This window comes from Camellia sinensis, chromosome 6, assembly GCF_055761805.1.
Source record: "Camellia sinensis isolate YWXY chromosome 6, ASM5576180v1, whole genome shotgun sequence".
NCBI classification, from domain to species: domain Eukaryota; kingdom Viridiplantae; phylum Streptophyta; class Magnoliopsida; order Ericales; family Theaceae; genus Camellia; species Camellia sinensis.
Window position 1 is genome coordinate 111,087,651 of NC_138966.1, and position 144,179 is coordinate 111,231,829.

General features: G+C 38.3%; 2 protein-coding genes and 1 pseudogene across 8 annotated transcripts; 1 reads left to right on the forward strand and 2 right to left on the reverse strand.

Moving 5' to 3' along the window:
* Positions 1-30,775: 30,775 nt before the first annotated feature.
* On the forward strand, positions 30,776-36,352 carry LOC114260922 (uncharacterized). 2 transcript variants are annotated; one of them, XM_082874483.1, is made up of 4 exons: positions 30,776-33,498; positions 33,692-34,079; positions 34,417-34,462; positions 36,053-36,352. In XM_082874483.1, exons 1-3 carry the CDS (start codon positions 30,825-30,827, stop codon positions 34,448-34,450), a joined length of 3,096 nt encoding a protein of 1,031 aa, XP_082730609.1. In that variant the 5' UTR covers positions 30,776-30,824; the 3' UTR covers positions 34,451-34,462; positions 36,053-36,352. The 2 variants fall into 2 exon arrangements, with proteins under 2 accessions (XP_082730609.1, XP_082730610.1); XM_082874484.1 differs by having other exon boundaries at positions 36,061-36,352.
* Positions 36,353-44,698: 8,346 nt separating this feature from the next.
* LOC145792833 (uncharacterized) lies at positions 44,699-47,241 on the reverse strand (annotated as a pseudogene). The gene has a single exon (XR_014332834.1). The product of XR_014332834.1 is annotated as an uncharacterized LOC145792833 (transcript).
* Positions 47,242-47,482: 241 nt separating this feature from the next.
* LOC114260880 (vacuolar sorting protein 18) lies at positions 47,483-92,111 on the reverse strand. 5 transcript variants are annotated; one of them, XM_082874486.1, is made up of 23 exons: positions 91,515-92,111; positions 90,683-90,895; positions 90,434-90,573; positions 89,899-89,994; positions 88,461-88,528; positions 87,044-87,145; positions 84,419-84,563; positions 84,018-84,161; positions 83,596-83,715; positions 83,441-83,497; positions 83,185-83,244; positions 73,105-73,212; positions 72,175-72,317; positions 70,873-70,951; positions 70,065-70,127; positions 69,696-69,826; positions 68,692-68,797; positions 65,912-66,100; positions 59,346-59,573; positions 58,077-58,232; positions 56,355-56,516; positions 48,740-48,859; positions 47,483-47,873 (listed from the first exon to the last, which is right to left on the reverse strand). In XM_082874486.1, exons 1-23 carry the CDS (start codon positions 91,675-91,677, stop codon positions 47,700-47,702), a joined length of 2,967 nt encoding a protein of 988 aa, XP_082730612.1. In that variant the 5' UTR covers positions 91,678-92,111; the 3' UTR covers positions 47,483-47,699. The 5 variants fall into 5 exon arrangements, with proteins under 5 accessions (XP_082730612.1, XP_082730611.1, XP_082730614.1 ...); XM_082874485.1 differs by having other exon boundaries at positions 70,873-70,954; positions 91,515-91,762; XM_082874488.1 differs by lacking the exon at positions 48,740-48,859 and having other exon boundaries at positions 91,515-91,866.
* Positions 92,112-144,179: the final 52,068 nt, after the last annotated feature.

The window sequence follows — 144,179 nt, forward strand, 5'->3', positions numbered from 1 at the left end:
TAATGTACCTTGCAAATATGGAAAGTTTTTGACATATTAAAAAGGGTGTTTTGTTTTAGAAAACATTGTTGAATAAATGATGTTGTATAGTGTGGAAATGACAGTTGTTGTGCACCATGGGTAATGATTGTGGCTATGTATTAATGGCTCATGGTGATCTTGTGAAAGAACAGTGAAGAGGGGTAATGGAAATTGTGAATGTTGGCATTATTGTGGAGACATTGAAAATGGAGAAATGTTATGAGATTTTATGTATTGCATCATGTTCTCATTTGATTTATTAACATTGCTACACATATTGAAATGAATGGGAAAAGGTTTACTTTGAAAAAAGATTATGTTGTAATAAGAATTATGGAAGTGTGAATGGGGTAAATACGTGGTAAGTCCGGATAAGGGGTGTAGTTGAATTTGTTACGTTGGCCTGAGAGTCCAGAGTGAAAGACCCGAAAGCTGCGCGGATAGGTGTCGAGCCTTCTGGTTAATACCGGTAAAAATAACAGTTTGGTAGTACTCGTAGAGTCTACTTGTAGACACCAGCCTAGGGATTACCAGTGTCGTATTTACTACCCTTGTTGATTAATGATTGGAAATTTTGGAAAAAATGTTGAGTTGGCAAATGATTGTTGGAAAGATAGAAACTTTTGAATGTGCATGAAATGGACTTTCTTATAAAGATGTATGGCTTGGCATTGACAATTGCATTTGTTTTTAAAGAGTATGCATAACTGTATATACTTTGTAAGAATTCTTTACTGGGCTTTGTGCTCACCCCTATGGGATTTGGTGCAGGTAAAGATGTGGTGATCCCGCCGAACTGAGGGCGTGGATATTTTGAGAAGAGTACATAGCTCTTTTATTTGTGTAATTCTTTTGAGCCAAGGGCTAACGTGTATGGGTTGTAGAAACCATTTTTTTTGTGTAACCAGGCTCATGCCTCGGAAGATGTAAGCCCTTAAGGGCATTGTATTGTTTGAGAATGAATGCTTTACATGCTATAGATTCATATGTTTTGTATCGATGAATGTATACTCGCATGTAAAGCCTTTGTAAAGACTTATTATTAATTATGTAAAGATGGGCAGATTGTTGTTGCTGTTGAGTGGATGTTGATTACTTGTGGGTAGTTCATGTCGAATTACTTCGAGGCGTGACAGTTATTTCGTAGAAAAGCTAAGGAATGAATATTTATTAAAGCACACACAAATGACTGTTATTTTGTACAAAAGCTAAGGAATAAATATTTATCAAAGCACACATAGCATTAGAGGTTTTCTACAAAAACTTACTTTTCCTTGTTCGGAAATAGTAAATGTGTTCTTTGGATAATTTTATCACATAGCTGGCACACTATATCCATGATTTATCAAAAGCAAGAAGATTAACACTGCGAAAACGAAAGAAAACAAAATATATTAGCTTTCCATTCAAATCAGAATACATAAAATAAAATAGAAAGAAATTTAAAATTTTTAGCAAGGCAAAGGCTCACCCGAAATTCTTTTTGTTGAGTGAGAAGTGGATTTGTTGCTTCCAAAAAATGTTGCCTCCATTATTCTTCTATGAAACGGTGGTCCGAATAATGGTAGCATCTGGTACAAACACATTCTGGCTTTTGGTTGGTTGAGCCGATAGTAATGTCTGTTGTCAACCACTTGGAGGGACGATGGGAAGACACATTAGATACTCCCAAATAGAGAAAGCGAGAAACAGCCACATAACTGTTACAATAAAAGGTCAATAAAAGAGCTATGTTTGGGAAGTTTCATTATGATGTAAATAGTTAATCTTGTAAGACTTGTTGTGTAGTGGCTTGAGGTTAGTTTAACCCGATCCATTTTCGTTTTGTTTAGGACACAAGGTCATCCGTGGGTGATGTGGACCATTATGGGTGGAGTCGGCAGTAGGTGTGCATCGAAAAGGGTTGCTGGGCAACAGCCCAGGAGGTTTGGGCAGGAAGGTCGCGCCCATGACAGTGGTAGGTGGAGGTGGCGCCCACGGTTAGACCGCGGTCAAATCTGGCCTTCAGGTCAGATGGCTAGGGAAGGAGTGCGTGGGCCACGAGGATGATACTAGGTCGGGATTAAAGCAGTCGCGCCTGCAACCAGGCTTGTTGACCAGTCACGCCCTCGACCTATTTAGCTGGTGAGTTCGTACCTGCGAGGTTATGGATTGCAACTGCGATGGTTCGACTATATAAGTCCGTAATGTGCTGAAAATTCACTTTTTCTACTTTTCTCTTTCTCCCCTCTGTCCCTTTCCGTCATTTTTGAGTTTCTTGGACCTAAAAGCTTAGGTTTCATCTAATTACACCCATTTTCTACCCCTAGTCCTATAGATCAAAACATAGAGGGTGACGAGGGCTTCATTTTAATCTACGCAGATTGTGTTTTTGTCGCCGTGGAATTTTTGGCTTTTCTCCTCTTCACTCCAAGAGGTACGAATTTCTTTGCTCCTTTTCAATACTTTGTCTATAGATAGACATGTGGTAGATTTTATTGTATAAAAATCATATCTATTGTAAATTTTTCAAAAATCATGAAAAGGGATCTAGGGTTTGAATGTTTGGAGTTGAAATTATAAAATTGATGGTTGTTTAAGTTAATTGGAGAGTAGTTCAACATGTTTATGTTGTGAAGAAAGGAAAGCCCTAATTTAATAATTTGACCTAATGAATTAAAAAGGGGTAATGTTGAATAATGTTTGTGTTTGTTTATTTGAGTTGTATTATTGTGATTAGTAGCATAAAGGAGGAATTAATTATGGTATTGGAATTCATTTGGATCAATCATGTTAAGTCGAGTTGGGGTGCAGCTTGATATCCATGGATGTAGTTTTATTGAAATGTAAAAATTGCTCTTAGAAAAAGAAAAGGATTTGGGGCATGATAACTTGGAAAATAGAAGAGTTGATTTTGAAAAGAAAAAGAAACCAAGATATATTGTAAATGTAAAAATGAACTGGAGATTGGGTTATGGAACCTTTGAATATGGTTATCAATATTATTGTAGGACTTGAGGTCAAATGAGCATTTGATTATCATATAACGTGTGTTTAAATAATTATGCTTAGAAGTTTTGTCCTTGGTCATCAGTAGAGGATGGCATTGTGATGTTGAATACATTAAGTGTATGTAGTACCCTTGTGTTATTTGTGCGTATAACATATTGTGATGTGTTGGTAATGAATACCGCGCTGAGAGTCAAAGGTACCATTACCTTCCAGCTAGTACCTGGAGAATTGGCCGCGTTCAGAATGAGAGGTGCTAGAACCTTCTAGCTAGCGCCTGGAGAACTTGGTAGAGGTACTATTACTTTCCAGTTGGTGTCTAGTAAATTGGCCCTTCGTTATGAAAAGATGTATCCTTGACTTACCGTTCTTTAGGCAGGTAGAGCAGAGCTTGCTTATCATTATTGTCTCAGTTTGACTGTTTATGTCATGTGTTATGATGATTATGGTTCAGTAAGGTTGAGTTGTCTTATATGTTGAGCAGATGTGTTTATGTATATTTGGATGTGTTAGAGAGTGGTTGAAGAAGTTTCTTACCATAAAATTAGTTTATTCAAAGTATCTCTTTAACTTGGGCTTAAGGCTGAGAATGTGATGAACGTGTGGAGACGAACTTTGGTTATGTATTGAGTTGTAAATAATGTGAAGAAATCAGGTTTTGTGAACGTGTTTCAAAAACAAAACGGGGTATTATGTGATATTTTGTTAAAGATGGAAAATACGGTTGTTATGTGATATTTGTTAAATATGGAAAATTAGAATTAAAAGTGAACCTTTTGTGTTGTTGAATAAACTGGATGATTTTGAGAAAAGTATTTATGTAAGTATACTCTAGTTATAAACTGTCACATTATTTATATAGTATGAGATGAAGCATTCATGATCATAGTTATCTGTAAGTTGTTATTGTTTAGGATCATGTTGGGATCCCTACTGGACTTTACGTTCATCCCATGTTGCTAGTCCTTTTTTAGGTGAACACTGAGAAATGCTTCAAGATCGAGGATCTTCTTAATTTGTTGGCCATAGGGCCTTTTGTATTTGTTGGCGGAATGCCATTGTTGTAAGAAGGGTTGAATCCTTCATTTTATATGTAATGATGTAAGCCTACGAGCAACCTATCTAATTATACCCCATGTTGCATTCATTATGTAATCGAATAAGAGAACCTGTATTTGTTTACCCTTGTTAATGTATAAAACTTCCGTATATTATTTCTGAAATTGTATTATAATAATGGATTGGTAATGATATCTGTGGGGCGTTACATGTTGAGTATATCATTAATAAAAAAAATTAAATTAATTGAGCATTCATAGTCATATGATCAAATGATGTCTATTTTTTTTAAAAATTAAATAATCAGTATAAATTTGATAATAGACTCTTTTTTTCACATAATTAATATTCAATTATATAATTATCAATATCCAATTAATTGAATTTTTTAAACGATTTTATTGATGAATTCTACAAGGTTTTTGACAATTACAGTGAAAAACAACTTCCTCCACATGATGGACTGTGAGCTGCAACCTTTGTTTCTAGCACATGCATGTATTTATCTGAACTTTTCTTCAAACAGTGTGCAAGAAACGGTGCAATGGAGATTGTTTGGTTCAAATGAAATTGTATTAGCACAATAAGGATAAATTAGATAATTACACAGTGTTAGATTCATTTCACCTGCTAGCTTACATTCTTTTATATAATAGTTATAGAATTAATACAATCAAAGTATGTGTATAAAAAATACTGAATTAATTTGAGTACATTAATAATTGAATATAATTTCTTTTATAAACATTGTGAAAAAAATATTTTATTGGCATAATAAATTAATCTACTAAATAATTTTTAATTTTCCAAAAAATATACATAATATTTAATTTTTCAAATTAAAAAAAATGACACGTACCTCTTGTATAAATAAAATACTCAATAAAATTGATGGTATTGATTAAATATGAAATAATTGGAAGAGTGGTGCTACATCTCCCTAATTTTGTCCTCCTAATTCCACCCTCAATGACATGGCCACCCTCTAAGTGAAGTGATTCCACACCCTTCTCTCTCTTATATTTAGCATCCCTAATTCCACATCATTGATAGTGAAATTGGATGAACAAAATTAGGAGATTATTATAATTATAAATCATCTTGTACATGGTGCAGTACTCATAAAAGCAAAAGTTAGAAAAATTAACTTTTATAAAATTAATGATCAAAAAAGAATGGCAAAACTAGACAGAAAATTGAAATTGGATAGCCACTGCTATAAGAGATTCAATTATTTGGTCATTAACGAGCACCAAAGAAAAGGATAGAAAGAAAGGTCAATTGACAAAAAAGAAAAAAATTACAAGATAATGATCTAACAATAAGTCTGGGAACCTAGATTTTTGTAGATGGGTGGTTGTATAGTGGAGATTCAATTTGTGTAGTGTGAGATTCATATGTAGAATAAATATGAATAACAAATAATTCTGGGTAATTTTTGGATTCGTAGTATTACTATTAACGTAAATCATATATGTTTATTTGCTAAATATTAAGTTTTTTTTTTTTAAAGTTAAACAATGTTTGCTTAATGTTATGTTTTTGCTAAACTGTTGAATATTATAAAAGTAGTTTATTATTTTTTAAATTTATGATGAGTTAAATTTTTTTGATAATGTTATATGATTTTTTTAAGAACAAATTATGTGAAAACGTAGTTCCAAATTGAACCGAATTGTATTTAAATGATTTGGTTAAGATTGGTTTAATAATTTAACAATTTGATTTCATTATAATTTTTTTTAACTGTAGACAGTGTATTGATTCTAATTTTATCCAAAATAAATCCAAATCGAACCATGCTTATCTCTACTGGTGAGCTTCTGTCAACTCTACTTCACTGTTTGGCTGGATAATGCAAAGACAAATTATTCAAAGTCAATATGAGTAACCAACAGAATGACATGTAAGTAGCTTGGAAGAGTAATAAAAAAAAAAATGGAGGGCAATTTTGTGCAATTGGACATTAGACGCAAATAACATTGGCGTTTTGTGTTAGATTCAACCAGCTTTCATTCTTTTTATTTTTATATATGTTATAGATTCAACTTTTTCCAACTTCGAACGACATTGCTTCCTCCAAATAGGTGTTGGGCAACGGAGGTGAACGTGGTGGCCGCGGCGGCAATGGTTGTCGCGACAGTCATGGTGGCGGAGGAGGCGTCAATGTGGGAGGCGGAGGAGGACGCTACAACGGGGGAGAGGAAGAGAGAGATGAGAGAGAGGAGAGAGGAGAGAGAATGAGAGAATGAGTGTTATATATGGATGTGGGGGATGGATCTTAAGTTATAAAAATAAAAAATTTTAAAAAAAAATATTGTAGACCTCTCTTATTACTAAAAGTTGGAAAGGAATATTAGATTAAATATCCCTAATAATAATAATAATAAGGAAATTACCAAAAAGAGGTAAGTTAATATGAAGGAGAGGAAATATTTGCAAGAGAGAAAAAAAAGTTTGCAAGAGAGAAAAAAAAAAAGAGGAAATATTTACAAGAGAGAAAAAAAAGTTTGAAAAAATATATATATATCATTTATATTGTTTGTTCTTCTTTGGAAAATCCCTATTAAAATTCATAATTTTAACACCACCATAATGCCTTTAACATGAGAAAATGAATAGTAAATAGGATAATTGAAGTCAAGTTTTTGTATTATTGAAATAGAGAGATTTGCTAGAGGAAGGAAAAGAAAAGAAAAAGTGAAAAAAAAAAAAAGATTTATTTTTCATTTATTATTTTATTATTTATTCTTCTTTGCAAAATGTTTCTTAAAATTCATAATTTTAACACTATCACAATGCCTATTTGTGACACCCTAAATGTTTAATTAATAATAAAATATTGAATGTTATGGTAAAGTGAAATTTAATTAGGAATTAGTTTCAAATTTACGCCAAAGTAAAATTACATCGGAAGGTAGATAGATAAATAAATATAAGGTAGATAGATAAATAAATAAATATAACAATAATAATAAATATATTCGATTATATCTGGTTTCATAATCAAAATAATAATGAACGTTTACATTGCTGGACAAATGAACCTCAGCCATTTATCCAATTAGGATCATCAGTACATGATGAGTCATCAGACGATTGCGTATATATAAAAGGGGGTGGGGCTGTGAAGCCAGTAGGACGGAAAGAAAAAAAAGAAAAAAAAAAAAAGGAGCAGTTGTAAGAAGTTAGCAAAAATAAAAAGAAAATAGTAAGGATTAATATTAAGGTGAGTTATATTATATATTGAGTTATCATAATACAGTTTATGTATGTTTTGAGTTACCATAATTTATTTGAAGCAATTAATGTTTTATAAGTTATATTAATGCTTCAATTATGTTGAATATTTTTTAAGCTCTATTTGTTTAAACTGAAACCCATAAATATGTTTGTTTAAATTTTAGAAATTATTTGACAACGATTTTATAAACAATTATTTTCTGTCAGTACCACCACGAGAGTCCCATGCCTTAGAGGACTTAAATAAACTATTGGCTTCTGATTAGTCACCTTGTGGCCCTCTATTTGTCATGAATCCATTGACTTCTATTCTGATTGTTACTCCAATGACCTCTGTTCTGTTCTGTTTTGTACTATGGTTATAGTTATTTATTTATATAATTTCTGTATTTCAGTTTCTGCCGCTTAAATAATTTGTTTATTAGAATTAAGTTATGTTAATGTTTTAGCTTAAATAACTATCCATGGTTATTTTGTGTCCCTTATACTCTTGGTATAATATTTCTCACTCTGTTGTGTGCTTATAGCTGTTATCCCTTTCAGGTGACGAGATGTAAGGAAGAACTGTAACCCCGTGTAGTGGAATCAACATAAATGTGATGTTGACCTGTTACATCTTGTTTTTCTTTTCTTTTTCTTTTTTTCCCCCCTAAAATTCTGTTACCGCATCATAAACTAATAAAGGCCCTACGGATGTATTTTCTTAATAATAGAACGATTAATGAAGTTAATCTGCTGTTTAATTATGTTCTTACTTCCTTTCTGCCTCTGTCCGCACTATTTAATTTGTTAAAAGTAGTATTAATTAGTAAGTTGCGATTCCAGCCCTAAGCACTTGGGGTTGGGTCGTGACAAAGGTGGTATCAGAGCAATGGTTTTAACTTTCTACGTAGAATCTCACGTTTGTACTATGACTAATTCTGGTGATCTAGGAATGTCCGAGTTTATTCTTAACGAGGCATTCTGGGATGAGCTTGGGGCTATGAATTTGAAGGTAATCTTGGCAGAGCACTACACCCCCGCTTCGCCTAAAGGATGGGGAGACTCTAAAGACATAGCCAGGCAACTACATCCAGGCCTTGCCCAATTGATGGGTCGACTAATAAATGTACAAGCCCGAACCTAATGATGTAGCATACTTATCATAGAGGCAAAGCCGTACCTACACGCGCGGACAATATCTTGGACCTACCCATGTACTCAGTCTTGCCCTAGAATTTGACCACCCTCATTACATAGTTGGCCCTTTGCCTTCAGATTTTGCTGAGAGGGGGGGAAATGTTTACCCCGAAGATTACATATTCACCAACATCCCTAACCCTTGGAAATTATTAATGGCTAGAATGTTGATTTTAGCAATGACTTAACATATGTCAAGAGGCCCGGATGGATTGTCAATCAAGCATTTTGGAGATACATACAATCCATCCCCATTTACACAATCCAAGTAGTGTGGGTTTGTTTTGGTGTGGTAGGTGGGATAGACATTTGAGTTTCTTATGCAACATTAATTTCCGTGGTTATTTGACCTGCCAATCTAGATTTTGTAGAGAAGAATTCTTTTTGTAAGCTAACCATGATCGGTTATGATTCCTCTTTTGTTTTTGTACCAAAGGGATTAGACACTAACATCACTTCTAACTTTTGGGATAAGGATGTAATGCCCATACTATATTATACTGCTAGAATTTTATGTATATGATGCTTTATAATGCTTTATAAACTTGATACCACATTTATTAAATTATTTCCACGAAACTCTACCTTGTAGAATGCCCAATGATGGTAACGAAACCAAGTCATCAATTAACGAAACTGAGTCAATGGGCAGAATCATGGAAAGAGCGGTTACCAGTTTTTTGTAGGCCTTGCAAACCAACATAAACAATGGGATGCCAGAACGGCAAGAAGAGCCAGTTACCATAAAATAATTCCAGGATCTGAAACCCACCACATTTACCAACGATCCAAACCCAATGGTAGTAGAAGCTTGGGTTAAAGACATGGAAAAGATTTTTCGCACACTACCCTGCGCCGAAAGACAAAAGATAACTTTTACCACTTTCACTTTCAAAGATGATGCGCAAAAATGGTGGCTTCTTACCTTGGAAAAAGAAGAAATCATGACTTAGGCAAGATTCTTGGAAGTATTTTACAAAGAATACTTTCCAAATTCGCTGCGAGAACAAAAGGCATCAGAATTCATGAATCTTAAGCAAGGAACAATGATGGTAGCCAAATACGAGAGCAAGTTCACATAGCTCGCTCGATTTGCAACATATGTCATCTCCATTGAAGCCCGAAAAGCAAGGAAATTCGAAGCAAGAATGGATACTGAAATCAAAGATAAGCTTGAGGTTTTGAAACTACCAACCTATGCGGAAGTGGTAGACCAAGCATACATTGCGGAAAAAGGGATTAAAGCCTCACGCTCCGAGGAACCAAGCTAAAAGAAACAACTTTTGGGAAAGAGACAACAGAAGATCCGTTACTGCACCTCCAAATAAGGTAAATACGGGCACAACTAGTTCAGGTAATCAAAGTCCTACTAACCTTAGAGGTGGCTCTATTCCTAATTGCCTTACTTGTGGAAGGGCTCATTGGGAACGATGCCATCGAGACACATAGGCATGCTTTAAATACAGTCAAGTTGACCACGCTAAGAGATTGTCCAAAGCTTACCAATCCTACAGCCGGCCCCTCTGAACCAGTTAGAAAAACCCGTAGGACCTGGGGGAGTGAGGAAGGACCAAAAACGCCAAGGAAGAGCTTTTGCCTTGGTACTTGGAAAACTGAAAGTTACCGAAAACGTTGTGTCAGGTACACTTTCTGTCTGTGGTCATTTAGCTCATGTTCTCATTGACTCTGGTTTAACTCATTCTTTTGTTGCACCACACTTTGTTACCAAGTTGGCATCAACACCCGAACCCTTAGGATATATATTGTCTGTGTCTTTTCCCTCTGGTAATTCTACCTTTAGTGCTGATGTGTACAAATCTTGTGCTATATCCCTAAAAGGCAAAACCTTATAGGTAGACTTGATTCCACTCCGCATTGGTAACTTTGATATAATCCTAGGAATGGATTGGCTGGTTGCCAACCACGCCTCTATTAATTGCAAAGCCAAAAAGGTCTCCCTCCGGTTACCAACCAACTCAAGCTTGTCTTTAATAGGACTGGAGTTTCTAACCCTCCCTGTCTTATATCCTCCATAACAGCCCAATGAATTCTAAGAAAGGGTTGTTGTAATTATATCTATTATGTGATCGATACTCAAAAAGAGGCCCCCACCGTCGATGCAATCCCTGTGGTTAGAGAATTCCCAGATGTCTTTCCCAGACTTACCTGGTACACTAGTTGACCGGGAAATTGAGTTCACCATTGAAATCCAACCTGGTACCTAACCAATCTCAAAAGCTCATTACCGTATGTCAATGACAGAATTAAAAGAATTAAAGACCCAACTCCAGGAACTACTGGACAATGGTTACATTCGACCTAGTACCTCACCCTAGGGAGCTCTAGTACTATTCATAAGAAAAAGGATAGCACGATGAGGTTATACATTGATTACCGAGAGCTGAACAAAATCACCATCAAGAATCAGTACCCTTTACTATGAATCGATGACTTATTTGATCAACTTCAAGGCGCCCAAGTATTCTCGAAAATCGATTTGCGTTCTGGTTATCATCAACTAAAAGTTAAAATGGAAGCATTGAAAAGACTACTTTCAGAACCCGTTACGAGCACTACGAGTTTCTCGTCATGCCATTTGGCGTCACAAATGCTCCAGCAGGCTTTATGGACCTCATAAACCAAGTGTTCAAAGCTTATCTTGACGAGTTCATCATTGTCTTCATTAACGACGTTCTCATATACTCTAAGTCACTGGAAGACCATGAGCAGCACTTGCGAACGGTACTACAAACACTAAATGATCACAAACGTTATGCCAAGTTAATGAAATGCGAATTCTGGATCACTAGTGTACACTTACTCGATCACATCATTAACAAAGATGGCATCTCAATTGACCCCCAAAAAGTTCCAGCAATTGTCGACTGGCCACGACACGACCTACTAATGTGTCAGAAATTTGATGTTTCTTGGGTCTAGCTGGCTATTACCGACGCTTTGTGCAAGATTTCTCAAAGATAGTATCACCCTTAACCTAGCTAACTCAGAAGAACACACTCGCTGAATGGATTGACAAACAGGAACATTGCTTTTAAGAGTTGAAAAACAGACTTGTGACAGCTCCTATACTAACACTCTCTACAGAAGCAAATGGGTTCGTAATTTACAGCGATGTCTTATACAATGGTTTGGGTAGCGTTCTTATGCAAAATGGAAAAGTCATTGCATATGCCTTGGGACAACTAAAGACTCACGAGAAGAACTACCCAACTCATGATCTAGAGTTGGTTGCGGTGATTTTCGCCCTCAAGATCTGGTTCCATTATCTCTATGGTGCAACTTGCGCGATTTACATTGATCACAAGAGTCTTAAATATCTATTTACACAGAAAGAACTAAATATGAGGCAATGGCGGTGGCTAGAATTTATGAAAGACTATGATGTAGAGATCCATCACCATCTAGGCAAAGCTAACATAGTGGCAAACGCACTAAGCAGAAAGACGACCAGAACTTTGGCGTGCACTCTCGTTTTCGGCCAGATCAATGGTTTGCTCGCCAATATAACTGTGGAATTCACTTTGATTGAAGAAATTAGAGCACGCCAATGTGAAGATAAACTTTTAAAGAAAAAGTACGAGGAACAAAGAAGTAAGGCCAATCCTGACTTCACTATAAGCAATGGGATGCTAAAATTTTGAAATTGAATTTGCGTACCCGACCTTCCAGAACTCAAAAAGAAGATATTAGTAGAAGCTCATAGCTCAAGGTTTACGGTCCACCCTAGCAATACGAAAATGTATCACGATCTGAAGGAACACTACTGGTGGATAGAAATGAAAAGAGACATAGCAAGCAACGTCTCCAGATGGCTGCATTGTCAAGTTGTTAAAGCAGAACATCAGAGACCTGCAAGAATGCTGCAACCACTTCCTATTCTCGAATGAAAATAGGAGCACATTATTATGGACTTCGTGGTCGGACTACCACAGTCAGTTTCGAAGAATGATGTAATATGGGTTATAGAGTAGACCGATTGACGAAGTTGGCGCATTTTCTGCCAATCAAAATCATGTACTCCCTTAATAAGTTCACCACTTTATACATCAAGGAAATCATTTATTTGCATGGCACCCCAGTTTTAATCGTGTTTGACCGAGACCATCGCTTCGTGTCTCACTTTTGGAACAAATTGCAAGAAGATTTGGGAACCACACTAAAGCTGAGCACTACTTATCACACACAAACTGATGGACAATCCGAAAGAACAATCTGGACTTTGGAAGATATGCTACGTGTGTGCGTGTTGGACCTCAAGGATAATTGGGATGAGCACCTACCTTTAGTGGAGTTCGCTTATAACAACAGTTACCAAGTAAGTATTGGAATGGCACCGTACGAAGCACTATATAAAAGAAGATGTCGATCACCTCTATATTGGGCGGAAGTCGGAGACAAGGGGTTATTAGGCCCTGAAATCGTACAGATAACGAGTGATAAAATTCAACTCATCCAATAGCAAATCCGCACTTCCCAGAGTCGCCAGAAAATCTATGCAGATACACGGAGACGGGACTTGGAATTTTAAATAGGAGATCATGTGCTCCTAAAGATCTCACCAACAAGAAGGGTTATCCAATTTGGAAAGCGAGGCAAGTTAAACCCACGTTACATCGGGCCATTCGAGATACTGGAAAGGATTGGTCCTATGGCATATCGCCTTGCACTGCCACCTGAACTGTCCCATGTCCACAATGTGTTTCAAGTTTCGATGCTTCGACGGTATCTCCGAGATCCAGAACATGTTGTCGATTATGAGAACCTGGAAGTTCAAGAGGATCTCTCTTATGAAGAATAACCAATACAGATTCTCGATCGTCGTGATCAGGTTCCCCGAAACGAGACTATACCTCTTGTAAAAGTCTTGTGGAGAAATCATCAAGTCGAAACAAAGGTACGTCAAGTTTGGGGACAAAGGTACGTCAAGTTTGGGGACAAACTTCTATTTAAGAGGGGAGAAATGTGACACCCCAAATGTTTAATTAAATACCAGGTATATATATATATATATAATTGGAGTGTAATAAAATATTGAATGTTATGGTAAAGTGAAATTTAATTAGGAATCTGTTTCAAATTTAGGCCAAAGTAAAATTACACCAGAAGGTAGATAGATAAATTATAGCGACCCCGGTCTTTTCTCTTTAGATTATTGTATCCGGACTTAGGCTCCGTAGATCCTGTCATTATTTATTGGTTGTTGTTGTCCTTTAATCTCTTTGTATTTGAAGTATAGGTTGTGTTGGACGGGTCTGGTACAGGTTGGTTGAATTTTGATGCCAATAGGTGATGCCCAGATTTTGGCCTTCACGCTCGAGCGGAGGTTTTAACGCTCGAGCGGGCCCTTCGTTGTTGCTTCTCCGCTCGAGCGGGAGTTTTGACGCTCGAGCGGGATTTTCCATCTCCCAGTATTTTGCTCTGCAGTTCTTCCGCTCGAGCAGTAGTTTTTACGCTCGAGCGTGATCCCTTGTTTTTGCTCCTCCGCTCGAGCGGGGAGTTTGACGCTCGAGCGGGTGCAGCGCCTGCAAAACTTCTGGAAGGGTGCAATCGACGCTCGAGCGGCTTTCTTCACGCTCGAGCATGATTCTGTGTCTTACGCTCGAGCGGGGCTTTCTACGCTCGAGCGTAGAGTCGACTACATCAGTCCGTGATTTCACTTTTCTGATCACTTTTTGACCTACTTTTCATCTCTTAACTTTTAAAAACCGCCCCTTGAGAGTTTCTCTCTCTGCTCTTACCTTCTCTCCAAGATTTGATCTATTTCCGGTGGTCTTCTACCCTAGTTCCTTTGGAAGAAAGGTAGAGCTTCGCGAGAGCTTTGTTTTAATCTGAGAAACTTGGGATTTGGAGCACGTGGGTCTTTGGTCTTCATCTCCGTCTTCTCCATTCGGGTTATTTTCTTCGAGGTAGGGATTTCCTACTCCAATTTATAAGTTTTGTTCTAAGTTTTGGTATAATGATATGTTGGGGTTACTTTGATAATTTTGGGAGAAACCCTAGTTGTGTTAATTAATTAATTTGTGTAATTAATTTAAGGGAATTGGGGAATTTGGTTAAATTCATGAAATTGGGAAAGTTATTGGTTAAATGGTGTAGTTGGATAATGTAAATCACTCGCCTATTGAATTGATGGTATATTTATTTCCAAATCTAGAAATAACTGTTGTGGGCTATCGGTGGAGGATAGTCATGCTTGTTGTAGACACTGCATGTGGATTAGGGATAACTGAAACTAATCATTGATTAAGTCATCAATATTGACTGCTGAATTAATACAGACATTATGTGTATTGATTGTGTGTTGTGTATGTTATGTGTATGCATACATTGTTTTGTGTGGGAGGAGATAGGGGATGTACTCCACGGTTTAGGGGATGGACCTCTAAACCGGATTTTGTTTGGGAGGAGATAGGGGATGGACTCCATTAGCATCACTTTTATGTGTGCTTATTTTTATTGAAGTGTTTAATTGATACAGCACTAAAATGTGTATCAAACTGGAAGTATGAAGTGTTTTGATTTGAGCCTGAGTCTCAATTGTTTGTTGACATTGGAAGAATGTGAATATGATATGTATAGTTCACTGTTGTAAGTTTGGCCAGGTTCTGAGCCAGATTGATAATGTTGGAAAGTGAAACGTGTTTTAGACATTAGTGTCATGAGACTGGATAGTAATGTAATTGATTATCTTGGTTAACCATCTATTAAATACTAATGCTTTATTCAATGCTTATATTTGGTTTAGTATATTTCTACTGGGCTGTGGCTCACCCTTATGGGAACATCATTTTCAGGTCCAGGTGATAAGCTACCTCCCAGGACTTAGCTTGGAAGGATTTGGATTTTGAAGACTAGCTTTAGTTGTTTGCTTTTATTTGATGAATAATCAAGCCTAGGGCTTTATTTGTATTTGAGTTAGAACTCATATTTTGTGTCCAAGTGATGGCTTGGAAAGATGTAAGCCCATAGGGCATTTAATTTGATGTTACATGTAATGTTTTTATTTAGTAATACTCTGATGAATGAATGAATAAATTGTTTTCTTTAAATAATGCATGTCAATGATATACATATAATGGGTTTATTTTGAGGGCGTTACAACTTGGTATCAGAGCGTACCGGGTTCGAATACTTTGGGTACGTGGGAAGTGATTAGTATCACAATGGGTTCGTCTCGCTTGATAGAGACTTAGATGTACTGTTATGTGCTTATATGATAGCATGTTTATGTGATTATGTGGGTATGGAACGTAGTTTCTAGGATGTTAATTGGACCCTTGAGTTTCTAGTAGTCTTGTTGGAAAGGCACTTGATCAATGCTGTTTCCAACCGGAACTATAGTAACGCTTCGGGACTATTATTATCCAGGAATGAAATTCGTAGGTGCTTATGTGATTATGTGCTTACGTGGAATGAATTATTTTGTCCAATGCATTAGGACGCGAGTGTTTAGTTTCGGCACATTTATTAATGTGCTAACGTCTTTGTTTGTTTCCTTTATTAGGATGTCAGGGCGAGGACGAGGACGCGGTAGGCGTGGTAGGCCGGGTAGGCAGGAGGTACCGGTGCCAGAGGAGATTCCGGCAGTTCATGAGGGAATTGGCCAGGCCAATGTGGCCGAGCCAGTAGGCCAGCAGGCTATGGGCGCTTTAGCCCGAGAGATAGCAGAGGCATTCAGAGAGTCAGTAGGCATTCTTAGGGCTGAGAATCAAGCCCAGGTTGTTGTTGCGGATGCAGGACCTTCCTTTCTGAAGAGGGAATTCTTCCGGTCTAATCCGGATGAATTTGTGGGTGATCCTAAAGAGCCGCTTAAGGCAGACGAATGGCTCGAACAGACAACGAAGACGTTTGAGATGCTTGGCATCGAAGACGAGGGGTTGAAGGTGACTTTGGCATCATTCCAGTTGAAGGGGGATGCGGGTCAGTGGTGGAAGTTCACTAAGGGGCGTATAGGAGGTACATGAGAGGCTTTTGTGAATGCTTTCCAGGAGAAGTTCTTATCCCCAGCAGTTAGGGAGAAGCTGAGAGACCAGTTCTGCCAGCTTAAGCAGTCGAGTTCTTCAGTGGCCGAGTTTGAGGCTGCATTTACTAGTTTATCCAGGTTTGCACCTGAATTGGTGGCGTCTGAGGAACGCCGTTGTATTGAGTTTGAGAGGAAGTTGAGGCGTGGCCTCAAGCTGCGAGTTGGGGGAACTATGATTCGGGATTATGGGCGTATGGTTGATGCTGCAGCCCATATGGAGATCATGATGCAGGAGGAGGAGGAAGGACAGAAGGGCTTCAAGAGGAGTCAGGATGGTCAGAGTGATGGTAGGAGACAGAAGAGTTTTAATCTTCAGCAGTCTCAGAGTAGCTTTTCTAGATCGACTTTTCCTGTGCCGAGTGCTAGTTCGGGGAAAGGCAGTCAGGGAGACATTACCTGTTTCAAGTGTGGCCAGCTGGGCCACAAGTCTCCAGTTTGTCCTCAGAGGGGAGGAGTGCAGAGAGCAACATCATCTTCGGCTCGATCTCAGAGCCAGAGTCAGGGTAGAGGCCAGCCACTCTCGTGTTATCAGTGTGGTCAGCCAGGGCATATGAAGAGGTATTGCCCGCAGTTGGGTGGCACACCTGGTGCATCTGGTTTGAGGCAGATTCAGGGTCAACAGCCAGCTCAGTCGGGTCAGGCCTCGAGGGCCAATCAGGGGGTTTCATCTTCTCAGTCGGTGCAACAATCTTATGCTCCTAGGGGTGAGCAGGTTGATCAGAGGTCATCTGGGCGCGTGTATGCTGTTACCGCGCAGGATCTTGTACCGGCTCCATCTGTTGTGAGAGGTACTTTCTTGTTTTGCAACTCGGTTGCTAATGTTTTGATTGATACGGGTGCATCTCATTCCTTTGTGTCTGCTGCATTTGCATCTGTTTTGGAGTTGGAGTTAGCACAGTTATCATCTCCTATTTGTGTAGTGTCGCCTCTCGGGGGTGAATTGATTTTGAAACACGGTGTTAGGGGTTGTGATATAGAGGTTGATTACCATAGAATCCCATTTTCCTTTGTAGTTATGCCTATGAGAGGTTTCGATGTTATTTTGGGTATGGACTGGTTATCGTCATACCGGGCAGTTATTGATTGCTACCGCCAGAGAGTCACTTGTTGTACCGTGAATGGTGAGTGTTTTCATTTTCTGGGGGACCGTGTTGGTAGTGTTTTGCCACCGGGGTATGTTCCGCGAGGACGGAGTGAGCTTAGTGGTCTACTTGCTAACCTTTCGATTTGTGAGGACGGTGAGACTCAGATTGTGTTGCCAAGGGTGGTGTGTGAGTACTCGGACGTTTTTCCCGAGGATCTTGTTGGTTTGCCACCGCATCGAGAGATTGAATTCTCTATTGACTTAGTGCCCGGCACGGCGCCGATTTCTATGGCACCTTATCGTTTTGCCCCAGCTGAGTTAGTTGAGTTGAAGATCCAACTCCAGGAGTTGCTAGATAAAGGCTTTATACGTCCTAGTGTTTCGCCTTGGGGAGCACCGGCTCTCTTTGTTAAAAAGAAAGGTGGTGCTTTGAGACTTTGTATAGATTACCGGAAATTGAATCGGGCTACGGTTAAGAATAAGTACCCTATGCCCCGTATAGATGATCTGTTCGATCAGTTGAAAGGTTCCCGTTGTTTCTCGAAGATAGACTTGAGATCAGGTTATCATCAGTTGAGAGTCAGGGAGGAGGATATTCCAAAGACGGCATTCCGTACGCGGTATGGCCACTATGAGTTTTTGGTGATGCCATTTGGGCTCACCAATGCACCGGCAGTATTTATGGATTTGATGAACCGGATATTCCGGGAATTTCTAGATCGTTTTGTAGTCGTTTTCGTGGATGACATCTTTATCTATTCACCTTCAGAGGAAGAGCACGAGGAACACTTGAGGGTGGTGCTTGATTTACTTAGAGCCCATCAGCTTTATGCTAAGTCTGGGAAGTGTGAGTTCTGGTTAGAGGAGGTGAAGTTCTTAGGCCATGTAGTTTCTAGGGAAGGGGTGTCTGTTGATACATCCAAGACAGAGGCAGTACAAGATTGGGTACAGCCTAAGAGTGTGTTTGAGATCCGCAGTTTTCTGGGATTAGCTGGGTATTATCGCCGGTTTGTAAGAGATTTCTCCAGATTAGCTTCGCCTTTGACTAGATTGACTCGGAAGGGAGTCAAATTTGCTTGGAGTGAGACTTGTGAAAAGTCGTTCCAGGAGTTGAAAGTTAGACTGACCACTGCTCCAGTCTTGATTATTCCGGAGAGAGGGTTGGGTTATGCAGTCTATTGTGACGCCTCACGAGAGGGTCTTGGTTGTGTGTTGATGCAAGAGGGGAAAGTGGTTGCCTATGGCTCACGTCAGTTGAAAGTTCACGAGAAGAATTACCCTACGCATGATTTAGAGTTAGCAGCTGTGATATTTGCCTTGAAGATTTGGAGACATTATCTTTACGGTGAGAGGTTCGAGGTATTCTCGGATCATAAGAGTCTGAAATATCTGTTCACACAGAAAGACTTGAACTTGAGGCAGAGGAGGTGGATGGAATTTATTGAGGATTATGACTTTGAATTGCATTATCATCCGGGAAAGGCCAATGTGGTGGCCGACGCCCTTAGCAGGAAACCTGTTGGTGACATAGCTAGTATAGCCATCCGGGAATGGGAGATGTTGGGTGCACTTGGAGAGTTTAATTTCCTTCTGGGCGAATCTGTTGAGGCTGCGGCCTTGTTTTCTGTTGTTGCACAGCCTACACTTGTGACTCGAGTGTTAGAGGCTCAGAGGGGCGACCTTGAGGTAGAATCCCTCCGTGAGAAGATTTCTGGTGGGAAGGTTGAGAAAGGTTTGACGGTGTATCTCGACCTGAGTGTGAGATACCGAGACCGTCTGTTTGTGCCAGAGTCTTGTCGAGAGGAGGTACTCCGAGAGTTCCATCATTCACGCCTTGCGGTGCATCCGGGAGGCACTAAGATGTATCGGGATTTGGGTCGCCAATTCTGGTGGCGAGGTATGAAGAGAGATGTGGCAATTTTCGTATCTAAGTGCCTTACTTGTCAGCAAGTGAAGGCCGAACATCAGAGGCCAGCGGGTTTGTTGCAACCCTTGCCTATTGCCGAGTGGAAGTGGGAACATGTCACTATGGACTTCGTTGTGGGTCTTCCGAGGACTCAACGGGGTAGTGATGCTATTTGGGTAGTTGTGGACCGGTTGACTAAGTCGGCGCACTTTATTCCTATGCGTGTTAGAGATTCAGTTGATCATCTGGCCGATTTATATATTCGGGACATAGTGAGGTTACACGGGGTTCCAGTGACGATCGTTTCAGATAGAGATCCTCGTTTTACTGCCAGGTTGTGGCAGAGCTTGCAGAGTGCCTTAGGCACTAAGTTGACCTTTAGCACAGCTTATCATCCTCAGACTGACGGGCAGTCCGAGCGTACTATTCAGATCCTTGAGGATATGCTTCGGGGTTGTGTTCTTGACTTTGGTGGGTCGTGGGAGAGGCACTTGCCTTTGGTGGAGTTTGCCTATAACAATAGTTTCCAGTCTAGTATCGGTATGGCACCATTTGAGGCCTTGTATGGCCGACCATGTAGATCTCCTGTTTGCTGGGCCGAGGTGGGTGATGCACCTTTGTTGGGTCCAGAATTAGTGAGGGAAACGACGGAGAAAGTTGAGCTTATCCGTGAGAGACTTGTTACAGCCCAGAGTCGTCAGAAATCTTATGCTGACCGTAGGAGGAGACCTTTGATGTTTGAGGTGGGTGATCATGTTTTTCTGAAGATATCACCAAGGCGTGGATTGATGAGGTTTGGGAAGAGCGGGAAGTTGTCCCCTCGATTTATTGGCCCTTTTGAGATCCTTGAGAGGATTGGCGAGGCTGCTTATCGTTTAGCTTTACCACCGCAGTTGTCCGGAGTACATGACGTGTTTCATGTGAGTATGCTTCGGAAGTATGAACCGGATCCATCACATGTATTGGATTGGACCGATTTAGTAGTTGACGAGGATGTCTCGTATGAGGAGAGACCGGTTAGAGTTTTGGATAAGCGGGATCAAGTCTTGCGAGGCAAGACCATTCCTTTGGTTAAAGTTTTGTGGAAACATCATGGTGTGGAGGAAGCCACTTGGGAACGTGAGTTGGAAGTCCGCGAAAAATATCCGGACATGCTTATCGATTTGTAATCTTGTATGTAGATTTTGTAATATTGTCGAACTTTAGAGCTTTATATATATATGTCTTAAGCTGTAAAACATTGTGAATGTTTTGGTTAATGGAAATATTTTGGAACTTGTCTCGAAATGGAAGTTTAATGGAACATTGTATATGTTGAATATATTGAAAATCCTTGAAATTGAAAGAAAATTGCATAGTGTTAATGCAGGTTGAAATATATGTTTGTTTTGCATATTGTGGCATGCCTCTTAGTTAAGAGATGGAATGGCCGGTGTTGGGTCAAGTTGTTTATTATTGAGTTAACATATTGTTGGAATTTGAGAAAACTTGTTTTTTTTTTAAAACCTTGTGCTTAATTTCGGGGACGAAATTCTTTTAAGGGGGGGAGGTTATAGCGACCCCGGTCTTTTCTCTTTAGATTATTGTATCCGGACTTAGGCTCCGTAGATCCTGTCATTATTTATTGGTTGTTGTTGTCCTTTAATCTCTTTGTATTTGAAGTATAGGTTGTGTTGGACGGGTCTGGTACAGGTTGGTTGAATTTTGATGCCAATAGGTGATGCCCAGATTTTGGCCTTCACGCTCGAGCGGAGGTTTTAACGCTCGAGCGGGCCCTTCGTTGTTGCTTCTCCGCTCGAGCGGGAGTTTTGACGCTCGAGCGGGATTTTCCATCTCCCAGTATTTTGCTCTGCAGTTCTTCCGCTCGAGCAGTAGTTTTTACGCTCGAGCGTGATCCCTTGTTTTTGCTCCTCCGCTCGAGCGGGGAGTTTGACGCTCGAGCGGGTGCAGCGCCTGCAAAACTTCTGGAAGGGTGCAATCGACGCTCGAGCGGCTTTCTTCACGCTCGAGCATGATTCTGTGTCTTACGCTCGAGCGGGGCTTTCTACGCTCGAGCGTAGAGTCGACTACATCAGTCCGTGATTTCACTTTTCTGATCACTTTTTGACCTACTTTTCATCTCTTAACTTTTAAAAACCGCCCCTTGAGAGTTTCTCTCTCTGCTCTTACCTTCTCTCCAAGATTTGATCTATTTCCGGTGGTCTTCTACCCTAGTTCCTTTGGAAGAAAGGTAGAGCTTCGCGAGAGCTTTGTTTTAATCTGAGAAACTTGGGATTTGGAGCACGTGGGTCTTTGGTCTTCATCTCCGTCTTCTCCATTCGGGTTATTTTCTTCGAGGTAGGGATTTTCTACTCCAATTTATAAGTTTTGTTTTAAGTTTTGGTATAATGATATGTTGGGGTTACTTTGATAATTTTGGGAGAAACCCTAGTTGTGTTAATTAATTAATTTGTGTAATTAATTTAAGGGAATTGGGGAATTTGGTTAAATTCATGAAATTGGGAAAGTTATTGGTTAAATGGTGTAGTTGGATAATGTAAATCACTCGCCTATTGAATTGATGGTATATTTATTTCCAAATCTAGAAATAACTGTTGTGGGCTATCGGTGGAGGATAGTCATGCTTGTTGTAGACACTGCATGTGGATTAGGGATAACTGAAACTAATCATTGATTAAGTCATCAATATTGACTGCTGAATTAATACAGACATTATGTGTATTGATTGTGTGTTGTGTATGTTATGTGTATGCATACATTGTTTTGTGTGGGAGGAGATAGGGGATGTACTCCACGGTTTAGGGGATGGACCTCTAAACCGGATTTTGTTTGGGAGGAGATAGGGGATGGACTCCATTAGCATCACTTTTATGTGTGCTTATTTTTATTGAAGTGTTTAATTGATACAGCACTAAAATGTGTATCAAACTGGAAGTATGAAGTGTTTTGATTTGAGCCTGAGTCTCAATTGTTTGTTGACATTGGAAGAATGTGAATATGATATGTATAGTTCACTGTTGTAAGTTTGGCCAGGTTCTGAGCCAGATTGATAATGTTGGAAAGTGAAACGTGTTTTAGACATTAGTGTCATGAGACTGGATAGTAATGTAATTGATTATCTTGGTTAACCATCTATTAAATACTAATGCTTTATTCAATGCTTATATTTGGTTTAGTATATTTCTACTGGGCTGTGGCTCACCCTTATGGGAACATCATTTTCAGGTCCAGGTGATAAGCTACCTCCCAGGACTTAGCTTGGAAGGATTTGGATTTTGAAGACTAGCTTTAGTTGTTTGCTTTTATTTGATGAATAATCAAGCCTAGGGCTTTATTTGTATTTGAGTTAGAACTCATATTTTGTGTCCAAGTGATGGCTTGGAAAGATGTAAGCCCATAGGGCATTTAATTTGATGTTACATGTAATGTTTTTATTTAGTAATACTCTGATGAATGAATGAATAAATTGTTTTCTTTAAATAATGCATGTCAATGATATACATATAATGGGTTTATTTTGAGGGCGTTACATAAATAAATAAATATAAGGTAGATAGATAAATATAACAATAATAATAAATATATCCGATTATATCTGATTTCATAATCAAAATAATAATGAACGTGTACATTGTTGGACAAATGAACCTCAGCCATTTGGACTATCTAGGACTAGGGAAGGTTAGTCATCCAATTAGGATCATCAGTACATGATGAGTCATCACCAGGCTGTGCATATATAAAAGGGGGGTGGGGTTGCGAAGCTAGTAGGACGAAAGGAGACAAAAGGGGGAAGGGGGAAGCAAGGGAGCAGTCGTAAGAAGTTAGCAAAAACAAAAAGAAAATAGTAAGGATTAATATTAAGGTGAGTTATATTATACCTTGAGTTACCAATAAAGTTTATGTATGTTTTGAGTTACCATAATTTATTTGAAGCAATTCATGTTTTATAAGTTATATTAATGTTTCAATTACGTTGAATATTTTCTAAACTCTATTTGTTTAAACTGAAACCCATGAATATGTTTGTTTAAATTTTAAAAATTATTTGACAATGATTTTATAAACAATTATTTTCTGTTAGTACCACCATGGGAGTCCCATGCCTTAGGGGACTTAAATAAACCATTGGCTTCTGATTGTTCACCTTGTGTCCTTCTGTTTGTCATGGATCCATTAACCTCTGTTCTGACTGTCACTCCAGTAATCTCTATTTTGTTCTCTTCTGTACTGTGGTTATAGTAATTTATTTACATAATTTATGTATTTCAATTTCTACCATTTAAATAATTTGTTTATTCGAATTAAGTTATGTTAATATTTTAGCTTAAATAAATATCCATAGTTATTTTGTGTCCCTTATACTTTTGGCATAATATTTCTCACTCTGCTGTATGCTTATAGTTGTTACCCCTTTCAAGTGATGAGATGTAAGGAAGAACTGTAACCCCGTATAGTGGAATCAGCATGAAATGTGATGTCACCCTGTTACATTTTGTTTTTCTTTTCTTTTCTTTTTCTTTTTTTTTCTTTTCTTTCCTAAAATTCTGTCACCGTATCATAAACTAATAAAGGCCCCACGGATGTATTTTCTTAATAATAGAACGATTAATGAAGTTAATCTTCTGTTTAATTATGTTTTTACTTCCTTTCTGCCTCTTCCCACACCATTTAATTTGTTAAAAGTAGAATTAATTAGTAAGTTGCGATACCAGCCCTAAGCATGTGGGGTTGGGTCATGACACTATTTACATGAGAAAATGAATTATAAGTAGGACAACTAAGTCAAGTCTTCATATTAAACAAATTCGTTATCCTCTACGCATGGTAAAGGAAACATTTGTGATAAACAATTATATATGGTTAAAGATCAATTTCCATTATTTTTCATACATTTATTATATGTGTACGAGCACGAAATAATGGTCTCGTATAATCTTGTTGATCAAGTCTGCGCTCCTCCGTACGTCTTCGCTTTACTTCCTGAAAATATAAACGTGAGCTAGCCGATGGATGTGTGTTGGATACCTCTCCGATGCCTAAGTCAGCAAAATAGACAAATAGACAAAAGCTCTGTGGATTCAGGAATCAAAGTTGTGTTACCTCTCCATAGGTGATGTTTGTGAGCTTTTATAGATTCTGCGTGGCACAATCCTAGTAGGACTCTTATCCCTCCATGTAGAGTCCTCCTAGGAATCACACTCTTGAAAGATAATGCTTATCCTTCAACATCCCCCTCACTGCTTAAACCAAGTGAGATGGTTTTACCTCGGTAGTATGGCAAAACGACCGAGCTAACATGGCCATACTAAACTGGCAGAACGACCGAGCTCTACCTAGCTCGACTCTTTCCCTTTGCTGCTTGTACCTCGGTTTCACTTGTTGAGACCGCGCTAACCATAACATGTTTGGACCGAGCTGTCCAATAGCAAGGTCTCCAGGAAAACCCAAAATACCTCGGTTTTGAAGGACATGACCGAGCTAATTGCTACCACTCTGACCGTGGCGACCGAGCCAATTGCAAGGCTCTTTGGGACCGAGGTAACAACAAGGCCCCTTTTACTTCGTTATTCTTACTGTGGCCCTCAGAACAGCCCATTTCCCTATAAATTACCCTCTCAATATGTATGTGTTGGTATTTGCAAATTGTTCACAATGACGGAAAAATTATTGGATCCTCCACGTATTCATACTTTTCATTAATTATCATACAATATGTCTCTCATGTTTCACAAACACTCAACACAAAATCATGGGCCTTGAAGTCCATTCCAACTAGTGACAGAAGTCCTTAAGCATTAGTGGTCCTAAAACTTGGAATTAAAACAAACAGAACTTGAACAAGAACCACAAGAAGTTTCTATTAGAACATATTGAAGATACAATTTTTTGATTTGTAGTGGCATAATTTGTAATTTGTTTTTATTTCAATTACCAGAATTGTGGACGTGTGATAAGATTTTAAAAGATAAAATTAAAAATAAATATATTCATAAAATGGTAGGAATAGCACCTACTAAAAATAAATTGAGAGAATAGAATAAGATGATATGGTCATATATAACAAAGACCAAATGATAAAATGGTAAGAAAGAGTGATACAATTACTATAAATGGAGATGTTAGAGAAGGGGAAAAATCTAAGTTGACATGAGATGTGATAGTAAAAAATATATATATATATTTAATTTAACTGAATAAAATAAAATGACAAAAAAGATTTATATAGTCGATCCTACTTAATTAAGTCATAACACTTAATTTTTGATTTAATTTATAATATGGTGAATGAACTTGGATAAATGCCATAGCACAAGCAAGTTTTCACCAACTTAATTTATTGTCTCATACGACGATAGTTAAAAACAACTATCTCATGTTTACATCAACACATTTTAACATCATACATCCATTTATTTTCCTAAATGGTTTGACATTCAACTAAAAATTTTATATTTTTTTAATTTTTTTTTTTTTTTTTTTTTTTTTGTTTTCAGTGATATATCTTTGAAAAGTTATGTTAAAATTCTTTTGAGGTCCGTCTAGTGCACAAGGATTTGAAAAGTAAAAACATTTTGAAAAAATTCAAAAATATTCACCAAAGACAAAAAAAAAAAAAAAAAAGATCTAATTGTTTTTTGTCTTTAGTGAAATCTTTTTCAATTATTTTATTTTATTTTATTTTATTTTTGGTCCATCTAGATGAAAAAAACTTAAAAGTATAATTTTTTTAAACATAAAAAGGTCAATTTCAAACAATAAATTATAAAAAAATCTTTGTGATTTTATACCTTTGTTTATGGTAGAAACTTTCAATTAATTAATCTTATCATTTAATATAATGGATTATAAATAAATTGTGGATGTAATAATTGATAAATCACATATTTAATTAAGTTCAAGTCTTTTTATATTCATTATAGTTAAAGTTGGGACCTACACGAATTACTCCATAGTGGCATGCTCATGTTTACTTATCTAGCCCCGTTTGGGGACTTTAGTTTTTTAGTTAAAAGGTCAAAAAATAACTTCAAGTTCTCACATTATTTTTTCTAGGTCTGTCAAGTGAAAAAGCATTTAAAAAGTAAAAATATCCAACTTTTTTTTTTTTTGGTCTTCAGTGGAATTTTTTCTAATTTTTGTTTTATTAAATTTTATGGTCCATCTAGTTTTAAAAAAAAAAATTAATTAAATGTGTAATTTTTTTTTTAATAAAGACCAAAAAAAATTGACAAAAAAGTTACTAAAAAAGATCAATTCCAAACAATAAATTATAAAAAAGTCTTGTGATTTAATACCTTTGTTTATGGTAGAAACTTTCAAATAATTAATCTTATCATTTAGTGCAATATTTTATAAATAAATTATGGATGTAATTATTTATAAATTATAAGAAAATTTATCCATAAATCTCATATGGGGGAATATTGATCCATTTAGTCCTAAGAGTTTTCTTACAAACCACTTAGTTCTTTTTGTTTTGGAAAGTTGTATTTATTTGATTTGGTGCCATTTGAGTTTAAGTGAATGTCCTTTTGTGATTCATTTTTTTTATTTTCTGATTCTTTTTTGGGATGAGAATGGAAATGTGAGATGTATAAGATTCTTTTTGGGGGATTGGTGGCTGAAGTATTGATTGTCCAGCATGAAAATCAGCATTTCTATTAGTGTGATTTTTTGGTGTTACATTGGAGTATATTAAAGAGTTTTTGTGTGCTATATTGATTGAAGTGTTACATTTAGAAAAAATACAGTAATAAATTTTTTTGGAATGTTACATTGTTACGATTGAAAAATTACACTAAAGAGTTTTTTAATGTGTTATATTGGAATGTTACTTTTTTGGAGTGTTACGTTTGAGAAAAGTATATTAAAGAGTTTTTGTGTATTACATTGATTGGAGTGTTAAGTTTGAGAAAAGTACACTAAGGAGTTTTTTTGGAATATTACGTTATTATGTTTAAGAAAAGTATACTAAAGAATTTTTTAATGTGTTACATTGAAGTATTATGTTTTAGAGTGTTATATTGAAGTGTTACGTTTGAAAAAAATATACAACGGAGTTTTTTTGAAGTGTTACATTTAGTAATTTCAATATTATAAGAAAACTCACATTTATCCTTCAACACATAACATACACGCGTTTATACTTTGGCGCTTTATATAATTCACATTAGAATGAGACATTTTGGTCCATAAGAAAAAATAGAGGACTAAATAGTTCATAAGATCATTGTTTGGAATTTATTAGTACTTTACCCAAAAAAGTAAACAAAATAAAATAAAAATAAAAATATATAGTGCTAAAAATTAAAAATAAAAATAAAATTGATTATAATAGTGTAAAATTTTTTTGAGTATATCAAGAGGTGCGTCTTGACGAGGAGAGTCCAAACCTAGAAAAATCAGCTCAAAAGGAGGTCTCACGCCACACGCCTCCACATGCAGCCTGAAATTTCGCTGGAAAGTTCAATCCGGCAAACGGAGAAAAGGTTGAAGAAGACCAGTTAAAATAATTTAAATAATTTGTTTGAGAACCATTTAGCATAAAAATTGTTATGATAAAGTGGGTTAAGGTGCTTGCTAAGTACTTGATCCAAAGTTTGAATCTCTAAAGCGACAATTTCAAGGGAAATTTAGCTATAAATCCCTTTTACCTTCCTTTTATTGTTAAAAGGACTAAGAAAAAAATTATACTTTCTAAACCCCTTCATAATTATAAAATCTTACATAAAGGACACAATTTTTTATTTAAATATTTTATCAGACTATTATACCCCTCAACTAGATCTTTCCACCTTCTTCGTCCTCTCTCTCTCTGTCTCTCTCTCAGTTTTCGCACAACCGTTGCAGAGACTGTCTTCCATGAAACCCTAAATTTTTTATTTCACAACTCTGCTCAGAAACCACAAATGAATAGCTATTGAATCGTCTCTACAATCTCCAGGTACAATCGATTCAATACCTATCTGGTTATGTTAAATTCACAAATCATTCGAATCTCTTCACATTTCGCGATTTTTGTTGATGTTTCTACATAAATTTATCGACTTTCATCTTTAATTTTGTTGAAATTGAATGAGGATGTCGTTGGAGATTCGAAAGCTAGGGTTTCGGAGCAGATGGGGGAGATTCGGAGTGCGGTGGAGATGGCTCAATTGGAAGCGGAGAAGAAACATGATGAGGTTGTTGATGAGATGCTGGCGATGTTGAATGCGAAGGCTGAAGCTTCGAGATTGAAAGAAGTTGAACAGGAGGTTGGGAAGGATGTGGATGAGGAACAGTAAAATATATGTATATATATATATATAAATATTTGTGTGTATGAGTGTTGTTGAACACATGTATTCTTTTCATTGAGATTTGTGATTGTTGATCGAGTTTTAGAAGTTTTTCTTCTCAATTAGATATGTTGATTTGTTGATTAATTTGTTTTGTTTTTGTTTGTTTGTTTGTTTGTTTTTTATTTATTTTTGTTGTTTTTTATCTAATTTCATTTGACAGAACCAGAGTAAAATTTTACTCTGGTTCTATTGCTCTGTTTTTTTCATTTGACAGAACCAGAGTAAAATTTTACTTTTGTGTAGAGTTTAACATTTTACTAGTTTTTTAGAGTAAAATTTTACTTTTGTACAGAGTAAAATTTTACTTTTAGTTTCAGAGTGTAACATTTTACTCTTATTCAGAGTAAAATTTTACTTTTAGTTTCAGAATGTAAAATTTTACTTTTATACAGAGTAAAATTTTACTCTGAAATATATAGTGAAGATGACTTAATAGGAGAGCTGATAGATATGAGGGTAATATAGTAAAAGAAACAAGTTTTAAAATATTAGGGGGTTTTGAAAGTACTTATATAATTCTTGTCCTTTTGAAAGACAAATTAGATAGTGAGGGGGCTATCACCAAATCCCCCAATTTCAAATTATTTTTTTAGGGGAGAGGATGATGTCAGTGTGACATAGGGCTGATGTCAACACACAGAGATGGACGAGGGCATTAACTGTGACAAGGAAGTAATATCAGGATTTTAATTGTTAAAATTGAAATATTGGGGTTTCAATTGAAAAACACAGAAAACTAGTTTTTTTTTTTTTTTTTGTAATTTGTCTAAAAATAAAATTAAAAAAAAATAAACACTTTAAATTAAAATTAAAAGAAAAACTAACAATGACTAATTTACACAGCAACAAATTAAGATTTTTGAAATAAAAATTTAGCAACGAAACTACTTTTAAAAATGAAATATCTTAGTTACAAAAAAATGTCATTGTTGTATATTTAAGACAAAATTAGATATTTAATAATGAATTATTATTCTTTTGAGATTAAAATTTTTATCACAAAGATAAACCTTTTGGTATGAAATTTTTTCTCTAAAAATGCATTTATTAGTGACATTTTTAATTTTTGTCGCTAAAGTTTTTTTTAAAAAAATTTGTAACAATTTTTTCACGAGGATTTTTGCAATTTTTCTTTTTTTTTTCAAAAACTTATTGGAATAAAAAACTTTAGTTCTTAAAAATTTTATATGTTGTAATATGTATCAATTGACGATAGCACTAGGAGTTGAATGGTTTAATTCTTATTCTAGGCAAGATTTCCACTTCCTTAAGCAATACCATTTTGATAATCTCCGTTTTGATAATTCAAACCGTTCATTTTGTTGAATATTTCGTGCATTTTATCCATAAAAAAAATTAGGTCAATCTGATAACTATAATCAGTTCTATTTACCGTATTTGTCATAAAAAAATATATGGTTTATTTTTTTGTTGTCTTTTTTTTCTTTTTTTTGTGAAAAATATGATAAATTGAACTAGTTACAATTATTAGATTCACCTAATTTTTTGTATAAATAAAATATATAAAGTATTCAATAAAATGGACGATTTAAATTATTAAAACAGAATTTATGATAAGACACAGCCCCGTCCGGTCCAAAACAGTGACGGGAGGGGATATGATCCATACACCGTTGTATTATAGACAGAATTTCTTAGATATCTTTTGATCGGGTACTTAGATTATGGTTTATCCCTTTCATATGCATCAATCTGCCATGATCTTATTGGCCATCAATTTGACAAAATTGAGACTCCTACACTTCCTAGTGGAGGATCCAAACCAAAACTATCGAAAGAAATACCTCTACATGTTCGATATATAAAAAAAAATACCTCACCATGCTCTTTTATCTATAAATACCTCTCCATGCTCTTGCAGCTCTTCATCCCTCCATCCTATTACTGTCTTTCATAGCTTTCTATTCTATTAATAACAAACAAGCCTACAAGACAATGGCATTCTTGCCCAATACACTTCCCAACCACTTTCTTTCTTTCCGACCCCTTTTACTCTGCCTCATCGTCCTTGCATTGCCCACTTTTTTTTATTATGCTGCTTTTGCTTCTTCCTTAACTGGAAAACAAGCAACTGAACCCACGGCTCTCTTGACGTGGAAAGCTAGCCTTCACAACCAAACTCAAACTCTCCTGTCCTCGTGGGTTGGAACCAATCATTGCACTTGGCTTGGAATTCGTTGCAACGAGGCCGGTAGAGTTGCCCATATAGACCTTCAGAGTTATGGTTTGAAAGGTACTCTTTCTAATCTTAATTTCTCATCCTTTCCTCATCTCCTCTCCCTTGTACTTTTTAACAACTCACTTTATGGGACCATTCCCCCCCATATTGGTAGCCTTCGGAGACTCACCTTCCTTAGCTTGCCTCTCAACAATCTCTCTGGAACAATTCCGACCGAAATAGGCCAACTGACAAATCTAAGGATCTTGTACCTGAATAGAAACCAAATCGGTGGTTCCATCCCAGAACAAATAGGATTGCTCAGCTCTCTCAATGAGCTTGGCTTGGCTACTAACAATCTCATGGGTTCAATTCCTTCTTCAATTGGAAACTTGGGTAACTTAACCATTTTGTACCTTTATGACAACCAACTTTCCGGATCAATCCCTCAAGAAGTTGGGATGCTGAGGTCTCTCGTTGATCTCGAACTCTCAAAGAACAATCTCACAGGTTCAATTCCTACTTCTATAGGAAACTTAGGCATGTTAACCACTTTACAGCTTGATGGAAATATGCTTTCAGGACTCATTCCTTCGACAATTGGAAACTTGACGAAGTTGAATGTATTAGATTTAAGTCTAAATCCATTATCAGGCTCCATTCCTTCAGAGATAGGATATTTAAAACAACTTGGTTATTTGATTTTCATTGATAACCAACTCACTGGCTCTATTCCTCCAGGATTGAACAATCTTACACATTTGAAATTTTTTCAGATAGCTAACAACAAGCTCGTTGGTCATTTACCAGAAAACCTATGCTTTAGTGGATTACTCACAATTATTGGTGCAACTGACAACAATCTCACTGGTCCCATCCCAAAAAGCTTGAAAAATTGCCATAGCCTACATAGAGTCAGGCTTGAAGGAAACCAACTGTCGGGCAATATATCAGAAGATTTTGGCATATACCCAAACTTGGATTACATTGATTTGAGTCGCAACAATTTTTATGGTGAGTTATCTACAAACTGGGGAAAATGCCACAATTTAACTAGTCTCAAAATGTCTAACAATAAAATTTCTGGTAAGATACCATCTGAATTAGTAGGGGCAACTCAGCTATCCGTTCTTGATCTCTCTTCAAATCATCTAGTTGGAGAGATCCCATTGAAATTGGGAAGGTTGGTTTCACTATTCAACCTTAAGCTGGATGATAACTATCTATTAGGCAATATTCCTCTAGAATTAAGTAAGTTGTCCAATTTAGAGAACCTTAACTTGGCAGCCAATAATCTAAGTGGCTCAATCCCTACAGCACTAGGAGAGTGCAAGAAACTTTGGAACTTGAATTTGAGCAATAATAGATATGGGGAAAGCATTCCTGCTGAAATAGGTCATATCCATAACCTTCAAATTCTTGATCTTGGTCATAATTTGCTAGTAGGTAAGATACCACAGCAGATTGGAGAATTGCAAAGGTTAGAAACATTGAATCTCTCCCACAATGAATTCTCTGGTTTCATTCCATCATCTTTCGATAATATGTTCTGTTTGACATTGGTAGATGTATCTTTCAATCAGTTGGATGGTGCTATTCCTAACATCAGAGCCTTCCAAGAGGCTCCATTTGACGCACTCAGAGGTAATAAAGGTTTATGTGGTAATGCTACTGGTTTGAAAACTTGTCCAGCAAAAATGAACAATAGGGTAGCTAAGAAAAAGAGTAACAAACTCGTGTTACTAATTGTTCTTCTTTTAGGATTTCTATTTCTTTCATTAATGGTTGTCGGAATAGTACTCTTGATTTTTTGTAAAAAATATAGGAACACAAAAAATGAGCCAAGACGAGTAAATAACGAAAATTTGTTTGCAATTTGGAGCTATGACGGAAAAATGGTGTATGAAAGCATCATTGAAGCGACTGAAAACTTTAGTACCAAACATTGTGTTGGGAAGGGAGGATGCGGTACTGTTTACCGAGCTGATCTCACAAGTGGTCTGGTAGTTGCTGTGAAGAAACTTCCTGTATCACCCGATGGTGACTTGGCTAATCTGAAAGGCTTTACGAGTGAGATCCGTGCGTTAACAGAGATTCGCCATCACAATATTGTAAAACTTTATGGCTATTGTTCACACCGAAGGCACTCGTTTTTGGTTTATGAGTTCTTGGAAGGGGGAAGCTTGGGAAAGATATTGAGCACGGAGGATCATGTATTATACTTTGATTGGATTAAGAGAGTGAATGTTGTCAAAGATGTGGCAAATGCTTTGTCTTATATGCACCACGACTGTTCTCCAGCAATCATCCATCGAGACATATCAAGCAAGAATGTTTTGCTTGATTTAGAGTCCGTGGCTCACATATCCGATTTCGGCACAGCTAGATTTTTGAAGCCTGACTCATCAAATTGGACATCATTTGCAGGGACCTTTGGGTACACTGCTCCTGGTATGTAATGTTCATTTTATTTTATCAATCATTGCATATTAAGAGATTTCTAATCTTGGATGTTATTTCACTCAAATTGAAAGGACCATTGAACTTCTAATTGTCATTTTGATATGGAGCATGAGCATGTTTCTTGTTTTTTTTTTTTTTTAATTACTATTTTCTTCTCTTGGTTATTTGTTTCATTTGGCAGAACTTGCTTATACAATGGAAGTGAATGAGAGGTGCGATGTCTATAGTTTTGGGGTTCTCACATTGGAAGTGATTATGGGGAAGCATCCGGGTGATCTAATCTACTCGCTGTCATCATCGTCATTCTCTTCCTTATCCACATCAATTGCACATGGGATATTATTAAAGGATGTGTTGGATCAACGTCTCGCAGCACCTGAGAATCAAGTGGCAGAGCAAGTATTTGTGGTTGCAAAACTAGCATTTGCATGTTTGCAAGCCAATCCACTATCTCGGCCAACCATGAGACAAGTTGCCATGAAGCTATCAGATGATCGAAGGTCACATCTGCAAAATGAATTTCACATGATCACATTGGGACAACTGATTTCGACTGCTCAACCTCATGAGTATTTGCCTTCTATCCTTGGACTATATGTTGTTCTTGTTTTCCATTTTCTTCTTAGATTGTTCAATTTCAACCCCCTTTTCTAGTCTATTTTTCTCTCTTTTATACTAATTAGCATTTTACAAAACTTTTTAATGGCTAATTTAAAACCATCTTAAATCTTCATGTTGGTGTATTTAGTGGGCTGCTTTCATTGGATTTTTGCAAGCTTTTTAAATGAATTGTTTCAATAAAAAATTTCTACTTATTTATCATGAATTTATTTGACATTTGATTTGCTCATATTATTTATACATTTGCTTGCTCTGTTTCTTACAAAGTAGTGTTGTACTATGCAGGCAACTAGTGCCCTTAGCCATCCAGTCTAATTGAAAGCCTTTTGAGGTAATTTGAGATCGAAATCGATAAATTTGATTGAGACATTTTTATTTTTTAATATCTTTTATAATTAAATTTTTGTGATTTTGTGATGAAAATTTACTAATTAAATCTTCATATTCAAGTTTTGCTAACATTTCTTTTTTAATTGATAATATGACTAATTTGCTGTTATTATAAAATATTTTTGAAATTGTCATCATCTAGTGATTTTAATTTTTAAAATTAAATAAAAAAATCAACAATTTCTTCAAAAGTTAGAAATTATTCAAAGATGACTTGAATTGAAGAAAGCAAGCTAGACAGAGGGGGTCGGTTTTGGTTTGGCGCGACTTTTTCAAACTTTTGAACTTTCTTTTTTTAGATCTACTCTTTTTTGTATCAGTAAAAGTGAAAACAATTGTATTTTTTTAAAACCCAGCTATTAAAAAATAAATAAATTAAAAGGATCTTTTCTAATGAACTTTTTTTTATTTGAATCAGGGCCTTCTTTTGTATATATATAAAGGATAAATTACACTATCCTCCTTTCAGATTTAAAAAAAATATATTAGTTCTATACTTTTGACATAATTATATTAATTTTTTTTTTGAGCATTTTTTTTATGGGATTCTTTTAGTATGGTTAAAATGACTAAAACTAATACCAATAGTGAGTAGATACTGAAATAAATAAATATAAATATATATTTTAGTAGAAAAGAGATAATAACATTATTTTTTTATTATTTATACAACTTACGAATTACTGGTAAGAAGAGGCGTAAGTGTTATGTGAGTTAAAGCCTTAGGAAGGTTAGTGTAATTATGTCGAAAGTATGAAACTAAACGTATATCCTTCAAATCTCAAGATAGGTGAGTATAATTTACCGAAAACAAATGTAAGAATTATATGGAATTTTAATCATAACCTGTAGATTTTCAAAAAAATGTGGGTCTACTTGGATATGTTTTTCCATGTGAATCAGCATGGCCTTATTTTCCGGGGGGAAAAATGTTATAGTTATATAGGACCTTAATATATGGGATAATTGCTAATAAATCTTATTAATTGGATTTATTTACTCATAAATCTTAAGTGATTTTTTTTTTAATACGTATTTGCTTCTTATTTTAATAATGAGAAAATTTTGAAACTTTATACATATATATTTTGTATTTGTGAAATGATTATTTAATACTCGTAATGATACTAATAAATTTATTAAAGTGATAAATGATTAGGACATTTTGACTTTTATTTATAAGTTTTGCTTATATTAGTTTATTTGTGTTGGTTTGCATTAAAATATGATGTGAAAGGGGTGTAACTTGTTAAATTGTGTTTTTTTAATAAATATTTTTACAATAATAAATTTGAATAGAATCTAATCCCTTAACGTATAGGCTTTCAAAAAATTAGGACCATAAAAAATTAAGGCTTATAGAAAGGGTTTTATTGGCTTTATGGTTAAGCCACTCATGTTTCCATGTTTAATTTTAATTTTATTTTTTTTTCATTCTGCTTCCATTTCTTTCATATTAATGATTTCATGCTGTTTAAGGCTTATAGAAAGGGTCATCTACTCATATTAATGATTTCATGCTGTTTGGAAGGATTAAAGACCACCAAGATCAAGACCAAGAGCTAATGAGTTAGAAGAAGCATTGGCTGGTGCACATATGGCTCTTAGGACTGATGTGTGGCTGATTGCCTGGACCTGCATAGCGCTATTGCAGCTTTTATGTAAAGGCTTAGAGTTGTTCTCTGTTTTGTCATTTGGTTGTTTTAGTTGATTTCTCGTTTCTCACCAACTCACGGTGATGTGCTTGCAAATGATTATGTTTGTTTTTCATTGTCAACTTAATTGGGATCGGGTTGTCTTGCTATGATGCAGTCTTGCACTTTCCTTTTTTTCGCTTTGTTGATGTTTTATTTGTTTATATGCTGGTCTTCATCAATAAAATTTTCTCTTTTGTTGATAAATTAAAAAAAAAGAAGACAGTGACTTTGTGATGGCGTTGTAACGTAGGTATTTTATTTATTTTTTCCCAAGTTTTTCATTTTTCTTCCATAAATCTTTTCTTCAAATCCATAATCTATACATAACTAGAGTTCCAATCACACGAGAAAATGAATGGAAAATAGGAAGCCTAAAGTCTTGGTATTGGACAAACGAAAGTGTTTCATTAAGATTCCTTGCCTTTTATACATGGCAAAGGCAAATCATTGGTCCTCCACAATTGTTTATATGATTTAGAAAAAAATTATTTTTGCTTCTGCGACAAATTCATGCGATGTTTTTACTTGATAAATTCATTAAAATAATGAGATTCAATACTTTTTGTTAGATTTTTCAAAAATAACTTTACAAATATGGAATGATGAATAATGTAGAGTTATGCTCCAAAACTATAAAATTGGAGGTGAGGGTGAGGATTTGGGGAAATCGTTGTTTGATTCTAGCAAAATTGGACCAATTTCGATGGAATTTGGGGACTTTGATCACAATACAGAGATGGGTATTGGTGATAATGCAAATTCTCCTGAAGAGAAAGGTCAGAGATTTTGGGGGAAGAAAAAGGTTGAGATGGCGAGGCCGGTGGAGATGTGGCTTCGAGTGGTGAAGAAAGTGTTGCCGTAGGATCAGTGAAGCCAAGTGAGGAAGAGAAGAGGGTTGTTGTGTGGTGGAAGGTTCCATTTGAGTTCTTGAAATATTTTGCTTGCAGGGCTAACCCAGCATGGACAATCTCGGTGGCCGCAGCAGTTATGGGTTTTGTAATCTTGGGACGAAGGTTGTATAACATGAAGCGGAAGAGCCAAAGCTTGCAGCTGAAGGTTGCCATGGATGATAGGGTCAGTTATTCTGTGGCATTTAGGTTCTGTTGGATAGTTGTGGATTTTCAAATCAATGTATTGTAATTTGTAGGTCAAATAGATAATATAAAAAAAATGGAATAAGATAAGTTGACACTTTTGTAGGTTTATAGCTAGAAAGAGAATCTTTGAACGTGATTTCAAATAACTAGTTTTAGATAGTTGTTTCAAATCCATCATGTTCACGTTATTTATTTTAATCTTGAAATTCATAAGTAAACTATTGTATCTGTTAGTGCATTATATTGTTAGTGTATTCTATGTTGTTATTAGCTGTAAAGTGTGTCCTAGCTGATCATGATGTCTTTGCTTTCGGTTGCTTTTGGGTGCATTGTTTGTAAACTTTCTCCTTTATAAGGAGCTCCTGAACCATTGTACTAAACATATTCAATACATAAATCAATATACATAATTCATCAATACAATTTATTCTCTCCTTCTCTCTCTATCAATTTATCTTACATGGTATCAGAGCTAGGTTAAGAACTTAGTAATTTCGCTTCACCGGCGGGCGGCAACTTCGCCTTGGCCGCCCGCCGGACAAACCCAAAAATCTCTAATTTCTTCTTCAATGGCAGATTCTTCAACAAGACTTCACCACCGCAGCACCAGATCCGATCACAACCGTTGGATCCCACTTTTCCTCTCATCAATCCAAACCCTTCTCTGGACCCTCGGATTAACTTTCTTTGTGCTGCCTTTCTGAATCAGAGATGCCTCTGAGCTCTGTCGATGGACAGGGAGGCTAACCTGCCCGGCTCGCTATCTCCATCACCATCCACGAAGAGCAATCTCGTCCGTCGGGTCAACCCCGACTCCAATCTATCCCGTTCCTTCACCTCAACATCGTCGAATAACCTTAGGCCAAGGCGTTTATTGGTTCCTCAAAGAGAAACATCAAAAAATCACAACATCAAATCCGGGTCCTGCACTTGACCTCACGAAGACCCAAGATGAGCTTTTTGGGAGTCAAGGTCTCAGAGTTGGGGATTACAATTCACAGGCAGTGAATACAGTTCCTGTTGTAAACGAAAATCAAGTAGACTCGTCAATCACACCACCTTCGATGACTGGCACCGTTACACATACACATGAAGAAAGTATTAAACCTTTTGATGTTCAGAGAGATCAACCCAGATCATTTGTTGATTACAAAAGCAATGATATAGATGCTTCATCGCTTGTAGAACCTCAACACTTTCCTTTGGTTGATAGTCAGAAGAAGATCCAGTTTTCATTGGGAAATAATGGCAGACCTTGTGGGGCTGACGATCAAATGGCCACCAACAGACACCATTGGAGGAGCAGAGAGAAGAAGAAACCAGGGAGCCCCAACTTGCAGACTCAGATAATACCCAGATCACTGTGGGTCAGGTGGTGGTGCAGTGGGTGGTTGTGATCTACTGAGAGCTTCCATGATACAGAGAGATCCATCTGACTTGAGAGGCATTACAGACAAGGGTGAGTGAAAGCCACCATTTTCTCCAACCCCATAACAGATTGCAGCGCTGTTGAGGTGTGAAGAAGATCAAGCTCTTCGCCACCTGCTTCGTCCTTTCCGGCCAGCGTACATCTTGAGAAACTATACTCGAAGCATACATATTGATACACATTCACACACCCAAGACGGACACCCAGCAGATGCATACACGCTGAACACATACACACACAAGCTCCACCTCCCTCCCTCTCGGCATGCACAACACCACCACCACTACCATGCATACACACACACCGAACCCAGCTCTCTTCTCTCTCTAGCTTCCTCGGTTTCTCTCTCCTTTTCCACCCTCTCTTTTCCTTTCTTTTTCTTTTACTAATCTTTACCTCCACCCACCGAACCCAGCTCTCTTCTCTCTCTAGATTCCTCGGTTTCTCTCTCCTTTTACACCCTATCTTTTCCTTTCTTTTTCTTTTACTAATCTTTACCTCCACTGGCCGACATGCACCTGCATAAAGAGACCCCTTTTCTTTTTTTTTATTCTTCAAACAACACCACGTTCCCACCACCCCCATTCTAATATATTCTACCATATTATCCTACACCATATCCACTCACAGATTCACACACCATCCCTAATTTTTCAAACCGTTCTTTTATTTTTTATCTTTTCTTTTTAAACATTACCCCACCGCCCATGACAACTTTCCTTCCCCTTTTGCACCCCCTTTTCCCTTTCTTTATTTTATTTTATCTTCCATTTTACATTAAAAAAAAAAAAAAAAAAAAAACAGACGAAGAAGACGAACTGCACACCAAACTCATTTTATTCATATCAAGGGATCAACCCCGATCACAATTTTACAAAAAAAAAAAAAAAAAAAAAAAAAACCACACCCACAGCGGGATTTTTTTCTTCTCTACTCTACTGCAGGTCTCTTCTTCTTGCTTTTCTCTTGGGTATCCCTTCCCGGCGCTGCCTCCATCCTTCCCACGCCGCCGAGCACGTTCACTCCTCCCTGCTCCTCCACTGCAGCATATGGCGGCCCTCCAAATCGGAACATCACGGTGGCCTTCCGCTTCAGCTCCTTATTTTCTGCCCTTAGCACGCTTATCTCTGCTCGCGCATCCTTATACATGCGTTGGAGCAGCCACGCGCATCGCGCGCCTCTTGACGCCGAGCACGTTCACTCCTCCTTGGTTATATAGTCGAGGCAGCCACGCGCATCGCGCGCCTCTTGACGCCGACAAACTGGCACGCCTTTTCATGGCACATCTTTTGATAAAGTGGGCACGCCTTTTGAGGGTACGACTTTTGAGGGCTTGATATATATCTACATGTATATTTTTTGGGCAGCCTATCTACACACTCATACAGTGTCTACTACAACTGTCAGCTTTATCAATCCCTTTTCAACCTCAAATAGGTTTCTATCTTCACACCTATTTGAGTTTGAGGGGGGGTTATACACAGTATCATGTATAAGTCGCTCATGGCGCACTCCCTAAGTCGCCCCCTTGGTGCACCACCACAACCTTTCTACAACGGTCCGACATGACCCCGTAAACTGTCCTGCTACATCGGTCCGACATGACCCCGTAAACTGTCTTCTACAACGGTCCGACATGACCCCGTAAACTGTCCTGCTACAACGGTCCGGCATGACCCCGTAAACTGTCCCGACATTGATTCCGGTCAGCTTTTACAACGGTCCAACATGACCCCGTAAACTGTCTTCTACATCGGTCCGACATGACCCCATAAACTGTCTTCTACATCGGTCTGACACGACCACACAGTGTCTGCTACAACGGTCCGACATGACCCCGTAAACTGTCTTCTACACCGGTCCGACATGACCCCATAAACTGTCTGCCATAACCATACAGTCTTCTACAACGGTCTGACACGACCATACAGTGTCTCCTATCCTATTTTATTTGTCAGTTTATTTTTCTATTTTGTTACTCTCTTCAAACTCAAGTTGGTTTGTGCCTATCCTCCTTGAGTTTGAGGGGGGCTGTTAGTGCATTATATTGTTAGTGTATTCTATGTTGTTATTAGCTGTAAAGTGTGTCCTAGCTGATCATGATGTCTTTGCTTTCGGTTGCTTTTGGGTGCATTGTTTGTAAACTTTCTCCTTTATAAGGAGCTCCTGAACCATTGTACTAAACATATTCAATACATAAATCAATATACATAATTCATCAATACAATTTATTCTCTCCTTCTCTCTCTATCAATTTATCTTACAGTATCTAAATTGAGTTATTGTCTTTGAATGATTAAGGTCAAATCCTTGATTTAAAATCTACATCTATTCAAACTGACTCTTAATTTCATCTAGTTAATTTAGTTTCCAACTGCTATTTTTCTTATTTCAAGTTACTGATATATCACAAAATGAGTACCATTTAACTCTTGACATTGTATTTTGTAGAGTATTTTCACCTTAATTGCTATTTTTGGTTGTTGGCTTAACCTTGAAAAACGAAAAAGAATCAAATTTCTAAATTTTGAATATTTTATAAATAGGCTATGGAAAAGAAAATATTGCTAACTTAGCATCACGCAAGTATATGGCTTACTTCAATTTTCATTTTTGAACCAACTCATAGCACAAGACTCTTTTTTATTTGGTCTGATAATTTTTTTAATAAAAAGATTTTGCTTTTTGTTCTTTCCCTGTTGGTTTTTTAATAACTAAATCAAATGGTAGGTTATGTGTTGTAATCTATTGGTTACTTGCAGTTTACAATTGGGGAACTTTCAGTTTACCCCATATGGTATAGGACTTGTGCACACCATTTGGAAATAACCACTTAATGCCTTGTGGTTTTTAGACTGAAATGACCTGTCACAATTTCTTTCCAAATTAACAGGAAGTGCATTACATGCACCAGTGTTGACAGTAAATAAACCATTTGTTAAAACAAAAATTCCCGTGTAACAAAAAATCTACTTTTTTCTTCTCTCTCTCTACTATTTATCTCTCCTAAGATGTTCTATCTTACAAAATGCCACATTCCCCAAGTTGTTCTATTTTAACCTGATTGCACAAATAGAACATGCTATACAAAATAAGCTTATTATAATTGGTTTTGTTTTGGATCTTTGGATGCATAATTGGTCTTCTCTGCCTGCTGGAATATTGTAATACTATTTAATATTGTATGCTTTTTTTCTCTTACCCCCCACCCCCCCCCCCCGGGGGTGTTTTTTTACTCATTCATCTTTGGAACATAGCATTATTTAAGGCCCCGTCTTTAAAATTATTTATTGAGTGATTATTCCATTTTTTCCCCCTAGAGGGGTAGTAACTATATGCCATCATGCTAAGAAATCATTATTAAGATATCTTTGGCACCCTCATCTTTGATAAAAATCATAAAGGGTATCTTCTCTCCATTTTCAGTGTAAAGAAAGCAGAGTGTTTACTAGGCATTTCAAGCTTTCATGGTAGTGTGGGAATTGCACTTGATGTTGTCTAGATCAAGGTTTTTTTAAATAGCTGCTCACCTACTTGGAAGAAGTAGGCACATGTTGCCTACTTGGCCTGAGTATGTTGACAAGATGACTAGACTTTGAATGTTGGTTTTCCTTTTTGATGCTAATATTTCTTTTTAGAATTGAAACATTGCAAGGAAAAAAAAAGGAGAAAATGTCATGTTACATCTATGTACCCCATCAGAATTAATAGTGAATGCAGGTTGTAGGCTTGGGATAAATGTAATCCTCATTGGGAGATTTTTTCTTTATTGATTCTTTTACATTATCAACTAGGATTGGACCACATACAAGTCTCGTGGTGTTAAGAAACAAGGTCCCTCTTTTCATCTATTCTTTGCTTGCAGCAGTTTAAGTAGTCTTCAAGGGAAGGGGGCAAGACCTGATACATAATTGGTGCCTAACATTTTTTGTTTTTATTTAAATTTTTTGATTGATTATCTGCAGAAGGTATCTCAGTTCATGAGCCGTGCTGCACGTCTTAATGAAGCTTTCTCAGTGGTGAAACGGGTCCCAATTATACGACCAACTCTGCTTGCAGCTGGGGTGACTGCATGGCCTGTGATGAGTTTGAGATGAGATTCAGGTTGCTAAATAGAGCGAGAATGCAGTATGTTCATGAGGTATGTGTACCATGATTATACGTGTGGTTTTTATATCGTTACTTGTATAATCATGAGGTATGTGTACCATGATTATATATGTGGTTTTTATATTGTTAGTTGTGTAATCCATGCGTTCAGGCATTCTTTATGTATTATGAACCTTTAAAATCGCTAAGAGACTTCTGTATCAATTTACTGCGTGTACAAACTTAAAAATTGGTTTCTTTCAGTGTCCATGATATTTTTGTTCACTTGACTAATCCTGTCTAGTATTTTTTGTGCTATTTGAACACTCCGAAAGTGAATTTTATACAAATTTGCTACAACTTGCTTTGACAGCACGTATTTTAAAATAACACGGGGCAAATTAAACTTTGCTCTCTTCAAGATTGGTCATTTTTTCATTTTAGCTCTTAAAGTTTTTTCCTCCATTTTGGATCTTTATTTTTGAAGTTTTTTCCAAAAGCTAACTTTTGTATAAAAATATTTAATTATGTATAACTCACATTTCTAATATAAATCTAAACTTCAGGCAATTAATGTAGTATTTTATGTTTAATTTGAACGGAAGTTAATTTTAGAAGTAAATTGTGAAAAATTTCAAACATAAAAGGTGAAAGTGAGAAAATGATCAAAATTAAAATGGGCCAAGTGTAGTGTATCAAAAAATTATACACAAAAATTAAGTAAATGCAATGAAATATTACAGTTATCATTTATTCACATGGTGATCAGTAGTGCAGTGGTTAATTTCGTATTTTCAACAGTTCTTTAAAAATTGGGAATTGCATCACAATGGATTGACCAAAAAATATTCATAAAAAGGGGTGAGGTGTAACTTTTTCTATGAATTCTTTGCAACAAAAAAAAGTTGCATCCATCATGTTTTTAAATCATTTTTCATCTTTCACCATGATTGTAATTTTTCCTTAAAAATAAGCCTGTTTTTCATTTAAAATGGGTGTGCTGATTTATTCAGACCGAAAGTTGGACAATCAATCAGAGTGTTTTTTTATAATAAAAAAGAAAAAAGAAAAGAAAAGCTACTGCTCTGAAAATACAATTAAAAGATAAAAGCATAAAAAAGATGCATATAACTTAAATGTTAATTAAATCAAAGTTTACTATTCTCCTTTCATTCTTCTCCAACCTCACTCTCTGAATGGAAGAATTTGGTGAGAAAAAGTTACAAAAAAAAAAAGAAAAGAAAAGGAAGAAGAAGAGGAAAGAAATAAACAAAGAATATGATTTCTTATAATTTTTGTGGATGATTAAAGAAGTGAAAGAAAGAGAAATGCTGAAAAAGAGAGCTTACTGAAAATTGAGAAGTTTTGTTTCTCACCAATTTTTTGTGTGATTTGATGAAAAATCAAAATTATTTTTTACAAAAAAAAAAGGGCAAATTACATATACACCCCTCAAGGTTTGGCTAAATTACAGATACCCCTGAGGTTTCGGAAATTACATCCCGCCCCCTGAGGTTTGTATTTTTATAACAATTTGCCCCCTGAGATTTATATTTCATAACAAATTACCCCCTAATTTCTTATGCAAATATAGCATTCAAGGGGGAATTCGTAATTTCTCAAACCTCAGGGGGCATCTGTAATTTAGCCAAACCTCGAGGGGTGTATATGTAATTTGCCCAAAAAAAAATTATGATACTAAAATTATCCCTCTAAATACAAAAACAAATAAAATGAAAAGATACATATATCTGGTTTTATTCATTAATCATTCAAATTAGAAAACAAAAAATTACAATCCTTTACCTTTTCCTCCTAAGTGAGGAATTATATTATTATTTTATTTGTTTTCTCGTCTCAGGATTCAAACAGAGCTTTGATTAGTCTCCTACTAACAATGCTTTGTAGGATGACAAAGGAAAACCACATAGACAATCATTGCCGGAAAAGGCACTTTGCCGGGAACTTGTTTGGCGGTATTGAACCGCACAAATGGTTATTACTCACATTCAACTTCTCAAGCCCAGAACTTGCCTAAGCCAACTTCCCAAACACCAAATTTCTTGACAAATCCAAAACCTTCAAAGTATGGGAAATTTCACACTTTCCATGTCAAACCGTATCCGATTACCCGAGGCCCGAAAACCCACCAAATAATTGGTTCGGTTCAGTAACCCAGCCGGGCTACCCGATATTTCATTGTCGGAAAGATCAATGTAGTCATAAAAATAGGTCTCCACTGGCTTCCAATCATCAAGCTTGATCTTGATCTTGATCCCACATCTTGCGAGCTTGAGAGAGTATATTATAGTAGATGAAGTGACCCATTTAGGAATTTCACTCAGATGAAACCCATTATATGATAAATCTAGAGATTCAATACCTTTCACATTCATTTCTGGAAATGGGTCGACGAGAAAATTGTAAGAAAGATCGAGATTGAATATTTTGGTGAGATTCCCAAAAGATTTTGGTACTGTCCCAGAAAATCGATTCCATGAAAGATCCAAAGTGTCGAGTGCGTGAAAGCTTCCGAGAAAATCTGGGATTTGTCCTGTGAAATAGTTGTGGCCGAGCTCTAGATATATAAGTTTCGGTGCTAGATCTGAGATTGTTGAAGGAATTTTCCCGGAAAATTGGTTGTGGGAAAGTGAAAGTGAACGGAGCTCCGTCAGGGCCGAGAAAATGTCCGGTACGGTACCGGTGAGCTGGTTCCGGTCCAAACTCAGTAGGGTTAGCTTCTTGAGTTGCTGAATACCGGGCGGTACGGTACCAGTGAGAAGATTTCCGCCGAATTTGAGTTGACCAGCTGAGTCGATTTGGAAATCGAACTCGGGATTGGACCCGAAAGCTGATTGCCAGCGAAACTCAGCGCGACGAGTCGGGTCAAGTCTCCGATGTTGACGGGTATTTGACCCGAGAGTTTGCCGTTTTCAATGTTTGGTAGATAGAACAAAGAATATAACTGGGAGGTGAAGCATTTTATTAAAGAAAAAAAGCAACAATCTTTGTAGTGTGTAATTTTGAGTATTTTTCTACATAAAAATGACTTGCTTCCCATGCATTGTAATAGTTTTGGTCAATTATTTATAGTTTTTCTTATATAAAATCAGAGTAATTTAATAACAATAATACAAAAATAATTATATTCATATTTTATTTATTATCTTATGAGTTATAATTATATTAATAATATATATGAATAGTGAGATTCATTAAACTAATACAATTATATTTTATAAAATAAATAAAATGAAATATACAAGATGATTGTTTAAATAATACAATCAATGACACATTACTTATTGACTTTATTATTATAAAATGAGTAATGTTATAAACACTAATTAGTATACTAATTAATGTATCAATCGATGATGTCGCATAATTTAAGAAGTTTTTGATATTTATAATTTATATAATGAGTGAAGTCAATAATCATGTCATAACTAATGTTGATACACTAGTTAGTACACTAATTGATGCATATAACACCACCGTTATAAAGTGTATAAGACAAGTATGTGTTGAATAAAGAGAGTGTGGGGAGAGAAAATGAGGATTATGGGAGAGTGAGAGTGGTGTGATAAGAGAGTCAAGTCCGTCGACTGCAGTTGGATGCACTTGCCCCCATCTCCACATGGCTGGCAGTGCTCCTTTCTATCTTCGCCATCTCTTTAGTCTCTCCCCCCCCCCCCCAATTACCATTCCTATCTCTATCTCAATTATTAACCAATATTAATTATTAATAAATATTACTTTAATTTTATATTTATAAATTTATACATTTTAATAACCTTAACTATAGAAATATATCATTATTATGTTAACTCATTATTCATTTGTATTGAGATAAATTACACTCATCTCTCATGAAATTTAATAAAAATACAATTGACTTCATAAATTAAATTATACTAATTTATGTTATAGTGGATTTGAGCCATCAAATCTATATAGCAAGTAGAGATATAAACAAGCAAAGATAAATATACAATTTAATAAAAAAAAAATACACTAATATTATTTTTCTCATTCATACTACTCACAAATTATTAATAAAAAAATTAAATTTTATATGAATTAAAATATCAAAAAAGGCTAGTGAAATTATATCAAAAATATAAAACTTACTGTATTTTTTTCAAATTGCAAGAAAAATAAATGTAATTTATTTATTTTTTATTTTTTATTTCACATAATGATTGAGAATATATTGGAATAAGTACAAAAAATGGCTACATCAAAGGAACACGACATTTATGAAAAATATGGAAGAACTTTAGGTCTCCTTGACCAAGACAACATGGGCATGGAAAGGCTCAAAAGGGACTCCATTCACAACAATACATGTAGAGGTGTTACACATTGAAAAAATGAGACTGATTTTGGAAGAAATTCAAAAAAAAAAAAAACACAAGCCAAGACAAGTCAAGACAAGACAATACAATATAGACTTTGTAGAAGGAAATCACAATCATATGAACTCCAAATGGAAATCACATTCACTGGGTTCGTAGAAAAGTGTTCTATTGTGAATTCTTGTGATTTAGTTCATTAACGCATCCCTGTCAAAATTCTGTAGATGAGCCTACAACAAACTATTAGGAACATACACTCGAGTAGACCTGAGATGTAATGGATACCTCTGATAGCTAAAGGGTAGTAGATATAACCTCTCAAATGTACATAATCAATTAACAAAAGAAAGAATGCATTCTGTGTAACACAAATCATAACTTGTTGAAACCATACACCACCAAGAATAAAGACGATAAAGCAAAACACAAATTAAAAGACCCCCTCAACACAGCCATGCACATGGATCAATGATAACCTGCACTACAAATCCATTAAGGCATTCAATCATACAGCCAAAGAAAGGCTCTTCTGGGCTCCAATGTTATGTGGCCTTATTTCCCAAGAAGCAGCCTCGTGTGCTTCTCCAGGGAGGATAAAAGGCAAAGAGATCTCTCGAATCATCAAGTCACCACAAAATGGGCATTCGCAAGCTATGGCATCATCCAATTGTGAGCGTATCTGTACAAGCAAATTAACATTTTTTAGTCCGTCTAATTCACAATGTAAGAAGCTACAATTTATGAATCAGTCAGCAGCAGGGTATGAAATTTATTCTAGAGTAAATTGGCACAAGAAAATCAAATGAAATAATGCTATCTCATTTACAAAAGCATTTGAAGCAAAAAGCCATCATTTTTATTGAAATAAGAACAAGAACACCATTATCATCATTTACTTCACCGACTGCAACCTGTGAAGCAGAGACACCTCTTCGGAGGGCACGTACCAGTAAACAACACATGTTGGCCAGGAACACACTAGGGGCATGCTCTATTTTTAACCCTTTTTTTTCAACTGAAATAGCATACTCAAGGTTGATAAATTTGATGAGAATAAATATTTGACACAGAATAAATATATAATATTAAAAAATATGACATATAACAAATATATAAATTACATGTTTTACATGTGTCCTCAATGTGTCGTCTCCTATATTTTATGAAAATTTGTGTGTCCGTGTCATGTCACGTGTCTGTGTCCGTACTTCTTAAACTGCAACCATTAACACATAGGTACCACAACTACAGTCTTTTTATTTTACTTCCAAGGTTTTTGAATGCCAACAAACAACAATTAAAAAAGAAAAAAGAGCAACTGGAGAAAAACCAACGGCTTGAGAAAGAAGCAACAAAAATGAGTACATGACTTTATGGCAATGTTTCAGACTTTTTACACTGCAATTAAATTGACTCATCTCAAAAGCAGTGAAAAACTAAACACAGTAGAATAATGCATGTTGAACATGACAAGATTCGACAGCAGAGATGCATTCAACGCCAATTTTGAGTTGCTTAAACACATATGAAAAACATCATAAGGACCTTATCCGTTGGGGTCATGCTAGTTATGGATTCCTCCTCGGTTAAGGTACCATTAGAATCCTTCTTGGATTCACCTCCCACTAAAGTAAGTTGCTTTTGAAGATCCAGTATATATTCTGCCTGCAACATTCATTTGAAGGAAAAAGTACAGAAAACAAACATTACGCAAAAGGGACTTTGTTTACGAAATTACACTTCTAACAAAACATAACTCTAAATAAATTCACACAAAATTAATCAAGAGACACTATAAAAATCTATTATATATTGGAGGACATACACATGGTTAGAACGTTAAAATTTGGTCAGATCAACTCAGAAATGGAAACAAGCCCGCAGAATGATTTTGGGATGATGATATTCTAAAAACTTCTAAATAAGTTCATATATGGGAGTTGTATCATCGGGTTTCTAAATATATAACCTAGGCCTGTGCAAATAACTGAACCAACTGATCAACCCGTTCAAACTGACCGAACTGATGGAACATTGGATGATTTCGACTGCTGCTACGGTCGGCTATGAGTTGCAAACCTTGTATTTTTCGAATCGGCGGTCGGCCAACCGATTGAAAATCAGAAAATTCGTAAAAACCAAACCGACCGTATATCTTATATATTAAATATAAATTTTACAGGTGTCAAACTATATTTGGTTTACAAGATTACACCTTATCAAATTTGTTGGTCTTTTAAGACTTGTTAGCTAATCACAAAATAACTTTATCACTGTAACATTATTTTTTCTTTCATTCTTTGTCTCACAGATCTGCCAAACGTCTCATCACCTACCCTAACCCCTCATTTCTCTCTTCAAGTCACCTCACAAATTAATACTCACCAACCCTCATCAATTTGCATAACTCTCTCTCTCTCATCCCTAATGTTCTTCTCTCTAAACTTGTTCTTTCTCACCCCATCAGAGATCTCTCTCCCTTGGATCTCTCTCAATTCTATAAGCAATGGTTCGCATAGCATATTGTTGAACTGACGATGGTGAGGAATTATGGTGGTCGACCAACGATGATGATGATGTTAGCATATTATATTATTATCTGAGCTTTTGTGGTTTGTAATTAGTCTATGCCCCCAGGGCTCAACTTGTAATCGTCTCATCTTGTAAACCCTAATCTTCATTTATAAATAGGGGATGATATTCTATCAAACCCTAAGTAGGTTACTCAAGCTTCATGGTATCACAGCAGAACCTCTAGGGTTTCGGCTTACCCTCGTTGGTAGACCTCTACACCAACGACACTCTAGGGTTCGAAGCTTACCTGGGTGGATCATCACTCAGCTTATCTTCCTCAGTCGATCTCCTCAGTTCCTCGCCTTCCTCTGTTGATCATCACTCAGCCGTCAGCTCGTCTTCCTCAGTCGATCTCCTCAGCTCGTCTTCCTCACATCGTCGATCTCCTCGCCTTCCTCTATCGATCGTCACTCAGCCGTCAGCTCGTCAGTCGATCTCGTCAGCCGCTCTCATCACTCAGCTCGTCTTCCTCACATCGTCGATCTCCTTCATCTTCGTTCGTCTGGTATGCTCTCAGAGGTATACAACAGACCTCATCTCTGTTTGGTATATATGTCGTGTATACACATGTATAAATAAATAAGCTATATGCCTGTATCCGTACCAATGCATATATAAATAAATAAATAATTACTATAAAAAAAAAAGAAAAAAAAAACAAAACAAAAACAAAAAACCTTTATGATTTCTTAATTTTTTGTTATGCCTTTATATTGTTCATTGTGCCTATTCTTTTACCATCACCTTCTGGGTGTGTGATTGTCACTAGTTTTGTTGCGGGTTCGGTAGTATTGTATCCATGGCAGATTCCACCAGTGTGTCCCCTACTTCTTAAACACCGAGGAGTGAGAGTCTCATTATACCTACTACCATGACTGAGAACCCCAACCCTAGTTTGAAAATCACCACCTCTCTATTTAATGGTCAGAACTACCTAGCATGGTCTCAAAGTTTGACTATATTTTTGAAAAGCCGAGAGAAGATGGGGTATGTTAATGGCAAGATACAAGCACCTAGTACCACTGACTCGGGTTTTGACCAATGGGAGATTATCAACTCTTTGATTATGGGTTGGCTTATTCATTCGATGGTTCCTGAAATTGGTGAGGGCTACTTGTCTATGGAGACTGCCCAGGATGTTTGGGAGGCTGTGGCTGCCACCTATTTCCGCAAAGGGAATTTCTCACAGGCATTTGAGTTGCGCCGCTCTATTGAGAGCTCATTTCAAGGGGAGCAGATTGTTCTTCAGTATTTCACTTTCCTCACCAACGGCTGGAAACGCCTTGACCACCTAGAAGACTATAAGCCCTGCTGATTTTGTCGGGTACAAGAAGTTCATCGCACGGGAACGAATCTTTAAATTTCTGGCAGGCCTAAATGTGGAGTATGATCCAGTTAGGGGTCGAGTTCTAGGTATGGACACTATTCCTTCACTTCAAGAGGCATTTGCCTATGTACAGAATGAGGAGAGTCGCCAGTCTGCTATGATGTCCCCTGTCTCTATTGATCGCTCAGCATTACTGTCTACTCCTCGAGATGGTCTTAGCCTGACTGCCAGCCCTCAGTCTGCTACTAAGGAGTCTGTATTCTGTGATTATTGCAAGAATCCGCGGCATACTCGTGAGACGTGTTGGGGGCTTCATGGGACTCCATCCGGGGGTCGAAGTGATCGGTCTGGTTCTCGAGGAGGTCGGTCAGGCCAGTCTAGAGGACGTGGTTCCTATTCCCGGGCACATCAGTCTAGTGTCGTTGATACACTTGATTCTAATTCTGCTTCTGTTGGCCAAGCTTCTGATACTGAGCTGGAGGATGCTTTGCGCCAATGTTGGACCGCAGGTCTTCTACTGCTCTCAGTACAGCTTCATCGTCCTTTGCCCGCTCAGGTAACTTAGCCTCTTCTCCTTGTGCTTTCCTGTGTCATAAGTCTTTGCCTTGGATTATTGATTCCAGTGCCTCCGATCATATGTCTGGCTCCTCTGATCTTTTCTCTGTCTATAAGCCCTCTTCAGGTCAGGACAAAGTTAGGATTGCCAATGGTACTGTTTCTTCTGTTTCTGGAAAAGGTTTAGTCCAAGTCACTCTTACCATACATCTATCTTCTGTTCTCCATGTTCTCAATTTTTCTGTTAATCTGTTATCCTTGAGTCGTCTTACCTAGGATTTGAATTGTAGTGTGACGTTTTTTTCCTGATCATTGTCTTTTTCAGGACCTTGTCACGAGGAGGACGATTGGCAATGGTAGTGCAAAAAATGGTCTCTACTTCCTGGATCTACCGAACAAACTTGCTTATTCTTCCACCACGTCTTCTACTACCCCCGCTGATTTATGACTGTGGCATCGGCGTCTTGGACATCGTTCCTTTTATTTACTTAAGCATTTATTTCCATCTGGTTTCGCAAATCATCATGTGTCTGACTTTCTTTGTGAGTCTTGTCAACTTGAAAAACAATACTGAGTTTCTTTTGCTCACAGTTTGAATAAAAGTTTAGTTCATTTTTCATTAATACATTCTGATATTTGAGGTCCTTCTCGTGTTATGTCTATAAAAGGTCATCGATGATTTGTTACATTTATTGATGATTTTTCTCGTACTACTTGGGTGTATCTCATGAAAGATAAGAGTGAGGTTTTCTCTGTGTTTCGCAATTTTCATAAGATGATTTGTACTCAGTTTGGGGCCACTGTCAAACTATTTCGTTCTGATAATGGCGGGGAATATATAGATTCTGGGTTAGGACAATATTTCTCTTCTCATGACATTATCCACCAGACATCTTGCACCAATACCCCTCAACAAAATGGGGTGGCGAAATGCACGAATCGGCATCTTCTTGACATGGCTCGGTGCATGTGTTTTTCTATGAGTGTGCCTCGGCCCTATTGGGGCGACGCTGTTCTCACCGTTGCCCATCTTATTAATCGTCTCCCTACCCAGGTCCTGCAAAAACAAGCTCCTCTTCACGTCCTCCTAGGTTCTCAGTCCTTGTTTTCTATTCCTCCCAAAATTTTTGGTTGTGTCTGTTTTGTTCATAATCACTCTCCTTCCCGTGGTAAGTTGGACCCTCGCTCTCTCAAATGTGTTTTCCTTGGCTACTCTCCTACTCAAAAGGGGTATAAATGTTACCACCCTTCTTCTCGTAAGTGGTTTGTGTCCATGGATGTTACTTTCTTTGAGTCCCAGTCCTATTTCTTGTCCTCTCCGGTGTCACCGTCCTCATTTCCGGGGTAGCCTTGGTGTGAAGTGAGTCCTGTGCTTCCTATGGTGGACCCAATTGTTCTTGCACCACCCTCTTCTACTGTGCTTCCTATGGTGGAACCAGTTGTTCTTGTACCACCCTCTTCTATTAGGACTGTAGAACCCAATGTCACCAAGGATAAGGACGGGCATGTTTATGTCCGAGACATAGACAGACAACAAGTTAACTGGATACAAGGGACCACTTCTGCTCCTCCACTGCCATCTCCTGCTTCTGATGAGAGTCTAGGTAACTTTGAATCTCTTGAGTCCATTGATCTTGATGTTCCTATTGCCAAGAGGAAGGGTGTGTGATCTTGTACTCAACATCCTATCTCACAGTTTGTGTCCTACTCTCATTTGTCATCCTCATATAGAGCGTTTGTGTTCAATATTTCCTCTGTTAGCATTCCTGACCATTTTCAGGATGCTCTTGCTACCTCTGAGTAGAAACTAGCCATGATTGAGTAAATGAAAACACTTAGGAAGAATGCCACTTGAGAATTGTCTGAGTTACCTACGGGCAAACGACCTGTGAGATGTAAATGGGTATATACTGTGAAACACAAAGCAGATGAGTTTATTGAGCGTTACAAGGCAAGACTTGTGGCAAAAGGGTTTACTCAGACATATGGCATTGATTATCAAGAGACCTTCGCACCCGTGGCTAAGATGAATTCAGTCAGAGTACTTCTCTCTCTAGCAGCTAATCTAGATTGGCCGCTTTATCAGTTTGATGTCAATAATGCGTTTCTCCATGGTGACCTCGAAGAAGAGGTATATATGGACATTCCTCCTGGTTTTGAGGATCATCAGACAGAAGGCAAAGTATGCAAGCTTCGGAAGTCATTTTATGGTTCCAAACAGTCTCCAAGGGCTTGGTTTGAGAGTTTCATTCAGGCTATGTTTAAATATGACTTCAAACAGAGTCAGGCAAATCACACCTTGTTTGTGAAACATTCCTCACGTGGTAAGACTACAGCACTTATTGTTTATGTAGATGACATAGTTCTTACAGGCAATGATAGTGGGGAAATACCTCTGTTGAAGAAATATTTAGCTAATGAGTTTGAAATCAAAGACTTGGGAAGCTTGAAGTATTTTCTAGGAATTGAAGTTGCTCGCTCTAGGGATGGGATATTTATCTCACAGAGAAAATATGTGTTTGACCTATTAAAGGAAACTGGAATGCTTGGCTGCAAGGCATGTGCCACTCCACTGGAACCCAATCAGAAATTGGAGGATGGTGAAGGAGGAGAAGCTGTTGATAGGGGGAGCTATCAGCGATTAGTGGGTAAGCTCATTTACCTATCTCACTCCCGTCCTGATATTGCTGTTACTGTCAGTGTGGTTAGTCAGTTTATGCATGCTCCTCATCAGATTCACTTTGAGGCTGTCATGAGAATCTTGAGGTACTTGAAGTCTGCTCCTGATAAGGGTCTTTATTTTTCAAAGTATGATCATCTTCATGTGGAAGCCTATACAGATGCTGACTGGACTGGATCAGTAATTGATAGGAGATCGACTTCAGGGTACTGCACTTTTGTTGGAGGCAACCTAGTTACTTGGAGGAGTAAGAAACAGAATGTGGTTGCCAGGTCAAGTGCAGAAGCTGAGTTTAGAGCTATGGCACAAGGTATGTGTGAACTTTTATGGATCAAGTTATTGTTGAGTGATCTAGGTATTGATCAGACGGACTCCATGCGGTTATACTGTGATAATAAGGCCGCTATCAACATCGCTCACAATCCAGTTCAACACGACAGGACAAAACATGCTGAGATTGATCGCCACTTCATTAAAGAGAAACGCACTAGTGGTACCATTTGTACTTCTTTTGTCAAATCTGGTGAACAACTTGCTGATATTCTCACCAAGGGGGTTGGGAATAAACCATTTCATGACATATTAGGCAAACTGGGCATGAGAGATATCTTCGCACCAGCTTGAGGGGGAGTGATAGCATATTATATTATAATCTGAGCTTTTGTGGTTTGTAATTAGTCTATGCCCTCAGGGCTCGACTTGTAATTGTCTCATCTTGTAAACCCTAATCTTCATTTATAAATAGGGGATGATATTCTATCAAACCCTAAGCTGGTTACTCAAGCTTCAGATGAATCACAGTGGTCAACTGGTGGTGGTGATGAATCATGTTATCAATTCTGATCTCCCTCATACCATCTATCTTTCTTTGGTCTCAAATCTCGTTACCCTACAATCTTCTCCCTCAAAACCCCATCACAGTTGTCCCCTCAAACCACTACCGTCGTTGGAATCTTTGTCTACATCTTAAGTCCTCTATTTTTTGTGTTGTATGCATATGTTGTCAAAACTGACCTTAACCGACTGCTGATTTCAGTTGAGGAAAGATATGGTTTCGAATCAAAATGGATCGAAATCGGTTGAGATAAACATGAACCCGATGCATTCAGTTCGGTTGATGGGTTTAGGGTGAACCCGACCCAACCCAACCCAACCCGTGCACACCCCTAATGTAACCACATTTTTCTTTTGATCTAGTTAAGGACATAGTCATTTCAGCTTGATCGGCATATGCAGAACTAAGATTTAAAATTGTATCACTGGTGCCAATTTCATACTTATGTTTTGGGCTGTAAGTGGGACGCTATGAGCCCTTCTGGATAAGCTTCTGTTTGGCATTTGTAAGACAACCAAAACTAGCTTATAGGCCATATGATGACTAAATCAGGCATTACCAGAAAAAGCTAGGATCACCTCAATGGATACATGACCTTCGCACTGGTATAATGAGTATAAGTGATGCAAAATGCAAGATTTACAGATGCAATACGAATTTATTGTCATTATTTTAAAAGGTAGAATGCATTTCAGACTTTTTGTTCAAGGATTCACCTACACCCAGGGCAAGGAGGCCACCAGCAAAGAGCCGCCCTCCCCCCGGGGGAGCAAGGGTTGAACAATGGGTTATCATATGCCATTCTATTTCCCATCTGATGGAAAAGTGTTTAAGTAGTCACATTTTTTTTAATCAATTTTAATAAAACTATTTGTTGTCAAGATGATGAGAACATATTAAAACTTTCTAATTTTATTTTTAACAACCACTGCAAACCAAATTTGTTGTAGGCCGCCAATGTTGCTTTAGTATACCCCATTTTGAGGATATTAACTAAGTTCTATGTGGTACATTTGCAAGAGCAAGTACCAAGTGTAGTTAAGCATAAGATTTAATGGATCTTAATACCTCCTATTGTCATGCATTGCCACTTTAACCATGAAATTACTTAAAGCAACGATATATGGATCAACACCCAATCAGCTTTACAAATATACATAAATGTATATGAAATCATTCTAGAGCTTACTTGATCTCGGTGGGTACACCTTGTGACATGGGCAATCAGGCATTGAGCATGGAAGGCATGTCCACATGGAAAGACATAGAAAGGGGCCATTGCACCTACTGATGTATAACCCCTAGCCATCCGATGGTCCCAACTTGCAGTTAGAATCTTCCTCTGACAAACCTGAAACTCGCAAGTAATAAACAGATGCAACAAGTCAACTAATGATGAAAGTCAACTAAATATGATGACAAAGAAATTGAAACAATAATCGGGCGCTGGGCGGGTGGGGGGGATTTCCTAGAATACCAATTGTGCATTAGAAGTTCTTATTGCTCCGGTCTATGAAGCACGGATGCTGTGAAATGGCCCCCGTACGCATGTCGGATATGTATCGGATACGGATACGCGTCCAATACGGCGGAATATATATTAGATACGGCAAAGAAGTATCCAATTTTATTTTATTTTTTTTTAAAAATTCAGATACATATGGGATAAGTGAGGATACTTTAGGGATACGCTTGGGATACTTTCGGGATACGGCGGGGTGAAAAATAATTTTACAAACTTATAATGGATCAAAGTGTAAAATAACAAAAGTTATAAAAAATAAAACAAACCCTAGCTCAAAGCAGCAACAACTCGAACAGAGCAAGAGTCGTCGTCGTCGTCGTCTCTGTCACTCAATCAAGGAGTCGTCATTCGCCATTCGCCATTCTCGAACAGCAGCAAGGAGGAGGAGGAGGAGTCGATCAAGGTTCATCCTCCCTTGCTCTCACTCTCACTCTCATTCTCATTCTCACGCTCTAGCTCGCTCTCTCTCGTGCTCACTCTCACTCTCTCGCTTTTCTGTCTCTATCACTCGATCTTTCCCTCTCTCTCTCTCTATCTCCCTCTCCCTCTTGCTCGATCTCTCCTCTCCTCTCCTCTCCTCTCGCTCAATTTCACTCAATCTCACTCTCTCTCCCTCTCACTCGGTCTCTCTCTCCCTCTCACTCTCTCTGTCTCACTCAGTCTCACTGTCTCTCCCTCTCACTATACTAAACTAACCCCTTTGATTTTTTTTTTTTTTTTCTTTTTTTTGCAACTAAGCTAAGCTACTAGTACCCACTTTTTATTTTCTCAAAAGACAACATCAAGGGAGCCTTGTGCGGTTTTTTTTTTATTATTGAAAGGGTTAACTACATTAATATTTTTTTTTTGAATTGTTGAATTGCTGAAATTTTATTGAATTTTTGAATTTTTGGAATTGCTGAAATTGCTGAAATTTTTTGTTTAAGTTTTATTTTTATGCATGCTACATTACTAAAAATTGTAAAAATAACATTTTTTACGAACGTATCCCCGCCATACCTGTATCCTAGTTTTTCAAATTTTGCCGTATCGTCGTATCCGTATCGTATCGTACCCATATCCATATCCGTGCTTCCTAGGCTCCGGTATAGTACTATAAAATTACTCAAGCCAAAAATCAACCTACTTGAAAGAGAAAATAGGAAAGAAAAAATATCTCTAAAATGAACACAAATAAAATAGACAAGTTTTTCTACTGAGAGATTCCTAACAAACTAGTACTAATTAAAATAAAAAATCCCGAGGAACTACTTGGAGCATTTCGAAGGCTAGCAAACTTAAAGTAAAAGATTACATTTCCAATCTCTTGCAAATAATAGTTCATTAGAAGAAAAAAAAAAAAAAGAAAGAAAGATCTATAGCAAATAACATCAAGAATATTGTTACCCCACAGTCCTCGTCACAATCAATGACAGCATATCGTTGAGCAAGTGCACTGATATCATTTCTAATGTTATCAGCACCGTGTGTTGCATCGTTCATCTCCTGTTTTAGTTGTTCAATTTGCTTGTTGTAATCCTCTAATGATGAGCAAATTGCCTCCTGCAAACATATCAAAGAATTTAATTGAATGACAGATGATGAAGACAGTTTAGCATATGCCCACAGGAAGCATTGGAAAAACAGTTTGCAGCAGATACATGTGGTTTGGCACATAGCTATTCAAATAAAAAGAGAGATTTTTTTCACAATGCACATACATCATAGCATGTCAAGAAATGCCAAGTCGGAAAAACCAGGGAATCTAGAGTTGACCCTTAAAGTTCTCATGGGCAACCTAGGGTTGACCCTTACCCAAGGGTGGTCCATTAGGAAAAAAAGAGAGAGAGAAGGGAAAATTACAAATAAGTTGGAATTAGGAAATATAATCTCAAATCAGAGAAGAGCTTTTAAATTGTAATACTGGTGCGAAGAAGGAAAAATAATTAACGAGGGGTGGAAACTACTACTTGAATTGACCAAGCTACTCTCATTTTCCTTCATCCTCTTCTCTCCTGCTCTTCCCTCTCCAACAATTGACACTGACCATCCCTTGCTGGCCACCACTGCGCGACTCTGCCCTACCACCACCAACCCTCCGGCCAACCCCAGCCCCTCCCTGCCCTTCATGCGATTGCCACAACTAGCGCCTCCCCGCGACCCCTAGTCGCCACCACTATATGCTATACGAATCAAAACAGAAATATTTGTGATTGTTCTTTTCACAAATTATTCCTGCGTTCTCTCGTGATGATTCCAATTGCAGTCCCCCACAAGTGACCTAGAGAAAATGGTAGCCTAATATTGCAAAACACAAACTTACCTTTTTAATTTATTGAATATAGAAAGGGAATATGAAAGTAACTATTGATACAGTTACGAAATTGATATTTTTTCATATAATGTATTTCAAAAAATATACAGTTATAAAACTGTTTTTAGACATTGCAACCTCTGAAGTTTATATGAGAAACGAGCACTTGGCACTATTATAAAGAAAGGAAGCCTATGGAATGACTAGAACATGTAGTACTACATTGATTGCAGCACAACAATTTGATACTGTGATAGCAACAAATAAATAAATAAGAACAAAATCTAGCACTCAGTATTTCCTTCCATGAAAACAAATGTTAGCCTAGTTATAAGTGAAAAACAAAGGTAAAAAAGTGTTACCTTGAAGTCATCAATCAAGGCAAAGTCCGGAAAGAAGGGCAAAATATCCTCAATTTTTAGCAGCCCGTCAGTTTCCTTGAGAAATGCTATTGCTTTTCGAATGTTTTCCCTTTTAGTTCCCTTTTCTTGTTCAACAACATGTTTGGCAACCATGAGCCAGAGCTTCTTCCTTAAGTCTTCATCATCTTCAACCTTGTCAGCTTCAGCCTTAGCAAGTTCTGGGTCAACCTAGCACACCGAAAGAAGAACTCCATGAAACAACAGCATACAAGATTTCTGAAAAGATTACAGTGTTTGAGCACAAATAACCATTAACGTTTTCAAGAACAAGCAAGTGAATAAGAAACTGTACCAAAATATTTTAAGCAAAAAAAACAATTAGCCACAAGATACATCTTTAGTACATTGACAGCAAACTAAATTCCAAGCCTTTAGACACAAAGTAAGTTTGTCCATTTCTCATTTTAAAAGTATGTCTCAAGTCTCAACCACTCAATTCCTTCTAACTGTTACATGATCTGCTGGAAATTTGTGTTAATGCATATAATATGATAGTGGTGTTGGTGGTAGATAGTGGCATGTATAGAATATGATAGTGGTGTTGGTGGTAGATAGTGGCATGTATAGAATATGATAGTGGTGTTGGTGGTAGATAGTGGCATGTATATAATATGATAGTGGTAGATAGTGGTAGATAGTGGTAATATATAATATGTAAGTGGCATATAATGGGTTATAATGATGTTTGTAATATCTCCTATATAAGGAGTGTCATTTGGTCTTGTAAAATAAGAAGTTTTGAATATAACAGAAATATATTCCTTCTTCCTCATATTTTCGGAGTTCTTCTTCCTCATATTTTCTAAGTTGGTATCAGAGCAACAAAAAACGCAGCAGCCCTAAAACCGTCATAGCCATGTCGGAAGTCACGTCCGAAACCACTTCAACCCCTGCCGCTGCCATTCCGGTGAAAACGTCCAACTCTCACTCTGTCCAAATCACCACCATCCGCCTAAATGGTGATAATTTTCTCCGCTGGTCACAATCTGTCCGGATGTATATCCGTGGGCAAGGAAAGATCGGTTACATCACTGGTGACAAGAAGGCTCCTGCTGTTAATGATCCGCTGTTCGACAGTTGGGACGCTGAAAACTCCATGGTTATGACATGGTTGGTCAATTCTATGGAGGAGGATATAAGCTCTAATTACATGTGCTATCCTACTGTACAAGAATTGTGGGATAATGTTAGTCAGATGTATTCTGACCTAGGAAATCAATCTCAAGTTTTCGAATTAACTTTGAAGTTGGGAGAGATTCGTCAAGGAGATGATTCCGTCACCAAATATTTCAATTCGTTGAAAAGGTTGTGGCAGGATCTTGACATCTTCAACACATACGAATGGAAATCGGTTGACGACTGCAACCACCACAAGAAAACTGTGGAAGACAGCCGTATTTACAAGTTTCTTGCCGGCCTCAACATTGAGTTCGATGAAGTGCGAGGAAGAATTATTGGCAGACCTCCTCTCCCATCCATTGGCGAAGTATTTGCCGAAGTCAGAAGGGAAGAGAGCCGAAGGAGCGTCATGCTTAAGAAAAAAGGTACTGGTGAATCAATTGAAATTTCTGCTTTAATTAGCGATGCTGCGGCCAACAAGGCTGCAAATTACCAGCGCAGGTTTGATGATAAGCCACGGGTCTGGTGTGATTTTTGCAACAAGCCTCGCCATACACGCGAAACGTGTTGGAAGATCCATGGCAAACCTGTCAACTGGAAAAGCAGCAAACAAGGAGAGAAGAATCGTGGCTTTCCTACCGCTAATGAAGCCAATTCAGGTCCCTTCAACAAAGAGCAGATTGATCAACTCTTAAAGCTGATAAAATCCAACTCCTCATCCGGTACTCCTAGTGTTTTGTTGGCACAAACAGGTAGAAATCCTAAAGCCTTCTCTTGCCTAAACTTCTCTCCGTGGATCATAGATTCCGGTGCCTCCGATCACATGACTAGTTTTTCCCATTTATTTAGTACCTATTTCCCTTGTCCTAGTCATGACAAAATCAGAATAGCCGATGGTAGTTTTTCACCTATTGCAGGAAAAGGATTTATTAAACTAACTGAGAAAATTAATCTCAATGCTGTTCTTCACGTCCCCAACTTAGCCTGTAACCTTTTGTCTGTCAGTAAACTATCTAAGGATTCTAATTGTCGTGTTACATTTTTTGAATCCCATTGTGAATTTCAGGACCAGAACTCGGGGATGATGATTGGGCGTGCTAGGATGCTTGAAGGTCTTTACTACTTTGATGAAGTACCTGTTAGTAATAAAAAAGCTCAGAGCTTTAATAGTACTAGTTCAATCTCTGTTCGAGAAAAAATAATGCTATGGCACTATAGGCTAGGACATCCTAGTTTTCTTTATCTGAAACATTTATTTCCAGAATTATTTAAAGGGATTGATTGTTCTTCTTTTCATTGTGAAAGTTGCATTTTTGCAAAATTTCATCGCTCTACTTATTTGCCAAAACCTTACCAGACTTCCAAACCTTTTTATTTGATTCATAGTGATGTTTGGGGCCCTTCTAAAATCACTACTCTTTCTGGTAAAAGATGGTTTGTTACATTTATTGATGACCATACCCGCTTATGTTGGATTTATTTGATGAACAAAAAATCTGACGTGAAAAATTTATTCACAAATTTTTACAATATGATTGAAAACCAATTTCAAACCAAAATTGGTATTTTACATTCTGATAATGGAACAGAATATTTCAATGAGCAGTTGGGTGAGTTTTTGGAAAAAAAGGGGATTTTTCATCAATCTACATGTCGGGATACCCCTCAACAAAATGGCATTGCAGAACGAAAAAATAAACATCTACTTGAAGTTGCACGTGCTATAATGTTTTACATGCATGTTCCTAAATATTTATGGGGTGAAGCAATTTTAACAGCCTCTTATTTGATAAACAGGATGCCTACAAAGGTGTTAACATACAAAACACCTTTCGATTGTCTCAAAGCTTTTTTTCCTGACACGAGGTTGTTTTCTGATTTACCCGCCAAAGTTTTTGGATGTACTGCCTATGTTCATGTTCCTAGTCAATTTCGTTCAAAACTTGACCCCCGTGCTATAAAATGTGTTTTTTTGGGATATTCCTCAAACAAAAAGGGGTATAAGTGTTTCGATCCTCAAACCAAGAAATTTCATGTGAGTATGGATGTGTCATTTGTGGAAACAAAATCCTATTTCCCCAACACTTCTCTTCAGGGGGAGACAAGTGGAGTAGAAGACCGTTTTTGGGATATTTCTATCCCGCTCCCCAATGTCATTTATCCTACACAAAAACCACATCTGTCTGATAATGATCACTTAGGAGAACCAAGTTCTATGGTGCCTAGTCAAGAAGATTCTTGTTTAGGGGGAGAAGTACTACAAAATGATCTAAATCCTGAGCTTCAGGTTTATACTAGGAAGCGATTTCATCTGAAGAATAATGACCTGAATGTCCATCCTAATGACCCGAATGTCCACCCGAGTTCTGGCATCGAAATTTTAGGTAATCCTATTCCTTCTATTTCCGACCTTGATGTTCCTATAGCAATTAGGAAAGGTGTCCGAAATTGCATTAAACATCCTATTGCAAATTACCTCTCCTATCAAAGACTGTCTAAAAACCATAGAGCTTTCACATCTAGGATTTCACACTTGTTTGTTCCAAGAAATATACAGGAAGCATTGGATGATCCGAATTGGAAATTAGCAGTCATGGAGGAGATGAATGCTTTAAGGAGAAGTGGTACTTGGGAGATAGTTGATCTACCCAAAGACAAGAAAACAGTTGGGTGTAAATGGGTGTTTACGATAAAATGTAACGCAGATGGAAGCGTTGAGAGATACAAGGCGAGACTGGTGGCTAAAGGCTTCACTCAAACTTATGGGATCGACTATCAGGAGACGTTTGCTCCTGTTGCTAAAATAAATTCCATCAGAGTACTGTTATCTCTTGCAGTAAATTCAGATTGGCTTCTACATCAACTTGACATTAAGAATGCATTTCTCAATGGTGATCTTGAAGAGGAGGTGTTCATGAGCCTACCGCCGGGATTTGAGCAGAGACTTGGAAGCGACAGAGTATGCAGATTGAACAAGTCATTATACGGACTCAAACAATCACCAAGAGCGTGGTTTGAACGCTTTGGGAAGGCAGTTATCAGTTGTGGCTTCTCGCAGAGTCAAGCAGATCACACAATATTTTATAAACATTCAAAAAACAGTAAAATTGCAATTTTGATTGTTTATGTTGATGACATCATTTTAACTGGTAATGATGAAGCAGAGTTAGCAGCCCTCAAAGAGAAACTCGCAAAAGAATTTCACATTAAGGATCTGGGAGCTCTCAAGTATTTCCTCGGAATGGAATTTGCAAGATCCAAGGAAGGTATATTCGTTAATCAGAGAAAATATGTTCTTGATCTCCTTGGAGAAACAGGTATGCTTGGTTGTAAGATGGTGGAGACTCCGATCGAGCCTAACTTGAAGTTACAAGCTGCTAAGGCTGAAAAAGTCAAAGAGAGGGAACAATATCAGCGACTTGTCGGGAAATTGATTTACTTGTCTCATACGCGGCCTGATATTGCCTTTGCAGTCAGCATGGTAAGTCAGTTCATGCACTCACCAGGGGCAGAGCACTTTGAGGCCGTTTATAAGATCTTAAGATATTTGAAAGGAACTCCAGGGAGAGGCTTACTGTTCAAGAAACATGGACATCTTCAAGTTGAAGTATACACAGATGCAGACTGGGCAGGAAGTGTTACAGACAGGAGATCAACATCCGGATACTGCTCCTTTGTAGGTGGGAACCTAGTTACATGGCGGAGTAAAAAACAGAATGTGGTAGCTAGAAGTAGTGCAGAAGCAGAGTTCAGAGCTGTTGCCCATGGAATCTGTGAAGTAATGTGGATTAAAAGAATTCTTGAAGAATTAAAGCTTTCTCACCCGACACCTATGAAGGTCTATTGTGACAACAAAGCAGCTATATCTATAGCTCATAATCCAGTTCTACATGATCGCACAAAACATATAGAAGTGGATAAACATTTCATCAAGGAGAAAATCAATGCTGGCATAATCTGTATGACCTACCTTCCAACAGGTGAACAATTAGCTGATGTGCTAACGAAGGGACTACACAAGAAGCAATTTGATAAGCTGACTAGCAAGCTGGCTATGGAAGATATCTTCAAACCAGCTTGAGGGGGAGTGCTGGAAATTTGTGTTAATGCATATAATATGATAGTGGTGTTGGTGGTAGATAGTGGCATGTATAGAATATGATAGTGGTGTTGGTGGTAGATAGTGGCATGTATAGAATATGATAGTGGTGTTGGTGGTAGATAGTGGCATGTATATAATATGATAGTGGTAGATAGTGGTAGATAGTGGTAATATATAATATGTAAGTGGCATATAATGGGTTATAATGATGTTTGTAATATCTCCTATATAAGGAGTGTCATTTGGTCTTGTAAAATAAGAAGTTTTGAATATAACAGAAATATATTCCTTCTTCCTCATATTTTCGGAGTTCTTCTTCCTCATATTTTCTAAGTTGATCAAATCTTGCAACACTCATAGACAAAAGAATTAAAGAAATATAAGTTTAATAGACCCATAGCAAAGATACAAGGCAACTGACAACTCATCTCAATTTAAAGCTTTTCAGCCAACCAATTTCAATCTAGTTTAAAGACTCCAGAAAGTATATGGGAAACAAGGGGGAATTGGGGAAGGGCACAGATTCGATGGTTATAGAACCCCAATGATCATCCAGCCATTCTGATCGTAACTGATTGTAAAATTGATCCCATTTTGAACATAATCAGTTGCCCCACTGGCACATGAAAATATTTGGAAAAACCCATTAGAAATTAAACTGATCATTCCAAAAAGGTGAACCATAATAATATTGGAAGGTTAACTGCCAAATCATGTAAAAGATGCTAGACAGTTGGTGATTAACAATTTAACAGCTTCTTGTTTTTTTTTTTTCTTTTTTGTGGTAAAGTACAATATAACAGTTATGTAAAGTAGAATAATGGTAACAAAATAAAACTGGTGAAATTTGGTAAATTTAAATTTTATCCACCATAGAGAGCTAATTTAGTCACATCCATGCAACCAATTAAGTGAACTTTGTATCACTACTTGAACATCTTCAGTTCAATGTCCATTTACAATGGACCCATCAAAAAGCACCTGCAGGATGTGGTTTTTCCCATGCCCTCTTTATGTACACCAATAAAAACATAAACATTCCAGAATGAATCTTTTTCATGTGCCATTATTAAAATTGTATGATTCAAACAATCACATGACCATGTGGTTTCTAGTCAAATAAGGAACAAATGTTATTGCCATAAAGCGTACAACTTATGTTAGGCAAAAACAAGGTAATGTATGAAGAATGCCATTACTGCTGAAGAGAAGAAGGGGGTGGGGGGATTGGAGGGAAATCAAAGAACCAAAGAACACAACCAACCCAATTGGATAATAATACTACCTGTAGAGCAAGAGCAACTGCTTCTTCATGCATGGACATCATGCTATATATATGAACACAAGCCCTCATCCGCTTTTCCTTAAGGCAAAGGCGCAGGGCATATTTGGGATCATAGAAGAATTCAGGGCCGCTAAGCTGTCCTTTGCCAAACTTGCATTGCAGGAAACGAAGAAGGGCACTGTCATCCTCCTAATTGTGACATGGAAGGAAAACTAATATCAGACTGAGATGCATTTTAAGCATTCATTACTTGTTTTTGTGGAGGGAAAAATCATGCAATAATCTCACTGGTTATATGTAAATAGATAGATCTTTTGAAGAAAAAATGTCTTAAATAAATTTGTAAGATGAAAGTTCAATGTCACGATGCAATTGTAACTAGAGATTATACGTTCTCCTCAAATCCCATACAGCCTACAAATATCCCCAAAAAAATACACCAGTTGAACTCAATTCTATTGGAACATGAGCATCTTGAACAAGTGAAATTCCATGACAACACCCATTTTCCTTACATGAGAACCATTCTGCTAATGAATCTACAAATCTGCATTTATTAAATTTGGTATTGGGCCACCTCAATTTTCAAACTTACTGACTAGTATAAAATTCCATTTGATATGTGTGTCTCCATTTGTAACATGAATATTCCAAACATGTACCAAAAGGCCCAAAACATAACAAAGACAATATCAGATATTGCAAATGCAACAAAACAAATAGAAAGCATTACTACATTATTAAGTCAAAACATTCACAGTAATTTCCTTGATCTGGAATATATAACATATATATATTCAACCTATTCTCCCTCTTAAATACCAGAAACATGCTCCAAACTGGCAATCCTAGAGTATTTAAACAAAAATCTACTTGGACACAATGGTAATCCTAAAATAAAAGATAACTACATAAAATAAAAAATAATATGTTTCAATAATAGCAATATGAGGAGATTAAATGAGTTATAAAGAGAGACAACTTTAACATCACTGTATATACAATAGCAGCAAGGAGCTACCCATATTGCCTACCAAGCATTCAGGTGACATGCTCCGTTTGAGGCTCAACAAGGAGTAAAATCAAAGAAATTAACTTTAAAATTAGCATCAGAACCACATACACTTATGATTGTTTAGGTCAGGCATGAATTTAGCCAATTTTTTAATTTGTTTTCTGTTTCAAAGGTCGAATTTGACTGCAAGATGTGCTGAAGTGGGCTGAAGTCATCACCATGTGGTATTACTCCAAATTAAGCTGTTGGGTCTTTGTATATGGTTTTTAGTTGATTCAAATGGTGCCAAATTCTTTAGCTTCTGTATGTGGATTCATTACCCAATTCAACATAGCTATGCAATGCTTTTAGTTAAGTAGAGAATAAGTTAAAAGTAAATTTAATAGTTATGCTATTTGAGGATTGTGTGATGCAATTCTAGCCCCAATTCTGTATATTCCTATTGGAATCTACATATGACATCTAGCATTTTTTTTCTACACTTTCCTTCTACTTTCTACACTTCAGTAGCCTTTTAAAGCCCACAGCCAGACATGATCGCCCTTTTGCTTTACCTTTAAAATATCAATGGACATGCCTAGTCCATCTTTCCTTTAGTCCTACTGCAATCCACATAAAAGTAGCCAAAATCAGCAAAGGGTACAGCTCATGGTACTGTTCAAAGCACCAAGAACAGCCCTCAATTCTCGTTCATCCTTCTTTAACAAGACCCAAACTTTAATTCCTTCTATATAATATCATAATCCTTAAAAAGCTCAAAATTTTACAAGCATCTAACCATAAAATCAGCACATAATACCACTTCTGCCACTGCCCAATATCACCTTGGGAATTAAAGCTTGTGAGACTGTCCCATCTGCACTCATCATAAATCACCATGGAAGTGAGAGAACCAAAAAAAAAAAGAACCTCAATACAGCATATTGAGTTCAGATTATATTTTCATTAGCTTACCCATTTATATATATAGCTTCATGACACTGTAAAGATCTACAGAAGCAGTCCAGGTAGCTAAGGCAAATAAAATATATCCAAAAGTCCAGTTGTAAAAATCAACCTATTTTACATGGACTTTCAGTTTTGGTGAAGTACCCATGTCAACATGACAGGACATAGGTACAGGATACAAATCCGATCCTTCTATTTCGAAACAGATACTACTTAGTTTTTTTTTTTTTTTTTTTTTTTTGGGAGGAGGAAAAAAAATAAAATTTGGAGTAAAATCATTGCATGTATATTAAATTTTTTGTAAAATCATTGTATTTTGTATTTTGCATTGCTAATAAATAAAATTATAGTAAAATCATTGTATCTAATATGATATATCAAGAATAAATTTTACTTTGCATATATAAATTTATTTATTTTTCCAATTAGAGGACATATCCCCCGTACCTGTATCTAATTTTTAGATCCTTTTTCACAGAAGGTTTTAGGATGCTAGAGTCGTGCCGGCTGTTGTTGCAAGACCATAAACATTTCCATCAACACAGCAGTAAATTTTCACTTTAATTTCCGACCACAAATTTTCAAACTTCTCACCATAAATGTCTATAAATCTCATTCCATATGTATACTTACAGCGGGCAACAATATAAACATGTATTCAACCAATCAATTATCAACATCACTATGGATTCAATGTAGTTATAAAGTAGTATTGAAACCAAACATATTGTAAAGGTTGTGAACCACTATATGAAACTATAAGATAAAGAAAACCGTTTGCAGAAACTTTGTTAAGCTTTTGAGTGAGAAAAACAACCTGCTTCGCATACAGAGAGAGCAACAAGCTGTGAACTCCAGGATCCTCATTTTGCAAACGGTGAACGCAAAACTCCAGATATTTTATTACTTCATGGGTTTCATTCCTGTTTTATGGTATATGGTAACAAGAAAACTGATCACCATGACTTCTAACAGAATGAAAGACACGTAAAATGTATAATCCAATCAACAAAAAGGAAATAGATCCGATACAGATCCTACCAACTTATTAGCAGAAGGTATCCATCAATCATAACTCCTGCCTGATGATGTAAATGATGTAGCTGCCCTTGGTACATAAATATTAGTGTTTCATTGTGACTTTTGCAAATATTTCATTCTCTTCTATTCGTTCATACTATATATATATATATATATGCATATAAGAAAGAGGAAAAACAGGTAATTTAATAGAGTAAATGGTTCCAACATGTTTAAATCATAGCACAGATTACATCCAAACATTAATGTAACAAATGAACTCACTGGAAATTAAAATTGGTTATGCTAGGTTTGGTGCCCTACATGTTTGGGGGAACAAACAAGTATCTTGCACTGACTGAACCCCACTTTCTGGACCACAATAGCAAATTATGTTCTGCATATATCCTTGAAAGGTACCACAATTGTAGAAAACAAGAAATAAAATCCTTAAAAAATCTAGTTTTTACCAAACGACCAACAATAGAAACTATCATCACAGCAGCAGATCAACTGTGCTGAATCCATGGGATAAGAAACCAAATGCATGGCAAAATGGTTTGAAACTTTAACTGCCAGTAATTGCAGCACAACATATTGTATGTGCAACTGCATTTAGACTAACCATTGAAATAAACTGAGTATGACATTATTCAACAATCAAATGATCATATCCACCTTTAACTAAATTCCCTAAATAGCTGGAGTATTGTAATGATTAAAGAAGCACTTATGCTTTCAGTCTGATTTATAAAAAAACAACAATCTTTTGCCATAATTTCAAACTGGGGAGAACTTTACTTTGCATGAGGTTCACTTGAATAACGCATCATTGCAGGAATTAACTTCCTTGGGTTCAGGTTTTTTGTTGTCATCCATGACTCCACAGTTTCATATGCATCAAGCATGATGAGGTCTGGAGCAAACTTGTACTGCATGGCAAACACAATTTGTTAACTTTTTCAACAATATAATGGTTTAACAGATTGTAGATGAACAGCTGTTTGCCTGTTGCAATATCATGTAGACAAATAGCAGCTTTGGCAGTAAATGAAATAATAATAATAATAAAAGATGGCAAGTGAAGCTGTGGTCAGTCATTATTATACAAAATAAATAAATAGACAAAATTGCCCAACCTTGACTCAAATAATCGAGATTAGCCCTTACCTGAAGATCTATGGGCACAGCAGGTTTTTGAAGCACTTCCAATGCTTTCTTCGCTTCTCCTTGCTAAGCTCAGTACAAAAAAAAAGGGGGTAACAAAATGGAAGCTCAAATTAATAAAAAGAAGCAAATGGAGATTTTTGTGAAATTAGTAAACGAACTGTGTAAAAGCCATATGAATCATTTCCCATTTACTTTTGTCATTTTGACCAAAAATTTAATATTAAAACAAGGTTATCTCCATATCATATGAATTTATGATAGCAAGAATTGAGTTTCACCTAGAGCATGTCATTTTTGAATCACATGGAAAGTGGGGTTAACTTGGGGTAAAGTATGAAATTGGAACACACTTGAATTGAATTAGACATGGTTTCTCACAAAAGTTACAATTTTATAAGAGCTTTTACAAAATTCATCGCCTTATTTTGTGTGTGTGGCTTTTGAAGGCTCTTGAAAACCAAACTTATTAATATGTTAGGCTTGTACGTAAAACTAGGGGTAAAATGGTAATTTGAACCCATGGGGTAAAATGGTAAAGTTAGACTTGAGGGTTTTTCGTAATTATGTACACGGTAAAGTAGTTGAATGCATATAATTGGGCAGTTGGTGGGTATGTGAAATTTCACCGTGTTAAGGAACTTTAATTTTGAGAATGTACCTTACAAAAATTATAATGTTGATTTGAGAAATTCAATTTTGATTATGGATCTTACTAAAATGTTAATTCTTGAGTATGGACCTCACCAAAATATATGAACACACATTATGACATACTCCCAAATAAAAAGAAAATGGAATACCAAAGCACCTGGATATAATGATGAACCACAATCTCATATTGCTCCTTGAGACTCGCAAAATATACCAACTCATCAACTCTCCCATAACTGCTATAAATTGGAAAACAAAATAACTTTAAAAAAGATTAAAGTAAAACCATTTTAGAATACTCTGACAGAAGAATATTGAGAAACAGTTACACATTTAAGTAATAAGCACTAGTCTTATACAATCACAATAATGCATCATAGACAGCAAGTCTTAGGAAACAATGATTAAAATGGTGGAGACAAGAACGACAACATAATGCAAAATTCCACATGTATGTCTTACATGTAATTAGCTCAATAGGCAATAGACATCCCAAGTAAAAAGGTTGGAAGCAATTATCATCTAATTAAAAATAACTCCATCTATGTCAACTAAAAAAATAAGATCAAAAAGGGATAAATGAAAAGCATCATTCCAACTAGTTCAAAAATTTATTACTCGCGAAAGTAGGAAAACAAAATTGGGAAGTGAAGCATGCCAAAGTCCAATTGCAAAAAACATTTTTCATCCATAAATTTCAAATGTCAAAAGAAAGTTTTCTTCTTCGTAATGGATAGTGGAACCATACTAATGAAACAATGAAGAAAAGCATGACATTCAAATTTATGAATCCCAATTAACAAGGAAGATTCCTATTCATGGATAAATTAACTAAACACATTCAGGATGATGTCCCATAGTAAATGAAATTAAGGAATTAACACTAAATTAGAAATATGAAGAGAAGATAATGGTGCAGCCCGTAATTGGATAGAAAATAATTATCCACTTTGTAAGCCTCAGGTGAAGCCCACAAGCCCATTGCATGGAAAGAAGACATTTTGGTCCAACAAATGATCACATTCGTGAAATGATAGTAGCAGCACCGGTTAAAGATAAATTAAAAACAAACACATTAAGATGGTTCAGTCATGTATAATAAGATGGTTTGACCAGTAGATGCAATGATAAGAAAGAATGATATAATCATTGTAAACACAAAGCCGACCCCAATTAACTGGGAGAGAAGGCTTTGGTTTTATTTGGTTTAGTTCATTGTATAGATGTGGGTTGTGCCAAGGTTACTTACCCTAGCATTTTGTGCCTATGGTATTGTGTTGTGCACATCAGTTTTTGTTTTATATCAGTGGTACATTTTATCTTTGTTCAATTTAATTATAGTTTAATGATAAATTAAAGATAACAGGTGTTTGTCATGTCAAGTTATAGGGAAGGTGCTATCAAACCTCCAGGGATGGGACCTGACAAGGATATCTCAACATTACAAAATAGAATTTACCTTTCTAAGAGGTTCATTGTAGTCGCCTCATCCAATACATCCTTGCAGTCACAAAGAAAAGCTCTGAACTCTTTAATGATTGAGTGGTACTCCGAACTACGATTCTCCAAAGCAGTGTCATCTTCAAGGAGAAGTCGATTGATCTAAAATAAAAATGTACAAACTAAAGTTATATTAAAATGGTCAATTGTCATGTAGCTCTGAAGCACGGGTACTCCAAAAATGGTGTTGTACGAGTACCGGGTGCAGGTACACGTACCGGTATGACAATACTCGTACTGGGTACGGCAAATACATGCTAGGTATAGCAAATACATCTGGGTACGGCAAGGTGTTTCTTTTTCTTTTTTTTTTTTTTTTTTTTTTTTTTTTTTTTTTTTGCAGCTACTAGAATTTGTTGCAGCCTTTATTATTCTTCTTTCAACTTCGAAAATCATCAAGTAATTTATTTTCAACACCCTTTACCCATGAGTCAAGGTTTTGCTCTCTTTTGTATCATGTTTTAGACAATCAAAAAAGAAAATAAAAAGAAAGAATTATATAATTTTTTAGACAAGTTCTCTTTTTAGTTTTGATATTGAAACTTTGATTTATATGTTGGATGTTTAGCTATAAATTAAATATAAAAAATAAAAATAAAACAATTGGCGTACCCCACCCGTATCCGTAACTTATTTTTTTTAAGAATTTGCCGTATCGGCATACCAGTATCGTACCTATACCCGCACCCGTGCTTCATAATCATGTAGTTTATGATAAACGTGTTAAAAACACTCCAATAGATGTACAACTCGAGCACAATAATCACCAAAATTATTGCAACCACTGGCTTTGGTACACCGATGTGAGAAGAAGTCTTGTAGTGTAAGACATCAAATTAAAACAACGTAGCAGAATAATAAGATAGATAAGTTATCTCGTAAGCAAAACCTTGTCCAGGTATAATTCAGTTGCCCATGTAGAAATCATAGTTATTTGGCATTTATCATCTTTTGCAAGATTATCAAGCTTCCGCAACAAGAAAGTTCTCAAAGCATCCTGCAAGGAAGTAAATATATATATATATATATAAATTCAAAAACCACAAACCATATGAGCACATGGGTGCATAACTATTTAAAGTAAAAAGTAAAGATAATCATGTTGACTTCAAAGTCTTTAATTGATAATAAAAAGAAGTTTTGCTTAAACCATAACACTATCAACCTGAACTTCAGGTAAGCAATGAAACAATTGACACTCCACATGTCGCCTCCTTTACCATGTTCGACATTGTAATGTGCATGATAGTCAGACATGGATCTACATGGTAAAAGTTAGATATGGTAGTTGCAGCTATTTGAGGTCGCCACATCAGACTTTTGCGAACATACGAGTCACTAACATCCACGATTATGAGTCACTACATAATGACGCAATTTAAAAAGGCCAAACCAGCTAATTAACAAGAAGCATAGACTTGGCTTTTTCAACCACATATGTGGCTATCCAAAAGGGAGCAACACTAGTCTAGTAAAGGCCGGGCTAACCAACAAATATAATTATCACACTTGATTTGTTCGAGGAAAAGTATAGATGTGAACAAGGAGGAACTGCTATTGTGAAAAGAAATAGACAACACTATTTATGTATGTATATATATTCAACAAACTTAACATAGTGTATATCACACTAGTTACCTGAACAGGAACTTAGGGTTCGTTTGGGAGGTGGCTTTTTGGCTAAAATATAAGGTGAAAGTAAAGAAAGTGTTTGGGAATGGCTTTTTGGCTTTTTACAAAAAAAAAGAGCAAAAAGTAGAGAGAAGGAAAGGAATCTTTGACCTTTTTCATATGGCTTTTTGGCTAATTCAGCCAATTGCCAAACGAGGCCTAATGTGGATTATGTATCAATATTGCAGTGGTTACAAATATATCAACAGCTCAAACAGAAAAATAATATTCCATGATGTACATTCTTTGCACATTACATAGAAAAATAAATACTCTTCAGACGTGATCTTAGCATAATAAACACTTGAAGAGGCTATAGGATGACATGATGAAAAGAAAGACCATCCAGAAGTGAAAAGACTCCACAAATTAAACTCAAGTAGCTATGCAACAAAATCACATGAAACTCATGGGCTCCTAATTTAGTGACACAGTTGTTGAACTCAACTGAAACCTTTAGAAGTTAGAAAGGGGTCATTTTATTATATAATATATATATATGTATGACTGGACTCTCCTCCGTAAAGATGCCAAACACATGCAAGTATTATATTTATTTGGTAGACAATGAAGTTTGAATATAATATCTATTGTATGCTCTGTGATACCATGTTGAATTGTCGACCACCAACTCATTTGAAAACCTAAGTTGTTAGAGGGGGGAGGGGGAGAGTAGGTGAAGTGGAGGTGGTAGTGGTGTAGTGGGTTAGGTTTAGTGGAGTAGGTGAGGTGGTAGTGGTGGTAGGTTTATGGTAAATTCTAACAGCCCCCCGCAAACTCAAGGAGGATAGAAACTAACCAACTTGAGTTTGAAGAGAGGAACAAAACAAGAAAATACATAAAAATAAAAAAGGATAGGAGACACTGTATGGTCGTGTCAGACCGTTGGTGAAGACACTGAAAGGTGGTGCCATAACGTGGAAGAGGACACTGGATGGTGGTGTCATAACGTGGTAGAGGACACTGGATGGCGGTGTCAGACCGATGTAGAAGACAGTTTATAGGGTCATGTCGGACCGTTGTAGCAAACAATGTTGTGACAGTTGTTGTGACAGTTTACAGAGTCTTGCTGGACCCTTGTAGAAACTAACCGGAATCAATGTCGGGACAGTTGACAGAGTCTTGTCGGACCCTTGAAGGAGCTAACCGGAATCAATGTCGGGACAGTTTACAGAGTCTTGTCGGACCCATAAAGGAGCTAACCGGAATCAATGTCGGGACAGTTTACAGAGTCTTGTCGAACCCTTAAAGGAGCTAACCGGAATCAATGTCGGGACAGTTTACAGAGTCTTGTCGGACCCCTAAAAAGTCACACCCTCAAAAGGTGTGCCCAATCTGTCAAAAGGCGTGCCATAAAAAGGCGTGCCCAATTCATCAAAAGGTGTGCCGGACATGATGGCGAGGCACGTGAGTGCCTTGGTTGGCGTGCCCGTTTGTCGTCTGGCGGCAAGTGGCGCGCGATACGCGTGGCTGCCTCGGCTATTTAACCAAGACGGAGGCTGAGGCCAAGGCAGAGGCTGAGACAAGAAACTGAGAAAAACCTCTGAAAAAAAAACTCTTCGTTTTGCTGAGAGAGATAGTCTGTAACACGCTGTTGCCCAGAAAATGGCCTCGTCCTCGTCTTCCCGTGGACTGCTCACCCTCTTTCCCGACCTCAACGAGTCAACAAGAGAGAGAACTGGTGCGGTGGCACTGGAATCTCAACCAAGCGCCCCGGAGTTTGCTCCGTTGAACTTTCCGATGCGGTCGGTAGAGCAAAGAATGGCAGTGCAGTCAGATGTGGAGGCCAATCAGTATACTTTGAAGTCATGTGTGGAAACCATGACTGCGGTTACAAACTTGTCGAATCGGCTACAGAGTAGGGCAAATGAGGTGCAGCATTTAAACTCCCAACTGGCTCTGCTCCAACGCATGTATAAGGATGCGCGAGCAGAGATAAGTGTGCTGAAAGCAGAAAATAAGGAGCTGAAGCGGAAGGCCACCGTTATGTTCCGATTTGGAGGGCCGCCATATGCTGCAGTGGAGGAGCAGGGAGTAAATGTGCTCGGTGGCGTGGGAAATCCGGAGGCAACACCGGCAAGGGCCGTCCAGGACGGAGGCAAGAAGAAGAGACCTGCAGCAGAGTAGAGAAGAAAAATCCCACTGTGGGTGTTTGTGTATTTTTTTTTTTTTTTTTTTTTTTTTGTGTTGTTGTAGAAATGTGATCGGGGTTGATTCTCTGAGATGAATAAAAGATGGTTTGTTGTGCAAATTTGTAAATTGTGTTGGTGTTTTTTTTTTTTTTTTAATGGAAAAAGAAAGAGAAAGAGAAAAGAAAATAAAAAAAAAAAAGCGAAAATGTGAGGGAGTCGGTGAGTGGGGTGTAAAAGGAAAGATGGGTTTTAACATGTAGCCCATGAAGCTTGGGTAACCAGCTTAGGGAATGATAGAATATCACCCCTTATTTATAGATGAAGATTAGGGTTTACAAGGAAGGCAATTTACAAGATGATCCCTGAGTGCTATCCCTGAGTGCAAAAAATGATTACAGACAAACCCTAGTGTACCTTTCGGCTAATATAATATGCTAACACTCCCCCTCAAGCTGGTGCGAAGATATCTCTCATGCCCAGCTTGCCTAATATGTCATGAAATGGTTTATTCCCAATCCCCTTGGTGAGAATGTCAGCAAGTTGTTCACCAGACTGGACAAAGGGAGTACAAATGATACCACTAGTGAGTTTCTCCTTAATGAAGTGGCGATCAATCTCAACATGTTTTGTCCTGTCATGTTGAACTGGATTGTGAGCGATGTTGATGGCGGCCTTATTATCACAGTATAACCGCATGGAGTCTGTCTGAGCAATACCTAGATCATGCAACAATAATTTGATCCATAAAAGTTCACACACACCTTGTGCCATAGCTCTAAACTCAGCTTCTGCGCTTGACCTGGCAACCACATTCTGTTTCTTACACCTCCAAGTAACTAGGTTGCCGCCAACAAATGTGCAATACCCTGAAGTTGATCTCCTATCAGTTACTGACCCAGCCCAGTCAGCATCTGTATAGGCTTCTACACGAAGATGATCATACTTTGAAAAATACAGACCCTTACCAGGAGCAGACTTCAAATACCTCAAGATTCTCATGACAGCCTCAAGGTGAATCTGATGAGGAGCATGCATAAACTGACTAACTATACTGACAGCAACAGCAATATCAGGACGGGAGTGAGATAGGTAAATGAGCTTACCCACTAATCGTTGATAGCTCCCCTTATCCACAACTTCTCCTCCTTCATCATCTCCTAATTTCTGATTGGGTTCCAGGGGGGTGGCACATGCCTTGCAGCCAAGCATTCCAGTTTCCTTCAATAGGTCAAACACATATTTTCTCTGTGAGATAAATATCCCATCCTTAGAGCGAGCAACTTCAATTCCCAGAAAATACTTCAAGCTGCCCAAGTCTTTGATTTCAAACTCTTTAGCTAAATATTCTTTCAACAGAGGTATTTCCCCACTATCATTGCCTGTAAGAACTATGTCATCTACATAAACAATAAGTGCTGTAGTTTTACCATGTGAGGAATATTTCACAAACAATGTGTGATCTGCCTGACTTTGTTTGAAGCCATATTTAAACATAGCCTGAGTGAATCTCTCAAACCAAGCCCTTGGAGACTGTTTGAGACCATATAATGACTTCCGAAGTTTGCATACTTTGCCTTCTGTTTGATGATCCTCAAAACCCGGAGGAATGTCCATATATACTTCTTCTTCGAGGTCACCATGGAGAAAAGCATTATTGACATCAAACTGATAAAGCGGCCAATCTAGATTAGCTGCTAGAGAGAGAAGTACTCTGACTGAATTCATTTTAGCCACGGGTGCGAAGGTCTCCTGATAATCAATGCCATATGTCTGAGTAAACCCTTTTGCCACAAGTCTTGCCTTGTAACGCTCAATAGACCCATCTGCTTTGTGTTTCACAGTATATACCCATTTACATCCCACAGGTCGTTTGCCCGGAGGTAATTCAGTCAATTCCCAAGTGCCATTCTTCCTAAGTGCTTTCATTTCCTCAATCATGGCTAGTTTCCATTCAGAGGTAGCAAGGGCATCCTGAAAATGGTTAGGAATGCTAACAGAGGAAATATTGGACACAAACGCTCTATATGAGGATGACAAATGAGAGTATGATACAAACTGTGAGATAGGATGTTGAGTACAAGATCTCACACCCTTCCTCTTGGCAATAGGAACATCAAGATCAATGGACTCGAGAGATTCAAAGTTACCTCGACTCTCATCAGAAGCAGGAGATGGCAGTGGGGTAGCAGTAACGGTCCCGTGTATCCAGTTAACTTGTTTTCTGTCTATGTCCCGGACATAAACATGCCCGTCCGTATTCTTGGTGACAGTGGGTTCTATAGTCCCAGTAGAAGAGAGGGGTTCAAGAACAACTGGTTCCACCATAGAAGGCACAGAGGGTGGTGCAAGAATAACTGGTTCCACCATAGGAGGCACAGGACTCACTTCACACCAAGGCTCCCCCGGAAATGAGGACGGTGACACCGGAGAGGACAAGAAAAAGGACTGGGATTCAAAGAAAGTTACATCCATGGACACAAACCACTTACGAGAAGAAGGGTGGTAACATTTATACCCCTTTAGAGTAGGAGAGTAACCAAGGAAAACACACTTAAGGGAGCGAGGGTCCAACTTACCACGAGAGGGGGAGTGATTATGGACAAAACAGACACAACCAAATATTTTGGGAGGAATAGAAAACAAAGACGGAGAACCGAGGAGGACATGAAGCGGAGCCTGTTTATCCAAGACCTGGGTAGGGAGACGATTAATAAGATGGGCAGCGGTGAGAACAGCGTCGCCCCAATAGGGCCGAGGCACATTCATAAAAAAACACATGCACCGAGCCATGTCAAGAAGGTGCCGATTCTTGCGTTCGGCCACCCCATTTTGTTGAGGGGTATTGGTGCAAGAGGTCTGATGGATAATGCCATGAGTAGAGAAATATTGCCCTAACCCTGAATCGATGTATTCCCCGCCATTATCAGAACGAAATATTTTGATAGTGGCCCCAAACTGAGTACAAATCATCTTATGAAAAGTGCGAAACACAGAGAAAACCTCACTCTTATCTTTCATGAGATACACCCAAGTAGCACGAGAAAAATCATCAATAAATGTAACAAACCAGCGATGACCTTTTACAGACAGAACACGAGAGGGACCCCAAACATCAGAATGTATTAATGAAAAAGGAACGGAGCTTTTATTCAAACTGGGAGCAAAAGAAGCTCTATGTTGTTTTCCAAGTTGACAAGACTCACAAAGAAAGTCAGACACATGATGATTTGCGAAACTAGAAGGAAATAAATGCTTAAGTAAATGAAATGAGGGGTGCCCAAGACGCCGATGCCACAGCCATAAATCAGCGGGGGTAGTAGAAGATGTGGTGGAAGAATAAGCAAGTTTGTCCGGTTGATCTAGGAAGTAGAGACCATTTTCGGCACTACCACTGCCAATCGTCCTCCCCGTGACAAGGTCCTGAAAAAGACAATGATCAGGAAAAAACGTCACACTACAATTCAAATCTTGGGTAAGACGACTTAAGGATAACAGATTAACAGAAAACTTGGGAACATGGAGAACAGAAGATAGATGTATGGTAGGAGTGACTTGGACTAAACCTTTTCCAGAAATGGAAGAAACAGTACCATCGGCAATCCTAACTTTGTCCTGACCTGAAGAGGGCTTATAGACAGAGAAAAGATCAGAGGAGCCAGACATATGATCTGAGGCACCAGAATCAATAATCCAAGGCAAGGATGTATGACACAGGAAAGCACAAGGAGAAGATGCTAAGTTACCTGAGCGGGCAAAGGACGAGGAAGCGGTACTGAGAGCAGTAGAAGATCGGCGTTCCAACAATTGGCGCAATGCATCCTCCAGCTCAGTATCAGAAGTTTGGGTAACAGAAGTAGAATTAGAATCAAGGGTATCGACGGCACTAGACTGATGAGCCCGGGAATAGGAACCACGTCCTCTAGATTGGCCTGACCGACCTCCTCGAGAACCAGACCGATCACCTCGACCCCCGGATGGAGTCCCATGAAGCTTCCAACACGTCTCACGAGTATGCCGCGGCTTTTTGCAATAATCACAGAATACAGATTCCTTATGAGCAGACGGAGGAGGCAGGCTGAGGCTATCTCGAGGAGTAGACAGTAATGCGGAACGGTCAGTAGAGACAGGGGACATCATGGCAGACCGGCGACTCTCCTCATTTTGTACATAGGCAAATGCCTCCTGAAGTGAAGGAAGAGTATCCATACTCAGAACTCGACCCCTAACTGGATCATACTCCACATTTAGGCCGGCCAAAAATTTAAAGACCCGTTCCCGTGCGATGAACTTTTTGTACCCGATAGAATCAGTAGGGCAAACGGGCTTATAGTCTTCCAGGTGGTCAAGGCGTTTCCAGCCGTTGGTGAGGAAAGTGAAGTACTGAAGAACAGTTTGCTCCCCCTGAAGTGAGCTCTCAATAGAGCGGCGCAACTCAAATGCCTGTGAAAAATTTCCTTTGCGGGAATAGGTAACAGCCACAGCCTCCCAAACGTCCTGGGCAGTCTCCATAGACAAGTATCCCTCACCAAGTTCTGGAACCATTGAATGGATAAGCCAACTCATAATCAAAGAGTTGGTAATCTCCCATTGGTCATAACCTGAGTCAGTGGTACTAGGTGCCTGTATCCTGCCATCAACATACCCCATCTTTTCTCTGCTTTTCAAAAACAAAGTCAAACTTTGAGACCATGCTAGGTAGTTTTGACCATTAAATAGAGAGGTGGTGATTTTCAGACTAGGATTGGGGTTCTCAGTCATGGTAGTAGGTAGAATGGGACTCTCACTCTTTGGTGTTTGAGAAGAAGGGGAGACACTGGTGGAATCTGTCATGGATACAATACTACCGAACCCGCAACAAAACTAGTGACAATCACAAACCCGGAAGGTGGTAGTGAGATAACAGGCACAATGACTACTATAAAGACATAACAAAAACTTAAGAAACCATTTTTTTTTTTTTTTATATATATATTGAGTTATTTATATATACATATATTTATATATATATATAAATATATATATCAGGTTATATTTATATATATATCAGCATATATATCTATATATATTTATATATTAAGTGTGTGAGATACCAGAGTGACGGGCTGAGGCGAAGCAGGGCGATGTCGACAGAGAGAGGCGAAGACGACAAGGGCGATGGCGGCTGGAGGAGATCGACGGGCTGAGGCAGGAAGACGAAGCAGACGAAGCAGACGACCAGACGAAGACGAAGCAGACGAGCTGAGGGACGAAGACGAAGCAGACGAAGACGATCCAGACGAAGACGAAGACGACAGAGGATGGCTGGAGGAGATCGACCTAGCAGATGATCCAACTAGGTACGTTTTGAACCCTAACCCTAGAGGTGTAGCTCTGATACCATGAAGCTTGGGTAACCAGCTTAGGGAATGATAGAATATCACCCCTTATTTATAGATGAAGATTAGGGTTTACAAGGAAGGCAATTTACAAGATGATCCCTGAGTGCTATCCCTGAGTGCAAAAAATAATTACAGACAAACCCTAGTGTACCTTTCGGCTAATATAATATGCTAACAGCCCACTGTCCAAGGCAGGGACAGCATCATTATCTCACACTCCCCACTTCTCCATTACCAATTAAAAAAAAAAAAAAAAACCTTCCAATTCGCCACTTGATGACCAAAGGAGGTGAGGCCAGGCAGGGGTGAGTTTCACGAGAACCCAGCAGCTTGCATCTGTGAAAATACAGAGGCCAAGGAGAAAATGGAATCAGGTCCTAGAAAGCTTGGTAAAGTGATTGGTGCAACAAGAAAAGATATTGGTGAAGTAGTTGATGATGAGAATGATGATGATGAACCAGAATGGCCTGACCCCGACGATGAAGAGGATCAAAATACCCCTCTAGGTAATGGTTGGTTTAATAGAACGGGGGTGGACGATCGATGTAGAGAGAATTACTCCGGCCGCGAAGCACTTGAGTATGAGGATCGCCTTGTCGTAGACCGACTTGCCGTGGAGGTTGATGTCGGCGACTCGGCGTGTGGTGGGGTCGCAGCTCACGCCGAACCAGAGAGCAGGTTCCAATGGTGGAACGGCCAAAGCTGCTAACAAATCTCAGGGCTGAGTAGATCCAGATGTTGGTGGAGAACACTGTGGAGAGGCCAGCAAGTGACATGAGGAGGCAAGATAGGAGTAGCATGTTCTTGCGACCAAGTGATGAGGAGTCTGCAAGTGTGGTGTTCGACGAAATGTCCCAGACAAAATTGGACCGTCGGATCATGAATCACAGCTGATCTTAAGGTGATGATTGTATAGCAACATGGCGGGCCTTGTTAGTGAAAAAATTCAAGGTATGTGTAGAGGTCCGGCGGGCGGCTAAGGCGAGGCTGCCGCCCGCCGGTGAAGTGGAATTACTAAGTTGTTAACCTTGCTCTGATACCATGTAAAAATATATGTATTATTGATTGATATATTGATGTGTTGTATTTATTACAATTACAAGGATTCCTATTATATATGAGTGTGTTTGGGAGTAGGTGGAGAGTAGGTGAAGTGGAGGTGGTAGTGGTGTAGTGGGTTAGGTTTAGTGGAGTAGGTGAGGTGGTAGTGGTGGTAGGTTTATGGTAAATTCTAACAATTATTTATATCCTCAATAATAGTACAAAGAAATTCAAACAATAGTTTTAATACAGATTTGTAGTTCATCAAGTATGTAATTGCAACAAAATTTAAAAGCCTTTGGCATGTCTATTTTTAGTCATAGTTAAATATATGCATTATGCACATAATTCTCAAAAGATGCTTACCCGGAGCATAAATTGAAGTAAAGCATCACATATAAAAAGGTCAAGAAGATTAATCAAAAGATTTTAGTTGAGAACAAAATAATCTCATACACAGAATAACAAAATATATAATAATTTTTACTTCTAAGCGCAGTATTGTTTTTTTTATAACTAAATTTTATTTAAAGGTGGCACCAAGAGTGGCGCAACCTCTGTATACAGGATGTATACAAAGAAAGCCTAAAACCCATAACTAAAACAGAGCTCTCATATACCAAGCACAGTATTATCACTGAAAACAAGATGCACCTAAAACTATACATGCAGAGCCTATCAATTGTTTGTATGAACCTGCAATAACACATCTCTAGAAGGGTGAAATCAGAGGGTAACATAACTTACCTGTTCATTTACGCTAATAAACTTCAAAGTGATCTCTTCAAATGATAATATGTAATAAATCTGCAAAATGCATTCACTTTAGTTAAAAAACTAGTCATCCTCCATTACATGAACAATATTACTCACTCAGATATTTACTTCGAATATGTATGATAGTGACTTTCCAATGTGTATTTAAGTTCAAAAAGAAATACGTGCAATAAGAAAATCCTTAAATATACAAGCGTACTAAAACCAAAACAAAATGGTAATTCACCTTTGCATAGAAAGATGCTGCCCTGAGGAAATCCTTGGCAGAAAATGCAGCTTCAGCCTGCATCATAAATAGGTCAGTGATGAACTAAAATAAATTCAAGTTGCATACGATTGTATGAGGCCATAATCTAACCAACAAAGTCAATAAGCCCAGACCTGTGCTAGATATACTTGATCTCTCTGGAATGGATCCCGACAATTTGCCAAAGCTGCCGCATACTCCTTCAAGTCCAGGTACACCTTCCACATATCTCGGCCTTCATCATTTACAGACACCTGCTTTACAATCTCAAATTCATCATATGGAAATTTATTGGCACAAGATACGGCTACTACTATTTAAACATCCTGGTCATTGCATGTAGTATACAAAATTAGGCAAGGAGTTAAACATCCTACACCATGTAGGGGGCCATTTAGCTGTTTCATTTTGTTGATCTGTGTATATCACTTGTTGTAGGGTATGCCCTAAATGACCCTCTTGGATATGCCTTTTAAGAATTTTCTTACCTTGGACACTGACAGCACGTAGTGCACAGTTATATCACAAAACAATGAAATCATCCCAGCATACAAACCTGAAAAATGGAGTTCTGGTCATATGCATAGAACAATCCAGCAGAGGCATCACTGCATAATCCAATAATACCCCTTGACATTGATTCTGGTGTTTCATCAAACTGAAGTTCCTCTATGATCTGTTCACTGATTCTATTTACAACCTAAAACACATAACAAAAACACAGCAAACATCTCTATAATGTTAGTGAGCAGGGGAACTGATGAACAAATATTGAAGTCAGTTCCCAACTTGTCCATCATCGTGGACAAAGAAAATGGAACGCTCTCTAGGATCTAGCTGCTAAAACTTTATTACCAGCAAATAATGAAGTTCATATTTACAAAATTGACAAGAAAATTCAAAATCATGTATGTGTAATTAAATATACCTGTGCGTGCGCTGCACAGAAAGACGTACCTTAACCTTGTTTCCTAGGAGAAGCAGAAAATGAAATTCAGACACTGCCAGAGAATTGGGTTTAATAGCTTCAGCAACATCAACTAATTTTGAATAGTCCAAAAGACCCTTGTTCTCCACAAAATTTTCATTTCCTTCTGGTGAACTGCCCAAGAGGTTTCCCAAAAGATTTAATAAGAAAAATGCTTCATAAGAGAACTATACTATTACCACATAAAGAATCAATACACTACAAGACCGAGGATGAACATAAAATGAACATTTTTCAAGAGAGATATAGCAATCCCGGTTGTCCCTTTACTGTTCTGTTGTATTCCGGACTCGGTTCCGTGGAGTTGGTAGTTGTATCTATCTTGTTGTCATCCTTTAATTCCATTTGTTTGAGTTCTAGGATGTGTTGGGCATGTTTCGAACAGGTGGGTTGAACCTTGGTCTGAAATCTTGTTGCCAGGTTTTTGGTCGTTCCGCTCAAGCGGGCCTTGTTGCGCTCGAGCGGAGATTGCACACTCCCAATTTTTCGTGTCCCTGCAAAACTTCTGCAGGTGTGATTTTTACGCTCGAGCGGGTTTCTTTAAGCTTAAGCGGTAGCGCTCGAGCAGGTGCTTTGGCGCTCGAGCGGGTAGTACTTTTTGGTGTAAGTTCTGCGAGGGGGAAATCTATGCTCGAGCGGACTGGTTTTCACGCTCGAGCGGATGTACTTTATTCTTGTGTCTTGGCGCCCGAGCGCGCCTTCTTGCACTCGAGCGTACCTAGTTTTTTGTTCTTGACGCTCGAGCGTTGTGTTCTCCGCTCGAGCGGGAATGTAGTATATCAGTCGGCAGCTGAGCATTTTAAAATCACTTTTTACATTCTCTCTCTCTCTCTCTTACTTTCTAAAAGACATTTTGAGAGCTCCTCTCTCTAGAAACTCCCTTCTCTCTAGGGTTTGATCTAGTTAGAGTATCTCACTATCCTCCGGCTTTTGTAAAAAGTATGTGGATCGTCAAGGGCTCCATTTTGATCCGTGGATCTTTGAGTTTGGAGCATTTTGGTTTTCTTCAACTTCCCCATTTGAGCTCTAACTTCGAGGTAGGGATATCCTACTCTTTCTCATGAGTTTTGTCTTTGAATTTTAGCATTTTGATGAGTTGGGGGTTGTTAGAAAATTTTGAGAAAGTTTGGGCATTTGTGTAATTTTACAAAAGTTGGGGTTTTGTTTCTATAAACTTATATACATGTTTGGCATAGAGAAATGAGATCAATATTGGATTATTGGTGAAAATGGAACCTTAGGGTTGTGATGTTAATTATAGGAAATGCTCTAATTACATTGATAAATTAATTGGTATAATTAATTTGAAGAAAAGAGGAATTTAATTGAGAATGTTGGAATTGGATGTGGATGGGATTAAAGGGTGTAGTTTGATTTGTTCATCGCTCACCTAGTTGAAATGTTGATTATATATCCATTTGGTGCATTTATTTTCAGTATAGAAATAACTGCTTTGAGCTATCGGTGGAGGATAGTCTTAATTGTTGTAGACACTGCATGATGATTAGGCAAACTAAAACTAATCGATTGAGTATGCTATTGAATATAGCAACTGAAATAATACATTAATCCTATGTATTGATTGATTGTATATGATCTATGTTTATATACATGTGTTGTGTGGGAGGAGATAGGGGATGTACTCCGCAGTTTAGGGGAAGATAGGAGATGGACCTCTAAACCGGATTTTGTGTGACATTGATACAGCACTACAATGTGTATCAAGTGTTGATTATGGAAGTGTTTGAATTGATTTGATATAGCACTAAAATGTATATCGTTATCAATTGTAAAGTATAGAAGTGATTCCATGTTATGTTGATACAGCACCGAAATGTGTATCTTTCGCAAAGTGTGGGAATGGTTTATGTGTTATTGATACAGCATTAAAATGTGTATCCGTCAGAAGTTTTGAAAGTGTTTTAAGGATGAGTCTAAATCTCATTAAGTTATTTGGCTAGATGTTGAGCCTTGTTTTCAAACTCAAAGTTGGAAAAGAAATGGAAAATGAAATGTAACATGGACTTAATGTCATGAAATCGAAATGTGATATACGTGGATGTATCTGTGTTGGCCATCTATCAACTGCTAATCTTTTAGTCATTGTTCATGGCTGGTTTAGTGTATTTCTACTGGGCTGTGGCTCACCCTTTATGGGACATCATTTTCAGGTACAGGTAGCATGCCACCTCCAAGAACATAGCTTGGGAGGCTAGAGGCAGACTGATTGCTTGTTATTTGCTTTCTTTTGATGTATTACATGTAAATTCAAGCCAAGGGCTTAACATGTATTGAGTTAGCACTCTTCTTTTTTGTAACCAAGTGTTAATTTGGAAAGCTGTAAGCCCGTAGGGCATTTACTTTTGTTGTTAACATGTAATACTTTTGTAAGAACTATTCTGATTTAATGGAAAGGTGGTTGGTTTCTTTGTATCAATGCATGTCTAATGAGATGGGTTTTATTTATTATTTTGAGGGCGTTACAAGAGAACCAAAGAAGTAGAGCCTAATAAACAATAAATTCTAGAATTTATGCCTATTGTTCTGTTCACAAAAGGAAGCAAAAGTGATGAGACTTGAGAGTCATCTCCTACCTATGCTGTGCTCCAAAATTTAGGCCACCGTGATAGATACCGGCTCCAGAAAGCCATGCAAAATGTACAGCTCTTCTTTGCTTGATAAAGAAATGCAGTTCACTACAAGATAGGCAAAAATGGACTTCATTTTCAAAATACAAGAATATGATTATGAGAACAATATATCCACCCAATATGTGTAAAATCATAATTAATTTGATTACACAAAAGAGAATAAACCCATGCAACCTATCTTCTTACCAGTCAAATACCATACATGACACCAATTAAGATTCTATTTAATAGTAAGAATAGTGTATATCAATTATACAAACATGGTAAAAAAGATATTAGTCAATCCAAGTTTCACATAATAAATTAAAAAGCCACCAACTTCATAGGCAAATTCCCCAACCCACCCACCCACCAACCCCAAAAAATTAAACGATCCCCCTCCATTAATCAAATGGTGAAGAAATGATATTCTGAGATGACTTCGAAGGAATGAAAAGCAAACTCTATTTTCCTGATTATTTCAAATTTAACAATATTCTCTATGTAACAGGTTCACTGAATTAACAGAACAAACCAACTGATACAATGAACAAGGCATGGTTTAGTGCACCACATTAAAACAACTGAAATAATCATACCAAGTTTGGCAACAACAAACCAACTGATACAATGAACAAGGCATGGTTTAGTGCAGCACATTGAAACAACTGAAATAATCATACCAAGTTTGGCAACAACAATAAACTCTTTGGTTTAGTAACTACATCTGATAGATCATAAAAGTACCGTGGACAGCCTAAATAAGGTGAAGCTACATGTAGTTCAACAAACTAGAGGCTCCATGCAATGTCTGGCAGCCAATAGTGCAGTGAGCTTTTTGTCAAAACTCAAAAATATCTTATTAGTTCATAAATATTTGTAGATTTTAAACATCTGTATTTTGTACTCAATGCATACTACCAATTTTCATGCATGCGTATGAACATATGGGATAGTAGTTGTCAACGTACCTAATCTTAACATTTTTCTTGTTTCAAAAATGTATTATCTAGTTCTACAAGTTCCATGTGTCATAAATCTTCACTCCTTATGTTTCCAATAGCATGAACATTTATGTGTGACAATTATGCCAAATGGATTACTTCTCACCAAGCTCCAAATGAAAAGACGAACTAGATTAATTTACAGTTCTCAATGTGTACAGTATATGTTTCATATCATTATCCAAGGCACTGCTGTCATTAACTAATTTTATTTATGTACTTTTTAGTAGCGTTTAAAACATGAACAAGCACAATGAGTTCATGGCAAAATAGGTGAAATGTAAATCCAAAGAAAATACAACAACAATAAAATAAGCATCTAAAATTTATTATCCTTGTCCCAATAAATTGAATTTCGTTATATCAAGAGCACTTGCCTATTTGGTATTTCACCAGGAAGTTCCATAAAACGCACTGGACGATCAACATAACTAGCAAAAACAGTCTAGAAAATGCATTAAAATCAATAAGCATGAAATTTCAAATAAAATGTATTAATCACAAAGAGCTATAAGACAAATAAAACATCATCTACAAAATAGGGACAAATGCAGGGAAGGATGCATTCCCGAGAACCACGAATATAACCACCTACATAGGTGAGCTACTGCAAATTATGAGTTTAAAGCAACAATTAATTAGATTACTTAATGCAGCCTTACAGACCTGATAGATGGAGAAATGGATGGTTGGGAAGTGAGCTTAAAAAATCCAAAGAGAATATATTAGTGTACCTCCCTATCAACTCTAAGCCTAACTGGGATGGGAGATTAAAGAACCTCAGAGCAAACACTTCACTTCTTTCTATAAGTGAAATAGATGCTTGACCTTCTGATTACAAATTAGAGAAACATTGTTGAGGTATTAGGGCAAGATCTCAGATAGACAAGCACCTAAGAGGAAGAGGGCTACAGGGTCTAGAAGCCTTGGTCAAGCCAAAGCCCCTTGATCAGCAGTCTCAACTACTTTGCCACTAATTTTCAATTCTTAACATATAAAATAAGATCACAGAAACAGGATTTCTCTTTGTGAAGTTCGAAGACTCCCAATATTTAATATGTGGTCCAAGGGGGAATAACCTTGCATAATCATTTATAAAGCAATAAAAGGTTGAAGGTTGACAAAAATATAAACCCTAAAAGGTTGAGCATAATCATAATCATTTCTTAACATTTATAGAGCACTAGAAGTTGAAGGTTGTCAAAAATATAACCTCCAAGAAAAATGTTAAAGAAAATAGAAAAGTTCTAATAAATCTATGCAGTGGTAAGAGAGAAAAACATATATTATTTAGCTCAATTAGAAATTGCTTCTCACATTGATGTAGGACACATAAATAAACATACACTGCAAGAGGTATAGAATGGCCAAACCTAAGGAACGCAGGCAAAAGATCTAAGCTAATGAAATAGTATCAACACTAGGTCAAGAAGAAAGGAATTGATAAGGTCAAGAAGAAAGGAATTGATAGGGTCAATTTCTTGTTAACATGCATTATTCAAAGAAGACACTCGTGAGTTACTTATATGGGCTACCGGGTGCACCACCTGGCGGGTTTAAGAACATAAAAAACTGTGAACCAACTATATAGAGCTCTTAAATTCAACATCATGACCTTCAAAACTAAACCACCGGGAGTCCATACAAAGGCCAAATTCTATGGTAAAGAAGGCTGTAATAAATTAATAATAATCGGGCCATGAGAGACTTTATGAAATAACTTTAATTGCAGATATAAAAGGCCCCAGAAGAAATTTATAAGTATTGCAGATTTGACAGGCCCCTGCGGGAATACACGGACTTAATTAAACTCACATCCAGCGACCCAATGCCACTGAAAGAATAAAGCCGCGTAGGAGTAACGGCCATCATGTAATATTTAGTTCCATTGCTTGTGCTAGCTGTCTCCATCTGCAAAAAAATAAAATAAAATAAAATAAAGACAAAGGTAAGAAAAAGACATTACAGGCAAAACCCAAGTAAAACTCTAGCTAAGCCAGAGAGGGTAAAATAGTTAGTGAAGGTTAGTTTCTCAACAGCCACTTCACTAATCCAGTGATCATCCACATGCATGTTTATTTTTTCAAATGACCAATTCCATCAATTAGAAAATTTAACATTTTGTAGGAGCATTAAAACACTCAAAGAAATCCATATATCTGATGGAGAAACACCATATATAAACTGTATGGCTTTTACCACCAACCATGTACATACTAAATCTTTAAGCAATTTTAAATATTGCTAAAAGTAAGCAAGCCTCCCCTAATACAGAGGAAATCCCCAAGTGGCAGATTGGTATGTATCCCCAACGGAAAAGGATCAGAAGAGGTGAAATGAAGGGGAGGACCTGCAAACCCATGAATGCTTCTGGAAGTTCTTTAAGTTCAAATATAAAATTTATGTGCTTCTCCTTCTTATCCTTCTCATCTACAGCAATTTCATGGAGTTGTCCATTATCTGTACCAAGAATGACTTCTCTTGTAGAAGCTGCAAAGACATTAGATACAACAGAAGAAATAAATTAATATGAAAAAATCCCTCTGAAATATTAGTTGGTGTATTAAACAGAGGGATGGCTGAGAAACCAAACACAAACCTTCTGTTATCTGTTGTCTATTCCAAGCAACAGCATTCACGACAAGACCCTTCAGTTTGCTTAAAACACGTAGCCTAGTCCATTTAGCATGTGTATAAAATGTATCTGCACCTCCACCGCCAACAATGGTAGCAATACAGTGGCTCCCCCCAGGATCAACAAAAACTCTATGGATAGATTGCTCCCCAGCTCGACCCGTAGAGAGATCAATATCTATGAGTGAAATGATCAAGAAAATATAAGTTAAGTGTTGGATGCAGCCCAAGGTCCAGATCCCAACAGTTGCACAAAGTGACCACATAAATTGCCATGTTGCATGTGATTATGGCAATCCCAACATGTAATGACAATATAATCAAGAGGAATCAACAAATGGTATGTTGTATAGAATAAGATATATCAAAGAACTATAGGGCATAACTTGCCACCTCAAAAATCATCACTAGTTTTACCCTGTTAACAGGAATGAAACAATGGTGCAAAGAGTTCCATTTACAAATATTATCCCTAAAATTGAACCGCACTGAATCCATCAGTGTGGCAGCATCCCATTTCCATCTATGAAAATTTTGGTTAAGTAAATAGTACTAGCTGAACTTGGGAGAAGACATGATACTCCAATTTCCAGCATAGCATGTCATGGTTGATTGTTAACCTAAGAGTTACATTGGCAAATTGGATCTGTAACTGTGAGCATAAGGTCGAAGTTATATGCAATCATATGATATCACATCTCACTTTTAACAGGTCCCATCTCTAATGATTTTTACAGTTGAATCACAAAAGAGAGTTAATAAGGAAGAATCCAATCAAGTAAATGATAAGAGCATACCATAAGAATCTCCAACTCCGAAATCATGTCTAATGATCCACCCTTTACTAGTTCCTAATACAATAACATCATTGCCAGCAGCCATGCATGTGATAACTCCATGCCCCTTCACTGCATATCTCTCCAGAAGATCCACAGAAAAAACCTGCCTTCCTGTTTCCATCTTTAGAACCAAAAACTTCAACCTAACAAGTGGTAACAACTTTTTCACTTGGAACCAGAATATTCTAAAAAATCAAAATAATGGAAAAAGTACAAGACACTTTAAAAAAGTGAGTCACAAAGAAAAAAAACTCCAACAAATGGAATGAGTTACCAAATTTATTCACTTCCTCTATAATCTCTCATTATACTCCCAATGAGAAAGACACAAGTCCATAAAGAAGCGGAATACCTTAATGCTCTATTCGGTTTATTGAAATAAGATGGACTAGAGGGGAATGGCCATTCCTTAGGCTCCCCTATGGATTGATCATTCCCTTACAATAATGAATGACAATTTCATTTGCAATGCATTTTTCATTATTTTTTTCGTCAACCAAACATGGGAATGGACATTTTGATGGAATGAACAATCCATTCCAATGAACCAAACACTACCTAAGGCCTTGTTGGTTTGTGGTATAACTCACATAAGTAAAAGTAATACGACCTCCCCCATGGTATTACTTGAACAAGACCATGAGATTATATCCATCCCCAATCCAATGGTCATAAATAATCTTTCCATCTTATCCCACCATTTATCCCACCCTAACCAAACATAATACAACTAATCCTATGGTGCATATAATCCATGGCATTACTTATCCCCACTAATCCCAACCACAATCCATGATATCCAATCCCCTCCTAAATTAATCAGCAATCAAACATGGCCTAAATTCAACAAGTAGAAATCAAAATACTCCCTTAGTACACTTTTTATGTGTCCCAATTTCCATTTTTGGAAGTCCCATTCTGTGTTCTAGTTTGAAAAGTCAAAAGTTTTGACCGTTACTTACCTTAATACTCTTCATTAATTTATATGTTAAAACTGACCGTAGATATGCTTATCACAGAAGAAAAAAGAAGTTTAGAAGCGATTGAGAACAAGAATCACAAGAATCATGGCTTGTAATGTAGACGTTGAAACCGGCCTACCTGATTGAAAAATGTACTCATTTATGATAGTTTTAGAAAGAGAAGGGATACTAAAGAAGGTGGTGAGATGAGATCTGAATAGTAAATACGGTTATAGACAAGGGAAGTTATTGGCAAACAAAGCCTTGTTTATAATCCAATGGAGCCATTTTCTTATACTTGTTGTAAGTTGTAAACACAATTATAAACAAGGGAAGTTCTTGGCAAACAGAGCCTTATTTATGGTCCAATGTAGCCATTTTCTTATACTTGTTGTAAGTTGTAAACAATGCCATATTACATCACAAGTAACAAGATAGATCTATATTTTATATACATAATATGAATGAAAACGCATTGTGTATGCAAAATCAAGGACACAAGGCAACCACCGAGATTTCTTGTCTTCTTTATTTCTTGATAAAGATTGAACTAGGGCCCCGTTTGTTTCCAGAGATAGAATGGAGGGGATTGATAGTGAGGAGATTAATAGTGAGGGGATTGTTAGTGAGGGGATTAGTAGTGAGGGGATTGATAGTGAGGGGATTAGTAGTGAGGAATTATTAAATTATTTTTATATAAAATAATAAAACAAATAAAAAAATATAAAAAATTTACTTTTAAAATATAAACACTTTTAAAAACAGTCACTTTGCTTGGTTCTTAAAACCGACTTTCAGAAAATTTACATTTTTATTTTTCATATTTTTTTTGTTTTTATTGAATTTTTTTAATATTTTATGTAAATTTTTTACTTTTTAAACACACTTAACATAAATACACTTAAAAAATAAAAAAATTATAAAAAAAATCTTTTAAAAATTCACTAAATACCAAAAATATAAAAAAAATACAAGAATTTAGTACATTTTTTGTATTTTTATGTATTTCTTAATTTTTTAAAATATTTTTTCATAATTTTTTTACTTTTTAAACACATATAAGTAAGGTGCATCTAAAAAAGTAAAAAAAATGTTTAAAATTTTAAAAATATTCACTAAAAACAAAAAAATACGAAAATCAAAAAATTCAATTTTCAAAAATCTTAATTCAGAAAACTCAAACCAAACACAGTGAGTGTTGTTTTATTATAGAGATATAAAATTAAAATTTTAAAAATATATTCAATCACATTTATATAGAAATTGTGATTAAAAAAATATATATAATCACATTTATTTGGAAGGTGCCCATTCAATTAGATTAATTGTAATTAAAATATTATTCTCATTTTTTTAATCATACTTTTAATAAAAGTGAGACTTTTTAATTCCTCACGTGTGATCTTTAAGCATTATTATAACAGTGAAAATAAATATTTAAGTCAAAAAATTTAAAAATTTGCATATTTTTCAATTTAATTCCGATTAAAGCTTATTTTATATCAATAAAAAGCTTGTGGAGAGTACAATCTAAATATGTAAATTTAATTTATAAGAAAAGAAATTTTATTTTCTGTTTTTGAGTACCAAAAAATCTGTTGTATGCATAAAATACATATTTAACTCAAAAATTTTGAAAAATCATATATTTTTTAATTTAACTCCAATTAAAACCTATTTTATATGAATAAAAATCTTAGGGAAAATTTGTCTAGGGTCCCTCTCCCACTTTTCGTAATGGAAGAGATCCACAAAATTATTTTATAATGTCTAAGGTCCCTCAACTCCCACACCCATATATCACAGAGAAACTCCCACCTTTCTCTCCCCCCGATCTCATCACTTCACCTCCACTAAGTTTGGTATCTTTTCTCTCTCTCTCTCTCTCTCTCTCTCTCTCCTACATCAATGGCAGCTGGGACAAACAATCGTCTGAGGATTCGAATTATAGACGCAAAGCAGATTGCAATCCACATATTTCTGTCTATCTCTCTCTAGCTTTCTGTTTACAGGTTCTCCATTTGCTTCATATATACACGTAGACACAGTTATTCACGAATGGTTCTTCTTCAATCCACATTTTTGGTAAAATGTTTGTTTTGAATTTGACAGATTACAATTGCGATGTTGCCGAGATGGAGCAGAGCTGTGACTTATCTCTCTAGGGTTTCATCACACAAGAACAACATGGTAACTAGAAGAGATTTTCATGGTTTCTCATGCCGAAGCTATTCCAAAGTCGTCGCTGCCACCTAGGTGTTGATCGCAGCCGATTCTACTGAGAAAGGTTATGTGAATACGCCTGAGGTATAAATTCAGAACTAGCAATTTGGATTCTGTGAGAATGTTATTGATTCTCTGTTGAATGAACTTGTTGCTTATAAAAAAAATTCATTAGAATTTTATGATACTGAGTCGTTAATTTTAGCCTCTTCTTGATGGCATCTACAGTGGTAAAAATCTTCATTGTCTATTTCTTATCTGGCCAAAAATGGACAAACGATCGTCTGAGGATTCGACCAGAGAAATTCTCTATAAACTGTGAAGTCCAGAGAAAATCTTTGTAAACTATAATTTCTCTGTGAAGTCCAAAGAAAATTCGTTCAGAGAAATTTTTTGGATCGAATTTTCTCTGACTAGTTGAGTCTAACTGATTCAATTTCCCCTTCTACAGCTTGTATTATATCTGTCAACTACACAAATGATGTGTTCTTGTACATGTGTGCTCTTGGTATTGTTGTTATTTCTTGGTAATAAAGTTTGTGCATCATTTGTGTTGTTTAGTTACTGATATAGAGGTTGATGAAGATTTTGAACAAGAAGATAAACCTGGAGTTCGAAACCTTCAGCATCTCTCTGTTCTACAAGAGGCAAAGCAGTCAAGTAAAAGTCCTCTTCATCTCGTTATTGCTCCGAGCCTTCACTTCCAACTCGGCCGAATCCAATGACCGCGACGATAATTCAGGCTTAAACATTAGCGATTCTATGGAAAAGTGCTGGAACAATTGCAGTTGTGTTGGGTTCACCACAAGCAATAGCAATGCTAGTCCAGAGAAATTCTCTGGGTTCCAAGTTAAGCATTCAGTCATAACAGTCATATGTGGTACCTCCCTTAGCATAGTTGTACAGTAAACAGTAGGTCTTAAAAGACCGAGCAGTCAATGATGGCCATCAGTAATGGTTCCAAACATGGGAACCGCCAGAGATCTCTGTAACAGTAGCAATAACAGTAACAGTAGTTGCTATGGACGCCACAGTATAGTTCAGAATAGAGGACATACATTCATTCAATTAACAGTATCAATTCAGAAACAGTACAGTTTAACCATTCAGAAGATATTCATATTTGAACATATCTTTACACAGTTGTTACTCACAGAGTTCTAGGCTACAGTTAAGCTAGAGCGCGTCCTCATATGCCAACCCTACATAGTTTACAGGATGAACACACACTAAGTTCACATTCGGGAATCAAAGACTTAGTCCCTACTTAGACTCGGTGTGGTTCTACATCTATATCCTCATTAAGATGCCTTAAACTAGGCCTAAGAATGCCTAGGACGAAATGAGGATGCAAATATGCACTTTAAAAGCATTTTCAGAATTTTCAGAAAACAGGGGTCCCACTCGAGCGTAGGTTACTCTGCTCGAGCAGACATGCGGACAAAGGTTTCAGCTCGAGCGTAGACTTATCCGCTTGAGCATACTGCAAAACAGTCAAAAGTGCTAGACGTGTGAAAATCACGCTCGATTGGGCGCTCAACACCCGCTCGAGCGTAAGACACAAGGTCTCGTTCGCGCGTAAATTACCCTGCTCGAGCGGACTTCAAAATAGTGTAAAGTGCTGGGAGCACGAATTTCATGCTTGAGCGCCAGTCACCCCGCTCGAGCGTGAGTTCAAAATCTAGAATTCCCAGGTTTGAACCTCAAGCTCAAATTCAACTTCAAATGTGTCAAATTCGATTCCTTTGGGCCCATTTCCTGGGAAACACTTGTAAATACATAGTATGACATGATTTAAAACTCAATTTGTAAAATCAAAGCCCAAAGGTGAGGGAATTAAACCCAATTTCAAACAACATTTTAAGAACATGATGAATGTGTAACATGCATGAATTCAACAACTTCAAAGCTTCAAATGATAGCTCAATTGAGCCAATTCTCCTAAAATCATGGTGAATTCATGGTCCATTTGCAAAAACATGAACATGCATGTGGATTTCATGAACAATAGTTTCAAAACCCAAGAATGGAAACATGCATGCATGATACATGCTACAATTCAACATTATCAGGCTCAATCTAGGCTTAGATCACTAAGGACACAAGAACCATACATGAATCAATTCAAAAACAAGTTCAAGAAAGTGGATGTTCTACCTTAAGTCTTGAATTAAAGGTCTAGGAGCTCAATTTTGCAATACTCTCTTTAATTCCTTCAATTTCCAAGCAAAACAAGATGAAAACCAACTCTCTTAGTTCTCTCTCTCTCTATGGTCGGTTGTGCTTAGAAATGAGCTGATGAAATGTGTATGAATGAGTGTAATAAGGCTCAAATATGGTCTAAGGTAGTGACCCACTCACAATGGCATTTTGGTAGATAAAACCAACTTATGTGTTTTACATTATCTAATCTAATTTAATCACACTAAATCACATTTTGGATAAACATGCCATAAATTCACATAAATTCTAATGATCATAAAACACTAATCGATTTCGGGTTCGGCCTCCGATAAGGCCTTCAATTTGTAGTTTAAAGCATAAAACATGGACAGATAATTTAACAGTCAAACAGATAGAAATGCATTCAAACTAGTACAATCAATCAATCAGTTCAGTTTTTTAGTCGGTTCAATTACTTATCATGATCAGTCTCAGTTTAACAGTAATCAGTGGTTTATCAGTAATCAGTGGTGAGGGTTATTACAGTCTCCCCTCCTTAAAAAGAGTTTGGTCCTCCAAACTTGAATTACCTTCGTTCTGGAAGAAAACAGGATTCAGTGGAAACAAGTCAGGTATCTCTTGGCCATGTCATCTTCCCTTTCCTAGGTGGCATACACGCCACCATGGTTTTGCCAGTCGACTTTTACTAATAGAATCTCTTTGTTGCTCAACTTCTTGATCTGTCTGTTCACAATCTGTATAGGCCGTTCTTCATAAGTGTAGTCATCACTCAGTACTACACGAGTAGGCTCAATCACATAGAAGGGATCCCGAAGGTATGCTCTCAACATTGAAATGTGGAACACATTGTGCATATGCTCCATTTCAGGAGGAAGCGCTACTTGATACGCCACCGAATTGATTTTCTCAATAATCTCATACGGTTCGACATATCTCGACGCTAACTTACCCTTGACTCTGAAACGAGTCTGGCCTTTCATTGGTGTCACTTTCACGAAAACGTGATCACCTACTTCATACTGTTTGTCTCGCCTTTTGACATCCGCATAACTTTTCTGTCGGCTCTGTGCGGTTTTCAGTCTCTGTTGGATCAGTTTTACTTTCTCAGTCGTTTCATATATAATCTCGGGCCCAAGCAATGACCCATCTCTAATTTCTGTCCAGTAGACCAGAGATCTACATTTTTCTGCCATATAATGCCTCGAAAGGCACCATACCAATACTTGAATGGAAGCTGTTGTTGTAGGTAGATTCAACTAACGGTAGATGACTTTTCCAATTTCCCTGGAAATCAAGAACACATATCTGGAGAGTACAAAATCGTAGCCAACCTCCCAGACTCCAACAAGGGAGCTGGAGACAATTACTTCATTACCTCGGGGAATTGGGAATTCGCTCCAGATGAGGACCTCCACCTCTACCCTCTTCCTCGAACAATTTTTGTAGAGGGCAATGGTAAGAGTCCTGTGTTCATATTAACTTGTTTTTTAAAGTCTTCAATACTTTATTTGTTTCTAATGTCTGCTTTTCTTGCAACTCTTCCTCAGCCACCAAAGGGTTTCTGCCAGTCTTTCTTTTCCAGCAAAGACTTGAGGAATCTATTGGATCTGCCAGTCCTCAAACGGAGAGCCCCTCTGGTCCTCAATTTTATTCCTTCTTATAAGTCGGTTTTTCCCGACATTCCAAAGAAGAAGAAGAAGAAGAGCTTATCTCCTCCCTCTGCCACAACTCCTCAAGCTGTCTCCTCATCTCAGTCAGATCAAGGATCAACCTCTGATCCAGCTGAGCAGCCGTCTACCTCGGCTCCATATCTGATCCTAATATCCCAACGCCGTCGACGACGCTGAACAGTTTTTGTTGCTGAAATGGGCCGCCAAAAAGAAGTCGCTAAGGATCTCTTAGCCAGTATTTCATCCACCATTGACACTCAACCAGCGCAATCCCTGCCCCCACTGAAGCTGAAAAGAATAAAGAAGGCTCAGCCAAAGGCAAAGGTGACTCAGGTTGATACTGAGAACACTTTGCCGATTTTGAAATTGGCTAAGAGTGAGAAGACCACATCTGCTGTCGAGAAAAGGCCTGCCGAGGCCCAACCATCCGAGTCCATCTGATCAAAGAGGCCGAGGTCATCTGCTGCAACCACCTCGGGGTCTCGAAAGCACGATTTTCCCTAGGCCCCCCAAATCACTCTGGAAGATAAGCCAGTTATGGCCAATGATAGCGCTGATGACATTAATGTCGGCGTTGCCCTCAGTACCGCTCTGCTTCTTCCCGGCGATCTCGACCGAAACGCCGAGTTGAGTGAATATGAGAACTATGCTCTGATGCTTCAGCACCCTGTTCAAGTAAGTGTCTATATTTGGTCATTTTTCTTTCTTTCTTTCTTTCTTTCTTTCTTATACTTTAGAAAATTTTGTCATAACTTCTACTCTGTTTTATTTTTTCTCAGGCCATCCAGCATGCCCATTCTTTCTCAGTACAATCTTTCGAGAACCGGGAGAAGCTAGCCGATAAGAAGAGGGAGGTCTCTAGCCTTCAGAAAACTAATAAAAACTTGCAATCAAAGATGAAGACCTTAGAGGATCAAGTCGAGGTTGCTATTAAAGCTAAGGATGTAGCCGAATAAAATACGGAATCCGTTGAGGCCATCAATAAGGTACTTGAGGCCAAAAGAATGAGGCCGAGGAGAGAACGGCCTAGGCCCAAAAAGAATTGCAAGAAGCTTTGGCCACGAAGGATGCCGAGCTCAAGGCAACTGACGAAAAGGGCTACAATGAGGGTGTGGCCAATGTCACGGCGGACTATGAAAAGCAAGTGAAGCAGGCATGCAACAAGGGTTTCACCCTTGGTTGGATGTCTCTTCTAAAAAAGCTTGAAGTCCTCGAGGACTCGCCCCTCAGGAACGCTGACGTCATTCCTCTTCCATTCCCTCCAACTCCAAGTCAATCCGACGACGAATCTAAGTCTAAAGAGGAGACCTTGGTGAGGAAATCAAAGGAGGCTGCTGGGACCAAGTCCCCTTCTCTGAATGAGCAAGTCCTGGACTTGACTCAAGATGAGGAAGGTGAGGAAGTTCCCAAGGATGCCACTCTTGAGAAACCGTCATCGGACGTGCCTCTTGCCGATGAAAGCCTCGATCTAACCCTTCAAGAAATTGACGCTGAGCTTGCGGCTGAGAAGGTTGCCGAGATATCTTCTCAGCAGTCCTCCGAGGTCCAAACCCAACCTGTTAATGATGCTGAAGAATCTTAATTTCATGTTTTTCTCTTTCTTCTGTGCTCTGTACTTTTGTTTTTCTTTTAAAACAGTGTAAGCTCCTTATATTGCCGAAGTGCCTTCTTATAAATACAACTTCTTTGTTTTGAACGTTTGTATGTTTGCATTCTCTTTACTACTCTTGTATGATTCCATACTTAGAATGTTTTGTATGTCTTTAATACACACTTCAATCTTTGTGCAACCTTTTCGGGGTGACACACCTCGGTTATACAAACTGATGATTCACCGCGGCAAGCACCCCAGTACCTTTCTTAGCATGACCTTGGTTTCAGCTTGTAAATTTGTTCATAAAATTTCAACAAGTGTTTAACTTTAGTCTAACTTTAACTTGTAAACTTTTCTCAAGTTTCAACAAGTGTTAAACACGATCTCGGCTTAACTTCAACTTGTAAACTTTTCTCAAGTTTCAACAAGTGTTAAACATGATCTCGGTTTAACTTCAACTTGTAAACTTTTCTCAAGTTTCAACAAGTATTAAACATGATCTCGGTTTAATTTCAACTTGTAAACTTTTCTCAAGTTTCAACAAGTGTTAAACATAATCTCAGTTTAACTTCAACTTGTAAACTTTTCTCAAGTTTCAACAAGTGTTAAAACCATTTTTCTTCTCTCTGCCCCCTAATGTGAACCTAAGTTCCACTTGGGTTCTCATTATACATGTATTCCAGAAACAACGTTATGTATCTTTATCAGTCATAAGTGTATAAACATATAAACAAGCTAAAACTTTATTTATTTACTTCGGCAAATGACAAGAGAACAACAAATTCTAATGATAAAAAAATTTCAAATTGCAAGTGTTCCAAGGCCTTGGCAATTCTTTGCCCTCATTATCTTTAAGCCGATATGGCCCATTGCCCAGTACCGAGATGATTCTATAGGGTCCTTCCCAATTTGGGCCAAGCTTCCCCTCTCTGGGATCTTTTTTGTTGCCGACGACTTTTCTCAAGACGAGGTCACCGATTTGAAACTCCCTTGGGTTGACCTTCTTATTATAAGCTCTGGCAAGTTGCTGCTGGTATGCTGCAAGCTGTATTGCAGCTCTCTCCCTTCTTTCTTCTAGTAGATCCAGATCTCGGGCTAATAATATGTCATTGGTCCCATTCTCCACTCCCTGGGTTCTGATCCCTAGGATACCGACTTCCAAAGGAATGACTGCTTCTGTGCCATAAGCCATGGCAAATGGGGATTCCCCGTTGATCTTCTCAGCGTAGTCCGATATGCCCAGAGTACACTTAGCAGTTCATCCACCCACTTTTCCTTTGCTACTTGCAGCCTCTTCTTAATCCCATCCAACATGACTTTGTTGGATGCTTCTGCTTGTCCATTGCTCTGAGGAAAACTTGGGGTGGAAAAGTAATTCTTGATTTTGAACTTTGCACAGAAGCTCTTGATTAGCTTACTGTCAAATTGTGTTCCATTGTCTGCAACTATTGCTCTTGGAATCCCAAACTGGGTGATGATGTTCTTCCATATGAAGCTCTTTACATCAACATCTCGGATTTTGGCAAGGGGTTCAACTTCTATCCACTTGGTGAAGTAGTCTGTTGCCACCAGTAAGTATTTTCTTTGTCCATTTGCTTGGGGCAGTTTCCCAACGAGATCCATGCCCCATTGGGCAAACGGCCAAGGACTGGATACTGGGTTCAGGTCTGCTGCTGGTTGGTGTATCAGAGGTGCAAATCTTTGGCATTTTTCACACTTCTTCACATAAGCTTCTACATCTCTCTACATGTAGGGCCACCAATACCCCTGGGTAATGGCCCTATGGGCAAGTGATCTGCCCCCAGCGTGGCTTCCACAAATTCCTTCATGAATTTCATATAAAAAATCTTCAACTTGTAAAGGATGTACACACCTTAAAAGGGGTCCAGTGAAGGATCTTCTGTAGAAGTGTCCTTCTGCTGTCAGACTGAATCTTGCCGATTTCAATCTGATCTTGTGTGCCTCCTTGTGGTCATTTGACAGCTTTCCTTCTTTCAGGAAAGCAACAATTGCGTCCATCTAACTTGGTCCCATGTCCACACACATTGTTTCACGCTCTGTGGTCAGTGGTTCGATGCTTGGGCCCAACAAATAGTCAACCATTATTATCCTTGCTTTTCCAGGTTGTACCGCACCAGCTAGGTTGGCCAATGCATCGGCGTGACTGTTATCATCTCGGCTTACCTGAAGTAGTCGGCAGTTCTGAAACAAGGCTGACAACCTAATAACATCCTTTGCGTAGGCCGACATCCTCTTATCTCGGGTTGCAAACTCACCTGTTGTCTGGTTAACTATAAGTTGTGAGTCACAAAAGACTATTACCTTATCTGCTTGTACTGCTGCTGCCAGTTTCAGTCCTGCAATGAGTGCTTCGTACTCAACTTCATTGTTTGAGGCCTTGAACCCCAAACGAATCGATTGTTCTAGTATCTGCCCATCTAGAGATATCAATACTACTCCTTCCCCCGTTCCCTGTCGGTTTGAACTCCCATCAACGAACAGTCGAAATGAGTCGCTGATGTAAATACTGCAGGGTCTGAGTTTTTCCTCTTTCCTTTGTTCTTTCGCCTTTGGCTGGGCTCCTCCTTGCTTGTTTGGACATCGTTCACCTCGGCTCAACGGAGCCCGACGTACGATGGATTCTAGCGTGAACTCGGCCACGAAGTCGGCCAAAACTTGGCCTTTGATTGCTATTCTGGGTCTAAACTCCAGGTCATACTGTCCCAAGGCTACTGCCCATCTGGCTATTCTGTCTGTCAGATCTCCTTGCTGTAGCAAGGACTTCAAGGGGTGCTCAGTTAGCAACACAATTTTATGGGCTTGAAAGTAATGGTTCAGCTTCTTTGAAGCCATTACTAATGCCAGTGCCAATTTCTCTAAGGGTAGATACCTTGTTTCTGCATCGATCAGGGTTTTGCTTACATAGTAAACAACCCTTTGCTCCCCTTTTTCTTTTTGGATTACTACTGCGCTTATCGCATGTTCTGAAACTGCTAAGTACAAAAACAACTCCTCTCCAGGTTCTAGATTTGAGAGGACCGGAGCCGTGGTCAGATACTTCTTTAGGTCGGCCAAAGCGGTTCCGCACTCCTCGGTTCATAGGAAGTCTGTGGCTTTCTTTACTAAGTTGAAGAAAGGTTTGTACTTGTCTGAGCTTCTGCTGATGAACCTATTCAGGGCTGCGGCCTTTCCAGTTAGCATTTGCACCTATTTTTCCGACGTCGGGCTCTTCAACTCTAGGATGACCTTGATCTGATCTAGGCTGGCCTCAATGCCCATTCTGGTCACCAGGTATCCCAAGAACTTACCAGATCCAACTCCAAATGCGCACTTTGATGCATTGAGTCGGAGCCGATATGCTTTAAAGATTTCAAAGACTGCTTTGAGGTCGGCCAGATGACCTTCAGGTTCCTTGGTCTTCACAACCATGTCGTCGATGTAAACTTTCACCGTTCGGTCAATCAGGTGTCTGAACATCTTGGTTATTAACCTTTGGTAAGTTGCTCCTGCGTTTTTCAACCCAAAAGGCATCACCTTGTAGCAGTACAACCCTTTTAGGGTGATAAACGCAGTCTTATCTTCATCCGCGGGGTACATGGCTATCTGGTGATACCCCCTGTAAGCATCCAGGAAGCTCATCCTTCCATGCCCTGAAGTGGCATCCACTAGCTGGTCAATCTTGGGTAGAGGGAAGCTGTCTTTAGGACAGGCCTTGTTTAGGCTGGTAAAGTTCATGTAGACCCTACATTTACCATTCTTTTCTTCACCACTACTGTGTTCGATAGCCATGTCAGGTAATTTACCTCACGAATGGCCCTGGCTTTCAGTAGTCTGTCTACTTCCTCCTCTACTGCTTCGACGTGCATCAATGACGGTCTTCTTGCTCATTGGATTACAGGTTTGGCTGATCTGTCAACTTTCAGTTTATGGCAAGTGACCTCGGGGTTAATGCCAGGCATTTCTTAAGGCGTCCAAGCAAACACCTCAATATTTGCTCTTAAAAAAGATTCCAACTCTTTTTCCTCTTCTTCGACTAAGCCCGAGCCGAGAAGAAAGAAGCGTTCTTCATCCCCATCCTAGACGAGGATTTTCTTCAGTGCTTCTTCACTCTTCTCAGCTGGCTCCTTGCCGACATCCTCTAAGACCTCTACGTCCTCGTCTTCGATCTCTGTCTTTTCTGGTTCTCGAATGCTACAGGTGGATTTCATTGCTGCCATGAAGTAATTCTTTGCCTGCGGCCGATCTCCTCTTATCTCCATCCCATGTTCCGTTGGGAACCGCAATAGTTGATGCAATGTTGAGGGAACAGCCCTATTGCATGCAACCATGGCCTTCCCAAGATGATGTTGTAAGGGCAGGGTGTGTCACGGTGAACTCTGTTGTTATCTTCCTAGTGCCTGCCTGCACCTCCAAGTTGGTTGTTCCTAGTGGCTATGTCGGCGTTCCATTGAACCCGACCATTGGGCTATTGGATTGCTCCATATCATTTGGATGAAGGCCAAGCTCCTTATAACATTTGACGTACATGATGTCATAGGAGCTGCCTTGGTCAATGAGGATGCGCTTCACTTGGCACTTCCCAACCTGGAGGGATACTACCAAGGCATCATTATGTGGATGCTGCACCATCTCAAGGTCGGTTTCAATAAAAGACACTATTGGTCCTTGGCCCTCCTCTGCCCGATGTCTCTTCTCCCCAACTTGGTAGACATGCTGTAGGTATTTTACCTTCAGGGTCTCTCCCCGAATCTCGTTTTCATTAACCTTCGAGTGAATTACATTAATTACCCGAGGTCCTCCTGCTCGAGGTTGTTGTGTTGGGGGAGGCGGAGCTGCTGGCGCCTGAGGCAATCTTGCCTGTTCTTCCCTTGTCCTGGCCTCATCGACAAGGTCTCTCAGATGGCCTTGCCTTACTAGGTCTTTTAAGTGTGTTTTCAGGGCTCTACAACCCTGAGTCATATGCCCATCTTCATTGTGGTAAGCACAATGTTTGCGAAGGTTTCTTCCCATAAACTCTCCTGGTGCCCTTGCTAGCGCTCTGAAATAGGGTTGGTTCCGAATTTGGTCCAGGACTTTGTGAATTAGGATTCGGAACATGGTTGTAACTGGCTGTGTAGCCCTCAATCCTATCTCTTGCTTGCTAGATCCATTGTTACCTCGGCCTCGCTTTGGCGAGCCGTTTGCTTTTTCTTGCTTTGTCTCCTTAGTCCCCAGCGTGTCTTCCTTGGTACTGGCATACTTCTCGATTCTTGCCATGAGCTCTTCCATACTTTTTGGCAGTGTCTTTGCCAAAGACTTTCGTAGTGGACAGTCGTCTTTTAGGCCGTTTTTGAAAGATACGAACGCTACCTCTTGATTACATTCTGGTATTCGGTTGAACACCTCATAGTACCTTTTTGCATAGGCCCTAAGGCCTTCATCCGTACTGATCTTCAGAGTCATCAATGCGTCCATCCTTAATGGCTGCAGCTTGTTTATCATGAACCTGGCCACAAACATCTCGGCCAGGCCTTCCCAGGTCTTCACACTTCCCTTTGGTAGTTTGTAAAACCAATCTGATGTAATCTTCCCGAAGGATGAAGGGAACACTTTATAGAGCAACGACTCGTTCCCACTATACAATGCCATTGAGTTCAAGTATAATCCAACGTGGAAGTTGAGGTCTGACTTATCATCGTATATTTGGAACCTCGGTATACTAAATCTCTTCGGCGCCTCAAATTTGTCAAATTCCACTAAGAAGGGTGTTCTCGGCTTATCAGGGGATGTTACCTCGGCATCGGCATTCTGTTGCTTCCTCTTGAGGTAATCTCTTAAGTCCTCCTTTGTCCACCCAGGAGCTCGGCTATCTCCCGACTTCAGTCTTTTAGGTGCACTGCTCTCGGCTTCGTTGTGAGCCCTCTTCGACCTTTCTCCATGAGTTGTGTCGAAACACAACTCTTGTCTTTGAACATGCCGATGTTCTCTGGGGTCTGCTTCTTTAGTGCGATGTGTCTTTCGTGACTCTTCCCTTCTCGACTCTCCTCACCCGACCTCCCTTGAAGGCCGGTGAGAGTGTCTTTCACTCCTGGTGTGTTGGGGGGCTATTGGGATTGGTTTTTGCCCCCCTTTCTGGGCATTGGCCGCTGGAATCGGTGTGTCCTGCAGCGGGAATGGTGGCTGCATGACATTATTTTACATAATGAAATTGACGACCGATTGTAGGTCCGCCAATTTGTTCGCCATCTCTTTTACTTCTTCATCCCTCCGTAGGCATCTATCCTTCCATACCTGCAGGTCGTCCTCATTGTAGTACCCACTTTGATCTGGTTTCTTCGGTACGTCACCACCCTGGCCGATGTCTTTTCTGCTGTGATTATGGTCTTCGTTGCAATTGTCCTTCTCGACGTCAACGTCAACAGGTCTGCCACTCCCATTAGGAGTGTCGTCCCCAACCTTCTTCTTCTGTCCGTCGTTGGCCATCTATTTTTCTTTCTTTCACACAGACGGTGCCAAATTGTGTGAGTGATTTTCTGACCACACTGCCAACTTAGTATTTAGCTGGAGAGTACTGGCAGAATATATGACACCTGATTGACCTGCAACAGAAAGAGAAGATTCTGGCGGTGGTTCGTCCACCCAGGGGCACTCCGACGATCAAGTCAGTATATCTCTCAAAGATAATCAATTACTAAATTCTCTGTTCTAAATATAAATTGCGTACCTTAGACCTATCGGTGGTGCCTTTCTTTTATAGTTAACTCAATCCTTGTCCGAACAGAAGCCTAGCTTCAATGGACTTTAGCTTAGTGCTTATCCAGGACTCTTTAACAGATAGAGATAAACTCCGCAAGAGCTTTATCCTTATCCAGGCTGAGTCTCCTCATCATTCTAGGACTCTTATGCCCTATCCGCTTATCTCAGATTCTAATATCTTCGGGAGATAACCTTGGCCGTGTCGAGATAACCTCGGTGTCATGACCAGGACACGTGGCACCTCGGCTAACACATCGGCGTCACTTTGGCCACGTGTTGGTACTAAGAAAATATATCCCCACAACATGTATGAAGTTTCTTAGCTTCAAAGCTTTCAAACCTTGTTCAAATGAGGTGTTAAGTGCAAAAACATGTTGAATTCATAAAACAAAAGCAAGAGATGCACATGCATGTGAGAATTCTTTGAAATCAAACTCAAATTGTGGTGAAATGAACATGCATGCATGATATGATCTAAATTCTCATACTTAGTCACAAGAACTTCTTGAATTCTCTTCATTACCAACTTAAATACAAAGATTAGGAATCAATTACTCACCTAAGATCCTCAATTGAGTTCTACATTGCTATGTCTTTGAGCTTCCAAGTCAATTTCCTTAATTCCCTATAGATTGCTAGCAATTCCCTTAGTTTAATTTTTCTCCAAATTGACTTCAATCTCACTCTTCTCACTCTCTCTCACGTTTTGCTCTCTTTCAAGATGAAAAAATGAGGGTGCAAGTAATGGCCCTTAAGTCAACAATTGCCTTATGTAGGTTTAATTAGAGAATACACTTAATGACTAATTAATTAACATTATTTATTCTAATTATTTGGTTCCAAATCAAATTTAAATCAAACCCAGCATAAACTTCTAAAAATCCTAAATAACACATAACCCAAGTCAATTTCTTGATCGGACGCCGATAAGGCCTTCAATTCGTAGAACAAAACAAAAACAAAAACAGATCTTTCTACGATAGACAGATATGAACACAAATAATACAACACACATGCAATTAATTCAGAATTTCATCTTAATTACTTAGTAAGCATATAATAGATTAAAGGTTGACCAAAGGTCGGGGTTGTTACACTAACACAACATATTAATAAACATTTTACTAAATAAAGATCATCAATCAAACTACTAAAAGCACAAAAATGAAGTTAGTAATATGTTGTGAAAGAGAATCAGAAAAATATCCTAGAAAAATAGTTGGAAGCAGAAAAACATCCAAACAAGCAACCATGAGAGAAAAAAACCCATGAGATCTGGCAAGATTAAAACGTGTTAACAAAGATCAAGTAACTTTAGCGAAATAAGAATGTTTAGAGACAGATAATGTGACACTTCATACTTCTTGGATTAATGGGATTGCTCTGAACACCTTTATTATTATACTTGGAGCCTCTTAGATTCATTTTAGAATATTGATTGAGGTGGTATCATGTTTAGAAAGTAGGATTGAACCAAAAGCTTTGATTCGGATAATTGTCCTATGAGCAGTCATCATTCTTTTGCCCTTTTTCTTTTTCCACACTTCGAATTTGGATATAAGGCCAAAACCATTGGAAATCTTATTTCTATGGCTTCAATTTGGACATAAGAATGACCTAAAACGAAGTCTAGATGAGAAAGTTATGCCTGTTTGAATTTTGAGTATCTGTGTTGGAAACAAGTCCGCTCGAGCATAGGAAGTTGCACTTGAGCAGTCTGCTCGACTTTTAGAGATTCTGGGAGCTCTTTTTCTATGCTCGAGCCTAGCTTTCTTCACTCGCGCGAACTGGTCGATATCAGTCACTTTAAAGTGACTTTTTGGCCCAATAACTTTATTTTTTTCTTCATCTCTTCTCCCCCTCTCCTTCATACCCAAAACCCTAGCCTTAAAAACCTTGATTTCATCCATTTTTCACCTAGAATCCACCATGGATCTTGCATTAAAGATGAAAAACAAGTGAAGATGAGCATTTTTAACCTACTGGATCTTGGTTTTGTGAAGGATTCTCCTAGAAGTCTTGCTCTCTTGCTCTTTGCTTGAGGTAAGATTACTTTTAGCTTTGTATCTCTTTATTTTGAGGATGATTATTTGGTACTATTGTGACATTGATGCTATAATTAAAATTTTGAGTTTACAAAATTGGGTTTTGTTTCAAAAATGAGATTTTCTCTACTTTCTCTTGAGATTTTTATTAATGGCTATGAATTATGGAGATTTTAGTTTGAAGATAGCATTTTACATGGTTTATGGGCAAAAGCCCAAAATTTATGAAAACCCTAGTTGTCAAATTTGGAGGAAAGATGAAATTGATTTCAAATCTTTAAATTGATGAATGGATTATGAGATTTTGAATATGTATTGCTTGAGATTTATGAATTTGAAAGCCTTTGAGATTTTTCCTTAGAAATATGATGATTATGTATCTATAATAGTGCAATTATTTGCATGGTGATATTTACCTTTGTTCTCATGGCTGTATAAATGCTTGGAATTTGTGGAAACATTGGAAAGGCTGTTTTAAGGGGGTGGTAAATAGCATGTGAGTTCTGGGATAAGAGTCAGTTTTGTCATGTTGGTGTGTGTTGGTACCCACGCAGGGAGTTAAGGTGCCCAATTGTCTTGAGCTTATCGTTGGACAAATGTGGGGTTGTTTTTAAACAAAAACAGATGTTTTTGGGTGCCCATGTCCTGACGTATAACAGTCGATAAATGTTAGGGTATTTTGGATATAAAACTATATATATATGTATGTATGTATTGGGGTTCTCTTTAGGGACTTTATGGCTCATTTACCACCGGTTTTGAAATGTGATCATAGAAATGATAATATTTGATTTTTGATGCTTAAACATTTATCATGTGTTTAAAATCAGGAGCTACTTGAACTTGTGTCTTCTCTTGCTTGATATCCTCTTTTAGCTTAGGTTCAGCAGCAGCTTATTTCTCCTGGCCGATTTCTTTTTTCGTCCTTCCTTTTCCCTGCTCTTTTGCTTCATCAGTACCCTCTTTTGGCTCGGGTTCAGCAACAAGTTCTTTCTTTGTTTCGATTTCTTCTTTTGTCTTTTTATTCTCCTTCTCTTTTTCTTCATTAATACCCTCTGTTTGTTTGGGTACATCAGTAGTAGCTTCTGTCTCGTTCCTTGTATCTTCTTTGTCATTTTGTTTCTACATAGTTTCTTTGGCTTTTGTCATTGGTTGGTATTCAAAATCTGGCTTATGTGCTCGTTTTCTCGACTTTTGTTTGATTCTCTTGACCATTGATCTTTGTTGGGGACTTCTAGTTTTTTTGGCGGACATTTCCTTCAACTGCTCTTTCTTCCTACACAATTCAGCCATGAATTTTTGTTCCATTTCCTGTATTTGTGCTCTCATGGATGCTACGAGTTTGTCCTTATCATCCTCATTGGTTGATGTTTGTGCTTGGTCATCACCTATAAAAATGTTGGATTTTGTTTTGGTTATTTTAATTAAATTTTGCAGTTTGGTTCAGTATTAGACAAGAGTTTACCTTGTGCATGAAATATGTCAAATTTCTCTTGTAGTTCTTTTTCTTGTTGTTCTGCCCTTTTTTCTTTTTATTGGTTTGCTTGTTCTTTTTCTTCAAGTTGTTGTTCTTGTTGGTCTGTTAGTTCTTGTTCATTGACTTCTTCTTGTTGGTCTATTTGTCGTTGTTGTTCTTCTTCTTGTTGGTCTTCTTCTTCATCAGTGTCTTCTTGTTCATCACCTTCTTCTTCTTCTTCTTCATCTATAGCGATCCGGGTTTTGCCTCTCTTTATTTATTGTATTTTGGACTCGGTTCCGTGGATGTGTTGTTGTCTCGTTCTCATTTCCATCCTTTACTCTTCATATTTGAGTCTTGGGTTATGTTGGGCAGGTTTGAAACAGGTTGGTTGTGCTTTGAAACCAAAAGTAGTTGTCCAGAATTTGGCCTTCACGCTCGAGCGGGGATTTTGACGCTCAAGTGGGCCCTTTATTGTTGCTTTTCTGCTCGAGCGAGAGTTTTGACGCTCGAGCGTAAATTTTCATCTCCCAGTATTTTCCTCTGCAGTGTTTGACGCTCGAGCGTGAGTTTGTGCATGACGCTCGAGCGAGGACCTGGTTCTGCAAAAGTTCTAGAAGCGTGTATCCGGCGCTCTAGCGGGGGTTTGGACGCTCGAGCGTGAGTCTGTGTCTGACGCTCGAGCGGGGAGTTCCACGCTCGAGTGGGGAGACATGTATATCACTCCGAGATTTAGCTTTTTGGATCACTTTTTCAACTCCATTTCTCTCTTTTACTTTTCAAAATAGCCATTGGAGAGCTTCTCTCACTAAAACCTCCACTTCTCTCTAGGGTTTGATCTAGTTAGAGTAATCTCTCACCCTTTGGCCCTTGTAAAAAGTGTGTTGATCATCGAAGGCTACATTTTGATCCGAGAATTTTGGGATTTGGAGCATCTTCGTTTTCTTCATCTCCTTCGTTGGGTTTCATCTTTTGAGGTAGGGATTCCTACTCATCCTTATGGGTTTTAACCTAAATGTTGGGCTTTTGTATAAATGGTTTGGTTTTGGGATGTTAGGGTTTGAGATGTATAGTGTTGAAAAAGGGGTTTTGTTTATTTGGCTCATACATATGTGTTTTGGGTCTAAAAAGGGGATTATTGTGGTTGTTGATAATATTTGGACCTTTGGGTCAATATTGAGAAAATGGGAAAAAAATGCCATGTTTGGGTATATTTGGGTCATTAGTGTAATTAATGACATTTGTTATGAAATTGAGTTGGGGGCATCGAAATTTGCTCATTATGAGATAGAATGGTGGAGTCGGATTTATGAATCGCTCATTTTTGAAAATGTCAATTATATATCTGTTGAGGCATTTATTATCTGTTTAGAAATAACTGCTTGGGCTATCGGTGGAGGATAGTCTTGATTGTTGTAGACATTGCATGATGATTAGGTGAATTGAAACTAATCATGTTGTGTATTTGAATACATGGGTGCCGAATCCCGCGGATGAAATTTCCGTAAAATGGCCATTTGAATATAATTACACATGGGTGCCGAATCCCACGGACGTAATATCTGTAAAATGGCAATCCGAATATATCTATACATGGGTGCCGAGTCCCGCGGATGAAATGTCTGTAAAATGGCCATACGAGAATAAAAATACATGGGTGCCGAATCCCGCGGACGCAATTTCCGTAAAATGGCAGTTTGTAGCATTGTTAGCATGAGTTATAATCTTATTTTTGTTATTTGGCCAGGTCCTGAGCCATGTTTATAAGTTGAGTTTGTTAATTTAAACATTTATCAAGTGCTAGTGTTTTAGTTATTACTCATATTATGTTTAGCATATCTCTACTGGGCGTTGGCTCACCCTTTATGGAACATCATTTTCAGGTCCAGGTACTATGCCGCCCCCGAGGCCTTAGCATGGATCATTGTGGGAGTTAAAGACTCTTCTTTTTGTTAATTTTTGTTATATTACATGTATATCAAGCCAAGGGCTTCTTTTGTGTAGAGTTAGTACTGTCTTCTTTTGTAACCAAGTGTTGACTTGGAAAGTTGTAAGCCTATAGGGCATTTACTTTTGTCGTCAACATATAATACTTTTTGTAAGAATACTCTGATGATTATAATATGAGATCCTTTTTCTTTATCGTGGTTGTATGATATTATGGGTTTATTTTGAGGGCGTTACAACTTGGTATCAGAGCGTACCGGGTTCGAATACTTTGGGTACGCAGGAAGTGGTTAGTACCACAATGGGTTCGTCTCGCTTGATAAAGACTTAGATGTAGTGTTATATGCTTTTGTGATAACATGATTATGTGACTATATGGGTGTAGACACCTCATTTTTGACTGACCTTAAGACTTAGACGTCACCAGTTGAGCGCTCGGTGATGTTGCATATTGTGCTCGTTCTGAGGTTGCAGAGTCTCGGCTGAGAGCCTTGCCTCCAGACTTCGGGGCTCTTTTGTGCTTTGCCTCGGTTTGCGAACCAGGTTATGTTTTCTCTGTTTTCTCTTCCTGAAGGGAGGGAGAGGTCTCGTAGACTATCTCTCAGTGGCCGTAGGCTACGTTTCGTGGTCGTTAGCTACTTTTCCCGTTTGGAGCCCAGTTTCCGATTTTCGGAGCCGTCGACCGTGTGCCTCGGTTCGGGACCGCTTAACTACCTCCGTTTCCTCCGGTTTTTGGCACAAACCTTATTTCCTTCCTTTAGAGGGACACTGTGGCCCAGGAGACCACCTTCGTGGTCATACGCCACTTCCGGTGCCTAACAACCTGTTTCGGGGCCCCGAACCGCGCGTTTTAGCCCCCGAACCTTCGTTTTGCGTCCGTTTTGCGTCCATTTTTGGTAGAGACCCTATTTTCACTATTAGGGAGGGGGTAGTATGGTGGCCAGCCACCTTTTCCCCTGAAAAACTTGTTTTCTCATTTTCTCTCTTCAAAAGCCGATTTTTCTGACCGAAAGCTGGTTTTTCCCACTTTTGAGCCACATTTTCTGGCTTTTCATACCACCATTGTGTTGTGCTCATCTGGGAGGCCACCAATATGGGTAGGCTGGCCAGAAATTCATCTTGACCATTTTGAACCTTGCTTAAAAGCTGGCTTTTCTCTCTCGTGGGTCACTTTTTCTGGCTTTTCATACCACAGCTGTGTTGCACTCATCTGGGAGGCCACCTTTTTGGGGTGGTCGGCCAGAATTTTCTGTTGACCCTTTTGACCCCTGGTCGGCCGACCAGGGGGAGTGGCCGGCCGGCCACCTTAGCTGGTCGGCCAACTTCTTGCTTTTTGCTCTTTTCAAGTGCAACACAGCTATGCCAGCTGTTTTGCACTTGACTCACTGTCTGAGGGTTTTGTCCCTGTTTTGGTCCTTAAAATGGGGTTTTGACCCCTTTGCTTAGAGAGGAGGATGGTTTGGCCCCTTTGGTCAAGCTTTTTGAGGAAGCTTGACCCTTTTTGGTCTAGCTTCTTCAAGAAGCTTGACCCTTTGGTTAAGCTTCCTTTAGAAGCTTTGAACCCCTCTCTTGGCTTCTCCAAGAAGCCTCACCCTTCTCCCTCTATATAACACACGCTCCACCTCCATTTGCAAAGGTTAGAAGCTTTGGGCTGCGATATATACACACAAACCTCCATCTTTTCACTTCAAGCCTCGAAACACCCTTGTTCTTGGCCATTTTACACTATAACTCCTAGCCTACCACCTCCACCATCCATTCCAGCCCCTTGAAGCTGATTCTTAGAGGTTGAAGGTTCACCAACTTGGTCCAGAAGCTGCTGGAAATCTGCTCTTCAAAGGTAAGTGCCTATTTCTCCTAAACTCACATTTTTTTTGCATGATTGGTTAGCCTTATTTGTAAGCATTTCTGGGCTTTGACCCAAACTGTAAAGTGTCTTATTTTGACTCTCTCTTCAACTTTGTTTAAGGGCACTTTGTTGTTTGAGGTCATTTACTTCCCTTTATCCTCTATCTCTCTTTTGGGGCTACTTTTGCATCCTATTTTAGCCTTACTTGTGAGCATTTTCGAGATTTGCTATAAACTGGAAAAAGTCTTTTTTTAACATCTTATTCAAGTTTTGTTAAGGTCCCATTTCTGTTTGGGGTCATCTTCCCCCTATGCATGCTTCATCTCTTCATGATTAGGGCTATGCATTAGAGCACTTGCATTGGCTATGGTTTGGCCTCTTAGCTACTAAAATCTAGTGGATTTTCAGTGGCCTTGTTACATTCTTGAGGGCCAAAATTAGAGGGTGGTGACCCCCTCTCTCCTTGTCTTGTTTGGGGGTCTTTTGGGCCTTCCAAAGGGACCCTATTTTGCATACATTGAAGTCTTATTTCAGGCCTCATTCTGTGAGTTTTAAGGTCTGCCTTGGCGCTGTCCAAGGCCCTTTTGGCCATATTTTATGTCTACAATGCATGTGTAGAGCAATCCCATCCAAGGCCTTTCAAAGGGGCCTTTCTTTGCATGTTTGCTAGATTGATTTCAGGGCCTATTTAGTGAGTTTTAGGGCTGTCATAATCCATTTCCAGAGTTGGTTTTGCCATACTAAGTGTCTATCTTGTATGTGCTTAACAACCCCTTGCAAGGCCCTCCAAAGAAGCCCCTCATTTTTGCATGCATTGGCTGCATTTCAGTGATTATTTGGGCATATTTTGGCATGTTTTATTCACTGTTTTTGGCTGGTTTGATGAGTTCTCATTTTCTTCATATACATGCCATGTAAACCATGCTTGCTAGCCAATGTTGCATGCTATTTTAGTCCATCATGTTAGCATCTTTTGGCCATGTTCTAAACTAGAAATGTGCATGTTTTGGAACTGCCTTGGCTCTGTCTTTCGACTTCATGATCAAATAATGCTTGCTTTGTATACTTGTAGTTCAATACACGTGCCTAGTTTTGAGTTTCGAGGCTTATTCCATGCATTGGGTGCCATATTTCCATGTTTCGGGACCACTTAGCATCATGTTTCAGCACTAAAAATTACATGTTTGTATGCCATCTTTCATCCATTGCCATGCTTTGGTAGAGTGGTATTTTATGCCTTAGGTTTGGTCCTCGGTATGCGTGCACGTGTGCATGCATTTCGGTTGTCTCATTTTCATCTCATGGCCACTGATGTGAGTGTGGCTGAGGTCCACTCATATTGGTGTAAGTCCATCATGCATTGTGTATGCCATTTCAATCCATAGCATTGCGTATGCTAGGTTGCGTGTTAGAGCTTTGTATGCCATGTTACATCGAGCATTGTGTATGCCATTTCATAGCATTGCGTATGCTATGTTGTATGTTAGTCGCATTGTGTATGCCATCTCATTCGCATTGTGTTTGGGATAGGAGTTAGCCCGAGCACGGGAAACGAGGGATGTTTCGTACTCCGAGTGACGGAACGTGTCTCAATTCCCTGTCGCCGACACTCCGGATTACCCATGATGGAGTTTAGGTCTTGTTGTGTTTTCATGTGCATTTATTTCATATCGAGTCGTGCAATTCGACTCATCGGCCATTATGCATCGATATGCGTGATTGGTGGCACGAGGATCGAAGACTACACTCCCTGAAGAGTAGTCATGCATACATATGTGAAATACTTTGCCATGCCCTTTTGTTGCTCTCTGTTGCAGTAAATAAAAAATCAGCGGCCTTCTGGAGCGTTGCACAATATTCCGAAAACAATTGCAAACAGAGGCAAACCAGGGCATCGTAATGGATTTCTGTGCAAGGCAACTCGAGCATGCATCATTCATCATTTGGAACAGAGCTGAGGCGGTCCATGGATTTGCGTGCTAATTTACCTGCTTTCCTAGATTAATTTGTTAATTAATTAGGATTTTGTATTTATTCAAACTGTACTATTTATTCGGACTGTATTATTCATTTGGACTGTATTATTTATTCGGACCCTCCGAGCGAGGGCACAACTGTAATAAGTGTGCGTGCGTGTGATGTATGTTGTCACGACCCAAACCCGGCCCTATGGGTTTAGTACCGTAACCGGCCAGTAATCCGAGATTACCGAAGGCCTGCAGAACAGTAATACAGTAAAACAGAGTACAGGGCCTGGCAGAAGCCAATACAGTAAAGAAACAATGCCCAATGAGCTGTGACAGTCTGTATGCCAAAAGATTTTTCATACATTCATACGTAAACAGTACAGAACAGTATGCACAATATTTACATTCATTCAAACTAGGGACTCAACCCTACACAACAGTACAGAAAACATTCAGTCTATACAGAACAGTAAGACAGTACAGAAGGGGAATTCCTGAAACACCCCTAAGCCTTAGCAGATAGGCTCGGAACCTCGCAGTGAGGCACATAGGCTGGCTTGACAAAACTGGAATCTAACCCACGCTCCTAGCTCCGGTCTGGTGGCTGAGCACCTACATATATATATAAACAGTGAGCTAAAGCCCAGTGAATAACATAATGCGTAAAGGGGTTATGAATGAAATGTCCTTACAGTAATGAAAACAGTCCATTAAATCAGTATTTCAATCAGAACAGTTATTCAATCATATGTGGTACATCCATTAGCATAGCAGTAAACAGTAGGTCTTAAAGACCGAACAGTAATGATGGCCATCAGTCAGTAAACAGTAGTGGTTCCACGAGGGAACCGACAGAGATCTCTGTAACAGTAACAGTAACAGTAAACAGTAGGTGCTAAGGATGCCACAATACAGTTCAGAAGATAGGACATACATTCATTCAGTAAACAATATCAGTTCAGTAAACAGTTCAGTTCAGTATTCAGAAGATAATCATTTGAACATATCTTTACACAATTGTTACTCACAGAATTCGGGCTACAGTAAGCTAGAGCGTGTCTCCCCAGTCGCCAACCCTACACAGTTAACAGATTGAACACACTAAGCTACGCAGTTGGGAAATATAACAACTTAATCCCTAATGCCTCGGTGTGTTCTACCTCTATATCCTCAATAAGATGTCTTAAACTAGGCCTAAGAATGCCTAGGATGGGATGAGGATGCAAGGAGGCACACTTAAAAGCATTTTCAGAAAAACAGAGTCCCGCTCGAGCGCAGGTTTCCCCGCTCGAGCGGTCATGCAATAAAGGTACACGCTCGAGCGAAACTTTGTCGCTCGAGCGTACTGTAAAAGTACTGGATGGGTGAAATCTCCGCTCGACGCTCGCTCGAGCTTGAGACATGACTCCGCTCGAGCGCCCGATCCTCCGCTCGAGCGGACTGTAAAACAGTGCAGAGAGATACTGGTTGCTCGGATTCCACGCTCGAGCGGAATTTCCCCGCTCGAGCGGAAGTGCAAAATCTGGAAAACCCAGATTGCACCTCCAAGCTCAAACTCAAGTTTAAATGCATCAAAACCGATCCTCTTGGGCTGAATTTCCAGAAAACATTTATAAACACATAGAATAACATGGTTCAAAGCTCAATTTGAGAAATCAAAGCCCAAGGGTGTTCAATTCAAATCCAATTTCAAACCATTTTCCAAGAACATGGAGAACATGCAAACATGCATGATCTTAAATCATTTTCAAAGCTTTAATGCTGTTTTAAAAGAGCTCAAACCTTCAAAAACAAGATGAACTCATGGAGTATGACCAAAAGATGGACATGCATGTGAGGAAACGTGGACTACAACCTCAAAACTTCAATATATGTACATGCATGCAACAATTAAGCCACAATTCAACATCTAAACCATGTTTTGGCTCTACACTCCATCAATATGACATGAACCATGCAAGAATCAACTTAAAACATGAACAAGAAGACAATGGAGCTACCTTTAGTCTTGTAGTTCAAGAAGGGAGCTCAAATACGCAATCTACCCTTCAACAATTCTTCAATTTCCAAGCAATATTGAGATGAACTCAACTCCTCAAGTCTCTCTCTCTCTATGGTCGGCTAAGGGTCTCACAAATAGGCCAAAGAAATGTTTGATTCAATGTATAAGGCTCAAGTGTGTGTGCGAGATAGTGGTCCACTAGGGGTAGTTCGGTAAATAAGGCCAACTCTGCAATTGATCAATATTTAATCTAATTTAATCGTACCTAATCAGTTTTCAGATAATTATACCATAAAATCATATTAAATATGACGATCATAATACACTAACCCATTTTCGGTTCGGCCGCCGATAAGGCCTTCAATTAGCAGTTTAAACACAAAGACATGAACAGATAATTAATCAATCAAACAGATAGAATGTGCAACACAATAGTTATACTTGGCTAATTCAGTTTCAATTTCAGTCAGTCGGTTCAGTACTTTTAATCAGTTCAATCATCAGTCATAATCAATTCAGTTTAACGGTAATCGATGTTTATCGGTAATCAATCAGTCGTTAATCAGTAAACAGTATGAGTGTTGTTACAGTCTCCTCTCCTTATAAAGAGTTTAGTCCTCTAAACTCGAGTTACCTTCATTCTGGAAGAAAACAGGGTTCAGTGGAAACAGTTCAGGATATCTTTTGGCCATGTCATCTTCCCTTTCCCAAGTGGCATACATGCCACCATGGTTTTGCCAGTCAACTTTCACCAGTGGGATCGTTTTGTTTCTCAGTTTCTTGATCCGTCGGTTTACAATCTGTATAGGCCGTTCCTCGTAAGTGTAGTCATCACTCAACACTATCCGAGTAGGCTTAATCACATGGAAGGGATCCCGGAGGTAGTCTCTCAACATGGAAATGTGGAAGACGTTATGCATATGCTCCATTTCAGGAGGGAGCGCAACTTGATACGCCACTGGATTAATTTTCTCAATAATCTCATACGGTCCGACGTATCTTGGATCCTTGGGTTTCTGTGAGTCTTGTTGGAAAAGCACTTGATCAATGTTGTTTCTAACCGGAACTCTAGTAACGCCTCGGGACTATCATTATCCGGAAATGAAATTCGTAAGTGCTTATGTGATTATGTGCTTACGTGGAGTGAATTACAGTTGTCCATGCATTAGGACGCGAGTGTTTTAGCTTCAATACATTTATAAATGTGCTAATGTTCTTCGTTACCTTTACTAGGATGTCAGGAAGAGGACGTGGTAGTAGGCGAGGCAGGCCTAGGAGGCAGAAAATGCCTTTACCGGATGATATTCCGGCGCAGCAGGAAGGGGTTGGTCAGGCCAATGTGGTCGAGCCAGCAGGTCAGCAGGGTATGGGCACATTAGCCCGTGGGATAGCTGATGCTTTGAGGGAATCTATGGGCATTATCAGAGCTGAGGTTCCAGTTCAAGCCCAGGTTGTTGATGTAGGGCCTTCCTTTCAAAAGAGGGAGTTCTTCTGGTCTAATCTGGACGAGTTTGTTAGGGATCCAAAGGAGCCACTCAAGGCTGATGAGTGGTTAGAGCAGATGACCAACACATTTGAGATGGTTGGCATCGAGGACGGGTTACTAAAGGTGACCTTGGCATCTTTCCAGCTAAAGGGGGATGCGGGACAAGGGTGGAAGTTCACAAGGGGCCGTATTGTTGGCACTTGGGAGGCTTTTGTAGATGCTTTCCAGGAGAAGTACTTAGCCCCAGGTATCAGCGAAAAACTAAGGGACCAGTTCTCTCAGCTCAAGCAGCTAGGTTTGTCAGTGGCTGAGTTTGAGGCCGCCTTTACCAGTTTGTCTAGGTTCGCACTTGAGCTCATGGCGTCGGAGGAACGCCGTTGTATTGAGTTCGAAAGGAAATTGAGGCATGGCCTCAAGATGAGGGTTAGAGGATCCATGATCCGGGAGTATGGGCGTCTTGTGGATGTCGTGACCCATATGGAGTCTATGATGGAGGAGGAGGAGAGGATGAAGGGCTCCAAGAGGAGTCAGGAAGGCCAGGGGGATGGTAGGAGGCAGAGGGGTTCTAACCCTCAGCAGTCCCAGAGTGCTTTAGCGAGGTCTACCTTTCCAGTGTCGAGTTCAGGTTCTGGGAGAGGCAGCTAGGGGGACTTTACCTGTTTCAAATGTGGTCAACTGGGCCACAAGTCTCCAGTTTGCCCACAGAGGGAAAGAGGTTAGGGAGCAGCTTCATTTTCAGCTCGACCTCAGAGCCAGAGTCAGGGCAGAGGCCGATCGTCCTCTTGTTATCAGTGTGGTCAGACAGGACACTTGAAGAGGTTCTGTCCACAGTTGGGTGGTACACCCGGTGCGTCTGGTTTGAGATAAACGCAGAGTTCGCAGCCAGCACAGTCTGCTCAGGCCTCGAGGGCCAATCAGGGGGCTTCATCGTCTCATTCTGTGCATCAGTCCTTTGCTCCGAGAGGTGAGCAGATGGATCAAGGGCCTACAGGGCGCGTGTATGCTGTTACCGCGCAGGATCTTATACCAGCTCCATCTGTTGTGAGAGGTACTTTTTTGTTTTGCAACTCGATTGCCAAAGTGTTGATTGATACGGGTGCATCTCATTCCTTTATATCTGCTGCATTCGCATCTGTTTTGGGGTTGGAGTTAGCACGGTTAGCATCTCCTATTTGTGTTATATCGCCTGTTGGGGGCGAATTAATTTTGAAACACGGATGTAGAGGTTGTGACATAAAGGTCGCCGACCGCTGACTTCCATTTCCTTTTGTAGTTATGCCCATGTCGGGTTTGATGTTATTTTGGGTATGGACTGATTATCGTCATACCGGGCAGTTATCGATTGCTACCGCCAGAGGGTCACAGTATGTACCTTGAACGGGGAGTGTTTTCATTTCTTGGGGGATCGGGTTGGTAGTGTGTTGCCACCGGTGTATGATCCGCAAGGGTGGACTGAGCTTACTGGTCTTCTCGCTAGCCTTATGAGTAGTGAGTGTGATGAGACCGGGGTTGAGTTACCGAGAGTGGTTTGTGAGTATTCGGATATTTTTCCCGAGGATCTTGTTAGTTTGCCACCACATCGAGAGATAGAGTTCTCTATTGATTTAGTGCCGGGCATATCACCGATTTCTATGGTACCTTACCGTTTTGCCCCAGCCGAGTTGAGTGAGTTGAAGGTTCAACTCCAAGAGTTGCTAGATAAGGGTTTTGTTCGCCCTAGTGTTTCACCGTGGGGAGCACCGACCCTCTTTGCTAAAAATAAAGAAGGTGCCTTGAGACTTTGTATTGACTACTAGAAGTTGAATCGGGCTACGGTTAAGAATAAGTACTCTATGCCCCGTATAGATGACTTGTTTGACCAGTTAAAAGGGTCCCGTTGTTTCTCCAAGATAGACTTGGGATCGGGTTACATCAGCTGAGGGTCAGGGAGGAGGATATTCCGAAAACAGCATTTCGCATGCGGTACGGCCACTATGAGTTTCTGGTGATGCCTTTCGGGCTCACCAATGCACCGGCAGTGTTTATGGATTTGATGAACCGGATATTCCGGGAATTCTTAGATCGCTTTGTAGTCATTTTCGTGGACGACATTCTGATTTATTCGCATTCGGAAGAGGAGCACGAGGAACACTTGAGAGTGGTGCTCGAATTGCTTAGAGCCCATAGGCTGTATGCCAAATTTGGGAGGTGTGAGTTATGGCTAAGAGAGGTCAAGTTCTTAGGCCATGTGGTTTCCGGGGAAGGGGTGTCTGTTGATGCATCCAAGATTGAAGCAGTGCAAGATTGGGCACAGCCTAAGAGCGTTTTTGAGATCCGCAGTTTTCTGGGATTAACTGGGTATTATCGCCGGTTTGTGAAAGATTTCTCTAGACTAGCTTCGCCGTTGACTAGATTGACGCGGAAAGAAGTCAAATTTGTATGGAGTGAGACTTGTGAAAAGTCGTTCCAAGAGTTGAAAGTTAGATTGACCACTGCTCCGGTATTGGTTATTTCGGAGAGAGGTTTGGGTTATGCGGTTTATTGTGATGCCTCACGAGAGGGATTGGGTTGTGTCTTGATGCAAGAGGGGAAAGTGGTAGCCTATGGCTCACGTCAGTTGAAGATTCACGAGAGGAATTACCCTACTAACGACCTAGAACTAGCAGCAGTAATTTTTGCCTTAAAGATTTTGAGGCACTACCTGTATAGTGAGAAATTCGAGGTGTTCTCGGATCATAAGAGTTTGAAGTACCTGTTTACACAGAGGGACTTGAATTTGAGGCAGAGGAAGTGGATGGAGTTCATTGAGGACTACGACTTTGAGTTGCACTATCACCCGGGAAAGGCCAATGTTGTGGCCGATGCCCTTAGTAGGAAATCCTTTAGTGATGTAGCTTGTATAACCATCCGGGAGTGGGAGATGTTAGGTGCACTTGGCGAGTTCGATTTGCTTCTGGGCGAATCCATTGAGGCTGCGGCCTTGTTTTCTGTTGTTGCACAGCCTACACTTGTGACTCGAGTGTTAGAGGCACAGAGAGGTGACCTTGAAGTAGAATCCCTCCGAGAGAAGATCTCCAGTGGGAAGGCTGAGAAGGGTTTGACTGTGTATCCCGACCTGAGTGTGAGATACCGAGACCGTCTGTTTGTGCCGGAGTCTTACCGAGAGGACGTACTCCGAGAGTTTCACCATTCGCGCTTTGCGGTACATCCGAGAGGCACTAAGATGTATTGTGATTTGGGTCATCAGTTTTGGTGGCGGGGTATGAAGAAGGATGTGGAAGTTTTCGTGTCTAAGTGTCTTACTTGTCAGCAAGTGAAGGCCGAGCATCAGAGGCCAACGGGTTTGTTGCAACCCTTGCCTATTGCCGAGTGGAAGTGGGAGCATGTCACTATGGACTTCGTTGTAGGTCTTTCGAGGACTCAGCGGGGTAGTGATGCTATTTGGGTGGCTGTAGACCGGTTGACTAAGTCGGCGCACTTTATCTCTATGCGCGTGAGAGATTCGGTAGATCATCTTGCCGATTTGTATATTCGGGACATGGTGAGGTTGCACGGGGTCCCAGTGACGATTGTCTCAGATAGAGATCCTCGTTTTACTGCTAGGTTGTGGCAGAGTTTGCAGAGTGCCTTGGGCACTAAGTTGACCTTTAGCACGGCTTATCATCCTCAGACTAACGGACAGTCCGAGCGTACTATTCAAATCCTTGAGGATATGCTTCGGGGTTGTGTCCTTGACTTTAGTGGGACGTGGGAGAGGCACTTGCCCTTGGTGGAATTTGCCTACAATAACAGCTTTCAGTCTAGTATCGGGATGGCGCCGTTTGAGGCTTTGTATGGCCGACCGCGTAGGTCTCTGGTTTGTTGGGCCGAGGTGGGTGATGCACCTTTGTTGGGCCCGGAGTTGGTGAGGGAAACGACTGAGAAAGTTGAGCTTATCCGTAAGAGGCTTGTTACAGCCCAGAGTCGCCAAAAGAGTTATGCCGACCGTAGGAAGAGTCCTTTGGCATTTGAGGCTGGTGATCATGTTTTCTTGAAAATATCACCTAGGCGGGGTTTGATGAGGTTTGGAAAGAGTGAGAAGTTGTCCCCTCGATTTATTGGTCCCTTTGAGATCCTCGAGAGGATTGAGGAGGTTGCTTACCGTTTAGCTTTGCCGCCGCAGTTGTCTGGAGTGCATAACGTATTTTATGTTAGTATGCTTCGGAAGTACGAGCCGGATCCATCGCACGTGTTGGATTGGACCGACTTAGAGGTAGATGAGGATGCCTCGTATGAGGAGAGACCGGTACGGGTCTTGGATAGGCGGGATCAAGTCTTGCGAGGCGGGATCAAGTCTTGGTAAAGGTTTTGTGGAAACATCACGGAGTGGAGGAAGCCACTTGGAAACGTGAGGTGGATGTCCGTGAGAAATATCCGGACTTGTTTGTAAATGTTTAACCATGTATTCGGATTTTTTAATATTAATGAACTTTAAGAGCATTAAATATGTCTTAAGTTGTAAAATATTGTGAATGTTTTAGTTTATGGGAATATTGTGGAACTTGCCTTGTAATGGAAGTTTTATTTAACATTGCATATGTTAACTCTGTTGTAGAAATGCAAATATAATTTTGGCATTGAATTTGTTTTGTGATGCATGTTGATAATGCATGTTGGAGATTATGTTGGAAGTTTGCCTCTTGAATAGAGATGGAATGACCGGTAATGGGTCAAGTTGTTGGATTTTACATTGTAATAATGTTGGTACTCGAGAAAACATGTTTTTGAAAAACCTGTAGAGAAAACATGTTTTTGAAAAACTTGTACTTAATTTCGGGGACGAAATTCTTTAAGGGGGGAGGTTATAGCGATCCGGGTTTTGCCTCTCTTTATTTATTGTATTCCGGACTCGGTTCCGTGGATGTGTTGTTGTCTCGTTCTTATTTCCATCATTTACTCTTTCGTATTTGAGTCTTGGGTTGTGTTGGGCAGATTTGAAATAGGTTGGTTGTGCTTTGAAACCAAAAGTAGTTGTCCAGAATTTGGCCTTCACGCTCGAGCGGGGATTTTGATGCTCGAGCGGGCCCTTTATTGTTGTTTCTCCGTTTGAGCTGGAGTTTTGACGCTCGAGCATAAATTTCCATCTCCCAGTATTTTCCTCTGCAGTGTTTGACGTTCGAGCGAGCGTTTCGACGCTCGAGCGTGAGTTTGTGTGTGACACTCGAGCGGGGACCTGGTTCTGCAAAAGTTCTGGAAGCGTGTATCCGGCGCTCGAGCGGGGGTTTGGACGCTCGAGCGTGAGTCTGTGTCTGACGCTCAAGCGGGGAGACGTGTATATCACTCTGAGATTTAGCTTTTTGGATCACTTTTTCAACTCCATTTCTCTCTCTTACTTTTCAAAACATCCATTGGAGAGCTTCTCTCACTAAAACCTCCACTTCTCTCTAGGGTTTGATCTAGTTAGAGTAATCTCTCACCCTTTGGCCATTGTAAAAAGTGTGTTGATCGTCGAGGGCTACATTTTGATCCGAGAATTTTGGGATTTGGAGCATCTTCGTTTTCTTCATCTCCTTCGTTGGGTTTTATCTTTTGAGGTAGGGATTCCTACTCATCCTTATGGGTTTTAACCTAAATGTTGGGCTTTTGTATAAATGGTTTGGTTTTGGGATGTTAGGGTTTGAGATGTATAGTGTTGAAAAAGGGGTTTTGTTTATTTGGCTCATACGGCTTCGTTTGGGAACAGGCTAATTTAGTAACTTTTTGGCTATTTGGCTAAAAAGGTAGGTAAAAAAAACTTGTATGTTTGGGATGACTTTTTGGCTAATTACGAAAAGATGTGCAAAAAGTAGAGAGAAAAGAGAATCTTTGACTTTTTGGTATGGATTGTTGGCTTTTTGGCTAATTTAGGCCTCGTTTGGGAACAGGCTAATTTAGTAAATTTTTGGCTATTTGGCTAAAAAGGTAGGTAAAAAAAACTTGTATGTTTGGGATGACTTTTTGGCTAATTACGAAAAGATGTGCAAAAAGTAGAGAGAAAAGAGAATCTTTGACTTTTTGGTATGGGTTGTTGGCTTTTTGGCTAATTTAGTAACTTTTTGGCTAATTGGCTAAAATAGCCTCTTGCCAAACGAGGCCTTAGTAACTTTTTGGCTAATTGGCTAAAATAGCCTCTTGCCAATATGTGTTTTGGGTCTAAAAAGGGGATTATTGTGGTTGTTAATAATATTTGGACCTTTGGGTCAATATTGAGAAAATAGGAAAAAATGCCATGTTTGGGTATATTTGGGTCATTAGTGTAATTAATGACATTTGTTATGAAATTGAGTTGGAGGCATTGAAATTTGCTCATTATGAGATAGAATGATGGAGTCGGATTTATGAATCGCTCATTTTTGAAAATGTCAATTATATATCTATTGAGGCATTTATTATCTGTTTAGAAATAACTGCTTTGGGCTATCGGTGGAGGATAGTCTTGATTGTTATAGACATTGCATGATGATTAGGTGAATTGAAACTATTCATGTTGTGTATTTGAATACATGGGTGCCGAATCCCGCGGATGAAATTTCCGTAAAATGGCCATTTGAATATAATTACACATGGGTGCCGAATCCCACGGACGTAATATCCGTAAAATGGCAATCCGAATATATCTATACATGGGTGCCGAGTCCCGCGGATGAAATGTCTATAAGATGGCCATACGAGAATGAAAATACATGGGTGCCGAATCCCGCGGACGCAATTTCCGTAAAATGGCAGTTTGTAGCATTGTTAGCATGAGTTATAATCTTATTTTTGTTATTTGGCCAGGTCTTGAGCCATGTTTATAAGTTGAGTTTGTTAAGTTAAACATTTATCAAGTACTAATGTTTTAGTTATTACTCATATTATGTTTAGCATATCTCTACTGGGCGTTGGCTCACCCTTTATGGACACATCATTTTCAGGTCCAGGTACTATGTCGCCTGTGAGGCCTTAACATGGATCGTTGTGGGAGTTAAAGACTCTTCTTTTTGTTAATTTTTGTTGTATTACATGTATATGAAGCTAAGGGCTTCTTTTGTGTAGAGTTAGTACTCTCTTCTTTTGTAACCAAGTGTTGACTTGGAAAGTTGTAAGCTTATAGGCATTTACTTTTGTCGTCAACATGTAATACTTTTTGTAAGAATACTCTGATGATTATAATATGAGATCATTTTTCTTTATCGTGGTTTTATGATATTATGAGTTTATTTTGAGGGCGTTACATCATCAGTGTCTTATTGTTCATTACCTTCTTCTTCTTCTTCTCTATCAGTCTCTTGTTTTTATTCATCACTCTCTTCTTCTTGTTCATAACTTTTTGCTTCTTGAATTTGTTGCTTTTGTGGTTCTTGCTTTTTTTTTTTTTTTTTTTTGTTGTTGTTGTTGTTGTTGTTCTGATTCTGATTGGTGTTCTTCTTCGAGAAAGTCAACTTCATCACTGTCTAGAAGTTTCTTTTTTTTTTGTTACTTTTGTTTGTTTTTTTCGCTTCTTGTCCTTTCTGTGGTCATGTTTCTTTGCTGAAGAGTCTATTGTTGTGCTTTGATTAATATGCAATTACTGTATTTCTTGTTTAGTTGGGGTTAAAGCACTTTGGTCAACCTGCATTGGAACAATGTGGCTTATATCAGTAATACTGTAAAATTGGTCGGTTTCATAACATGATTTGTATTGTGAGTAATGTGAATTAAGTGTTGAAAATATGTTGTTTTAAACTGCAAATTTTTACAGTTTCATAACATAATGTTAGTGTGATCAATGTTAAAGGAGTGTAAAATAGATTTTTTCTTTGAAACTGCAAAATTTTACAGTTTCATAACATGATTGTTAGTGTAATGAATGTGAAAGAATTGTTAAATAGATTTGTGCGTTGAAAATGCAAACTTTTGCAGTTTTATAACATTAGTGATAGAAGTGTTAAATAGGTGTGTGCTTTGAAACTGCAAACTGCTACAGTTTGATAACATGATTGTTACTATAATGACTGTGAAAGAAGTGTTGAATAGATTTGTGCTCTGAGAGTATAGAAGAGTTTGAATACCTTTTCAAAGTCAACAAGGCTGATGTGTTTCCACCTGGAGTACATTTTGCCAAGGTTCCACTTCATAAACCTTGGGAAGCCTTCTTTGTTGGATGGTCAAAGGAGTTTACTATGCTCACAGTACCAGTACTATAAAAAAAAATTGAAATATGTTACATAGTTTGAAATAGTTGGATGTTTGATATTTTTGTGTGAAGTAATTGAGTAGTGTGTTTACCAAGAGTAACATGACGCATCTAGTGACATGCCTTGGGTTGTTGTTTGCATTTGCCATTGGATTCATTAGCGTGTTTTATTGCCTCAGCCCAATTGTACTTCTTCATGTTGTTGAGATTGTCAACATAGTTGAGAAAACTCCAGCTGAGTGTATGGCCTGTTGTAAGCATGAGAAGTTTCAAGCACAAGTAAAGGGTGATGACCCTTGCAAGATCTTGACGGTCATTGGTTGATTTTCCTTTTTTTTTTGTTTCTTGAAACATTTTGGTCAATGACTTGGCATCCAGTCTCTTCATTGATTTGTATCTTCGTTTGTAAAATGCGAGCTCAAAATCCTTTGGCGTTGTATAGAATTTGATGGTGATTTTGTCTTCTCCACAGTCGATACCAAAAATGAGCCTCACATCACTATTTCTGAGTTTCATTTTCTTTTTGCCAAGTATAAATGCTCTCTTTTTTTTTTGTTGTTGTAAAGTGTAGGCATTTCTGTTACAATGGAATTGTAGCATTTACACCAAGAGACATTCAGTTATGTTGAGGAGAGAGCATTTATAATGGCCCACAAAGGGGTTTTTTTGTAGCTCTGTCTATTGGGTTGTTGTGAATTTGACCTCCTTGAACAGTTTGATTACTGTTCCGATGTTGGAACGGTAATTAAACTATTGGCCTCTCTTTGTAAGAACTGCTCTTTTTTTCCCTTTTGATGCCTTGGTTTGTGTTTCGGGAGTTGATTAGGTTTCTTGGAGTTTTCTTTTATTGGTTGGAGGAGCTTCTTTTTTTTGTAGGCTTTCTTTTGTTTTTTTTTTTTTTTTGTGGTTGGAGGTATGGTTGGTGTTTGTTGTGTGGGTGTGGTCTGTGGTGTAGTTCTTGGACTATTTCTTATAAGTAGTGTGGTTGTTTTGTGGATTTTTTTGGTTGTTTTTGGTTATGGTGGTTGGGTTTTTTGTGGAGGGAGAGATGTTGGTGGCATTTCAGTGGATACAGGTGAAGGACTGTCAAAAGGGAGACACTTAAATCCCTGATTGGATTTTTGGGCATATTGGTTTGTTTCTTCCAATATCTTTCAACAACTATTTCTGAAAAAATGAAAGCAACAGCAGGGCATGAGTAATATAGTGACAAAACTATATAATTTTGCAGTTTTATATGCAGTTTAATATTAAGTTATATCTATTTGTTGTTAATAGTTACAAAACTGTATAATTTGCCAGTTTGATTTGCACTTTATAATAAGTAACCTATTTGTTTTGAATAGTGATTAAACTGTGTAATTTTATAGTTTTAATCAATTTAAATATGTTACTTGTAGAGTGATGAAATTGTTTGATGTTTCAGTTTTATAAACACTAGTAACAATAAGAACAGTTCATTGTATTTTGTAAACAATAACAATAACAAGAAGAAGATGAAGTATTCAACGAAATGTAGCAACAATAAGAAGAAGAAAAGACAATATTTAATAACAAGAAGAAGCAACAACAACAAGAATACGAACAAGAAGTTGAATGTGTAAAAACAAGGATTTATGTATAAATATAGGGGATTAAAATGTTTTAAAACAGGGGATTATATAAAATAGGTTTTATACATTTTGAAGTATGTAAAATGTGTTCTACAAGGTTTTTTTTTATGAAAGTGTTATTGAAACGATATGATATATACAAAATATCAAAGAATAATGTACAAATTTGAATGGAAAATAATAGGTGAAGAAAGATGTTACTTTTTTTCCCTATTTCTGTGAATCGGAAGTCAGAAACTATGAAATTTCTTCAGAGTCGTGATGGTTCTTCGTGTTGTTGAAAGTCGCCAATTGGAGAAGATGAACGGCTTCGTGTTGTGTTGGTGAGAGTTGATGATTGGAGAAGATGAACGACTTCGTTTTGTGGTTAGGGAAGGGTTTCAGAGGTAGTGTAGTCGAATGGTATAACGATCCTGGTTGTCCCTTTACTATTCTGTTGTGTTCCGGACTTGGTTCCGTGAAGTTGGTAGTTGTATCTATCTTGTTGTTGTCCTTTAATTCCGCTTGATTGAGTTTTAGGATGTTTTGGGAAGGGTTGTTACAGGTTGGTTAGGCCTTGGTTTCAATTCCTTGTTGCCCAGTTTTTAGGCGGTCCGCTCGAGCGGGTCTTCTTGCGCTCGAGCGGGGATTGCACACTCCCAGTTTTTCGTGTCCTTGTAAAACTTCTGCAGGTGTGATTTTTACGCTCGAGCGGGTTTCTTTACGCTCGAGCGGTGGCGCTCGAGCGGGTAGTACCTTTTCGGTGTAAGTTCTGGGAGGGGGAAATCTACGCTCAAGCGGACTGGTCTTCGCGCTCGAGCGGATGATCTTTATTCTTGTGTCTTGGCGCTCGAGCGGGCCTTTTTGCGCTCGAGCGGACCTAGTTTTTGTTTTTGACGCTCAAGCGTTGTGTTTTCCGCTCGAGCGGGAATGTCATATATCAGTTGACTGTGGGACAGTTTTAAATCACTTTTTCTCATTCTTTCTCTCTCTTACTTTTCCGAAAAAGCCATTTGAGAGCTTCTCTCTCTAGAAATTCCCTTCTCTCTAGGGTTTGATCTAGTTAGAGTGTCCTCCTTCTCTTCGGCCTTTGTAAAAGTTGTGTTGATTGTCGAGGGCGTCGTTTTGATCCGAAAATCTTGGTCTTTCGAGCACTTTGGTTTTGGTCTCTTCTTCATCCGAGCTCTAACCTCGAGGTAGGGATATCCTACTCTTCTTTATGAGCTTTGTCTTTAAATTTTTGTATTTCGATATGTTGGGGGTTGTTGGGTAATTTTGAGAGAGTTTGGGCCTTTGTGTAATTTTACAAAAGTTGGGGTTTTTATTTATATAAAACCTAAATGCATGTTTGGCATGGAAAAGTGAAATTAATGTTGAAACATTAATGAAAATGGAACCTAAGGGTTGTAATGTTAATTATGGAAAATGCCCTAATTACATTGGCTAATTAATTCGTATAATTAATTATGAGAAATGAGGAATTGATTTGGAAAGGTATGGGATTAAAGGGTGAGGTTGGATTATTATCGCTCACCTAGTTGAAATGTTGATTATATATCCATTGTTGCATTTATTTCCTGTATAGAAATAACTGCTTTGGGCTATCGGTGGGGGATAGTCTTGATTGTTGTAGATAATGCATGATGATTAGGCAAACTGAAACTAATCACTGGAATGTGTCATTGAGTATGACGGTTGAAAGAATACATTAAATTTATGTATTGTGTGATGATGTGTATAATTATTGTTTATATGCATTGTGTCGTGTTGGAGGAGATAGGGGATGTACTCCACGGTTTAGGGGAAGATAGGGGATGGACCTCTAAACCGGATGTTGTTGGGAGAAGATAGGGGATGGACTCCATAGATAGAGCTCATATGCTTATCTAGTAATGTGTTGACACAGCTCATATGCTTGTCCTTGGAAGTGTGATAGTGCTCTTATGCATATCTATGGAAGTGATGATATAGCTTGTATGCTTATCTGTTGGTGTGTGTGATATAGCTAGTATGCTTATCGATTATGAAATGAGAAAGTGTTTAATATGAGTTACTGTCTCATATAAGTTGTTTGGCCAGGTTCTGAGCCATGGTTATAAATTGAGAATTGAAAAGAATTGGAAAATGGACTGTAACATGGACTTGTATGTCATGAAACTGTAAAGTGTTATGAGTGAAAGTATCAGTATTGGCCATCTATCAACTGCTAATCTTTTAGTCACTGTTCATATTTGGTTTAGTGTATTTCTACTGGGCTGTGGCTCACCCTATATGGGAACATCATTTTCAGGTACAGGTAGCATGCCACCTCCAAGGACCTAGCTTGGGAGGCTAGAGGCGGACAGACTTTTGTTGTCTTAATTCCTTTTGATGTATTACATGTAAATCCAAGCCAAGGGCTTAATGTGTAATTGAGTTAGTACTATTTTTTTGTAACCAAGTGTTAACTTGGAAAGCTGTAAGCCCGTCGGGCATTTGCTTTTGTTGTTAACATGTAATACTTTTGTAAAGAAATACTCTGATGAATTGAAGAATGTGGATCATATATATATATATGCTTGTCTAATGAGATGGGTTCTATCTATTATTTTGAGGGCGTTACAAATGGTGGAAAGATGGAGGACTAAGAATGCAAAGGCGAGTGGTGGAGATGTGACAGTGTACTGATCAGACTAGTGTGAGATGATCGTGAGTAGTGGTTGCGCACGTGTAAATTGGACGATATGTGAGGGTATTTTCGTTTGATTGATAATTTAAGGACTTAATGGAGTATTGAATTTGTTTTGGGTCTAAACGGGGCGTAATATGTTGGGCTTGGACCTTTGGGTCAGTTCCCCAAAGTTTTTTCACTATCTGGCCCGACCCGACCCGACCCCAATGACTCCCTGCCCCTTGTCAATGCAACGGTCAAAAATTTAAAAAATAAAAATAAAAATAAAAGTTTGAAACAGTCATATAACCGTTAATTCCACCAACAACCAATTTTATTATTTTTATTTTTATATATATACATATAAATTAACCCCTCCCTCCCAAATCCTATAAATACCACCCCTCTATTGAGATGATCCGAGTGTTACCCATTCTAATATTTTGTTCAACTTCGATTTGCTTCCTTAGCGTGTCTAGTTTCATTTGGAATTACTTTTGAGTTGGGGTGATTCGGAAGACTACCTTAAACTTTTATCCTAGCTTGCCTCGGTGTTAAAGTGCCTTTATTCCCGGGGAGAGAGAGGTCTGGTCTGGAGTGCCCGGGAGTGTAGTGGAGTTTTTCTGGGCTGCTGGGTGAGGGCCGCACGTGCGGGGCCCTAGGCTACACGTGTAGGATGGGGGCCGCACATGCAGGAGGCCAGGCCGCACGTGCGAGAGGCAAGGGAGGTTGGGCAGTGCATTTGGTCTAATATGCACGTGCATGAGGTGAGGTGCAGGAGGTGCCGCACGTGCGGAAGAGCACGCTCCGCACGTACCGGGATGGGCGCCGCACATGTGGTCGGCCTGGGTCTGATTTTCAGCTTTTTGTATCTTTTTGGCCGGGTTGTATATCATTTTGGGGCTTCACTCTCCACTCTAAAGGTTATTTTTCTCCTCATTCTCTCTAGAAAACCCCTCAAACACAAAAGAAAACTCTTGATTTTGCAAATCCCTTGGAATCTAGATTCATCATCTTCATCAGCTCCTTCTCTCAAGCCTTGGAGATCAAAAGCTAGGGCTTTCTTGGTGTAGGAGAAATTGAAAGATTTTCATCCCTAAAGCTAGGGTTTCATCATCTCCTTCATCAAGCTTGAGGTAGGGAATTTCTTGAGTCATATACATGTTTTGCTTCATAAATGTTGATTTTTAAGCTTCCATGAGGTTATAGTGTAAATTTTACTCTTCCACTAAATAAAAAGAGAGAAAGGGAGTTTTGAAATCGGGATTTTAAATCTCAATTTCTTTTTACCCATGGGAATATTCTTAGAGCCAAATTTAAGAAAGATATGGTTTTGATTGGGTTTTAGCATGAAATGGGAGGATTGTTGGGTTTTTAATGAAAACCCTAGAACAATTGGGGGTTTTCGAAAAACATGAGAAAAGCTATGAAATTCTTCTCCCCTTGTGTTTAAATAAGTAATTAAGGGCGTGGATTTCACAATGTGAGATAATGAAACGATGATTTCCTTGATATAGAAGAATGGGGGACTTATGTCTTTTTAAAACTATTGTTGAATGGATGAAAATATTTATGTGGAAGATGATAATTGTTGTGCATCATGGATTGTGAGAACTAATGATTTGAAAAACATTACATGTGGTATTGATGAGGCTATATTGGTAAGAATTGTGAAAGTGAAATTGTGGCTAAGTGTAGATAACATATGGTTATCTTGGGAAAGAGGATTGTTGACATTGTTGTAGAGACCTTGGAAATGGAGAAATTTTTTGAGATATGAGAATTATTGCATGGCATACTCACTTTCGTTATTACTACTTTTGCATTGTAAATTTCGATTGAAGATAATTGTTTATGAAAGAACATGTTATTTCAATGAGAATTGTGGTAATGTGAATGGGGTAAATACGTGGTAAGTCCAGATAGGGGGTGTAGTTGAACTTGATAAGTTGGCCTGAGTGTCCATGGTGAAACACCAGAAAACCGCGCGGATAGGTGTCGAGCCTTCCGGTTAATACCGATAAAAATGACAATTGGATAGTACTTGTAGAGTCTACTTACAAACACCAGCTTAGGGATTACCAGTGTCATATTTACCGCCCCTCTTGTCTAACAATTGGAAGTTTCGAAACAAGTTGAGATTGAAATTTTATTGAAAGATGATAATCTTCAAAAGAGCATGAAATGGATTTGTTTTAAAAGATGCATGGCATGGCATTGACATTTGCATTTTAATTGGAATTGCATAACTGTATATACTTTGTGAGAATTCTCTAATGGGCTTTATGCTCACCCCTATGGGATTTGGTGCAGGTAAAGATGTTATGATCCCGCCGAGCTAAGGGTGTGGATATGTTTTGGTGAAGAGTATATCACTCTTTATTTTGTTGTAAATTTTTTGTAAAGCCCAGGGCTAACTCAGTATGGGTCCGAGAGACCATTTTGTGTAACTGGGCTATTGCCTTGGAAGATGTAAACCCGTAAGGTTATTTCCTTTATTTTTGGAACTATATGTCTCACATGCTATAGATTCAGGTGCTTTCTTATCATTGAATATATAAGTGCGTGTGGGATCCTTGTATAAACCATGGTGATCTTGATATAGAGAATGGAGAATGGTTATAATTAATGAATGTATGTGGTTGATGTATTATTTTTGTTGAATTTTTTGGGGCGTTACATCTATTATTTTATTTCTCACAAACAAATCTCTCTCTCAAATTCTCATTCTCTTTGAACTCTCAACTCTGTTAATTAATTTTGAAGTGCCATTCCTAAATGACAATTGCAATTGATCACCTATCTCTATTTTAGATTTATTTGTTAGTTGCCAATTACCTTTCCCGACAATTATTCAATGACAAAGCTGGCGACCAAAACATTTAGTCGGCAAAAGGTTTGGGCGACTAAAATGTGACTTTTGGGGAAAATTTCTTAGGTACTGTGTGTGTGTACGCGCACAATTGTAACTAGTTTATTATCCTAATTAATTTCAATTGACTTGATTAACTAATAGTAGTTTTTAAATTGAGTAGGAAATTTTTTTCATAATTTGGTAACTACTCGGTACGGGTATGACATGTTTGTCGACATACCTATCCTTCATAGTCTCAATATCATTTTAAATGAGAATTTTTATATTTTTTTGCAAAGTATATATTATTTAAAAGTCATTTTCATAATTTGGTGGTGTTGGTGTAAAAGGCGGTACCCTTTGTCTAATCCATTTGAATCCAATTATAATTGAGTTTGTAGAATAAAAATCATTTAAATTTTGAGCATTTACATACAAGTCCCATTTTGTGAACTTATACTACATTAAGTCCTAAATAAAATTATTTGCTCCTTCAAGTCCCATTAATTTTTAATAGCCCAATTTATCGTTCCAAGACCTCCTCATAGCTGCTAAACATCATTGTTGTCTTCATTCTCTCTCTCTTCATAGTTACAATTTGAAGTTCTACGCAACTTCAGTTCGACGTACATGGGTGATTCGATCTGGGTCTTGATTTGTCGTTGATTGAAGCTCAATCAATCAATTTCGCAGGTCACTCTTCGACTTTGAATCTAGATTTCAGTTTGAGATCATGACTTCTGCTCTTGAATTCATCAGCGACTCGCATCAAACCAGTTTCAAATCTGGTTTTTGTTCACTTGCGATGAAATCATACCCAGGCTGTTCTTTGGAGTTGTTTTGGACTTGATTCACTAAAATCAACATGTGGTTTCAATTTGTGCTCTGAGTTCACGACTCAAGGAATCCAAATCTAGATCCATTTCGGATCGCCCATGAAGCCTACTCAAGTTCCACCCAATTGAACCAAGAACAAGTCAAGAAGTACGCAGATCACACCAAGGCTTCGAATCGAACCCCAAATTGCAACCTTCCAAGTCAAAAAGTTCACCAGATCTGAAATTGTAACCCTATGTACTCGACTACATTGTTCTTCTAAATTCTAATTTGAAATTGAGAATATTCTCAGTTTATAATATTCTCAATTTTAATCATGAAAAAAATTGAGAAATTTCTCAAAATTGATAATTATAAATTTCTTAGTTTTGATAATATTCTTAGTTCATACTAGAAAAAATTGAGAAATTTCTTAGTTTTGATAATTATAAATCGAGAACATTCTCAGTTTTAAAATTGAGAACATTCTCAGTTTTGGGATTAAAGGGCAAAACGTCTTTTTACCTATAAATGAGACTTAATGGTTCAAAAACTTTTTGACCGGACCTAAGCTACCACCAAATATGTAGATAGGATTTTTTGGTAATTAATCCTTTAAATTATGACTAATTTCTCACATAAAATTATATAATTATTTAATGCTAATTGAATTTATAAATATTTATACACAAGCATCAACATACACATTATAACCTCACAATCGTTACAATCATCACTAATATTGTTGCAACCATTATCACCATCACTATCACCACCACCAGCACCCCACCACCACCACCACTATGAAGCCACCATTGTTATTACTACCACCTTCATTATCATTGTCATCGTTATCATAAAACATACCATCGTTTCAACTAGTGTAATTTCATTATCTTTAAATAGTGAAATTTAACCTTAATATTTAGGTGAAATTATTTAAAAAGTGAAATTTCTACTAAAGAAGTAAAAATTATAAAATTAAAGGCAAAGATGAACTAGTGAGTAAATGGAAAACTTATGAGTTAAAGAGAGATGTCACCAATGGTTTCGTTGGAGCAACAAGTGATTATCACTATATTTTCAATTAGCTAACGATAATTTAATTTTCTTAATTAATTTGTTGTTTAATTAATTCTATAATGTGTGTAATTACAAAAAATTTAATATTGTTTAATTAAAACTTGATAGTAATAATCATTTAATTATCTTCAACTAGTGAAATTTCATTATCTTCAAATAGTGAAATTTAGCCTTAATGTTTAGGTGTAATTTAACTATTAGCAAAGTGAAATTTCTAGTAAATAAGTATAACTTATAAAAATGCCATAGATTGAATAATGAGCAAATTAGAATATATATTGGAGGGTTTCATTGTATCATTTTATCGTTTAGGTAGTAAAGTAATACTTCGTGATAGTTTCAAAGGGGGGAAAGGTAAAGTGAGACTTTATGCAAGTTTTAGTAGAGATAAGTAAATTGATACCTCATGATAGCTTTAGGAAGGTCAAATACTACAGGGGTGTAGGACATTTTCGTATAGCGGAAAAGAGGCCTACAATGACGAAGAATTGCAGAAGAATCACGAGTTCAATGAGAGAAAAATATGCTTTGAACCCTTTGACAGTTGCCTCTACAAATTTTAATTTTTCTATCGACAAAATAGAGACAAAGAGACATAAAGAGAAAAGTAAAAATAAAAATAAAAATAAAGGCTTGTAATGGATCTAAATGAGTGTCAGTAGATCTAAAATGTCATTGCCGCAACAATGATGATGGACAATCATGAGACAGAGTTTGTATGGTGCTGGATTGTCATGAGACAGAGTTTGTATGGTGATGGACAATCGTTATGGATATTTAATTATTTATTTATGACAATAAAAAATAATATATCTTTTTAAAAAAAAAATTGAAAAACTATTTAGAATTGCAAAAGTTATTTTTGAATTTTCAATACATTTTTTTTCCTTTTAAGTGAATCTTATTAATATTTTAATTTTTAAATTCAGTTAATTTAGATATAATTAAAAAGTAAAATATTTATAAAAAAATCTATAAATACAAAAAATAATGATTTTTTTTTATATATATTTGGTGTAATTTTAATTTTTTTAATAAAATTTATACTTTTAAATGTATTTAAATTTTGTACTTTTTTTTTCTTCTCAAACTGAGTCATAAAGCTCCAATAAAATAAAAATTATAAACAATAAATAATAATTAAAAAATATTAATTTAACAAGTATAACATATTTTTCACATTAAAAAAAAAAATTAAGAACAAATTTTTTCACAAAGGTTTACCTTAATTTAAAATTCCCTATCAAAATTTTGCCCATAATCCCTCCTACACTTCTCATGTCTCTTTCTCTCCCTCTCTCTCACGCAACTACTTACTCTCATTCACGGACGATTTTGATTTTGTAGCTCCATTCCACCGTTGTACCTGTTAGGGATTGGGGATCTCGCCCAAGACCTTCCAGAAATTATACCAAGCAAAAAAACACACATACACACTCAAGGAGGCACTATATTTAACGTGGTTCGGCCTCAATGCATACGTCCACGGGAGAGTAACCGGTTATTACTATAACACTGGAGAGATTACTGAAAGATTACAATTGAGGAAGAGCTCACACTATCCTCACTCACCCACTTACCCGTCTCCCTCTCTCACACCGAAAGAAACGGTCTTTCTGCCTCACATCTCTCACTTTCTCTTGATTTGCTCTCTCTCACTTAAGCTCCACACTCTCTTCCTCTATTTATATACAAATGAGGGAGAACCTCATTGGTTGCCACCTACATTCTTCCACTCTCTAGTGGGTTGGAGTTGGTGAGCCATCTACCTTCTTCCACTAGCTAGTGGGTTGGAGCCACCTCCATTATCTTTCCATAGTGGGCTAGAATGAGTTGATATCCAACAAATCACCCACTCAACCTATGTGAGGTGATCCACTGAACACACTGTTGCTAATCTTGTTACGCCCAAATTTCAATATAGTCTACATCTCCTCACTGAGACGCTTGCACCCCCTGAAGCTAGAGATAACACACCAGAGATACATGAGGATGAGGGAATCCTACATCCTCAACTCAACTCACACCACTCTCTGATTTGGAGAGAGCCTCTACTCCTATCTCTCACAGATCTCTTCCACGCTTCCTGTCTCGGATGTCTTCACCTGCTATGCTTGAACTTGTGTAACCAAGATATCCGACACCCCCTTATTGGATACCCTACACCCATTGCCAAGGATGCCATTGACTAAGATGCATCATCTTGTGCGACCAGTAATTGGAGCAACAGAAAACTCGTCATTTGTCCCATCAACGTCCTCGGTTTTCTTTGCTCGGAGCTTTTCCTTTGAACTATCAGTATTTGCCCTCTGCACTTCTGAACAACCTTTTAGCATTCCCATACGCTTGTCGTCTGTGCCTTTGTAATCCCTGATTTGTTGTTTAGTAGATTGATGGTTGATAGTAGCTCCATCTGTCAAAGCATCGTCAGCTATGTAATTCCTTGCATAGTGCTTGCACCCATGGCTTCTGGTCTCCTTGCGTCAAGCTCGCCTAAGAGATCCGCATCAACTCTATCCTCCGCTGCCATGGAACTAAAGAAACCACCATAGAGAAAAGAGACTTGCCACACCTTGACATGCACTCTTGCGTCTTATCCGTCTCAATTTCTCTGTCTGGAAGTTCCTGTGAACTTTCAACAACCTGTTGCTACACACTCTTCTCGCACTTCTGTACGACACTCTAGCATACCCTTGCACTGCTGCACGCTTGCATTTGTGCTTCTGCACTTACTATGCTCCTCTACAACTATTGTTCTACACGTCCACATACTACCAGTACCTACTCGTATACAATAGCTCCAACAGCCATAGCATTTCCCTGAGCCTGTACTTGTTGCCAAATCATCTGTCCGTCGATGAATGGACTTTTGATTGAACCAGATCTTCCGATCAACTCTAAAGATAATCATCTATGCAATCCTCTGATCACCCCCTGACCAATTCTGATCTCCCTCGATCCACTACTTGCTCAAGCCTGATCTTTTCTGGTCTCCAATGATTTATCTCAATCTGTATCTGGTTGTCCAATCTGGTCAAAATCTGCCCATTCTAACCTCTTAAGTGAATCCACAGCGTTCCACAATATCTGACAACCTTCCTTTGAGTATTGAAAATGACAAACTCCCATGTTTTGACAATCTTTAAAAACCGTTTAGAATTTCACTATTATGACCTCGTGGTTGTGTCCGAAATGGTCTGTTTAGCTAGGACCAACCTTCGCTGCACTTCTGAGGACCTCACTAAAACCTTTTCCCAAAACCTAGGGCAAAATTGAAAATTTCCCAAACAACAAGGGCCAAACAGTGATTTCACAAACTACAAAGGCAAAAATGAAAATTTCCAGAAATTTAGTGATGAAATTGTAATTTCCAAAAACTTCAGGGACCAGGTTGCAATATACCAAACTTCCAGGGGACAATATGCAATTTCTAGAATTTTAAGGAATATTAACAAAATATTCTGTTTGATGACGTCACTCTGCATCAGCACCTGCGTCACCTTTGCATCACCCTTCACTTTCAACAAAAAAAAATATAATAATTCCCAAGATGTAGCTGGTGGGTTTCGGACCCTGACCAAGTACACAAGCCACAACACCTTCTCCATTGTGCCAATGCCACTCTTTTTGTTTGTTATACCTCAAATTATATTTAAACACTTTGGCTTTGGTGAAAGATGGTCATTTTCAATCTCTCGATGCGCGTGTGGCATGTGTCCGAGAGTGGTCCTCACTCTCCATTTTCAGAGGGCGCGTGAGATCCATCCCAGTCTCCGTTTGAGCTTGTTTTTCTGGGTCTAGATTCCTTTCGTTGAGACCTTCCTCTGGGTATGCTCAAAACTCAATTTTGAGCAACTTGATTTTTGGGCCATTTCAAAAAACACGCTGTTTTTCACTACCTCGCTTTGATACTACTCGTCAGGGATTGAGGATTTCGCCTAAGACCTTCCAAAAATTATACCAAGCAGAAAAACACACACACACACACACACACACACACACTCAAGGAGACACCATATTTAACGTGGTTTTGCCTCAATGCCTACGTCCACGGGAGAGTGACTGGTTATCACTATAACAATGGAGAGATTAAAGAAAGATTACAACAGAGGAGGAGTTCACACTATTCTCACTCACGCACTCACCCATCTCCCTCTCTCAAACCGAGAGAGACGGTCTTTCTGCCTCACATCTCTCATTCTCTCTTGATTTGCTCTCTCTCACTTAAGCTCCACACTCTTTTCCTTTATGTATACACAAATGAGGGAGAACCTCATTGGTTACCATCTACCTTCTTCCACTCTCTAGCGGGTTGGAGTTGGTGAGCCACCTACTTTCTTCCACTAGCTAGTGGGTTAGAGCCACCTCCATTATCTTCCCATAGTAGGCTGGAATAGGTTGATATCCAACAGTACTGCCTGAAATTCAAAGTCGACACTGTCAATTCACAAACTTGGACTATCTCATTCTTACCAGGTAAGTTGATTTCTCTTTGTCTCTCTGGATCTTATTCTCTGCCCTAATTTCTCACAAATCAACTCCCTCTCTTGGCAATCTCTGCCTCACACACTTTCACCGCTCTATGATCACAAATCGACCCATCGCTACCGTTAGCCAATCCCACCGGTAAGCCCGCTTTCCTTTGCTTTTGTTGTCCGTCTACATCCTCTCTTGCTTCCTGCCATCGTGCCCTAATCTCTCTCTCTCTCTCTTAGCCACCACATTTCATTCTGGGTATATGTTAATTTCAAGATTTTGTAATTCGAGGAATGTTTTGTGTTGGTACTTCACATTTATGTTTCTTTGATCAATTGCAAATTCAGTTAAACACACTATATTTATGTTGGATGTACACGTGAATTATTGGAAAAAAAACCTAGTGAGAACTAAGAATTTGGGTCTCATGTTGTAGTCTATTTAATCAATTTATTGACTTGCACTGCTATAATGTGTGTAATTTCTTATGTATGATTGGTTTTGTATATTATTAGGTTATGTTCTATTTTGATTCTATTTGGATTATTTTATTCAATTATGTTGGTTGCCTTGAACCTTGATTCGGTTCCCTTGAATCAAGTGTTGTTGGCTCTATGTTATATTTTGTAGTACCACAAACTGGTAGTTTGGGATAGTTTGTTAGAGAGTATTTTGACAAATTATTTGTTCACTGAAAGCAACATTTTGTTTTTAAGTTTTCAATTGGTTTTACCTTTAAAGATAATGTTAAAAAATTGACACATGTATGTCATGATGATGGTTTGGCAAAACTTCCTGCCTTCCATGCATTGTAACCTCGCCACACATTGATGATATGGGCAAAATTTGAAGTGATACTGTAAGTGTGAGGTTCTGGACGTAGAATTGCATTTTTTTTTCTTTTCTTTTCTTTTTTTGAACTTGTTGTCAAATTAGAGTTTATTTCAAATTAATTGTTTCGTTGATGGTTGATGGTTGATGGTTGACTGTATATTAGTTTGTGTGCTTTTGTTTGGAGTATATTAGTTGGTCTACTTTTGAAAATGCATTTTCATGGCATTGGTATGTCATGGGTGAGAGAGAACCTATGCAAAAACATATAGAGGGTTGTGTGGTTGTGCAGTGAGGGTATGGGATAAGAGGGAATGGAGGTAGAGGGAGGAAAAACATGCAAATAAATGAATAGAATGGTGAGAGAATGATATGGAGGATACGACAGCAAGAAATGGTTTGATATTGAATTAATGGATTTGATGTAGTTTCAAAAAGGTAAAAATGTAAGTTGGCAAAAATGTCAGTAAGAATTGGAAAGTTGTCTATTTGCTGCAATAATGTGCCTAAGTGTTGAATTCCATGTCTATAAGGCTAACATTTATGCTACATGCTCAATTTTATGTTCATAAACTTTTTTATTGGCTGGAAATTAATTATATTTGTTGAATAAATTTTTCTAAATGTTGTATTCGTTATTCAAAACCTAAAAATTGAACTTTAAAACCTGAAATCGTGTCTAAGAGCTGAGATATGATGTGGTTGGAACCTGAAATTGAAATTTTTATTAGTGTTTGATGATTTTTGCTTTTGCAATTGTTGTAAGTAGTTGTATATACTACTTTTTGGATTATATGAAGCGTTGATTTTCTTTTTTTCTTTTTTTAAATATCTTTGTAGATAACTAAGAGTAGTTGTAGAGAAATTGTGAACCACTTTGATTTTGGTATCCCTTTACTTTTACTATTATGCGTTTCAATCATTAACTTTGTAATCTCTTTATAGCAGGTTTGTTTATGTAGTGTTAATTAAAAAAAAATTCTTGGGTTTCTTTATGGATAAGTAAAAGAGGAGTGCAGAGAAGTTGGGTAGAATTTTTTGTGTTTCTTTATGATTTTGATTTTATTTATTTGAAAATGAAATGGGTTGAAATCTATGTTACACGGACTTTTCAAAACAAATCAAATACCCGTGTTGGACACCCAACACTTGGACATGGGTCTGGGACATATGTCGGATACTTTTTATATAATTGTATATAACTGTGATGACTTGTGCGTGTTTTGCTTTACTCTCTTGAATTATCGTTGTTAAGATACGGGGTAAGTTGTGTTGGAAATTTCTTTGTTAAATATCTTATGTTGTGGTTTTTTCGAGCCAGAGTGTTCATTCATTTCGGAGGGTGCTAGGCCAACTTCGGGGTGTCGGGAGTGAAGTCGAAGATTTTCCGGGTTGGAGGGCCAGGGCTGCACGTGTGGGGCCGTGAGCCGCACGTACGGGAGAGGGGCTGCACGTGCGGGGCCGTGGGCCACACTTGCGGGAAGCAGGGCAGAGGGTTGGGTGCACACTGCCTAAAAGGCAGGTGCGGAAGTGTGGTGTGGGGGAGGACCACACATGTGGGGGTGCGAGCCGCACGCGCGGAAGAGGCCACTCCGCACGTGTGGGGGTGGGCGCCGCATGTGTGGCGAAGCACGTTTCTGTCTCGATTTTCGTGCTTTTCAGCTATGTATTGCATTTTTGCCCCTTTTCACTTCATTTTTGATATATATCTCTTTCTCTACAATAATTTCTCTTATTTTCTCTCATCTCTCTCTACCCAAACCCACAAAACATTTCATTTTCTTTAATCTCAAGAAATCCGTTGAGTTTTGGATACTAGTCCTTTATACCAAAATGATGAGCGTGTTGAGGGCTTCGTCTTGACCAGTGGAGATCGTATTTTGGCGAGGTCGATTTTTGGGCTCTTTCTTCTCTTCTCTCTTGAGGTTGGGATTTCCTTGATTTTCTTCAATGCTTCACCTATAGATAGACATGTGGTATGTTTATATTGCATAAAAACTTTGTTGTTTTGGATTTCTTTTGAAAATCATGAATGGGGGTTCAAGATGG

Excerpts from the sequence above, each read along its gene's own strand:
- LOC114260922 (XM_082874483.1), top strand. The coding sequence starts at position 30,825 with ATGGCATTCTTGCCCAATACACTTCCCAACCACTTTCTTTCTTTCCGA. Across the intron at positions 33,499-33,691 it reads CTTTGGGTACACTGCTCCTG|AACTTGCTTATACAATGGAA; the intron begins GTATGTAATGTT and ends TTCATTTGGCAG. Across the intron at positions 34,080-34,416 it reads TCGACTGCTCAACCTCATGA|GCAACTAGTGCCCTTAGCCA; the intron begins GTATTTGCCTTC and ends TGTACTATGCAG.
- LOC114260880 (XM_082874485.1), bottom strand. The coding sequence starts at position 91,677 with ATGGAAACAGGAAGGCAGGTTTTTTCTGTGGATCTTCTGGAGAGATAT. Across the intron at positions 90,574-90,682 it reads TAGACAACAGATAACAGAAG|CTTCTACAAGAGAAGTCATT; the intron begins GTTTGTGTTTGG and ends ATGTCTTTGCAG. Across the intron at positions 58,233-59,345 it reads CCTTGATTGATGACTTCAAG|GAGGCAATTTGCTCATCATT; the intron begins GTAACACTTTTT and ends ATATGTTTGCAG.